The 134,138-nt window shown below is 39.4% G+C and overlaps 4 protein-coding genes across 6 annotated transcripts; 2 read left to right on the plus strand and 2 right to left on the minus strand.

Annotated features, from left to right (window-relative positions):
* Window positions 1–1,200: 1,200 nt before the first annotated feature.
* Window positions 1,201–19,103, minus strand: ZRSR2 (zinc finger CCCH-type, RNA binding motif and serine/arginine rich 2). 3 transcript variants are annotated; one of them, XM_060770015.2, is made up of 11 exons: window positions 18,952–19,103; window positions 18,312–18,391; window positions 16,431–16,500; window positions 15,135–15,243; window positions 14,178–14,264; window positions 10,689–10,727; window positions 8,820–8,935; window positions 6,430–6,643; window positions 3,939–3,994; window positions 2,263–2,372; window positions 1,201–1,798 (listed from the first exon to the last, which is right to left on the minus strand). In XM_060770015.2, exons 1-11 carry the CDS (start codon window positions 19,005–19,007, stop codon window positions 1,356–1,358), a joined length of 1,380 nt encoding a protein of 459 aa, XP_060625998.2. In that variant the 5' UTR covers window positions 19,008–19,103; the 3' UTR covers window positions 1,201–1,355. The 3 variants fall into 3 exon arrangements, with proteins under 3 accessions (XP_060625998.2, XP_060625997.2, XP_067322894.1); XM_060770014.2 differs by having other exon boundaries at window positions 18,300–18,391; window positions 18,952–19,102; XM_067466793.1 differs by lacking the exons at window positions 18,312–18,391; window positions 18,952–19,103 and adding an exon at window positions 17,845–17,953.
* Window positions 19,104–28,556: 9,453 nt separating this feature from the next.
* On the plus strand, window positions 28,557–44,691 carry CLTRN (collectrin, amino acid transport regulator). Its single transcript, XM_060770013.2, has 6 exons — window positions 28,557–28,826; window positions 29,649–29,707; window positions 34,122–34,207; window positions 38,754–38,870; window positions 40,549–40,743; window positions 43,920–44,691. Exons 1-6 carry the CDS (start codon window positions 28,760–28,762, stop codon window positions 44,077–44,079), a joined length of 684 nt encoding a protein of 227 aa, XP_060625996.2. The 5' UTR covers window positions 28,557–28,759; the 3' UTR covers window positions 44,080–44,691.
* A 10,773-nt stretch (window positions 44,692–55,464) lies between these two features.
* Window positions 55,465–96,322, plus strand: ACE2 (angiotensin converting enzyme 2). The gene is made up of 19 exons (XM_060770011.2): window positions 55,465–55,795; window positions 56,456–56,724; window positions 62,182–62,340; window positions 63,600–63,693; window positions 65,786–65,929; window positions 66,685–66,797; window positions 69,338–69,446; window positions 71,430–71,527; window positions 76,607–76,776; window positions 79,469–79,695; window positions 80,640–80,784; window positions 82,566–82,664; window positions 85,848–85,970; window positions 87,532–87,704; window positions 88,426–88,484; window positions 90,943–91,043; window positions 92,224–92,340; window positions 93,834–94,028; window positions 94,685–96,322. The coding sequence occupies exons 2-19, from the start codon at window positions 56,542–56,544 to the stop codon at window positions 94,800–94,802; spliced, it is 2,427 nt and encodes an 808-aa protein (XP_060625994.2). The 5' UTR covers window positions 55,465–55,795; window positions 56,456–56,541; the 3' UTR covers window positions 94,803–96,322.
* A 31-nt stretch (window positions 96,323–96,353) lies between these two features.
* Window positions 96,354–117,681, minus strand: BMX (BMX non-receptor tyrosine kinase). Its single transcript, XM_060770012.2, has 13 exons — window positions 117,476–117,681; window positions 116,089–116,151; window positions 115,019–115,066; window positions 113,691–113,745; window positions 107,802–107,881; window positions 107,541–107,668; window positions 107,039–107,113; window positions 106,729–106,900; window positions 104,880–105,096; window positions 103,568–103,632; window positions 102,733–102,851; window positions 98,923–99,080; window positions 96,354–97,619 (listed from the first exon to the last, which is right to left on the minus strand). Exons 1-13 carry the CDS (start codon window positions 117,679–117,681, stop codon window positions 97,545–97,547), a joined length of 1,461 nt encoding a protein of 486 aa, XP_060625995.2. The 3' UTR covers window positions 96,354–97,544.
* Between the last annotated feature and the right edge of the window lie 16,457 nt (window positions 117,682–134,138).

A 134,138-nucleotide genomic window follows, 5' to 3' on the forward strand; every position in this document is an offset into this window, starting at 1 on the left:
AATTCAGTGAATTAGCAGTGCTAAAATTTGGCTTTGACAGTTTTATAGTGGAATATATTTACTTGTGTGGCAAATATTCTGTTAAAAACAAGTCTCAAATTAATCCATATTATGTACCAAACAGAACTGGACTGTGAACTGAATTTATTTTAATCCTTGGCATTCTTGAGTTTGACCATGTTACTACTGTTTTATGGAATTATTTGAGTTAATGAAGTCATATTTCACCTGCATTTCTAGGTCTGCGATACATCCACACATTTTAAAATCAAAGTTGTGTCTTCAGATTCTGGTCACATCCAGTTCAGTGGTATGCTCTAGAAGTGTACCATGTGTACAATCTGATTATGATTGGGAAAAATCACATTCATATAACTACCTCTCTGAAGGCCAGGGTGACCCTCAGTAACATTGCAGAGAAATGCCGCTGTGAACTCCCAGGTGGTGGCTTGCCTTCTGTTTCTCCCCCAACTTCCTGTACTTTTTCGCACTGAGATATATCAGTAATTAGATTTCCTTAGGGTAAGAAACCCTATACATTTCTATTTACTCAAACTGAGATACACTTATAATGAAGTTTCATTCAGTAAAATAGTAATTTGTTTTAAGGCTACTTATAGCAGGTGTGGAAGTTTTGCAGATGTAGGACTGCAGGTCCCACCAGCCCTAGCCATCATTGCTAGTGGTAAGGAAAGCAGTTACTCATTCAAACATATTTGGAAGACCACAGTCTCCACCTACACAGTACAGCTGAAAAACAAAGCACTCCAGTTGTTGGACTCCAATCCCTTTCAGCCTTAATTAGCAGAATCAATTGTAGATGAGAACTGCAGTCCCACAGCAGGAAGGCCACATGCTCCCTATATCTCTAATTTGACAAAGGATGTTACAAACGCATACTAGCCAACAAGACCAAGGCTGCTGGGAACTGCAATTCAAAGTCACTAAGCCAAGAGATGTTTAGTAAGCTACTACAAGACCGTGGCTTTCTACATGCTGAATTACCTAAATGGCAGTGAAACAATACATTGTGCAGTCAGTCTAAACATGTTTTGGTATAAAAACAGAAAACACAAAAAAGAGGCAAGACTATGGGAGTGTTACTAATTAAATGTTTACAAAACGATTAATGGACTTGTAAAGAAGATCAAATTTCCACAGCACTACAGCAAGTAATTAGCAGATACTAAGAGATGCACATTATTTTAAAATAATTTATTGCAAAAAAATAAGACTGGGAAGTGCACAGCAGTTTTATTTTTGAAGCACAGCAATACAAGACAGGGTCTCTAGTATGCAACATCTCCGTAAGTAATAGTTTGGTTGGATTTTTAACTCAAACATCTTACAGTCACTCAACTGTTTCTTCCTCTGCTACTGGATCTCTTTCTGCCTCGACTCCTTGACCGAGAGGAACTTTGGCTACGAGTCAAGCTCCTGGTGTGACTCCGTCCCCTTTTCTTTTTACTATGTGACCTATTTCTTCCGCGGCTTTCTGACCTCTTGGAAAGATGTCTTTTTTTATGCTTGTGATGGCTCTTTTTCTTCTCAGATTCCCCATTTCTTTTGTTGTAAGCACGATCTGGACTTGGACTGCCTCTTCTCCTTGACCTGCTATAATGTTCTTCATAGTAGCCCAACCGATTCCTCCTTTCAGAGTTTTTACTTGCTTCTTTAGTCCGTTCAGGGGATATGTGAATATCTCTGTTGGCCTCCCAAAATTCATTGTTTGGATTTCTGAATACATGTAAGAAGTTGCAGTGCTTCCCTCTTGGACACTTTTGCCTTTCAAACAAACCTAAAAATAGTTTTAAAGGGGTTATCAAAATCTGAAAGCAGATGGATTTCAATCTCAGTGTTCATGTTTTGCTGCAAGACACTGCTATTCATTGATATGTGATAAACTGGTGTTACATTCCACCCCATTTGATGTAAGTTTTCAACCAACATTTATTTTGTTGCATTTGAAAGCCAACAGATATACAGAAACCATTTCCAAGTTTACTTTCTGAGATAAAATGTATAGCTTCAAATAGAGGGGGGAAGTGGTATTTCTTGGTGAAACACTACATATACAGTTTTAGTTATTTTGGGAAACAATGCCTCTAGAAATAAAATTATGCTAAGAAATCCTGATCCTTGACCCCAGCTGATGCTACCCATTGCATTATCCCCCGAAAAACTCTGGATTCTCTTTTTAAAATAATAGTTTATTAATACGAAGATAAAATGCAAGGCATAAGGGGTTTTCAAATGACATACCACAAATCGCTGTTTTCCATCTTGTTACTGGGCAGAATTCACACTGAAGCTGCCGACCTGCATACCATCGACCATTGAATAAAGCAAGAGCCTCCTGACATTCCTGTTCTCTTTAAAAAAATAAAATGGTGTTATTATCACCACAAAACTACTAAAAACTCGTGTAAGCATTTTTTAAACAAAGGGCAATGGGACCTTGGTTTCAACTGGGATTTGGTTCCAGCAGCCCCCTCCCCCTCACCTCATGGATGCAAAACTATGTGGCTGCTTAAGTCTTGTTATATACAATGGTGTAATAAATTGCTGTCCCTTCTATAAAGTGTCAAAATCCAGATTTGCCTTTTTAATATTTTTTTCCTATTTTCCGGGTATGTATGGTTGAATCTATGGATAAGGAGGGCTAACTACAGCTGAGATCACCTCGGAGAATGATAAAACACTAGCCATAAATATGCAAATTTCGTCCAGAAAATGCAGAACAAATGAGAAAGCAAAGGCAGGAAAAGAAACAGATGGGCTGGGAGTGCCTAAATCGCCAAATCACAGAGAATACATTGTTTCCCTGTCATTTTTCTGGGTGATGACATAGCTAACCCACTTTGTGTGGGTTTTTTCTCCCATCATTCCAAAGAAAAAAAATTGCACCATCATGGAGAATAAACTACCTTTCTTGGGAAAGACTGATCCATGGAAATCTATACACATAATAAAAGTGAAAATCTGTATGTGGCACAAGTGTCTGTTCACACAGACAGCCTCCAGCCTCCACAAATAGGCTATTGTTTCCAGTACTGAGAAGACAGCAAGTCACTCTCTCAAAGGACATTGCAGGTTATAGCAAGCACATCCCAGTGTTCCTTTCTCTCTTCATTTGCATGACCCCACCCACTGCTTCTCCCTTATCCCGTTCCAACCCTTTCCTTTGACACAGCAGAGGAATTAATCAGCAACTGAACATACTGGAGAGATTTGGAGAGAATTCAAAATGATTTATAGGAGTTGTAGGGACTAGGATGCACAGTTCACCTGCAATCTAAGAGCACTCTGAACTTCATCAATGATGGACCTGGAACTCACTTGACACACAGACCCACCATGGGCAATTGTCCATACTTGCAGAGTTTAGGGCTTATTACCCTGAGAGTTATAGTTCACCCTTATCCAGAGAACAGTGATCTCAGCCAACGATGGATCAGGACCAAACTTGGCAAACAGAACAAACATGGCCAATTGTGTATACTGGCTGAGCTTGGGAGTGATTGCTCTGGGAATCTGGGAGTTGTAGTTCACCCATACCTAGATATTCACTGAACCCAGCTGCTGTCGGATCTGGACCAAACTTGGCACACAGAGCCAACATGGCCAACTTTAAGTAATGGCATGGTTTGGGAATGACTGACCCACAATTCTGGAAATTGTAGGTCTCCCACATCCTTATGCATTTTCTAATGGGGGAATTAATTAAAAAACAGAAAGACTGCTTCCCCCCCCCCCCCCCCCAATAAATAGTATTACACATCACCAAACTGATATTATCAAACTTCACAAAACAAACAATGCCTTCTCAAATAACCCGGGCACCGCTGGGTCCCCAAGCTAGTATAAAATAAAATACACAGACCATCTTACTACATATTATGTTGATCTATTAACAGCATTCATTTATGAATACTTACGACTGATACTGAACGTACACATTTCCTCGAAGGTGAGGCTCAAAGTTGCAGCTGACCTACGTAAAAATTAAATGAGAACTATTCAGGCAGCATCAAGAACATCTCAGGATAACATTTCTAGTTCGACTCTGGAAGCACTTTTTGGATACATTGTTAGGCTGCACTCCTACAGAAGCTTAACTAGAAATAAGCTCCACTAACTAATTTAGCAAAATTAGTAGTCTGAGAGATATGCAAAAGAGTGCATGATGACCTGACTTGCATGCCATATTTCACATAAAGTACTGTCAAGCTAGTTGTGCAAACAAATGTGCTTATTGACCTGATTTTCTTGTTGTATGCCATCAAGTCGCTTCAGACTTAAGTGTTTTCTATACCCTTGCCTTCCTCTGAGGCTGAGAAAGTATTGACTTGCAAAATGTCATTTAGCAGATTTCCAAAGTGAAGTGGTGATTTCAACTCTGTGTTGGACTGTACTAGTCCAACACTCAAATCATGCTGGCTTTCTGATTTGACTTTAGCATTTATCTATCTAAGCCAGCGGTTCTCAAAAGTGTGCTCCACGGTGCCCTTAGGGCTACGCAAAGCATCTTGAAGGGCTCTGTGTTTCTCCCCTCCCCCATTACTACTACTACTACTACTACTACTACTACTACTACTACTACTACAAAGGCTGGGTGGCCATCTGTTGGGGGTGCTTAGATTGTATTTTTCCTGTATGGCAGAAGGGGGTTGGACTGGAGGGCCACTGGAGTATTGTACTGATATACTGTTAAGTTTACGTCAGTTAAAATGGTTCTTCATTTTAAATATTGTATTGTTCTTTCTTTCTTTTGCATTACAAATGAGATATGTGCAGTGTGCATAGGAATTTGTTTGTATCTTTTTCTATTACTGTAGTTCACACAAACACTCTCCGTCCATCTAGCCTACCCCGTCTGTCAAATGTTAGAATGCAATGCATCCAAAACTTTGCCCATACCTGATTTATATACACACACTTATATGTAATATAAACATTTCTTGGGGCTCCACAAGAAACTTCTGCTTCAAAAAGGGCTCCGCAGCTGAAAAAAGTTGAGAACCCCTGATCTAAGCCCTTTCAGCTCAAAGCCTGTATATTCAAAGTGTGCAATTCATCATATCTCTACAATAAACTGCACTAGAAAATACTTTTTTTGCATTCAACAAATCATCAAGAATAAGGGAAGCTACAGATAACAAAAGATTTAAAAGAAACAATCTGCCAAGAACAATCAAGATCCACTTTCAATAAAGAAGAGCTGGAAGAGAAGATAAGAATATGAGACAATATAAGAAAGAACAAGAAGATATAACTATTACATTTAACTTTAGATTTGTTATAGAGGATACATAGAATCTCCAATATCTTTTGTAATGCGTGTTAATGAAATAGAGATGAAGATTTAATTGTAACAATGATAACTTGGTGTAAAAATCCCCCTCACATCCCAAAAAAACTCCACTTTTCTTGTTCTTTCTTTGCAACTTATTAGATATTTGTAAAGAGTTAACCAATTTATAAGAACTCTACTATCCCCATTAAAAAATAATAAGGAAAGTTGTAGTACAAAAACATTCAGAGATAGTGGATTGTCAATTCCTGAACTAAATTCTCCAGGTGTCATATTAATAGCACACTTTATAGGTAACACTCCTGCATATGTTCATTTTTCTATAAAATGATGTACAGTTGATTTTAATAGAATCCATAAAGTAAGAAGTCTATGAATATTTAACACTGCTTCCGAGCCACCAATGGCACTTTCTAAATGAGTGTCATGATGCTTTAAATGTGGTATGACACTATCATTGAAGTAAGGAAGTATAAAGTGAAAGTGTTTCTCAATGTTAAGATCTTCAAACAGAATCTTACTGGAGAACCCTTTGTCTTGAAGGAATTATACAGTTTGCAAGGACAGTTGGTCCAAACATGTATTCCCTTTAAAAGACATTCAATTGGGGCCAAAGAGCAACTGGCACAAGGACTGTGAGGAGCATCTCTCCACTCACTTGGTAAGTTCCATGAGTAACAGGCAGAAATAGGCTGACATAGGACAGAATTCCCTCATATAGTCTCTACAACAGCTTCTGAAATTCTGACATCACCATTAGTGTCATGAGAGAGCCTGATTAGGGAATGGAAGCTGCTCCAAGAGGCACCAGCCCATGCCAGTTTATCAAGAGGAGCAATATCTTCATTTTTCCCCTTGTAAGTAGATCACAGGTTGGTCAGTGAACTCATCAGAAAATCATTTTGTTATCTTCCTGGAATCACAGTAACATAAAATCATAGCCACTTCTTTATGTGGAGGGAGGCTTCCAAAACCTTTTTTCAATTCTTCACTTTGTTTCAGCAAGTAAAAGGACTACAACAAGACACATTTCATCATGTTCTGCATACATCACAATGTATTACTTCATTCAAGAAGAGAATTTACAAATAGTTTGCTAAAAAAAAATAGTGTACCTTGAACTGGACGACTTTCCCTACGTTTTTGAATTCAGGAAGTACATCTTCATAGAAGTCTAGAAACTGCTGGTAGATTTCTTCTTCACTGTATTCCAGGCTAGCATCTGTATCATAGTCATCTCTTTTACACTGTTCCATCCCAAAAGTAACAAACATGCCCCTAATAAGGAGTGTTTGACTAGAGGTTGGGTAATTGTGTTTCCGAGAACATCTTTAAAGAGAAAAAAACATGTTATTCTTTTTCTTTATTCTATAGTTAATGTTACATATTATAAATTTAATAATAATCTATATAAAGAAGGACAATTATATGTTGCATGTTGCAGAGTAGGCAAACCAGACAATCTCCACATCAACACTGACAAAAAAAAAAACAAGATACAAGAAATACTGTTTGCCCACAAGCATAAAGAAATTATATATACTAGAAACAAACACTTTCTCATTACTTTTTTCCCCACATCACCAGACTGGGCCACAGCAACGCATGGCAGGGGACGGCTAATAACAACAACAACTTTATTTACATTCCACCCGGAGGGACTCAGGACAGATTCCAAACATAAAAAGGCAAACATTCAATGCCTGAACATAATAACAACAAACCCATAATAATGAAGATTGACAACCCAACAAATTATAACTTAACAACAAAATTTAAATAAAAAATGCAACCTATTATATCAGACATGAAACAAAACATCAAACAGAACCATCAATCTCCCAGTCCCTTGGAGGCAAATAAAATTGATCATTGCTCAAGATGTGGGACAAACTGGTGGGGCAAACAGGGCATGGATATTAATGGCAGCTATTAATCAGAGGTATAATGGCAGTATTACCATCTATTCCTCCTCCTCCTCCTAAGCTAGTGAGCAAAGATTGTCCAGCTGTTTCTTGAAGGTAGGGAAGGATAAGCAATTAAGAATAGGTATTATTAACCAACTCATATGGGAACCCTATAACACAGCTATCAGATCAATGTACAATAAAAGTTTTGAATGCAAAAAGGTTAATATATTGACATCTGAGCCAAACATGTAAGCCTGATCTAGCAACCCCCCTTCCAGTAAGGCACAAAAAGAAATGGCAGTTTTATTCATGATCAACAGAAGGAAAGAAACAGGTTGGAAAAGAATCCTGTTTTTGTTTGTTTGTTTGTTTACTTAGTCTAAAGCACAACACAGTTTAGAGCATCAAGTATGATGGGAGACTGGCCAATCAGAGAAGATGCATGCTCAAAAATGAACCCACAGATAGATGTACAACCAAAAGCAAAAAAGATTCATTTACTTTTGTTTTAAATTTATTCATTTTATAATTTTTTAAAGAAAAACAATAGCTTAAAATTTACCCAATGTTCCCGTTTATCAATGAAGTATGATGTGAGGGATTTAGTGATTGGTGCCTATTTCTCAACACCAAGTTTGCTAAGTTCTTGGCCTAGACAGCCTCTTTGGGAAAACTTTTGGCAGCAAAGAGGAAAGAGAAACATGGCTGATAAAGAATCTCTGGTGCCATATTGTAATTTTCTCTTCTAATGTCATTTTTGATCCACAGGAACAAAAAAGAGGATGACTTTATCTGATTATTTCTTAAATAAAAACTTTTAGACCTCCCTATCTCCCTGAAGGGACTCAGGGCCATTTCCAGCATGTATGGCAAACATTCAATGGCAATGAGGAAAAAACATATAAACAAATTACAAAAACGTAACACATTTTTAATTTTTATTAAATGGAGAAGTTGTCAATTTTCCTGCCATTGTGTGCCTTGGCTAGTTGTTGAAATCACAATCTCTGTGCAAAACATACTTTCTCATGGTTACATAAGTGGCCAAAGCTCTGCAATTACCATAAAAGTAGGAATCCTTCTAGCACTTCTAATATGGACAAAAGCATTCTCTGTATCAGAGGCCACTTGATATTTGCAGTGAAAAGAAAAACACGAATATCAACATGGATTTTCATTCTCCAAGCACTGAAGTAACTTCAGTAAATGTTTGGAAGGTTCAATACTGCCCTATGTTTGTGCCAATCCCATTTCCTATTTTGAGGAACTTGGTATGTAGTGGAAAATCTTTAAAAGGGAGGCCTTCGGTATCAGCAAGAATAACAATTAAATCTGTTCGCTTAAAATGCATTACTAATGCAAACAACAGCTTCAACATATCCCTCCTTCCTGCTGCTCACTTCCAAAATCTGTACCAGATTGTGAAGGGACCCTTAAGATCAGGTATAAGAAAAGAGGGAGGAAGAGGAGGAAAGTGCAAGTGGAAATCTGCATGCACAATACTGTACTCTGAGATTTTTAGCCCAAATACTATTTAACTTAGATGTTTTAAACAAATGCAAAATACTTCAAAGATCTATTTAGAGTTGAATTACCTGTCTCCGAATCTGCAAGCTCCAGTTTTAATGTAGAAAGGGCAATTAGCTCGATCCTTCTCTGTTCCAATATTCTCTGGGGGTTCTGGATTGTGCCACGTAGTTCCATTTTCTAGCTGTTTTTTAAAAAAGGGAATTGACATGTTGATAGAATCAGAACAGTGTTTATTAATAAGCACCAATAACTAACTTTAACCAGCTGATTTCCTGGATAGAACAAAGGTCTGCAATGGAGAAGATATGCTTTATTACCTGTAATAGTTAATGGTAGGGGTAGGCAAATTAAAGAGTTAATATCACATCTCAAAGTCCTCTTGAAGCCACCATGAACCCCTTTTTCTATAGGGGAAAATAACACCAGTGAAGATGAGATAGGAACTTTACATGAAAGGAAAACGGCTGTTCCTGAAGACTTCAATGAGTATCATTTAGCCATTTTCCTTTATTATTTTTTACGGAGTGGATCATGGTACCCCAATACCAGCCTTGGGATAGAGAGAACATGATTTCCATATTGGAGATAATGGATGGGTCACGACATGTTAGGACTGCAACCCATCAGGGGTAGCAGAGTTTGAGAGGAATATTCCTTGAGTTTAATGCTTTAGGCAAGCAAAGATTCAAACAGACTTATTTTAAAAATAACAATGTTTGTTTACTTATTACTTGATGCATTCAATGATACAGGCACATTTCTTTAAAGGCTTAAAAACTTCAAAAACGTTTGGAGAGTTTGTATTTTAAAAGCTATAAACTTTAACTGTTTCTTCACGAACTATGCTGCTCCACACAGCTCTCCTCAATAAGAGCTCACTTTACAAGAAAATACAAGCCTCAACAATTTACTAGCTTTTAACATTAGCTTCCGCACACTAAAAGACTTCTCCACTGAAGCTGACTCAAAGCTCAACAGACATTCTCCAACAAGGCTCAAAGCTCAACTGACTTCTCTGTCATTCCTTTTAAAACGGAACATTCTAAACCGTCAGTCACATGATCGCAGCCCCTCCCACTGCTTCAGTACAAAGAGACAAGGTAACTGCAAACTACAAACAGGACATACACTTCAGGTTACAAAATAACACACTAATAAAACATTATTACAAAATATCACATAGAGGAGGCTTGAGAAGTTGCTTCCTCCAACATTCCATGACAGGTTTTTTAAAAGGCAAGTTAAATAAGCATTGGGAAATGCTGGCTTTACTGTCTCTTAATATCAATGTCAGGTATCGGTATCTGTCATAGGGGCCCCCGGTGGCGCAGTGGGTAAAAGCACTCTGCTGCTGAGTTGTTGATCGAAAGGTCGCAGGTTCGATTCTGGGGAGCGACGTGAGCTTCCCTGTCAGCCCTAGCTTCTGCCAACCTAGCAGTTCGAAAACATGCAAATGTGAGTAGATCAATAGGTACCGCTCCGGCGGGAAGGTAACGGCGCTCCATGCAGTCATGCCGGCCACATGACCTTGGAGGTGTCTATGGACAACGCTGGCTCTTCGGTTTAGAAATGGAGATGAGCACCATACCCCAGAGTCAGACATGACTGGACTTAATGTAAGGGGGACTACCTTTTATCGGTATCTGTCTCTACATATTACTTTTTAGAATGGGGTATCTACCACACACTACCCACACTTTGACGGATCCTCATAAACATAGTTTCAAATGGTCACTTTTCTAATTTTCTTCTAACGTACACTTGATCCCTAAGTGTATCCTCAAGAAAAATATTGTTGCACTGCTATTCAACAAATCTATGCCTTGTGCTATAATGCATTATATATGTATCCATAAGAGAGGCTGATACGAAAATAAAGAGCAGTTCAGAAATTCATGGATCTGTTTGTTCCATTTTAAACAGTCCTAACTCACCTGACTTTCAGCTTGGTCCAACATCTTCTGCACAGCTTCCTATAATGGTGCAAACACAGGACTAGTGAAAACTCTGAAAGCAGACATCACCTGGGTTCTTTAGTTAAGATAGTAAAGGTTTTGTTTTAAAATTCATGTTCTTGAGCATCAGTACTTTTATTAAATTACAACTAAGTCAACTAAGTCTTACATAATTAAGATTCCCAACACAAACATGTACAGCCATTGTGGCCTAAATCTAATGTTTCAGTTGCAGAATTTCCTCCACCTTCTCCTTTCACCTCTAACTAAAAACTTCTCCGCTTCTGAAAACTGTCTCTGAAGTGTTTTCTAGGGAACAAATTCACAGCTGAAGATGGGAGATGGAGGATATTGGATTCTTTCTTCCAACAGCACAGCATATTGTTGGATCCTGCCAACTGTATTTAGAATATTGTCCTTAATTTCTACCATCACTCAACAATATTCCCTTTCTCAAGAACTAAACAGATAAACAAAAATGTTAAGAATTAATTGGAAAGAAAGACAAAATTTTTTTACCAGTTTCTCCTATTTCTTTAGCATATTTCTCTTTATTGGAACTCGTTGGCCTAGAATTGCTGTTAGATGTATTACGCCAGATTTCATTCTGCAGGATTTCATTCTGGAAACTATTGTGAAGGAGCATGCCTGGAACAATGGCTTAAAAACAGTCTCCTTATTGATGTCCTGAAGATTAAGTGTGCCTACCTCCACCACCAATGCAGCAGCATATTTGAGTGGAACACATACTGATGACATTTGTGTAACAGTTCATGTTCCATTCAAAGATTGTTGCTGCATTGATGGATGCAACATTTGAGTTCAATGTTTCAGTATTATATATCCAATCCAGATACAACAATCTTGCAGAAACATTCACTCCCACTCATTTTTCCATGTTTGTTGTGCTACAACCTAGTGTTAAAATGGATTTAGCTGAAATTGTTATCATTTCATGTGCAGTCAGTTCTCCATATCCCAAGTTTCTGCACCCACTGACTAAGTCAACCTGACTTGAAAAAAACTATTCCAAACCTTGATTTTACTGTTCACTGTGTTTTTTACTGATGTAGAAGCACACCCTGCTAGATCTGCCACCATTTCACAGATCTTAGGTTCCCTCATTTCACTCATATGGCCTTATATATAATGAGACCAAAGCACAGATATCCTGGAAAGTGGGGGAGGGACTGGAAGTACATCCCAGTGGATACTGAGGACCAACTGCATATAAGATACTCAACACTGTGAAGGAGCAGAACAGTTTAATGTGGCATAAAACCCTGCTTCAGTAAGGTATTTGGGACTGGAACAGAGAATAATCTACAAAGCCTGTGATCTTCAACACACAGCAGAATAACACTAGATAGTTTAAAACAAGCATGTGAACATTCTGTAACTGGGAGTTTTAGTTATGCAGAACTTAGTTGAATGTAGAATGGTCCAGTAAAGTCCGAACCTCAACCCAGTTATGTAGAACTTAGCTGTATTTAGAATTGCTCAGTAATGTCCGAGCCTCAATCCACATATTCTTGAGAACATGTGGCAAGAACTGAAAGCTGGTGTTTGCCAGCAGTCCCCATCCAAATTGACAGCGCTGGGGCAACTTTTAAAAAAAGGGGGGAGGGCCAAAAACGGCAGGATCCAGATGCACAAAGCTGAGAGAGATTTAGTTGATTAGACTAATAGCTGCAACTGACTTGGGGAAGGGTGTGTTGTAGTAGTTACCCAACCAACAAGACCCTATTTGTTTTTGTTTACTTCTTTTGCCACACAAAATTTACTTTGTATCTTCAGTGTTGAATATTTTATTTACTCCGAGATTCTAAGAGTAACAATGCCAATTAAATTCATTTTAGTTGTACATTTGTAAAGCACTGTAGTTGTGTGCGCAGAAAGAAAATTAAGGGTTACAAATTGAGTATCCCTTATCCAAAATACTTGGAACCAGAACTATTTTGTATTTTGGTGTTTTGGGGGGGGGTTCAGATTGTAGAATACCTGTGTTTGCATATACACATGTACTGAAATATCTTGGAGATGGGACCCAAGCAGCCCCTCTGACATATGAGAAAAACGCTAGTAAATACATAAATAAATGTACAAACACATTTGAGATATAGGATACCCAAGCAATGAGATCAGCCATGGCACTTTTTGCTAAAACTTTCTGTATATTTCAATGCTCTTAATGTCTTAGTCCAGAGCTTTTGTTGCATATCACATCCCTACAAAAAACAACTCTCTTTCTCTCTAATTCAGAGCCCACTACAACAGCCTAAAGAAAGAACAGACATTGCATACAGCTGATTTCTTCCTACACATTGATTAAACACTGATTAAGCAGTACAAATCTACTTTGATCTTGTAAACAAGTAATAAAATGCCACCCAATATAAATGAAAGCACATGTATGTCTGTTTTGGTCATCTTAACCAAATCCAGTTTGCCACGGCCTTAAAAATTTGGTTGAATCATAGTGTTCATCCAAGTTATCTGTTTAAATGTAATTCATGTTATAAGAAAAGGGTAATTACTCAGTGCTTCTGCCTAACTCTACTCCAGCTGACACCCAGAATAGTATGAGAAAGTGCTATTGCTCTAGACAAAGTTAACCAAGAAATTTCCTTAACAGAAAATGTGTTCTGTTCTAAATATACTGCACAGTGGTCAAAGATTAAACTATAAAAAGCAGAGTGTTAGCAGCTTCAGCTATCAGATATGTTCCCTTCCCACAACCCAACAAGCTACAGAAAAAGATACATCTTGATGAATGAATCAGGTAATGATGAGCTGCAACATCTTTGAGTGGAAAAAGTAGTTAAGGAACCGGACAAGCATAAGTCAAGGCTAATTCTGCATAAATTAAACTAAACACAGATATAACAGTTTGTAACTTGGCCAACAGCCTCCCAGTAAGAATTCTGTGTATGAGAGCCAACTATAATAAAGATCTCAAGTATCTGCAAATGTGGGAAAGGGGATCCCGTCCAGATGCAAACCAAACAACCAATACTTACTGACAGTTAGTTCCCCTTTATTTCTCTCTCCCTTATGAAGAAGTACATACTTCCAACTGCATAGAGAAATGGGAGCTGCTAAGCATCATTATATTTTGGGGAAGATTTCAGGAGGTATTTTAAAATGTCATTTTTATTTCTGCAAAAAATATAATTGAACAACTGAAGCATGTCTGTCCCCTGCAATACATTATGAGGAGTTGAAACTATATATATTCGCAATGCAATTCTGCTGACATCTACGTAGAAGTAAATTCTGCTAAGTCCAATGATGCTTACTTCAGTAGATGGGTAAGGACTGCAGACTAATTTATCCACAGAATGAGGATTAGGTTAATATTGTTATGTAGAGTCTTGCAAATGTTAGTATCAACAGCTATTTTCCATTTCAGTAAATAATATTTTGAGAGGATATGCACTGTGTTTATCCTCCTAGAGCAGGAATCACCTCTCTCTCTTTCTTCACTTGCTGTTTCCGGTCCTCTTCCTCTTGTTCTTTCTTTTGCTGTTCCTCCCACTCTTCTTTTATTTTTTGCTTTAAAAAGAACACAAACAGACCTTTTATCAAAAAGAGCAGTTTAATTTAAAACCATGGGTATAGAAACTCCTGTTTCATGTTAAATATTTCTATTAAGAGGGTAGATGGAAATTGAAAAATGTTTATTTGCTACTGCCTTTTAACCAAGGACCTAATATAGGTTTGCCTCTTCCACAAGCTCAATACACCTGCTTTTTGAGATACTGAAGGAAGTTCTGTAACTTTGTTACTGGAGGCATACTGATTTAACACCCCTTTTCTTTGTGTTTTCATTGCCAACTGCAGTGACACATTACTAAAACAGCTTAAAAATGCTGGTTAGAATTTTCTTCCTGATAATCAGTGAAATCTTTCTGCACAATGTTATGCATATCTACTCAGCAATACATCCCACTAACTTCAGTGGGACTCACTTCCAGGTAAATTTATTCAGGAACAATTTATTTATGGCCAATGACTGGAGAGTGAACAGGAGATCTACTGGCAAAGCAACCACCATATAGTAAATAGGAAGATAGAGGATGCTGCTGACAAATATAAGCATATAGAGGAATCAAATATCAGCTGCCAATGCCTTTTTGAACTTTTTGTCAGTGTGCCAGAAGACTTCCAAAAGTGTATCAACCACCCAGCATACCCAAAACTCTCCTGGTCGAGTGCGTAACTTTCTCAGGCTCTTCAAACTGACTAACTTAGCCAAAACACACTAAAATCATTAGAGCTATCAACTTAAATTCTAATATTGCATTTCTCAAATTTGTCAAGGATAAAAACTGCCTGACTTTTATTATTTCTTCTGTAAAGTTTTTTCTTTTTATGTTAAGAATGCTGGCTTGAGAAGGACAGACATAAATGTATATACCACACCTCTTCCTCTTCTTGTCGTTTTCTTGCTGCCTCTTCTTTTTCTTTCCTGATCCTGAAAGCTTCTTGAGCTCTTTCCTCTCTCAGCAACCACTCTTCATGAAGTCTTTGCCTGCAAATATAGTCAGAGTAACACTATAATTGAATATCAGGCAATTTTTTAAAACAAATGCTTTGCTATTTATATTTGAAAAGCAACCCAATCATCTTGCAAAATAGAAAAATTAATGAGATGCTTACTATTAAAAATTTCCTGAAACAAAACTATCTGGGCCTATTGCTAAATATATTAAAGATGAGACTAAACTGCTCTCTGGGGTGCTTGGTCTTTTTGGGTCACTGACCACAGCTGAAATTTTGAATAAATATTATATATATATATATATATATATATATATATATATATATATATGGTGTCATGAGCACCTTGAGAAACTGCAAGTCGCTTCTGGTGTGAGAGAATTGGCTGACTACAAGAACGTTGCTTGGAGACGCCCAGATGTTTTAATGTTTTACCATCCTAGAGAGATGCTTCTCTCATGTCCCCACATAGGGGGCTGAAGCTGAGAGGGAGCTCAACCCGTTCTCCTCGATTCGAACTGCTAACCTGTCGGTAACAAGGGTTTAACCCATTGCGCCACCAGGGGCTCCTAATGTAATGGGTGCCATCACAAGATACTTGCTATGGCAGATATGGTCAGTGAAAATACCCATTTTGCACAAAAGCAAACTAATAGGCAAATAATGCTTGGATGTAAACATTATGGAAGTTTGAGCTCAGGGCTCCCAGACAACACCCTTTTCTACTCCACTTTTATCCCTTCTATCAGATTTTCTCCCATACTTCCCAGGTTTCACCATTTCCAAGTTTTATATGTTACCAGACAGTGGAGTCTCTCCCTTTTTTCTTCCAGCTGCCCAAAATGAAACACAGGCTTCCAGCTCCCTGCCATCATTAGCTAAGCCTCGATGAGCAAAGGCTTTTTGGTCTATGAGGAGGCCAAAGGCAGCTAGAGGCCATCACTGAACTTTGAAAACTTTTTGCCCACCTGTTGTTGATTAAATTAAAAAATCAAAGCCATAGATTTCAGTCTTGATGAGCAAAGGCATGCTTAAAAGCAGTGGACTGTGTACCTTCAAAGTCAGTAATACAACAAAAGAAATCCAAAGTACACTGAAATAATATTCTATGGCCAAATTCCTGTTCCCTAAATTGATATTAAAGCAAGGTTCCTAAGCTTACTTCCAAGTGAACATGCAATTAACTGGGCTGTCAATTACACATTAAACTTTATTCACCTTTCTTCTTCAAGTTGTATTTCTTCATCATCCAGTTCTTCAGAAATGTGTTCATCTTTCTCTGATTTCTCTACAAAAAAAATTACCCTTTAACGTAATTGCTTGTTATCATTTAATAACATCTTAAGATCCTAGTCGCTGGCACATTTTCTCAAGTTTACCAAACAATCTTTCCCTTCCCTAATTTTCTGCTTCATTTCTCAGCATTTTTATGACACAGAGCAAACTCAGAACGCATTGGACTGTTTCGTTCAATGCATATACATTTCTATACGTCCACAAATATTGCAGTTTCCCTAAACCTATAGATATTGTCTGCTTAAGCATGGACAATACTTTAAATACATACAACTTCCTATTTTTAAAAGGAGTTAATTACAATTTAATTTCTAGATCTTACTGTTTTATTACAATACATTAAATAAATTATTAAGGAGTTGAAATAATATATCTTAGTCTTGTATTTGTACACAAAGTCATTTATAGCTTTCATTGATATTTAATGTTTTTTTAAGTAGTTAATATTGACAGATGTCATAAACTCATGGCACTGGAAGAAATTACAAAAGCCATTTAGTCCAATACATTGCCATGCAAGTATACACAACTACAGCACTCCTGAAAGATGCCGATTTGTTCAATCAAGGTGGCCAACTGAAACATTCACACTTGCCTCAAGCAGACAAGAGTTCTTTCTCCCACCCTGGACATTCCAGAGATATATAAATCTCACTTGTCTTAGTTTCCAACAGACTTCACAACCTCTGAGGATGCCTGCCAGAGATGTAGGCAAAACGTCAGGAGACAATGCTTCTGGAACATGGCCATACAGCCCAGAAAACTCACAGCAATGCAGTAATTCCTGCCATGAAAGCCTTTGATAACACAATTCGTCAATTGTTTAGACTTCCAAAGATTCCACCATCAAACAGTTCTTGCAGTAAACAAAATTTTCCCAATGTTTAGGTGGCACCTGTTTTTTTAATTTGAAACCATTGTTCCATGTCCTAGTGTCCAGAGCAGCAGAAACAAGCTTGTCCCCTCATCAATGTGACATCCTTTGAAATATTTAAACATGGCCATGATGTCTCCTCTCAATCTTTTCTTCTCTAAGCTAAACATCCTCAGTTCTTTAAGCCACTCCTCATAGGGCTTGGCTTCCAACCTTTGAACATTTTGGTTCACTTTTCTCTGGACACTTGTCAATATCTCTCTTGAATTGTGGTGCCCAGAATTAGATACAGTATAATTCCAGGTGAGATCTGACCAAAGGAGAATAGAGGGAGCACCATGACTTTCCTTGATCCAGACACTATACTATTACTGATGTATATAGTTTTCCTGGCTGAAGCATCTGCCTTTTGGGAACAGCTCATTCTTACAGTGATACCCTTGCTTTTTTATTTACATTGACCGAATGTTTCACCTGATCCAGACACTACACTCCTATTGTGTGTATACGTGTGTGTGTGTATGGCTACAGCATCTGTTGTTTGGGAACAGCTCATGTCTTACAGTGATATCCTTGTTTTTATATACGCTGGCCTTGTGTTTGTTAAATGTTTTGATATGGCCAATGGGCTAATCAATAAAACATATGTAATGTAATATACACTGGCTGAATGTTTCACCTCATCCAGACACTATACTCCTATTGATGTATATAATTTTTTGGCTGCAGCATCTGTCATTTGGGAACAGATCATCCCGAAGCCTCCCACAAGGATGATAAAAACATCAAATCATCCAGGCGTCCCCTGGGCAACGTCCTTGCAGACGGCCAATTCTCTCACACCAGGAGTCACTCCTGCCATGACAAAAAAGAAAAAAAAACCTTACAGTGATATCCTTTCTTTTATATACACTGACCGAATGTTTCACCTGCATCTCTCAGTTTTGCCAATGTTTGTCTTTTCTTCTTCCGCTTCTCTTTCTTCAAAAGTGCTCTGTACTTTTTGTGGCTGAAAATTAAAGAAGGAAAAATATATTCAAAGAAGAACAATAATTGGCCTCTTTAAAGCATTAATACATACAGGTATGTTTTACAGTAACATTCTCTTACTGGGTTACAGATGTAGTGTCATGCCAATTCATTTGGGGGAGAAAAAAGATGCACCTACACCGTAGAATTAATGAAGTTTAACACCACTTTAAATGTCACAGTTCAATGCAATGGGATCTGTAGTTTTATAAAGGCTTTAGCCTTCTCTGCCCTCAAAGGGCAGGTGCCAAACAAACCTGCAGACTTCATGACTCCAAAGCAGGCCTGGGCAAACTTGGTCCCTCCAGGTGTTTTGGACTTCAACTCCCACCATTCCTCACAGCCTCAGGCCCTTTCCTTTTCCCCCTCAGCCGCATAAGCTTAAGTTTGCCCAGGCCTGCTCCAAATCTTGGAGCCGAGGCGGATGAAGTGGGGCCGAGCTGTCTTCATTTCCCCGCCGCCTAAACCTGTCCCCTCCCGCTGGCTTTCTGAGTTTCCAAAGCAACCCTTCGGCTTCTCCCCAGCCAAGCCCGGCCTGACCTCAGTTTTGCGGCTCCTTCTTCAGGCCCCAACGGCGACAACACGCACGCCGCCATCTTACACGGATTGCCGGAGAGTCACGTGACAGAAAACTACCGGACGTGACCTCAGAAGAGGCGAAGTCTGTGAAAAGAAACGCAGAGACAAGAAAGCGCTCTCTCCCCCCTCACTGAACTACAAGCCCCAGAATGCCACAGGATGACGTCACGGCCGTTTGATGGCTCCCACGTTCCATCAAACGTCCGTGACGTCATCCTGTGGCATTCTGGGGCTTGTAGTTCAGTGAGGCCCCAGTCGGCTCATGCTAGAGATCGCCTCCCTGAACTACAACTCCCAGGATGCCACAAGGTGTTGCCATGGCAGTCAAAGTGGGATACAAAAATATTCCCTCGCATTGAAAAGGAAACTTTCCCTCCCGTTTGTCGTGAAACATGTAGCAAAAGGAGTTCAAGATAACAAGTGCCTCTAAAGCAGGCATGGTCAAATTTGGGCCCTCCAGGCGCGATTGGTGGGGACGAGGGGGAGGGCCTTCTTGGTGGTGCGCCCCCCCCCCCCAACTCTGGAACTCACTTCCTAAGGGCATCAGACATGCCCCAACTCTGGCAGTCTTTAAGAGGAGCCTGAAAACGTGGTTGTTCCAATGTGCCTTCCCAGAATAAGGAAAACTCTCAGCAATATGCCCTCAAAATGCACTTTACCACTGATTTAGGACTCACTGCGTTCCCGCACCTCTTTTTGAAAAATATCCTACCTTGTTCATGCCCAGCATTATTTTTAAATTTTAAATTATTACATTTGGCCCGGCCATTGGTTTTTAAATGCTTGCATGTTACTGTTTATTGTTTTTTTTGTTTATGTGATTTATATTAATTGTATTGTATTGATTGTTTTTTTTTTTTAATTATTATTATTATTATTTGAATTTTTTTTGTTATTGCTCTTGTTATTGATGTACTGTGGGCTTGGGCTCATATATGCCACACCGAGTCCCTTGGGGAGATGGTAGCAGGGTACAAATAAAATTATTATTATTAATATTAATATGGACTTCAACTCCCACAATTCCTAAGAGCCTCAGGCCCCTTCCTTTTCCCCCTCATCCGCATAAGCCACGATCTTTTGGGGAGGCCCTTCGCAGGCATGACGAGAAACAGGGCCTTCTTAGTGGTGGCCCCTCAGCTGTGGAACTCCCTCCCCAGTGAGATCAGGTCAGCCCACTCCCTCCTGGCCTTCAGAAAGAAAGAAAGAAAAACGTGGCTATGGGACAAAGCCCTCAGATAATAATTGTAGTACAATACAGTGTTCCCTCACTACTTCGCGGTTCGCTTTTTGCAGACTCGCCGTTTCGTGAGTTTTTGCCTCCCAGTTTATGAATGGTTGCTGTTTCCCAGAGCGGCGTACTAAGTCTGCCTCCTGACAACAATGAAGTGTAGAAGGGGGTTTCATCCTCCCCCTCGGGAGAGAGGCAGCCAATTAAGAGAGACTGCAAAGCAAAACAGAGATAGGTAGCTTCTGCCTCACCCTTGGAATGCAATATATAGTGTCCCTACTTCACGGATTTTCACTTTTTGCGGGTGGTTTTTAAAATAGAATCAGGATCACATTTAAATACAAAGTTATTTGAAATAAATCTGGAACTTAAATCATTAGTTTGTAGCAGCAAAGACAGTCGAAATCTATTCTGAAAGTAATACATATGCTTCTTTGCAGTCTTGATGCATTTTAAGATTCCATTAAAAGGTGGTCTGTGAAATACACTTTATTTGTATAAATATGATATAACCTTGGACATCTAGTCCATGTATCTAATGCACTTTTTAAAAAGCAAAGTAGTCAAAGGTTTCTGTTACTTAATGTCTTTTAGGTGCTGCCAAATTTCTAGTACAAATATATATTGCATAACATGAATTCAGTGTTATTTTAGAAATCCGGATGAGGAAAAAGGGATCCCAACATGCAAAAGGTAATATTTGGGCCGTCCAAAATAAGAACATCAGCAACATCTACAATTCCCCAGACATTTCCCCTTGAAAACCATCATAAAGCCTTTATTTAAGATGCCAGCCTTCCTTCCCTCCCCATGAGAAATGCTTCACTCGCCTCTCCATGAGGAACAAGCCTTTCAGCATCAATGTGAGCAGCACCCTCACTGCTGAATCCTGAAACCTCAAGAGCAGCAGGTCAAAAATGAAGGCCACTCTTACAGAGAACTCCAGAAACAGGATATTGCTCCTTACAGAGTGAAAACGTAAAAGCTTCTCCAGGCATAGAACTAGAGCCATGGAACCCTGGAGCAGAACTCCATCTGCTTCCTTTAAGCATCAATAGCACTGCAATTCAAGTTGAGCCTTCTTCATCATTGGTTGTTTTCACCACTTTCCATAAAGAAGGGCAAAGCACCAAGGCCAAACTGCCCTAGGACAGTGGCCTTTTCAGCTTTTCAAGGACAGTTCTAGTAAAGGTTCCTATTCCAGCACAGCAAAGAGGAGAGTTCTGTTGGAACCATATCCACAAATGCTGTTTCCATTTATTTTTACCACATATTATCACGATGGCGCCCTACAGCTTTCTGGAGAATGCATGTCGAACTCATGCTAAGAGTAGTTCTTATGCCAAAGAGCGACTAATCTGCATGCCAGGATTTACCAGTTTAATAAAACTTTAAGTATAACACATGCTTACAAAAGAAAAACAAACATCCAGACAGCTATGCCAATTTTAACACTGCGTAAAGCTGGAAATCTAGATTTACTCATTTTAAAAAAAATCTGGGAAGGTCTCTCTCTCTCTTTCTTCCCCCTCCACCCTTCCTTCCTTCCTTCCTTCCTTCCTTCCTTCCTTCCTTCCTTCCTTCCTTCCTTCCTTCCTCCCTCCCTCCCTCCCTCCCTCCCTCCCTCCCTCCCTACTTTCATTTCTTTATTTCTCCCCTTCCTTACTTTCTTTCCTTTTCTACCTCTCTCCTTCCTCCATAGGCATAAATGGCGACAGTAGTGGCAAGTCGAAAATGGCAAGAGGGCGTAAAAGGCAAAGATGTGTGAATGTCAAATAAAACTGCATGTCAACAGGGTGCGAATGGAGACAGTGCACAAATTATGAATGGTGAATGGCAAAGTGGTGCAAATGGAGTTAGCAGGGGCTGGAAAAATTATCTTGTTGGACCGTATCTGGCCCACAGGCTTTAGTTTGAGGTCCCCTGCACCAGGAACTATGTAATCCTGGGAGGTGTAGATTCAGAAGGCCCTTAGCCTGGTCTTCTGATGAGACCTGGTTCTTCCAACATATGCAGCTCCGAGGATTCAGTTTGATGCCACTTGAACTGCCATGGCTCAATACTATGGGACTCTTGATCGTGCCATTACTGCTCAAGCAGGGAGCTTTGAGATGGTAGAACAGAAGCTCTCCCAAGCTCTAGGTGCTCTTAATGCCTATTACAGGGAAAACCAGCTGATCCCTAACCCATCTAAAACACAGACATGTGCTTTTTATTTCAAGAACAAAGCATCCCGAGTTCTGAGGATCACCTGGGAAGGAATCCCACTGGAGCATTGCAGCACACCCAAATACCTGGGAGTCACTCTGGACCATGCTCTTACCTACAAGAAGCACTGCCTGAACATCAAGCAAAAAGTGGGTGCTAGAAACAATATCATACAAAAGCTGACAGGCACAACCTGAGGATCAAAACCAGACACAGTGAAGACATTGCCCTTGCGCTATGCTACTCTGCTGCTGAGTACGCATGCCCAGTGTGGAACACATCTCACCACACTAAAACAGTAGATGTGGCTCTTAATGAGACATGTCATATTATCACGGGGTGTCTGCGCCCTACACCACTGGAGAAACTACACTGGCTAGCCGGTATTGCACCACCTGACATCTGCCGGGAAGTAGCAGCCAATAGTGAAAGGACCAAGGCAGAGACATCTCCAGCTCATCCCCTGTTTGGGTATCAGCCAGCACGTCAACGACTTAAATCTAGAAATAGTTTTCTAAGATCTACAGGGACACTCGCTAGAACACCTCAGCAAGCAAGAGCCCAAAAGTGGCAGGCTCAAACCCAGAACCTCAACCAATGGCTAATACCAAATGAGAGATTCCCCCCAGGCACACAGAAGACTGGGCGACTTGGAAGGCGCTGAACAGACTGCGCTCTAGCACCATGAGATGCAAAGTCAACCTCAAGAATTGGGCCACAAAGTGGAGTCCACGACATGCGAGTGTGAAGAAGAGCAAACCACTGACCACCTGCTGCAATGCACCCTGAGCCCTGCCACATGCACAATGGAGGACCTTCTTGCTGCAACACCAGAAGCACTCCAAGTGGCCAGATACTGGTCAAAGGACATTTAATCAGCTACCAGACTTGCAAATTTTGTGTTTTGTCTGTTTGTTTTGTTCTGTTAGAAATGTAATACAACTGACTTGTTGCCCTGATACGACATAAAATAAATAAAACAAATAATGGGACTCTTGGATCTATAGTTTGCTAAGGCAGTACCACGTGGGCACAGAAGGCTATGATCCCTATGAATATACTATAGTTAAAGAGGATCCGTGCTTGGTGAACCGTATGCTAAAAACCAAATAGACCAGGACAGAGAAACCAACTCACCAAATTAAAGACAAGTCACAGAGATTTATTTCAATCTGGCCAAAAGGGATGTATGTGTAGCAACTTTGCTTCAAAATGTACAAGTATTAATAAACATACAGAGAAATACAAGATATCTTATTCAGTGTGGATAGTTATTCAGACTTCCTGCCCCCTCCCGATTGGCCAGAAAAGAGGCTGGCTAGGACCCATGCCAGGATTGACTGGGAGAGAGAATGGCAGCCCGGGATTGGTTAGAGTGAAGGACTGGTAAGTTGCAGAGAGGCCCCCTGGGAGGGCACAGTGTGGGAAAACAAAGGTTAAAATGGACCTCTGAAGAGCTCAAATGTTTAGTTCTGTGTCAAACAAAGATAGGAGCAAATGTGCAAGACTCAAGGGACAAAGTTAGTGTCTAATTCTAAAATAATGTACTCTGAGCTTCTGTTTTTGCAGGCAGGAATTTCTCAGCATTAAGTGAACCATATAGCTAGACAAACAGGCCTGGGTTTATCCAGGCTGGCAGAAAATCACCTATTTCAGCATACACTTGAGCAATGGGTCTGGTTAATTGCTTTGGCTTGGAAAAAGACCCAAGGGGTTTGTTTAGTCTTCCTGGTTTTAGGGGATTATTTTGCTGGTCATGTAGAGTTGACTGTCTAGATACTTTTATAAAACAGATTATACATTTATGAAATGCAGTATACACAAAGATAAAAGTTAAATAGCAAGTCATGAAGAATAGATGCAATTTATTAAAGTATTAGATAGGATCACTGTTGCTGGTTTGATCTTGATCTTCTGTTGCTTTGAGCCTGCACAAGTCTGGAAAGGATCTTTTTAAAAAGGAAAAAAAAATCATATATTTATCTCTGAGCCCTTGGTGAACTATAAATTTTTTGGGGGGAGGGGGTTACTGTAGCTTGATAACACATGCAGTTGGCTGGTCTCTAATGTCTGAAATTACTGTGTGCCAATTACTGTTCTGTTCTGCATCCAGCCCTGGTCAGAGTACACCATTGGAGAAATCTTCCAAAAAACGTTTTGCTTCCTTTTCATGCGTGCGTAGTGACTATAATACATTTATACTTTTTGTCCAAGGGAAGTTAATTTTTAGTCCAAAGGACTAGTGATTAACTCCCACAAAATGTTGAAGAGTTAATAAGCTGAACACCAAAGCTCAGTTTAAGTTGGAATGTAGCTGCTAATTAACCAATATGTCAGTAAACTTTTGGCAGACCGGTCTTCCTCCTTTAAATAGAGTGACGAAGAGGAGCATCTGGCAGATTGTCCTTATTTATTCCCAAAATGAGTTTATCCTCCTTTTAAAGAAATCGTATGCTCAAATAGGAATACATAATAGAATGTAACTCTAAGCATCCTTGAAACCACTAAACCAGACACATATATAAGATACATGCAAAGTTCTATAATGCTGCATTAAATTACTCCTTCATATCCTGGTTATTAGAAAAAAATATCCAGGTTTTATAGCCGTACATTTTACAGATTAAAACCAGTATATGTGTGACCAAGCAATCAGTATATGTGTGGCCAAGATGGCAAAAGTTACTGAGGAAGAACACCAAGGCTAAGCGAGGCTGCATGTTTGCTTTTGACTGAGCCTAGTCAGAAGGGTGAAATTTCTAGAATTAATGTAGTTTGACACCACTTTTAACTGCCATGGTGCAATGGGTTAAACCTTTGTGCCAGCAGGACTGTTGACCAAGAGGTCAGCGGTTCAAATCCAGGGAGAGTGGATTGTGCTCCCTCTGTCACCTCCAGCTCCCCATGAGGGAACATGAGAGAAGCCTCCCATAAGGATGGTACATTATTTAAACTATTATGTTGATTCATATAATGATCTGATCACCATGTTCAATATATCCCATATGCATGGGGGTATTGGGGTAATGATACAAAAGGTTTGCTAGGGTAGACCCTCTTTCACTCAGATTCAGCCCCCCCCCCCCATCAAAATCCTGGCTACGGGCCTGGTTACCATGACAGCATTCTATGGAATCCTGAGATTAGTAGTCTTCTGGGGAACTAAGAGCTCTCAGACTGAGAATATAAATACTCTCCCATAGATTGCAAGTCCTTGGATTCCATAAGAATGGAACCATGGCAGTTAAAGTGGAATAGTGTGCTATAATTGCATAATGTGAATAGATAGGGTGCTCGGAGAAGTATTGCAAATGAGGAAACAGACTTAGAGTGCATCTATACCATATGATTAATGCAGTTTGACACCACTTTACCTGCCATGGTTCAATGCTATGGAGTCCAGGGAGTTATAGTTTGGTAAGGTGCCAGCATTCTTTGGGACAGAAAACTACACCTCCCATGATTCCATATCAAGATATGGCAGTTAAAATGGTGCCAAACTACATTGATTCTAAAGTGTAGATGCACCTACAGTCTATGAAAGTTTGTGCACCTTACTTTGGTCTCTCAGTAAATTTCGAAAGTGTTACAAGAATTGAGAAGTGGGTGGGAGGGAAATTATCCAGTCCACAGAATTGATTCCGAAAAGTGATGTGTACACATATCCTTTGAGAAAAACAACTCTGCTTTTTTCGAGCAAGGGTCAGGAATAAGGCTTTTTCTGTTATAAGCTACAAATCCAGGAAACACAATATTCATCTAATCCTGAGATTAGTAGCTAGTCAAAACATGTTTACTTTGTGTAGTGGGTCAAAAGCATCAAGAAAACCAAGAAGATGGATGGATGAAAGCTGTTGATGGCAAACTCCTTCAAACATGGCAAATGTGTGGTGAAGTTGCTGGAGGTTGTAATGTTTGTTGCTGTAGTTTTTGATCTTATTTTAGAAATACGTGAACAGTATCTCTGTTATCTTGGACTACTTTTTGCCAGTACTTGGCACCTGCAGCAACTTTGTATTTTCATTCTCACGTGGAATTCTTTTTAATACTAATACTTATTGGAAAAAATAAAGCACCCTTTATTTAGTAAATTTGATAAAACCTGAAGAAGTCTAGATAAATAATATTGTTTTAATACATAGATGGGATTCATGCCCATTCAAGCATTCCTTATTACATCAGGCTAAGGCTGATGGAAATTGTAGTACAACATTTGGAAGTCTGTACAGTTCTCACATGTTTTAGAATATAAAGTATCAAATGCTCAGGATTCCCGTCTTCTACATTCATTTACTTTAGTTGCAAATATTTTGCTGCCTACTATATGTATAAGACAGAAAAATATATTTATGATTTGCTTCAAAGTACATTTTAATTATTCTGGGACTGTCATGTCAAAATTTTTACTGTGTAAAAAGTAAGTCCCAGTGGAACATAGAAACAAGGAAGTTTTTTTTTGAATGGCCAGTTATCAAAAGTGAGGTGAGAAGTTCTTCAACAGTGGTGTTACTAGTGTTGGTGTCACCCAACTCATGGTATCATCTCTGTGGGCCTCCTTCCATACCAAACCATACCACAATATTGTGGATAAATACAAGAAAATATGGCAAAAATCAGTTACTACTATTAAAAAAATCAACAGCAATGAAAACAACTGCACAAAAAACACGTGAAATAAAGTATCATATCTGGGTCATGATTACTGTTTCACTAGAGCCCTGAAACACCTTTTCACCACAAACCACACTCTGTCCAGTTAATCCTGTAAGTAAAAGTTTATTAAGAGAAAAGTATATAAAAATAAGAAAATACAAAAAGGAGAACCAACGTTTAAACAGCTATTTCCAAGATAGCCAAGATTCCAAAATCCTTTCAAATATAGTCTCAAGAGTCAATCCACAGATAGATCCATAAACATGATAGCATGAACCCAAGGCAGGCAACCTATGTTACCCATGAAACTAGGTCCAGGAGCACATTTAGAAATGTAAATGCATGAATACATAAACATAGCGCCTGGAGCTGAGAGCTGTTCACCTGAATACAACGTTGCTTTCACTAAGGATTGTACCAGCAGAAAATCACTTAAAAGACCTCAAACTCTCCCATAACATCATTCCTCACACACCTGCTTTTCTTCTCCCTATCTCTAAGCTGCTGTTGTACTCCCAAGTTCCAAGCAACTTGATGTGGACAAACATTCATCTACCACATTTCTCTCAGTTTGCACTTCTGGCAGAGTTTCATGAGAACTGATACCGCTTTCTCGTCTCATGGGAACTACCAGGAGATTCCAAAACAACTCTCTCCGGGCCACTTCTATACTCCTCCGGACCCTCCAAATCTATCCCAGCATCCACTTCCTCATCTTCTGAGCACTCAGAATCTGACCAGGCTACAATAATTACAAATCTGATCAGAGCACATGAACATTAGAAGGCTCAAAAATTAAATTAGGATAGAGTTTTAGCCTTGTAGGTGTATTGATGTAGCATATGTAATCTGGGCTTGTATCTAACTACAGGGATATTTAAATCCAAAATAATATACTTTTCCTGAAACACTACACACTTTTCAATAGACAGTTATTTTGGTGTCATCTGGTGTGGTTCGTATATCCTGAACGCCCCTCACCCCTCATGATGCCACTATTCTCCAGTAATTTCAATTTCTTCTTTTCAAGCCTGTTTGTGTGTCAGATGTATGGTCGTTCCAGACAGAGCTCTTTACACTAGTAAAAAAGTGTTGCATAGCTATTCTGTCTTTCCCTGTTATTTTTTTTCTGGCAAGAAGAAAATGGAGACACAAAGTCATAGAAAAACACAAGAGAGTTATAAATAGAATCTAAAAGCTCATCCATAACATTTGAAGCAGGGCCCTTGTGCACTACTAAAAGTCAAATCTGGAAATACCAGGAGTCTTCTATACTTCACATTTAGAGTCCCTATGTGGCAGTATAATACATGTTTTTTGGGTTTTTTTAAAAAAAGAAAAGACTTCACCTTTAAATAATACAGCAGGGTTTTTTGTTGTGCATGTGAACCTATGGCAGAAAGGACAAACTGTTCAACACGTAGGTATTCTGAGAAAGAAAATTAAGTCATTTTACTCCTTTTGCTGAGGTACATAGCAATATGAAACGATGAACCTGGCAGAAGACAGTTGTTTTTCATAACTATTTGCTAAAATAAGGAGGCTTAATGATTAAACTTTCTTCTCAATGGCCCTCTAGTTCTGCTGATGCTTTAATCCTGGGTCACTAAAAGTTTAAGTCTGCATTATAGTGGTGCCTTTCCTCCTTTTTTGCCTAAACTTTTCCAGTCTGGAAGGATGTTAGGGGAATTGCTGCTTGCATCTGTTTGGGTTACTGTTGCTTGTACTGAAATTTGCAGACCAGGTAAGAATCTATGCTTCATCCTTTAACCACAGAGCTAACAAGTTAAAAATTAGGGCTTAAGTGTTATGCATATTTACCTGGAAATCTCTCTCACCTTTGTGAGATTTACATCTGATTCAACATACTACAGATTCAGACTACAAAATTATTTTGAAGTAGTGTGGATAATTCTTTGACTAAGGGGGTTAAAAGAGAAAGCACCAGTAGGACATTTCCTGGGCCATTTACAAAAGTGTACCCAAGTCAGCAACTGGTTTATGACTATGTTACATGTGAAAACTGGTCTGTGATTGCTGCACAGGTAATTTCACCCTCTTTCAGTGGTGCAACTATCTGTGGAGGAAAAATCAGGGTGTTGCCTGTACATAAAGATTTGTCAATCTCCAATGTTCTAGCATTGTGATGGTTTATTACTTTAGTTACGCATTTAGAAACACAATTTAAGTATCCATAGGAAAAAAGGCAGAATACAAAGACAGTAAAGAGTTCTGGGTTTGAATGATTTTCAGTATCTCACTCTTGGCAATGCTAAAAATGTCAAGAGCTAAAAAAGATTAATTTGGAGGAAGAGAATTCTTATTGTGGTGCAATGCCCTGATTTTTATCACCTTCCATAACTCTGTCATTACCCATTTCCCTGGAGCATTCACACTTACAGCCTTTCTTTTATTGATTTCCATTAGTCTTTCCCTTAGAATACACATTAATTGCAACTGGGAATTTTCATCACATAATGTCCTGATATATACAAAGCCACTAACCCTTAGCCCTTTGAACATCTGTGAAATGTACATTTCAATGTATTGCTTTTCTTTGCAACAGATGCAGAGAATGCTTTCAAAGTGCGGCTCAGTATCAAAACAGCTCTGGGAGACAATGCAGTAAGTGAAATATGAACGTCCATTTTGGGGAGTAAAAGTTTTACACACGGCAAACTAGTATGGAGTGATAGCACCATCCACAAGATCAAAACATAGACAAGAATGTTATTAAATTATCAATTGCCTACATTTTCCAACATAAAACTAGTCATTTTTGACAGCTAGATAGCATTGTTGACATAACTGTAATACATTGCATCCTTTCACTAAACCAAGAACAACAATGCCTTCTCCCTGCAGCCTTTCAAATTGCCAGTCTTTCATAAATAATTTCAGGAGTTTGTTCTCAGTATGAATCATGAGCACAGTATATGAAGTTACCAATTCCCTCCATCCTACTAGAATCCCTGTTTTGTCTGTCAGTTAAACAGGGCTGGACTACTGGATAATTAAACTAATGGTGTGAAATGAGATCTTATAAACCTCCAAGAAAGGCAATATATTTTGTGTCAAGTTCTGGCTGCTTTAAATCTGGATAATTTTGGGTAATGCTGACCCACAAGTGCTGAATTATTTAACCCTTTGGCCTGATCCCAAACACCCCTCCTCTGAAGAAAATAAAAGCTCTTTATCAGTCCCACTGCTTTCAAAGGAAATGTCACAGGAATCCAGAAAAGGTCTTTCTTGATGGCCACTCCCAGGTTCTGAAAGTATCTTCTTAAGGATGTTACACTGGAGACCTCCTTGCTTTCCTCTGTAGACAGATGGAGATTTTTTTGTTTCGGTTTGGCAGGCCTTTGAAGGAGATTGCTCAAGGGGAAAGACATAATGTTCTGTACTTGTTGCTTTCTTTTTCATAGTAATGCTTTTAACTGATTTTAATTTAATGGATAGCTAAATTATACTTTTAACATTTGTATGGTTACATTTTTAGGTTTGTTTAAACTTGAAGTTCCAAACTGGGGAAATGATGAGCTTTAGATAAAGATGATAGTGGTGGTGGTGGTGATGATGATCAACCAGAACTAAATGTTTATTATGATGTAATGCCAATAAAATTATTCCTACTACTGGGTTTTCTTGCGAGACATTTTCGAATGAGGTTTGCCATTACCTTCTGCTGAGAGAATAGGATTTTCTTAAAGTCATTCAATGGCTTACCATAGCCAAGCAGAGATTTAAAACTTGGCCTCCCGGAGTCCTAGTCCAACACTCAATCTACTACATTAGCACATTTTTAAGGACTGGTGTAGACAAAGGCATGTGTTGAAAGTCCTCTTTCCATATACACACTTTCCCAGGAACTGTTTAGGTAGTTTATTTTACAAGCTCAAAAGGTTTGCTTCATCTTGTTTCATTGCAGAGTGGTTTATTTGTTCACCACCTTATTGTTCTTGCTGTTGTTGTTTTCCTGCTGCTAGTTTAATTAAAAATCAGCCTTTTTGCCAATGTGGAGACTCTTCTGAAAGATGGATCAAGACAGCAATACCCCATCCAAAGAAGAGAGGGACAGAAAAAGCAGGAAACCAAATCAAATTGGATACTCCCCCTCCCCAAAAAACCCTGATGTCTCTGAGCCAAGAAGCATTATTTAACTAATGAGATACTCAAAATGGATGGAGGAGAGGAATTTGGTGTATACTCATGGGTGACATTTGTATAAGCATATGCTCACATCCACACTTTTCCAGTGAACTTGTAGAAGTGTATATCTGGTTAAGTTAGTGTATAAAACCTTTAAAGTATACCTCCATAATTTCATTCACACATATACATTCAGATGATTTGGAAACAATGTTTTAGGATTCTCTGCTGTTAATGTTCTAGCAAAGTATACCCCTTAAAGCAGTACTGAATAGGTCTTTCCATAAAAAAGGCTACATTAGAAAAAGAATATAACCCATTAAATCTGCTGAAACTACATGCAAAACCTTGGATGGACAGATGGTGCGATTAAATTGCTGCTTGTTACATTTGGCTTTAGTGCCTCATTGTTTACTTATGTCTGTGTGATCCATGGATATGTCCAATATATTCCATAAATGCTAAACTAGAAATTGTGAACCCTAAATCGCATCTGTTTTGCTAAAGCGTCTCATATAATGGAGAAAGGTTTCCAACTCTAGAATTTTAGATGCGGCATCAGACACATGTTCCAGAGAAGGAGTCCCTTCTCCCTTAAAGGAACTCATCTCAACTTGGAAGCTAAGCAGGATGAGCCTTGGTTCTTGGATGGGAGACTGCCAATGAATATCAGAAACTCTGTGTTCTATTTCAGAGGAAGGAACTGGTGAAATCACATCTGAGTACTCTTTGCCGAAGAAAACTCTGAAATTCATGGGGTTACCATAACTCGACAGGTGAATGGTGCACAAATGAACATGTGCATACACAGAGCAATTACTTTCAATAGTAGAACCTTGTCTCAATCCATTTGTTTAATAATTACTTATGGAGCAGAAAGGAGATGAATTGTCTTATGGGCCTTCCAGCAACAGTGCAGGAGAAACTGGTCAGATGTCTCTCCAAAATTAGCTTATTTTCTTGTTTTCCCAGGCCATTTCATTGCAGCTCAGCCCATTATATTTGGAGTGGAGAGGGGGAACCTGCCAAAAAGCTAGCAGTCAAATTATCTAGATATTCTTTATTCTTTATTTATTTATCTCTTTATTTAGCCTTGGCACTCCTGTTAAAACATCCTGAATCAGAACATACCACAGATTTCTGGTTGCACATCTTCCACATTCATAATTGTGCTTATTTCTCTTTTGTGCATTATGTTATATGTCATGTAATAGGACCAAAGTAAGATTTTGAAGTTGAGCTATCAATTATTTTAGGTACTTCCCAAGCAAACACTTCAGATCCTCTTTTTGTTTTTCTTCAGTATACTCATTTATGAACTAGTTCTGAACAAACGTGAAATATATTTTTGAACACTTTAATGAATGTTTAGGAGAAATGGAAAAAGTTTATGTAGTATTTATTTATTTACTATATACCCTGCCTTTCTCACCCCAAGGGGGGCTCAGAGGGGCTTACTGTAGGCAACAATTTGATGCCGCACAAACATATATACAAATGAAGTAAACATATATATAAAAACTAAAATGTTTAAAATATCAAAACTCAATATAAAACATATTATTAAAAACCACATAAGCCAAAATCAAAGTCTAAGGCCGTTCCAGTCATCATTGCACTATTCCATATTCACTTACTGCACTGTAAAATTACTGTCCAAAAGCTTGGTCCCATATCCATGTTTTTAGTTTCTTTTAGTTTGTTGTGCTTGGTCCATTTTGCATGGACTTCGGTGAACAACATGTAAACATGGTGGGTGGTGCAAGTAAATTTTTGTTTCATTCAAATTATAACAAAAGCACCAGGATGAATGCAAACAATTCTATGGAAATTTCCTCACATGTTTCTAAACTTTCAGGTACTAAATTGTGTATTTTGGTTGCATATTCAGTTGTTTTTACATATGACACCATGAGCAACCTCAGTTATGACTGAAATACAAGAAAACAACTATAATAACCACCTGAAATATCATGTTTTCAATGAGATCATGGCAAATGGTAGTGACAGGCCTGAGGCAAGAGAGGCATAGGATGAACAGAGAAAAGCATGAGAGCAGGAAGGATGGAAGGGGCAAACAGCCTTTTCTTGCTTGTTTCTCTACTGGATGTAATGCCCTTCTGTCTCTCTTTAGTACCCATAGTAGCTTGCAAAGTGTTATTTTCAATAAAAATTTATAATGAAACCTCCCTCTCTCCGCACTGCTTTCCCACCTTCTAAACCTAAACAGAAAATGAATAGATATGTGGAGGGAATTTCCATATATTGGTCTACAATGCAGGCCATCTTCCCTACAGCTACTCTACCGTAGAACTTGGATACTTTGGACTCCGCTTCCCAGAATTTTTTTCAATCTGTAGTTCAAAAATGGAATGTTTTAAATTTCTGTTTCACTTTTGAAGTTGTAGCAAGTGGTTCAAGCGACATGTTGGATAACAATTAGGTTCATGTGGTAATAGGTGGCCCAATGGCCACATTCTTGATTATTTAAGCTGTGGTTGGGTAGCTTTTGAAGATTACTGCTATATCCCGAAGCAGCTGATCCCCAAACCCTCTGAACTAAGAGCCAGTATGGTATAGAAAGTTGGGTTGGGACTTGGGAGATCCAGGTCCCAGCCTCCATCAAGCTATCTCCCTTTTTTCCTCTCTTTCTTAGAGATGGTCGGAAAATAAAAACGAAGAAGAAGAAATAAAGTTGGATATGCATGTAATAAACAAAAAAACCCATTTGTTGGTAGCCCCATACAAAACACATTAGAATTTGTAGTTGTCACAAACACATTTCTTTGAACATCAAAAGCAGAGCATTGTCTTCTAAAGCCTGAATAATGGCCGTGGTGAGTTCTCCTTCCACTTTTCTTCCTATAATCACTGTTTTGTTTCTTTACAGTATAGCTGGGATGCTACTGAAGAATATTTGTTTAAAGCAGTGGTGGCTTTTGCTATGAGAAGATCTTTCAGTCAAGAAGCAACCCAGTGAGTATATCCAATTTTGCTGTATATATTCTCTGTTATTACGTGACATGGATGATTTTCTATACCAAACGTTGAAAATAATTCACAAAAGTGAGAACTTCAGATCCTGCCAATAAATCTTTGGTATCTCATAAAGATAGTAACATTTGAAATGAGAGCAATCCAATACTGGGTTTAGATAGCTGTCTCAAACCATATTAAACCACTCTTCCATAAAGCTTGGTAATACCTTTGGTGATTTGCAGAGATTTTCTGAGTTTCAAACAGAGATATTTCTTATTCCTACTTGGATAAACCTGTGACTTTTTACAGGCAAAGCACGTGCTCTCTCTCTCACGGTGCAACGGTTTTTACTCTACAGTTATCTAAAGTTTCAAGCAGAGATTTTTTTTTTGTCAGTTACTACCTGACAGATCCTTAGCGACCTGTTACAAGAAACCAGACTGCTTTCACTGTGCAGACAGCTGTGCTCATGATTTTACATTCATCACTATATCGTCCCAGCTGATGGGGATGTTATAAATCTCATTTCATATTAAACAGATTCTAAATTAAAACAGAACTTTTATTTCCCCATGGGCATTGCATCTATTTGCAGAATACATAATTACATCTAACATTTGAAAATGTAATACAGTTATAATACTGTTATAAGAATTAGCTGCCACTCTGGCAGTATGCAGTATTGCACACAACTGTTGAAATGTGTACTAGTAGCCTGTTGATCAACAGCTGAAAAAAACAGAGTTTTACATGTTTCTTCACATGCCATCTTTCAGATTACAAAATTATTTCGAAACCAAGATGAAACTAGGTAAAAGTAACACAAGATAGCTGAAAGACAAATATATGAGAGAGATTTATTGTCATTGATTGCCATCACACTCCTTTACCGAAGCAAAGCATCTTTGCTAATGGAAGAAGCAAGATATCATTTACAGTGAATGATGCCTCTCTAATCCTTCACCAGGCTTTATCTGCTGTAAAACAGACTAATAGGTTAAATATGGCATTGGTCAGTACTTAGCTCAGTTTTACTGACAGAAACAATGTATTTGCAGTTCGACATCCTATAGCTTCCTTTGGTTTACTACAGCAGCAATTTCCCTAACTTTTGGTTCTCCAAACGTCTTCATTTCACAGAATTCATGACTGTTGGCCAAGGTAGCTATGGCTTCTGGAGACAGAGCCCAAAACACACGAAGGGTCAAAATTTGGGGATTATTGGCTTACAGTAATCAAAATCACAGTTAACTTTTAAGATCTTACCAGTGGCCTCTTTTCCATTAACACGAAGGATATATCTAGACCATTGAATGAATGCACTTTGATACTATTTTAACTGCCATGGCTCAATGCTATGGAATCAGAGGAGATGTAGTTTGGTGAAGCACCAACACTATTTGGAAGAGATGGCTAAAGACCTTGTAAAACTGCAATTCCTATGATTTATGGCATTGAGCCACAGCAGTTAAAGTGGTATCAAATTGCATTCATTTTACAGTGTAGATTTGTAAGTCAGCAAACCAATTTCTTATCAGCAGGATGTCAAAACAGATGTTTGTCAGTTATTTATTTATTTATTTACCTGAGTGTTTAACTGCCTATTTCATCTTAGCATAAATGGTATTAAAGTTAAGTAAACACCCACCATAGTTGAATAGCTAGTGAAAATGGCATGTTACAATATCAGGGATGGACAGCATTTTAAATCCTTCGCAAAAGATCATTGAATTTAGAAGCATTATTGCCAAACCTTTCAACCTCTGAGGGTGCCTGCCATAGATGCAGGCTAAACATGGCCATATAGCCCAACAAACCTACAACAACCCATTATTGCCAAAGCCTATTTTGCATGTTATTTTGCTTCATCAAAATACTTTATTGCCCTTCGTGACACACTGTGGTCGCCTGAGGGCTGAGAAGAGCGGTATACAGATATAGTAAATAAATAAATAAATTGATATTGCCATTTTTGTCCTTTTTGCAACAGGTGGGTAGATATAGTTCTATTACAGTTCAGCAGAGAGGGAGAGGATGAAATATTGCTCTTTTCAGGCTGGATCTACACTGCCCTATAATCCAGTTTCTGAATTCAGATTATCTGTTTTGAACTGGATTATATGAGTCTATAAGGTAAAGGTAAAGGTTTCCCCTTGACATTGTTTAGTCATATCCGATTCTGGGGGGTGGTGCTCATCTCCCTTTCTAAGCCGAAGAGCCAGCGTTGTCCATAGACACCTCCTAGGTCATGTGGCCAGCATGACTGCATGCCATTATCTTCCAGCTGAAGCAGTTCTTGTTTATCTACTCACATTTGCATGCTTTCAAGCAGCTAGGTTGGCAGAAGCTGGGGCTAACAGCAGCAGCTCCCTCCCTGGATTCGAACCACCGACCTTCCAATCAGCAAGTTCAGCAGCTCAGTGGTTTAACTCGCTGTGCCACCAGGGGGTCCTTATATGAGTCTATACTGCCATATAATCCAGTTCAAAGCAGATAATCTGGATTCAGAAATTGTGTAGATGGGGTCTCATGCAAAAACAAAATTCTGCACAGTATTTGTAATTTCTTCCTCTTTAATAGCTTTTGCTATCTTAACCACACACTGATGTTGCTTGATCACATTTGTTCTGTTTTACATCTGTGTAATGATGGAGATTTTAATAAATAAAACTTAGCAAAGACATATGTATTCCTTATTTCTTATGTTCAAAACAACAGACAGAGGAAGCTGTTCTTCCTTTTTTCATAACAGACTTCTGGGTTGAGAAAAAGATGGAAGTGGTGAGAAAACATGGCTGGATTACATGCATAGGCAATGCCATCTGAAGTGGACTTTCTATAACCTTTTGTTAACATGGTAGGCTAGCTTTATCTAGAAGCACCCCAAATGGAAACAAATATAAGGTTTTTACGTAGACAACACCTGGGATGTTTTCAAATAGAATTATGCCAAATTGATACAAATTAACCTGATTTACATATGAATCCTAGTTACAAATGGGGTTGAGACAGTAGGAAGTGAGAGAAAAGCTACATCTAGGAAGGATAATTCACTCCAGTAAGAGTTACCATGGGGAAAAGGTGTTTCCACTGAAGCTGTATCACCAATCTTTGTTTTCACAAGACAAGAAAATCAGAATCCCATTGTCACAGAGACAGAAAGTGAGAAGAAGTCTTCTGAACAGGGGCATAGACAGCAAAACAAATATTCCATGGGTGTTAACCTTTCCCTATGCTATCCAAAACTGAATTATTATTATTATTATTATTATTATTATTATTATTATTATTATTATTATTATTATTTGGCTGGGGCTACACTGTTAAAAAGTACCGGTTCTGACTCATATGCAATTCAACTTAAAAGCAAACCTAAAGAATCCATCTTCTTTGTACAGAGGACTGCCTGTACTGGAAGGTTCCTGAGGTTTATTCGCCCATTGCAAATACCGTATCCATAGACAAATGCTCAGCAGACTACCCACATCATAGACAATACCATAGAGTGAAAGCAAATACTTGATGAAGCCAACATGTGTAAGACAAGCTTTAGTGATGATGTATCAAAATTCAGTTGCCTCCAGGTTGACCAAAAATACTCCTCAGCCCGAGGACGGCACTCGTGGTAATTTGACTGGATTAGGGAACCTTTTGTCCACCCTCAATGTCTTACCACCCTACAAAACCTACCAGACCTTATGTTCCTAGGCTTGCATAACTCGGGGTCAGTTCCATACCATAACAAGGTAGTATAACTGCATGATGGTTTATCAGCAAAAGATCCACAATATAAGAACAGTATAAGAAACAATAACAAATAAACTTTCATGGTATTGTTATTCAGCCAGAAGATGTCACTGTGAAACAGAGCAAACTAAGCCACTCCAGAAAACTGTGGGGCAGTTATATTTTAACCAGGTCTTGCTTAGAAATGAAAACAAGGTTCTGGAGGGCTAAAAATATTGGCTCTGCCTACTACATGATCTTCCACCTGGGTAAGGAGTCTTGAGGTCTTATTTCTTCAGTGACAGAACTGGTTGTTTACTCCCATGTTCCTAGCCTGATATGGTAGTCTTATATGGTGGTTTATATAGTAGAAATAAGTTGGAGTGCTTTCACGGTGCAAAAATGGAGTCTGAGATCAAACAACTAGGCAAGAAGCTACTAGGAACCATATTGAACTGGTTGCCTGGTTAAGGGGAAACACAACACAAAAAGGGAACAGTTTGAGGAAGACAAGCCATAAATCAATGTTAACCATAAAACACTGAACACAATGATGGCTCACTGTTTCCCTCAGAGTCCAGTTTCAAAAAATCAAGCAGCATTTCTAACAATTCTAATCTAGCAAACTAACTTTTCCAAGCTCTGTGCCAAGCCTGAACTCAACATATGTGAAGCAATCATTAAGAAATGAAGTCATGAAAAATCCTAAAAGATGAAGGTTTGATTTGCAAATTAATTTGAAACCTGTTCTATCAAATTGATAATTTAAATAATCATGACTTTTTGTTTGCTAATAGTCCTCTCCCTTTAACCACAGAGTTTCCAATGTGCTGCTTTGCAATGTAACAGAGCGGGTGTCCTTTTGGTTCGTGGTTACAGATTCATCTACAAATAAGACAACAGTTCCCAAGAACGTTGTGGAGGCAGCCATAAGGTACTGCAACGATGTGTGGCCATCTAAATCTTTGCACGGAGGAGATGTGACTCTCTGATGTTGATAGTGGTGGGGAATGGCTAGAATTTCTCTTTTTTCCTTGGGCATATTTGCACCCTATTTGGAAGCTTGGGCCACATGGGCCACTTCCATGGCAATGTGATTACTGGCCTTCATATCCCAAGAATCTAATCCTAGAACATATGTTTCGTTGTCAGTGTCATATCCCATTTGTGTTTTAGTCAGTCAAAGATGAATATTCCTTTGATGCCTACAATAGGAAGAAATCTTGTGCTGTTGTGTATCTTCAAGTTCTTTATCACTTATGGCAACCCTAACGTGAACCTACCATGGACTTTTATTTCTTGTTCAGAGGGAACAGGCCCTTGCCTTGCTCTGAGAGATTGTGATTTTCCCCAGGTCACCCAATGGGTTTCATTGATTGGGTGGGGTGGGAGATTTGAACACTGGTCTCCTGAGTTGTAGTCCCACACTTAAACCACTACACTAGTGGTTCTCAACCTGTGGGTCCCCAGATGTTTTGGCCTTCAACTCCCAGAAATCCTAACAGCTGGTAAACTGGTTTGGATTTTAGGGAGTTGTAAGTCAAAACACCCACAGGTTGAGAGCCACTGCACTACACCGTGCTGGTTCACTACTAAGAACTATTTTACAACATAAAAAGTCACAGGACTGAGTTGGAATAAAACCCCAGAATGGGAAAGAACACCCATTTTGTATCCTATATAGCCAGTGGTGCTGAATGCATTTATTAGCATGAATGAGCAGGTTATCCATGAAGATTTTTTGTAAGAGGGCAGTATGTATATTTTTTTCAATTGTAGTAAAACTTAAATATGTATATTTTAAAAATTATCTTTTCAAAGCATAATGCCTCTTACTGGAAAAGAAAAAGCAAGCATGGCAGTGAATAAGAATGCATTCTTTGGGAAGATTAACTTTTAAGCTTCTGAGGAGCTTAAATTGTGTTCTATAGAAAAACTCAAAACCAAATTTCGAGCATTAGTGCAGGGCAGGGAGATTACTGATTTGTTAGACAGGATAATAATGGTGGAATGTACTGGGCAGTGGGTGCATTTTGAAGCATTTGAATAAGCAGATTTACAGTTAGTCAGGTTTTTTGCATCCATGGCATGCTTTTCTAGCACCTTGTCCATCACAGGATTTGTTATTTCAAAATGTCCAGGTCTGCACTTTAATCTCCAATTATTAAGAGACGAGTAGGTACAAAAGAGTAGAAATCACTGGTTGAATCTATGGAGGTGGGCAATATGAATGAAATCCACAAGCCTCCTACAATTTTGTCTAAGTCTTCTTACTCACAGGGAATGGCATAAATTCCTTGAGGTCATTTGACTTTGGAAGCTAAGCAGGTCAAACCTGGTTATACTTATGTGGGAGACCAAGTGCAATAGGCTATATTTCACTGAAGGAACAGGCAATCCAACTTGCCTAAGAAAATCCTATGAAAAATCCACGGGGCTGCCATAAGTCACTAGGCACACACACACACTTAATAACCACAAGTGTTCTAAAAACAGTACCTACAGTACATTTGGTCATCACAAAAGGTAAAACAAGAGACCCTGCAATTGGAACACTTACTCTTTCCTTCATGTGCCAACACATCATCTCAATAATTTGAATTGTTTTAAAGGTTGAACAGAAACCGGATCAACAGTGCTTTTTTACTAGATGATAGCACACTACAGTTCTTACAGATCTCAGCAACCTTATCTCCACCAGTTGAGCCACCTGTGCCAACCTGGCTGATTGTCTTTGGTGTTGCTTTTTGCCTGGTTGCAGTTGGGATTGTTATCCTCATCATCTCTGGAATCCATAAAAACAGGAGGTGAGTGCCTTGTGTTTTCCTATTTGGTGTCAGTCCAGATTTACAAGGCTGTATGACTTACACAGTAAATTCTCCACTTTCAGGAAAGTTAAGGGCACAAAATCCTTGCAAAAGTAGAAAAATCTGTAGTTTACTCTTCCACCAATAGCACTGTCTGTACCCTTTCCCCACCTTTGTACCATGACACATCTGCAAAACCCCTCTACATCTCCCAACACTGAAGCTTATGTTAACAGCAGAAGAAGTTATTGCCATTGTCCATGCCAGAAGATCAATCTCCCGCCCATCCTTCTCCTTGGTCCTGTTCATCATCTCCCATCAGTACCACCCATCTTTCTCTTTCCAACTCCTGCTTTTGCTGCAAATGTTGTTGTAGAATTACAGTTAAACAAGATGATCTTGCTAGTACAACTGATGAGAAAAAGACTCTGTACTATTTGGCTTAAGTCCTTTTTTAGCACACACTCCAGAATAGTGGATGTTGGTTTGTATCCCTGTGCAATCCTGAGTCTTTTGTCTGATTTTTAAAAAACAACCCATGATGAATTCTGTCTCTCAAATAGCTTCAGCACCTTGATTTTTCTCCTTTAAAACTCAGACTAAAGACCAGAGTAGCTTGACAACTCAATGACATGTGAGTGCTGTTGACATCACTTGTGCATCAGCATACAATATCTGCTGGCTGTATGTCTGCATCAGCAACACCTTTTCTCTTGCATGATCCATCACAGAGACCCTGTCCTGACACATTATTTTCCTATCTCTATCATTCTTTCTAACAGTAAAATCAAGCTGTGAGTACAGACAAGCTTATAGCCAAAATGGGCCAATGAAAAGAGAGGTATCAGTATCATTAGCCAAGGAGACCTCCAAGGTTTGCAAAAGTACATGGCACCAAGAAGTACAAAACACAATCCCCATGCCCTATAAGACAGACCATTGAGGACTGACTGTGCTTAAGAGCCATAAAGTGTAAAATGAGAGTGGAGAAGACTATGAAGAGGGAGGTATCAAAGTGCAAGGATCTGCTTGGAGTGCTCAGAAGCATGACCGTAAGGATGAAAATAGTACATTTGGTTGCAGGTCCCATGTCTGCCTGTGCATGCATGTGTGTTATTTTTTTCTAAAGCATCAATTGTAAATTGCCTATATATATACACACACACACACACACACACATATATATGAATATGTGGATTATGCCTGCTCAAAGTTTGAAATGGATGGGCAACCTGGTGATTCGTACCTCAAACCAACAACTACAATATTTATCATGGTCCACAGACCCATCATTAAAACCAAAAGCCATTCAACCTTTGTATCATATGAGATTCTCCCTGTAATCCTTTTATTTCTACACAAAGACAGCAAAGAATAGTGGGAGTTTATAGCATTTAATTCCCCTGATCATGGTGACTCAGTGTTGTAAATGGTAACACCCACCATTCTGTGAATATTTTGCCCTTGGATTCAAAGGACACCACGAACTGAAAGGTTGAGGGGAGATAATGCATCTAGGTTCCACTTTCATACACAGCAATCCATTGCTCCTCCATTTGACAGAAGGTCCAGCCAGAGTTGACGTATTTTTGATAGAATATGTGAGTTCAACACTGTAGAAGTCCAGTATAAGTAGCAGTTATGCCAAAAAAAGGCAGTGTATAAGATACATTAGTTGAGTATCATACTATTGGTAGAGAGGGCCTTTTGGGCCAAATCAAATTGCCAGTCTCAACCAAGAACAGACTCATTGAAGTGATGGATTTTAAGTAAGAATGGATTTACCTTTCAACAATGATTCACGATGACCCCTTCTACAGAGTCATATAATCCAGATTATCAAAGCAGATACTGGTAATTCATGTTATCTGCTTTGAACTGGATTATATGTTTCTACACTGTCATATAATCTAGTTCAAAGCAGATAATCTGGATTTTATATGGCAGTGTAGATGGGGCCTAAGTTTGCTTTAGGTTGGGGCTAGGAATTGCAGTTCAGCCTTTTCCCCCTAAAGCATTTCCCTGATGCACACCAGCTTTCAATGCATTAGAATGCATTCATAAGAATACGCACCATCAGTCACCAAAAGTAACTTTTTCAGACTGCAAAAGAATGGACTCAAATGTTGGAAAACCGGGCACTGAATTATAATAACAGTGAGAAAGAGAACAATATTCTGGGTGAATGACTTTGGGAGTCATAAAAGCTAAAGGCAGTTCTATGAATATGGCTTGTGGAGTTGAAATTGTGTTGCAATCAGAGAAGGTCCTTCCCTGTCTATTTATTTTTAGCAAATCTCGACATGGGAGAATTTGCAGCAGAACAATATACCTTTATGGTTGTTAATATTGCTGGTATATGAGCCCTGGCTGAAGTATTAACCATCTACGAAGGCGCTGAAGGTGACCTTTGAATTGGTTATCTCCCAACATTGCTGATGCTGCATCATATAGGACATAGGAGGGGTGCCTTATCTATGAATCAGAGGCCCTTAAGGTTGAATACAGCTCTAGTAATAAAGACAGCAGAGACAGTTAGCTTGTTCTTTATTGTCAGAATATAACACACAGCAATATTTCTAGAGGACAAGCAGAAGATTTTTTTTCATTTAAACATTCATTATTGAGCAAAATTGCCATACCACCAAAGCACTGCAACTGTAAGAATTTTGTAAGAAACATTGCCAGAGAACAGATGAGGTCAACAGAAACATTGTTTGCACATATATTATAAAACAAACAAACAGCTTCAGCAAATGGCACAACCTCCAGCAACTTCTTGATACAATTGCCCCATCTGGAGGAGTTCGGACAGTGCAGTTGTGTTTGTGTTTGCAAGGGAGCCGTTACATTTTGGGAAAACCCACAACCTGGAACTTGTAGTACAGTTCAGAAAAGTCTGTTTCATAAAACTGTTTTGAATGTATAGATTGTCTCTAACTCAGTGGTTCTCAAGCTGTGGGTCCCCAGATGTTTTAACCTTCAACTCCCCGAAATCCTAACAGCTGGCAAATTGGCTGGGATTTCTAGGAGTTGTAGGCCAAAACACCTGGGGACCCACAGGTTGAGAACCACTGACCTAACCTGACTTCAGACAAGTTGAAGGTATTCTTGATCCATTTTTCTCAAGTTCATGCACTTTGATGATAGTAACAAATATTTGCTCCTCTTTTCAGGCGTAACAAGAAACCTGAAGAAACAGAAGGTTTAGAAGAGAAATGTGAAACCACTATAACCGTGGAAAATGGAATTCCTTGTGATACTTTAGATTTAAAAGCTGGCCAGATTAATGGAGTCTATGCATCAGGGGATGATGAACGGTTGACACCCTTTTGAACACTTCCCTGTTGCTCACAGACCCTTTCTGAAACGCTGCCCTTGTTTTATCTATGAATGTTGATTACCTCTGACCTTTGCCTTTTTCTTTCTCCATGGAATACTTCCTCCAGTAAGCCATGCACATACACATATCTATACCTCAACATATTATTCATGTCAAGATGAAATATAACTCCAAGCATTCTTTGGATGCACCAGAGATTTGAGGCCAAAGGCTATTTTCCAGCATGGACTCTGCTTGTATTATTATTTTGTTTTTTAGTTGCATTTTATCCTTTATTTTCTTTTCTTGGGATACTGGCATATAAATTGCTTTGTTCCAATATATTAATCAGTGCATTGGTCTGCAACTCACAGCTGCCACCGAATTCACTTCACTTCACTGCTGCTCCTTGGGATTTGAAAAACTGATGAGCAAAAGCAATTTTTTGTATTTGAGAAACAGCAGCTTTTTAGACCCCCATGAGGCTACTGTAGCTGTCAATGGCATTTTATATAAATTTATGTTTTAATCTCCTGCCATGAGCTCTGGTTTTATAGATTTGGATAGCACTTGAAGAAATAAAGGGGAAAACCAGGCTGGTCCAATAAATATGTATCCACTTTGGAGTGTGTAGAATGGCTCTATTAGTAGAGGTTCAGCTGCTAGAAGATGACTGAGGTGTTCCAATACAAAATTACATTTAGCAAGAGGAAGCAGAGACAGGCTATGTATACTGATATTCACAGGCTACACAGAGGCAAGAAACATGATCTTGAATATATGAAATTCTCAGTGTGAATTCATGCCATCTGTATCTTTATAGTTTGGGTACATTGCTTTTTAAGACATTAGCATCCCGATTCTTCAGCCAATAGGACTTATAATTCAAAAAGCAATTTCCCAAGCTCTGCCTCTCTTGTCATTTCCAACCAGAGACACCTCAGGCAAGGTTATCTCTTCTAAGCATCTTGTGATGTGGTTTGGGAGGGGGGGGGTTGGATCATCTATATCTATATCTATATCTGTATATATAATAAAGAAGAGTGTTTGTTTGTATCGGACAGAGGAAGTGCGGCGGGAGGAATATGTGGCAGCGTTCTGATTGGCTGCCGCTGTGGTGCTATTTGCATATGGTCTCTGATTGGGCAGCTTCAATAGGCGCCCCTGGTGGAGAAGACGGTTCATGGCAGAAACGGGGCATGACAGAAGGAAATTTGCATATGCTCTCTGATTGGCCAGCCTCAAATCCAACATTCCGAGATGAGAAAGAGAGGAAAGGAAAGGCCGGGGGCTGGGTCAGAACACTCCCAATACAGACCGAAATAGGCACACAGAGCCCCCATCACCCACTCTACATCCTACTGCAGTTTGGAGGACTATGAACCATGGATGATGGGACTTGCAGTACCACCACTCACATTCTGAGACCGCTGCTAACCTTATCCAATGACTGATCAGGACCAAACTTCGCACAGAGACCTCTCATGACCCACTTTACATCCTGGTGTGGTTTGGCCGGGGATGGACCGTGGATTATGGGACTTGCAGTACCATTGCTCAATTCCTCAGACCACTGCAACCCTCATCCAATTACCAATAAATACCAAAGTTGGCACACTGAGTCTCCATGACAAACTCTACATCCAGGTGCAGTTTGAAGGAGGATGCACCATGGACGATGGGACTTGCAATACCTGCACTCCCTTCCGAAGACCATTACAACTGCCAACGATGATGGATCAGGACCACAATTTACACGGAGAGCCTGCATAACGCACTCTACACCCTGGTGCGGTTTGGAAGAATTTGACAATGGATGATGGGACTTGCGGTCACTTCACTCACTTCCTGAGACCCTCGCCAATGACTCATCAAGACTAAACTTGGCACATGGAGCTTCAATGACCCACTCTACATCCTGGAGCAGTTTGGAGGACGACAGACCATGGATGATGGGACTTCAAGTACCTCCACTACCCAAGACTGCTGCAAAACTCATCTAATGACCAATCAAGACCAACGTTGGCACACAGAGCCCCCATGACCCACTCTACATCCTGCTGCAGTTTTGGAGAAGGGTGGACCATGGATGATGGAACTTCCAGTACCTTCACTCACATTGTGAGACCTCTGCAAACCTCATCCAATGACGGATCAAGACCAAACTTAGCACATAGACCTCTCATGACCCACGTTACGTCCTGGTGTTGTTTGGAAAACTTTGGAGATGGATGATGGGACTTGCAGTACCTTTGCTCACTTCCTGAGACCACTGAGACCCTCGCCAATGACTAATCAAGACTACACTTGGCACATGGAGCTCCAATGACCCACTCTACATCCTGGTGCAGTTTGGAGGAGGACAGGCCATGGATGATGGGACTTCAAGTACCTCCACTCCCTTCCGAAGATTGCTGCAACCCTCTTCTAATGACCAATCAAAACCACATTTGGCACACAGAGCCCCCATGATCCACTCTACATCCTGCTGCAGGTTGAAAGGGGATGGACTTTGGATGATGGGACTTGCACTACCTTCACTCACTTACTGACACCACTGCCACCCTCATCTAATGACTGATAAAGACCAAACTTGGCACACAGAGCCCCCATGACCCACTCTATATCCTGCTGCTGTTTGTAGGAGGATGGGCCATGGATGATGGGACTTCAAGTACCTTCACTCACTTCCTGAAAATAATGCAGCTGTTATACAAAGACCAATAAAGACCAAACTTGGCATACAGAACCAACATTACCCACTTTCTCTAATAACCCGGGCAACGCCGGGTCCCCAAGCTAGTATATAATAAAAGTCAAAACTTGTATGCGGAGGGCAAAAGTGTGGCGGTGTATGTGCTCGCTTTCTGATTGGCTGCCACTGTGGTCTCTGATTGGCCAGCCTGAAAGTTCAAAGATTCCGATTGGCTGGGCAGCTGTGCTATTTGCATATGGTCTCTGATTGGCCAGCTTCAAGAGGAGCCCCTGGTGGAGAAAAGAGTTCATGACAGAAACGGAGTCATGAGAAGGAAATTTGCATATGGTCTCTGATTGGCCAGCCTCAATTCCAAGATTCCGAGATGACAAAGAGAGGAAAGGAAAAGGCCAGAGGGAGCTGAGTCAGAAAATTACCAATACAGACCACACTTGGCACACAGAGCCTGCAAGACCGACTCGATATCCTACTGCAACCATGGATGATGGGACTTGCAGTACCATCACTCACATTCTGAGACCACTGTTAACCTCATCCAATGACTGATCAGGACCAAACTTGCCACATAGACCTCTCATGACCCACCTTATGTCCTGGTGTGGTTTGGACGAAGATGGACCATGGATTATGGGACTTGCAGTACCTTTGCTCAATTTCTGAGACCACTGCAACCCTCATCCAATTACCGATAAAGACCAAACTTGGCACACTGAGTCTCCATGATGCACTTTACATCCTGGTGCAGTTTGGAGGAGGATGCACCATGGATGATGGGACTTGCAATACCTGCACTCCCTTCCTAAGACCATTACAACTGCCAACAATGATGGATCAGGACCACGATTTACACAGAAAGCCCGCATGACCAACTCTACATCCTGGTGTGGATTGGAAGAATTTGACATTGGATGATGGGACTTGCAGTCACTTCACTCACTTCCTGAGACCACTGAGACCCTCGCCAATGACTGATCAAGACCAAATTTGGCACACAGTCCCCATTACCCACTCTACATCCTGGTGCACTTTCGAGGAGGACAGACCATGGATGATGGGACTTCAAGTACCTCCACTCCCTTCCCAAGACTGCTGCAACCCTTACTAATGTCCGATCATCCTGGTGCTGTTTGGAGGAGTACGGACAATGGATGATGGGACTTGCAGTACCTTCACTCACTTCCTGAAACCACAGTGTCATTCATCCAAATACCAATAAAGACCAAACTTGGCACAGAGAGCCCCCATGGCCAACTCAACATTCTGGTGATGTTTGAGGGAGACTATGGATGATGGGACTTGCAGTACCTTAACTCACTTTCTGACACTGCTGTGACCCTCATCCAATGACTGATCAAGACCAAACTTAGCACACAGAGCCCCCATGACCCTCTCTCCATCCTGGTGCACTTTCGAGGAGGACAGACCATGGATGATGGGACTTCAAGTACCTCCACTCCCTCCACTCCCTTCCCAAGACTGCTGCAACCCTTACTAAGGTCCGATCAAGACCAAACTTGGCACACAGAGCCACCTTGACCCACTCTACATCCCGATGCTGTTTGGAGGAGAACGGACAATGGATGATGGGACTTCAAGTTCCTTCACTCACTTCCTGAAAACAATGCAGCCATTATCCAATGACCAATAAAGACCAAATTTGGCATACAGAACCGCCATTACCCACTTTCTCTAATAACCCGGGCAGCGCCGGGTTCCCAAGCTAGTATATAATAAAGAAGAGTGTTTGTATGGGAAGGACAGAGGAATTGTGGAGGGCGGAAGCGTATGTGCCAGCGTTCTGATTGGCTGCCACTGTGGTGCTATTTGCATATGGTCTCTGATTGGGCAGCTTCAATAGGAGCCCCTGGTGGAGAAGAGGGTTCATGGCAGAAACGGGGCATGACAGAAGGAAATTTGCATATGGTCTCTGATTGGCCAGCCTCATTTCCAACATTCCGAGATGACAAAGAGAGGAAAGGAAAGGCCAAAGGGGGCTGGGTCAGAACACTCCCAATACAGACCGAAATAGGCACACAGAGCCCCCATCACCCACTCAACATCCTACTGCAGTTTGGAGGACTATGAACCATGGATGATGGGACTTGCAGTACGACCACTCACATTCTGAGACCGCTGTTAACCTTATCCAATGACTGATCAGGACCAAACTTCGCACAGAGACCTCTCATGACCCACTTTACATCCTGGTGTGGTTTGGCCGGGGATGGACCGTGGATTATGGGACTTGCAGTAAATAGTAAATAATAAATACTAAATAATAAATAATAAAATACATTATTGAAAAAAAGAAGCTGGTCTTTTACATTCAGAATGTGAAACAGGGACAATTTTCATAATACTGGTCATTTTGGAAGCTTATAGTAATGGTTCCTATTTCATTCAGAACTGGTCAGGGATTACTTTCTATCATCTCCTTGAAAGGCCAAGTTTTTAATCACACTATGCTCTTATATTGCTATATTTTATTTTAATTGCCATGGCACTATCCCGTGGAATTTTGGGGTTTGTAGTTTAGCGAGTTTTAAAATCCCTCTGGCTAAGGATTTTAAATCTCAGGTTTTCATCGATGTTGCCATGGCAGTTGAATTGGCTTTCAATTCCAATCACTAATCTGGAACTGTTCTGCCCCTGCATTAGCTATTTATTTGGAAGATGTCTGTGGTGCAGGGAACAGCCGCTCTGAGTCCTGGGGGTAAAAATGCTGTAAATTAATAAATAAATAAACAGATCAAATTCTACATATTTGAAGTAAAAACAAGAATTTATAAAGTAACAGATCTCAAATTTCCTCTCTTCTTGAGTTTACTGCCAATCTTTTTGAGAGGAGTTAAAGTTCTTGAAGCATATCCACAGTTCTGATTGGATGTTACTTTAATATGACTTCAACTGGATCTCAATCTGTTATATCTCTGACGTGGCTTTACGTTGTGTCTTTACTTTTATATAGCTTTGATGTAACTTGTATGGCTTAAACGTGACTAGATGTAACTTGCATAGCTTTCACATGACGTTCTATTTTTTGGATCTTCCAACCTTCCTTACGTTATACAGTTGAATCTCGCTTATCCAACCTCTGCTCATCTAACATTCTGTATTATCCAACGCAGTCTGCCTTCCGCCCAGATCCACAGCTGTTTCAATAGATTGCTATGTTTTCATAGAATCAATTCAAAGAGTTGGAAGAGACCTCATGGGCCATCCAGTCCAACCCCCTACCAAGAAGCAGGAATATTGCATTCAAATCACCCCTGACAGATGGCCATCCAGCCATCTGGTGCTAAATTCGTAAATACAGTAATTACTAAATAATGTTACCATGTATTGAACTGCTTTTTCTGTTGATTTGTTGTAAAACATGTTGTATTGGTGCTTAATTTGTAAAATCATAACGTAATTTGACGTTTAGTAGGCTTTTCCTTAATCCCTCATTATATAACATTTTCGCTTATCCAGTGTTCTGCCGGCCCATTCATGTTGGATAAGCGAGACTCTAGTGTACCTTTCAATTACCACACTGGCTGACTCTTCAAGGAACTAGGAGGGTCTTGGCTGAGGCTTCCCTGCTGAGAGGAGGCTTAAATGGACAGGGCAAGGGGAGTTTCAAATACAAGGAGGAAGAGGCTATCTAGACCAACCCCACAAACTATTAATAAAATACTAATCCCCATTAACTAAATAGGGGCTTAACAGGAGTAACCAGTGAGAAATCTTGTGGAGGCACAACAGGAACATTACAATTAAGAAGAATAAATATAACCACATCCCTAAGTCATTCATGGCCATAAACAAGATACCCATGTTCCATGAACAGCTTACAATCTATATTTCAAGAAATGTAAGGAAGGGACATGGATAACAAGACTGATATATACACAAAATTAATTATAGATCCTTAGACTTTTGACTAGTGGGAATCAATGGAATAAGGATTTAAGGCATAAGCTATCATGTAGTCATTTAAGCTCCTGCCATATTCTATATTTAGATCTTCTCAGGCACCAGTATGATTTCAGGATCAGCTCCAGTGAGATCTAATGATGTCAGAAGAATTAATTTTCAAGAAAGTGCCCTTAGAAGTGCAGCATAGCGTCCTTACAACTGCAACATAAAATCTGCTGAGATAACAAAGAGGCACCTGCCTGTATGGGTAATAAATGCCTTATCTAGGGACTTTTTGCATTGACTCTGAATCCACCTGTTCCCAGAATATTTTCTATGATGTAGATACGTGTTAAGGATATGTGGTGGTTAATTACTAACCCAATGGTTAACAACAAATCCTATGGTTAGATTAGATTGGTAACTTCTAATTAGCTCTTTAGCAATCAGATTCCTTAACAGGGATCGGCATATATTTCTGTACAGATATCATAGACAGAGTTTCATAGTAGTATACAGTGATACCTTGACTTAAGAGTTTAATTCATTCTGCAATTGAGCTCTTAACTCAAAATACTTTTATCTCAAATCAAATTTACCACTGAAATGCATTAAAATGCTATTGACTTGTTCCGGCTGCCTGCCCCCCATCACAATTTTTGTTACATGTTTTAAAATAAGAAAGTGTACTTTATGAATATCTAATAATGTATAAATGCACATTCACATGGAACATTAGAAAAGAAAGATCAACTTTAAAATGGTAGAAACACAAAGCTGTGGCAAGGAAGCACATTTGAGGCAATAAAATTTGAGATGGCTAGTGTAACAGCAAGGCAAAACCTGCATATTTACACAGAACAATAAAAAGAAAGATCAACTTTAAAATGGTAGAAGTACAAAGTTGTGGCAAGGAAGACGGACACAAAAAAAATCAGAGTCCTCTACTCCATGTAGAAACTATCGTATATTGAATCAATGACCTTAAAACAATGGAAACAATGGAAACAAAAAAAGAAAAGCGGCCATCCTGGCTTGGATATCCTGACTGTTGTAACAACAATTAAAAAGTAGCATTTCCAAGTTCTAAAATAGACACATTTAATTTGTTTCTCTGGATAATAGTGAATCACATGCTAGTTTCAAAGAGAAATCCTGGGACATTTTTATTTGTTTATTTATTTATTTGCCATATTTATATCCCCCCTCTCACCCTGAAGAGGACTCAGAGAGGCACACATAAAAGCCAAATTTGATGCCATAAAACACAAATTCAGCAAATAAAACATATACATTAAAACATCTGCTAAAAACATTTCAACATTAAAATTATTAAAATCACATAATCCAATATTGTAGTCCAGACTGTTCCAGTTATCATTCTACCATTCCATATTTACATATTGCACTGATAGATTATCCAAAAGCTTGGTCCCACACTCATGTTTTCAGTGTCCTCCAATAACACTTTCTGAGAGGAACCCTCTAGGAAGGATCAAAGTCACTGTAAAACAGTGCCTTCGAGCCCCATTTCCACAAGGCATCTTAGAAGGATACCATGGTCTACGGTACCAAAGACCACCAAGAGGTCCAAGAGAACCAACAGGGACACATTTCCCCTGTCAAGTTCCCTTCATAGATATCCACTAAGGAGAACAAGGCTGTTTCAGTTCCATGACCTGGTCTGAAGCCAGACTATGACGGATCCATATAATCAGTTTCTTCCAAGAACACCTGGAAGAACACATTTTTGGCATTTTCTCAAATACAATCCATCCTGAGTGTTTCAATGATTTGGAAAAAGGAATGACTATTCACAATGCAACAAAAACATTTAAAAGAAAGGCTTCCAAGTAATCTCAGAGGTCAGGGTTGCAAAGACACTAGTATGGAACACAAGCAAACATTTCTCCAGCCATCCTATATTCAGAAGTGATGCCTGTTTACCCAAGAGCATTAGTCTGCATTTAAAATAGTGTAAACCAAATAGCATTGATGAAAAGACGTGTTGGATGTCTGCTGGAGAGATGGTATGCAATGAAAGAAAAGACACTCACACAACACAAAGCTAAATTATAAGTATTGTAAGTGTGAAAGCCCCCTCCCCCCCTCATCCCATCATGAAAATGCCATCCTCAATTTAATTTCCATTGCTGCCCCATCCAAATGTAACTTCTTTACTATCAAACTGAATTAAAATACTTGAGGAAAAGATAAAGAACTTTTGGGGCACAGTATGAGCAGCATGGGGAGCCAGTGCTATTCCATATGTTCTTGAACCATAACTCCTTCCATCTCTGAATACTGGCTAAGCTTTTTGTGAATGATGGATTTTTGTTGCCTTCCTCTGGACACCTTCCAGCTCATCAATATCTCTTTTGAACTCTGGTGCCCAGAACTGGTCACAGTATTCCAAGAACCAAAGCAGAATAGAGAGGCACCATGACTTCCCTCGATCTAGACACTATACTCTTTTTGATGCAGACCAAAATCCCATTGGCATTTTTAGCTGTTTCATCACACTGTTGTCTCATGTTCAACTTGTTGTCCATGAAGACTCCAAGATCTTTCTTACATGTACTGTCGTTGAGCCAGGCATCACCCGTTCTGTATCTTTGCATTTCATTTTTTCTGCCTAAGTGTAGTATTTTACATTTGTCCTTGTTGAAATTCACATTGTTAGTTTTGGCCCAGCTCTCTAATTACTGTCATTTGGAATTCTGATCCTGTCCTCTGGAGCATAGCTATCCCTCCTAATTTTGTGTCATCTGCAAACTTTATAAGCACATCCTCTCAACCTTTATCTAAGTCATTAATAAAGATGTTGAACAGTGCTGGACCCAGGACCAAACACTGCAGCACTCCACTAGTCACTTCTTTCAAGGATGAAGAGGAACCATTGATGAGCAGGTTTAATTGCTTAACCAATTACAGATCCATCTAAAAGTAGCATCACCTAGCCCACATTAGACTGTTTTGGTTGTAAGAAAGTTATTGGGGACTTTGTTGAAGGCCTTACTGAAATCAAGATATGCTACATCCACAGCATACCCTGCATCTATCAAGCTTGTAACTTGAAAAAGTTGATAAGTCTGGCATGACTTGTTTTTGAGAAATCCATAGTGACTTTTAGTAATCACAGCATTTCTTTTAAGTGATTGCAGACTCCCTCCTTAATGATCTGCTCCAGAATCTTTCCTGACTGAACAGTAATTGTTTGGGACCTCTTTTTTCCACATCTTGAAGGACAGCATTTGCTCTCTTCCAGTCTGCTGGGACTTCTCCTGTTCTCCAAGAATTCTCAAAGGTAATCACCAGTGGTTCTGGAATGACTTCTGCTAGTTCTTTCAATACTCTTGGATGTAGTTCATCTCGCCCTGGAGACTTCAATTCACTTAGGGCCCTTCCACACAGCCCTATATCTCAGAATATCAAATCACAAAATCCCACAATATCTGCTTTGAACCGGGTTATCTGAGTCCACACTCAGATAATGTGGGATTTTATGGCTTGATAACCCATGTGTTGTTGAAGACTTTCATGGCCAGAAGCACTGGGTTGCTGTGAGTTTTCCAGGCTGTATGACCATGCTCCAGAAGAATTATATCCTGATGTTTTGCCCACATCTATGGCAGGCATCCTCAAAGGTTGTGAGTTTTCCAGGCCATACAGCCTGGAAAACGCACAGCAACCCATACAGAACCCATCTTGTTTTTCACTTGGGGACTGCATGTATACCAATTGAGTCAATGCATGCTTGACCTATTTTTATATCCTGTACACATTTTGTCAATTAAAAAAACCCAAATCTTTATTTTATAAATGGGATACAATTTTACTAAACCACTGTACTGTATATAACAGGACTTCAGCATCCATGGATTTTGGTATCTACGGGGGTCCTGGAACTGCACCCCAATGGATATTGCAGACCCACTGTATGCCCTCCCCCCCCCGCCCCTTTCTTCTTCTTCTCTTCCTCTCTTTGTGTTTGTTTTTTTTTAATCCAATAAAATTGGGAATAAACCAGTTTATATGAAATACCCTCCAATTGCCCCGGATGCAATTCCTCCTTTATCATCTAATTTTTGAACTTCATTTTCTCTCCTTTCCTTCCACTCCTCACCTATGCCACTTTATTTCAATTGCTTCAGATTGAATTCAAAGTACATTTGCGTTCAGTTAAGTTTACAGAGGAAGAGGAGAAAAGGGGGAGAAAAGTTGCCTTTCTCATTAGGCTCATACAATAACAAATGACAACAGCCTCTCCTCGTCCTGTGAGTTCTTCCTCATTAACAACTTTGGTAATTGTAGATAGATGAATAATCCATCATGTGCATCATGTGTGGGTAAATGGATGACATAAACAACTGAAGAAATAACAAAAGAATAAAAAGGCCCTGGCACAATTTCTAACAATAAATAACTCATTTACATGAACAAGATTCATTTGAAAATGAAACCAAAACCAATGCCCCCTTTAAAGGGAGAAAGAAGAAAGAGTAAGAAAATAAGTTTTGCTGTCCAGCTCTGTAAAGTACTATTACTTTGGTTCACTGTTAAATCACTTATACACCAGCCTGAAAAACTGCTTTCTACATGACTGTTTGTAAAACACTTTAGGGGGGAAAATGTTACATAATCTGAAAATTGTGAGTAAGAGCAGAGACCTATGAAACGATGATCTCCTAGGATTCACTATGTCACCCTGACGCTTGTTCCGCTCCAAGAAGACCGCCTTCTCTCTTTGTTCAATGTATTTATATCCCATCAAGGCAGCTAACAAGACAAGATAATAAACTCGTGTGTGTGCTTAAAAGCTTTTACAATGTGACAATAAACACTAGCTGATTATTACAGAATACAACGCTGAAGCATTTTAAAAAACCTACATTAAAATCTACATCCACTAAGGGAACAAAATGCATAGCCTAACTACCTTCCAAAAAAGGAAGGTTTTTATCAACTTGCAGAAGGACATTGGAGCAAAGGCGAGATGAGTTCAGCCAGAAACTTTTCATGGGCAAGAACTGCAGTAACACGTCTATACTTCAACGCGCTAACCAAGGAAAGATCCAGCAATGCTGTGGAAGAAGCACTTGCACTACAGATAGGTAGGGAAGAAACTCTGTCATTGGTTAAATGTTTTCTTAAAAAATCCTAGAAGATCAGTGGCCTAGAAAAAGGGGGCCATGGGGTTCCTATCAGGCCATGGGAAACTGGGCTAGTAGAAAGTGTAGTCCAGAAGAGCAACAGGAAAAGAAAGACAGGGTAGAAGCTGAGCTTGCACTGCTGAGTATACTGAGGTGATGAAACTTAAATTTCTTCTTTCCATCTGATGTGGCCAGTCAGAAATACTGGCTGCAGACCTCTGAACTTATCACATTCTCAGGCTCGCAGCTTAGGAAACCAAGATAATATATAACAGTGAGAGTGTTATGTAGCAGCTTGTTGACAGGTTGCTGGGGGAATGTTTTACTTAATTTGTGTGAACCGCCTTGCGGAGGCTTCTCCTCAAAGGCGGGAGAGAAGTATTTAAGAGAAAGAAAGCGAGAAAATATTAACCATATGTAAAATATTAACTGTATGGAAAAGCCTTTCAAAAGAGTTGTAAAGTACTAAAGGTACTTAAGCTTCTTTAAAGTTAATTATTCACTGTTAGCATACTTGGAAGAAGGAAAAAAAACACGTATCAACATCTAGATTCTGCCCTTTGCAGAAATAGAACTATAAATGGTCTAGATCACTGGATTCTGTCTTTTTCCCTCCCTTAGCCAGCCTATATACAAATAAGTGCCAACTGCAGAAACCTTCTTGAAGAAAGTGTATTCCCACGGCATCTCTTATCCTAAGTGGAAGTATGGTGTTCCAGCTCTATCTTATTTGGAACTTGGTTCTTCTGGCTGTAGCACAGGATGTGACCCAACAGGCAGCTGAATTTTTGTTGCAATTTAACTTCAACGCAGAAAACCGATCTTATGAAAGTTCACTCGCATCATGGGATTATAATACCAACATCACAGAAGAGAATGCCAAGAAGATGGTGGGTACTGCTGACAAGTTATTTCTACTGACTTAGAACATAAGATAGAAGTCAGAAACAAGAGCTTAGGAAGAGCTTGAAATAGTGGGTAATAAAATGGAAAATTAAGCATCATTAGGGGTTCAAACCAGATGCCAGCCTCCTACAATTTGGTACTTTTCAGAGGTGTCAAATTAAAACACCTGTATTTCCCAATTAGCACAAGTGGTAGAAATGATGAAAGTTGTAATCTCAGTTATTTGGAGGGTGGCAATTTTGGGGAGACTGTGTTATGTGCTGGTCCAGAATTCACTGATATGGAGTCAACTGGGTGGTTTACATGAACAGAGACTGGAACTAAATTATAATTATGTTTATTATGTTTCCTGCTTTTCCTCTCCACAAAGGAGAATGAGAGGCAGACATCAAAATTTGTTATTTTCCTGAAACAGCCTGAATAAGTTTGAAGGTGACATTTTCTACTCTGATCCCCACTTTATGTATCCATTTGTCTCCTCTCTGACAGTATTGCCCATTTTGTCCTTTAATTATGATTTATTTTAAATCTAATTAATGTACTTGCTGCCTTTTAAAAAGAAAGGCAATGCACTAAAGCAGATAGGATAGAATCTTATGATTTTCTGGAACAGCACCATTTGTAGATTACCCTGTTGTGCTAGAAATGCTTTGTACCCAACTGCCACCTACAAAAAAAACCAAAACAAAAACCCTTCAGCTACAGAGGTTTGCTATAGGTTCCTGACTCTCAATTACTAATGTCTACTGACCCAATACAACTATCATATTGTTTACCATAGCAGCAGCCATTGATTTTCTGCACTGCACCATGAGAAATTATTGATGTCACTTTAGCAGTTATGGTTCAGTTCTATAGAAACAAGTTAAATGTTTTCCTAAGACCTCTCTGCTAGAATGCTCCACTGGACTCCTTGGAATTTTAGGACCAGAACTCCCCTAAATTCCAGGATCTATAGAATGGAAGTTCAAGAGGCATTACACTTCTATAATTGTTCAAGATTACTACAACTGTTAAATTCACTAGAAGAAGAAAAAAGTGCTTAAGCCTGTAGTTCTAGGATGATGCTGGATGAAGCTTTCACCTTGGATGGGTAAACACTGGATTCTCTCCCTCCTGGCACTTTTTAGCCAGTAAGGAAACCGTTCCCCCATTGGGAGACAAAATTGAGTTAGTGATAAGCAGTGAGGTGGATGAGCTAGATCTGCAATCTTTTCAGCCTAACAGGTGCCCTAAGTGCAAAGAGAGAACTGGATAAGGTTTACTGAGATCACCCCTTTGTGTTTCATCAAGCAGAAACAACAAGGCAAAGCACTTTCACTCTGCTATTCTAGGGCCCCCAACAAGGCTTTGGGCAAAGCTGGGCCTCAAATGCCTGCCTCATCTTCTAACTCTCTACCTCTTTAAGACATCATTCTAAGGGAGTTATAAATTGTTTAGTAATTAGTCCCAGCACAGCTTTCAATTAATTACAAGATGCATGGAAAACTATAGCAGAGCCAATTTGACATTTTGAGTCCTGCTGGCAGTTCTCCTGTTGGCAGGGTGAGAAACCAACTCCAGGTTTTTGTCTAAACTGTGCAGAATATAACCCCCCCCCCCCCCCCGCAAAAAAAGTCCACCTAGGAAACTTATTTAAAGTTCAAGTTAAAATGGATTTTCCACTTTACTTTACTGATATGGAAACCATCACTTTAAGCAACCAGGGCTATGTATGTATACAGCCATCCCTTGCTTTTTCATAGTTCATTTTTCACTGATATGCTATTTCAACCCCTTTAAATTATAACCAGAACCATTAATTTGATGCGTGGTCTGCTCTTTCAATCATATATTCAATTAACAGTTTTCATCAATGTAATATTGTCTCTCCCAAGTGGACTTCAGGTCTGCTGTACTTTAGGCATCTGCTTTCCTAAAGCACATTGATTCTGTTGCAAAACAAGCTAACTAAAGTCTGAATAATTATTAACACCAACTTTCTTAGTAACATGATAGCGCTTAAATGCCACAACCAAAATATAATATAAGCGTTCATCTTTCCCCAGTTTCTCTCTGTATTTTTGAAGGAAATTGTATTTGTTTACTTACATTTTGACTGGGTTCATGTTGAAGATCTTTATGGGTGGCCTTCAGCATGGACTAAGCTTTGGATTTTCCAATTTTATTTCCATTTTAGAATAACTGAATGGCTCTGACATTTCCTGTTAGTTACACGGATCATGTCATTTCCTTGTTGAATCAAATTTACTGGCTATTGATTTTTCTCCAGGCATAATTCAAAGTGCTGGTTTGACCTATAAAGTCCTATAAGGCATAGGCCCATTCAAATGCTGAATTTCCTAGATGGACTTACCCAAGTTTTAAGAACCACAAGGGAAGGCTTTATCTGCCCCACCGCAGTCATAGGTCCATCAAATATGGATATGGAGACAGCCTTTTTGGTGGCTGCTCCCAACTCACAGGAAAGTAGACTTTTCTGCTGTCGTTTTTCCAACAACCAAAGATTGTTTTATTCAAAAGAAGCTTTTGTTTATTAGCTGATGATTGGTTAAATGTGTTGTATTTTTGCTCCTTAATGTTCTGCTTTCTGTGTTTTTTCCATATTTTATATTTAATAATATTTTAATGTGGTATATAGCTTGATTACGTTTTAACTTTTTATCATCAGTTTTATGCCTTGTTTTGTTTTAGTTTTGTTGCAAGCCACTTTAAATTCCATGTTAGAAGAAAGGCATAGCATAAATAGAATAAATTAATACTTTGTCCAAGGAGTTCTTCCAGGTTTATCTAAGGAATTGTGGGTTTTTGAACTATAGATCCTTGGATTTTGTTCAGGTTTTGCCAGATGTGTTCACCTCTATACTTATTCCATTTTTTTTTTGTAGCACTGCTTATTGTAGCAATTTCCTGGATGTGTGTTAAGGCTCTTCCAAAGATTTATTTAAATCAGCCTATGGTTTGATGGACACATTTTCTCCTCTGTGAAATATAGATATGAAGAGGGAGAGAATTACAGTGCAAAGTGCCATTTCATGCAATAGCACACTATAAGAGTATAGCCCCATAAAAATGAAAGAAAAAGATGGTTTTAGAAAAAGGAAGCAAAGGAGCTGGAATTAAAATGAAGCCCACTAAAAGGTCATAGTAACATGTTTTAGTGGAAAATTGTCAGAAAATACTTTTAATTAGTGAGACCCAGTGTGGTGTAATCGTTTCGGTACTGGATGAAATACTTCATTGCATAAACTTGATGTTCCACTACAGTTGTATTACTGTCTATAGTGGAAACATGCCATGTTTTCATTACGCTATATAACACAATTTTTGTTCTTGGAATATAAATGTCATTGGTATAATGACCCCAGAAACAATCTCCTGGGAGCCCTTTTAGAAGAAAGGGCAGCATAGCAACAGTCAGCAGTTATCTGTGACCTGTTAGCGGATTATTCCAAAAATATAACATTAAAGGTTGCCATATTTGCAATCGTAGCCCAAAAAATCTAAATTTGTAAATTCCAGAGCAAAGTCTAGAAATGGAAATGGAAACTGTTTGGAAGACTACAAATCAGATATTGTTATTCATTCATTCATTCATTCATTCATTGGTTCTATCATAAAAACATGGAAAAAGTTTATTAAACTTCAAAAACTTTGGTTCTGTGGGATATCCTGCAGCTATTTTGGTTCTGTGGGATATCCTGCAGGGATATCCTGCAACTATTTTGCTATCGTTTTTCAATGAATATCTCATAGAGTCTCAACCAATTCAACACAGTCTGTATTATATTCCAGAAAACAAAGTTTCTAGAGTGTATATCTACTTTCAAAGTAAGTACCACACAATTAAACAGGAAATAACACTTTCAAATCAGGAACAGGTTTTTTTTTCAAATTTTGTTACATAGTGTTATCTTTGATAGTGAAACATACCATGCTGAGCATCCTTGATATTGCATCTCTCTTCATTAGCACTGATTTGCTAATTTATGTCCCACAATTGTAATTTTGCACACCCTTGTAACTCTGCCTTCCTGTACAACTGCTGTTCCTGTGTTTTTATTTCAGTGCAATTGCATGATTCCAGCATTTAAAAACAAAAAGGCCAGCTTCTTTTTGAAAGACATTTAGCATAATGCCAAGTTTTAACTTTGTTTGTGTTTTGAAATACATTATAATACATTATAACTGTACCCTCAACTCTCTTCTGACACAATTAATAAATAGATAACAAAAAGGCACATATACATATAAAACACATATAAAATAAAACAGACTGGGGGGGGGGTGGAGATGGGGAATCCACTCCATAATGTCATTTTATTGGTGGCATGCTGGTAGAGATGGAGAAGGGACTCATCACACTAAGGCAGGTGATGAGAGCACTACAGGATATTGCACTGACCCCTAGCTATTGGTGGATCTTACCAGTCAGTAGCTAGGGATAGAAGAATCACAGCTGGGGGGTGAGGGGGGGGATTGGCAGTAGGATGCACACGGTATTGTGAGGTACTTTGGCAATGGTTTAGCTACAATACTGGCTTGTCCGCCTCATGCAATAAATATCCTGAGATTTTGGAGAATGGTTTCAAATCCCAACTGAGCCATAGAAACCCAGGGGGCATGTTATACTCTCCCAGTCTCAGTGGAAAGCAAATCATTCCAAGAAAACCCTGTGAAAAATTCACCTTAAGGTTACCATGAGTCAGAAAACTTGAAGGTGCACAACAACTGCAATTTAGCCAGTAGACACCTTGTCAGAACTACAGCAACACAAACCAGAAACTCCTGATACTCGTCACATCTGTAGGACCCCCTCTGTCTGACACTTGTTACAAAATCCCGTTGCAAGACAGGAGACTGTGGTAATCCTTTATTTCTGGATACTCCATTTCCCACCAATATGAGTTATTGGGGGATCTTGTCAACGTGAGCCTGGCCAATGGTGAGGCTAGTGGTGAAACTAGCAGTCCATCAACTTCAGAATGATTTGAGTTCCCTTGCTCTTCACATACTGGATTAGCATGTGTCTGTCTGAGGCTATTTTCCCAGTGAATGGCACACAGTGTGACAGTTATATTCACTGGAGCTGATTATTTATTTGGTGTCAAAAGCATTCCATAATAAGGCAATGCTTTTGGGTTGGAAAGATTAGCTATTTACAAGAAACGTTGCCCAGGGCATGCCAGACTGTATTTACTCAGTCTTTGAGGAGGTTCTTTCTGTGTCTCCCACTACAGCTGATGACAAAAGGTGATGCCACCAGAAAGGCCAATTATGCCTGCCTTTCCATCCAACCTTCTCCCTTTCTCTTTGAAGACTTAAAACCAAGGTCCCAGTTTGCATCCTATTACATTCGGATCACTCATTATATAGTCCAACATTCTGTGTATGTTTATTTTTCAAATGAATAATATAAAATCCTTTTTTATTATTTGCAGAATGAAGTGGGTTCTGAATGGGCAAAGTTTTATGATGAGGCATCCCAAAGGGCCAGTACGTTTGATCTGAACAGCATTAATAATGATACAGTTAAACTCCAGCTTCATTTCCTACGAAACAGAGGATCATCTGTTTTACCCACAGAAAAATACAATCAAGTATGTCGCCTAATATCTATGGGATATTTTTGTGTTGAAATCAATCTGTCAGGTGATGGTCGTAAAATAAACCTTTCTTTTGTTTTGCTTTTACTCTTATATTATAGCCTATATTGTAATATGCTTATTTTGTTAGAAGCATAAAGATAGATAATAAAACTAAATGATTCCATGCACATATCATGTTAAGTCATGCTGAAAAACTATAAACCGCTCACTCTACAAAATGATATATTTTACAAAATGGCCACATTTTGAGTCCTTAAAATATATAAATTTGTGCTGCCCATTCCCATTGATTGCACTATGTTCTACTTGATTCAATTGGTTTGTTTGGGGTTTTATTGGGGGGGGGGGTGAGCAAATCTATCGGTTGCAATCTTCAGCTGGCATCCTTTGCTGACATGTGTAAGTATCTTTATTTAGGTATTTGCTTTATATACCACTTTTCTACTAAATGGGATCCAAAGCTGCTTACAATATAAGTTGGTCTGAATGCATATGCTTAGCAATATATGGCAGAATCCAGGTCTATTACGCTGTATACCCTTTGCATTCCTATCTCATTTTCATCATTTAGGGAAAATGATACAATTTAGTGGCATGGGAAAGACACAGGACAGATAGGCAGACAGCTAGTTGTGTTTCACCTGCAAGATGACGAAAGCATCCTCTCATACTCTCCAGAAGTCACCCAGGACATCTAGCAACAGGATATCACCTTTCTACAACTAGCTTGACCTCCCTGTTGAGGCTCATGGCCACCAAATTCTCTGGGATCATAATGGGATAACAGAGTAAGGTAAAGACATAGGGAGGACATTTACTTATGATAGTGGAGTGTCTCCTCTCTTACATGTAATTGATCCAGGAGTGCAGGCAGATGTCTACATAAATAGAAGTGGTTGGATATTTTTTGTCAAATGCAAAATATTCACATTTAATTCAAGGTTGCTGAAGCAGAATTATACCAGCAAGACTGATATGTCCACAAAAGCATGGGATTAGTGCAAGTGAGTGTGCATGCTAGTTTGGCTTGGCATTCAGTAGTATATTCAACTATTCATTTAGCTGCACAAGTTTGCCAGTCAGCATAAGTAAAGCCTGGAAAAACCAGTACATAACTCCACTTGCGGAGATTTAAGCTACACAACTCTGATGTAGGATCTTAGCCCAAAAAACATTACTGTAACACTGGTCTTAAAAGTTAAAATTTGCACCATACCTTTCAAATGATATCCTTCTCATTTCAACTGCAGCTGAACTCTATTTTGAATAAAATGAGTACCATTTATAGTACTGGGGCTGTGTGCAAGCCATCTGATCCTTCCACCTGTTTACTTCTGGAACCAGGTACAGTAGAGATAATGAGCATTTCCTGTATTTCTTTACATATAGTCATGCAATCCTCTAGATGTTCAATGTATTGTCTAAAGCTTTTATGGCCGGAATCACTGGATTGTTGTAGGTTTTTCGGGCTGTATGGCCATGTTCTAGAAGCATTCTCTCCTGACGTTTAGCCTGCATCTATGGCAGGCATCCTCAGAGATTGTGAGGTCTGTTGGAAACTAGGAAAATTGGGTTTATATATCTGTAGAAGGTCCGGGGTGGGAGAAAAAACTCTTGTCTGTTGGAACTAGGTGTGAATGTTTCAATTTGCCACCTTGATTAGCATTTGATGGCCTGACAGTTTTCCAGTGTAGCTTGTTACTGCCTGGGGGGATTCTTTGTTGAGAGGTAATTAGGTGTTCCTGATTGTTTCTTCTCTGGAGTTCCCCTGTGTTTGAGATTTGTTCTTTATTTATTGTTCTAATTTTTTTAATACTGGTATCCAGATGTTGATCTTTTCATGGTTTCTCCTTTTCTACTGAAATTGTCCACATGCTTGTAGATTTCAGTGGCTTCTCTGTGTAGCCTGACATAGTAGTTGCTAATCAAGGTGGCCAATTAAAACATTCACACATATCTCCAACAGACAAGAGTTCTTTCTCCCACCCTGGACCTTCCTCAGATATATAAACCCATTTTTCCTAGTTTACAACAGACCTCACAACCTCTGAGGATGCCTGCCACAGATGCAGGTGAAACGTCAGGAGAGAATGCTTCTAGAACATGGTCATACCGCCTGAAAAACCTACAACAACCAGATGTTGTTGGACTCCTAAGCCCCAGCAACACTAAACTTGCATTGTCCATGGAAAGGAAAGCTGAGGACTCTATTCCTTTGGGCTGAATGTGGTAAAGGAGATTGTCTGGATGCTCCATCACTGATTTAACTTAGCAGAGCACTCCAGCTGATGTAATTAAAATAATAATCAGTGGGTTGATCATTGGATGACAACTCCTAGAGACTAGGATTCAGATCCTCTCTTGGTCTTGGAAACGGACTGCAGGCAACATTGTCCCAACTTCAGAGGCAATAGAAAAACCCCTCTGAATATATTTTGCCAAGAAAATCAAGTTAGAGAGTTGCCTTATAACAGGGATATCCAAACTTTTTAAGCCAAGGGCTAGTTCACAGTCCTTCAGCCTGTTGGGGGGGCAAACTATAGTTTGAAAAAATATGTACACATTCCTATGCACACTGCATATTTCTTTCTTGTAATGCAAAAAACCCACAAAAAACCATGAAAGAACAATACAATATATAAAATGAACAATTTTATCCAACTTAAACATCTTTCAATGGGAAGTGTGGGCCTGCTTTTGGCTTATGAGAGAGTCAAGCTAAGTAGGGTTTTTGTTAATTTTCAACAGAGGAGGCATGTCCACTTGTTAGAAGGATGTTGATTGTGGAGGCGGGGGGGGGGGGAGGGGGGGTTATAGTTGCCGCCTGGCTCTTACCAAAGGAGGAGCCACAGCAAAGGGCAGTCTTTTTGGAAAACGCAGGATGGTGACAGGGGATGAAGGTGGGGTGGAGAAGGAAGGGGGAAGGAAGGGAGGGAAGCCAGGCAGGCACTTGTCATCTAGAGCAGCAGTGATGGCAGCACCAGCAATGAGCACATGGGACAAGCAGGGCAATTGGGGAGCCTTCCTTTGCAAGAAATAAAGAAAAAGTAGCAGGGGAACTGAGAGAGAGAGAGACAAAGGGCAACTTGGAAGGGATGCCTGAGGCCAGAGCCACCAGAGGAGAAGGAACATAAGAGGCTGCCATTTCTCCCCCCCCCCCCTCCGAGGAGCCCGCTTTTTCCGGGGCTCTGATTCCCATGAAGGAGGGAAGGAAAGAAGGGAGGGAGGCCTGTAGAAAGAGCACAATTGGAAATTTGAACAGGGGCCACAACTGGCCCATGGGTTGAACTTTAATCTTCCTATGTCAGAAATGACTTGAAGGCATGTAACAATAAAAGCTGGTATACTAAATTGTGGATCTGTATAACTGAAATTTTGCCAAACTACAGCAAAATCCCAATTTTAATTGTATATAAACTTGATTTCATGGCAACAGGCTTGGACGTTATAATGGCAGAGAGCACTGACTACTCAGAGAGATTATGGGCTTGGCAAGGTTGGAGAGCTGATGTGGGAAAGCAAATGAGGCCTTTGTATGAAGGTTATGTTGAATTGAACAATGAGGCTGCAAGAAGTAATGGTAAGTCTCAGTACTATAATATTGATGGCTTTTGGTTGTTGGTTTCCTTTTTAGTATTTAGCCGCATTTTCTGAATTCTATATACGGTACAATCCATGCATACTGTTAATGGCAAACTCTATTGGATGAATGACTTCCACTGACAACATACTACTAGTCACATTAAAAAACGTCCAGAGAGAACCTCTCTCAAGGCATCTTTAGGTCTTCCAGTGCAATTCTTTGATCAGCTTCTGATGGAGGCATACCATAGAATTACTTTGGAGGACCTCGATACACCATTATCCTTGCTAGTGTATTTATTAATCTTTTTATTTATATACCACCTCTCCACCACTTTGGGACTCAAAATAGCTTACAAAAAATTCAAAATATTTAAATCAATATTCAAAAAATTCAAAAGTTTAAAATTAGACTAAAAAATTAAAATCTAATTAAGACATACAACAGTAAATACGCATACACTTATATACAAGTACCAAGTTTAAATGCACTCTTCACCATCATTGAAACCTGAGCTTCCTGGCTCAGAGTTGGATCCAAGAACAGACAAAAAGTGCATATTTACAGAGAATATAGCCCAATGCATTACAAGATTAGCCCTTTGGTCCAACCCACATCCTTGGGTTGCGTACAATGAAAACTATCAATTATTACTGGACAAACAATGGCCAGAGTTACAACCTTTGCATTTCTTCTCAAGCTCATGATATCATTTTTATTGTAAATTGACTGACTCTAAAACTGTTTTCCAGGTTATACTGACTATGGAGATTACTGGAGATCCGATTATGAAGTAGATTTCCCTGAGGAGTATCGATACCCACGTGCAAAGCTGATTACCGATGTGGAAAACACATTTAAACAAGTAAAATTTTAGTTTAAATTATTGCCATCCTGGTCAAAGCTGTCAAGCTCCAAAGCCGGTCAGTTGCATTGTGGGTTAAAATAGAATTGCATGAGAAAAGGGATCATTCCTTATGCAAGTATGTAAAAAGTATCAGCGGATATGTCAGCATAAAGCCCCAATAGCACTTTGGCAAAAGGTTGCAGCACTTTGCTTTATTGCATAGAAGAACCCTGATTCAAGATATCATTTTGTCACCTACTCCCAGTATGTCATACCACAACGAAATAGTGCTACATGGGCCTGACTGTTGAGAGATCTATCAAATCTCATTATGTAGAAGTCTGTAGGATTCTGACAAGGATTTTCTCTATTCAGTCATAGTACCATTTTGTGCAGTGTGCACTGGTAAAAAAAAAATCCTTTCATGTGCAAGAAATGAACATCTTAAGAGCTTTCTACTGCCGTCATGCTTGGCTTGTATGAATCCTAGAATAATCTTCAGAACATTGTTCAGGACAAATGCTGGCTCACTGACCTTTGAACAAATCAACCCAGGGCCTTATGTTCTTATGATAGCCCATTCCCAGTCATCGCTCAGCTGCTTTTATGGTTCACATTAGGAATATACAATCACAGATAAAATTCAGTGGCAGCCAAGCCGGAATGTGCAGGACCAAACACAACAGCCATGACTTTCAAAATTACCTTGTAATTGCACACAAGAAAATTTAAAAATAATTAAGATATGCATCAAGCCTTTATATATGGCAAAAATCAACCAACAATTAGTCTTTCTCTTTGCTCTAGGAATATCACTGAAATCACAAGTTCTTCTATAAATACTTTGCCCGTTGCGGCAGGGGGTGCCCTCCCACTGGCCATTCAGCATGCAGGAGGCTTCTTTTTGCTGGGCAGCCTTTTTAGGGCTGTCCTGATCCTTTGTAGGCAAAGTGCCTGCTTCAGCTTGTCCATCCCATCTGCCCTGCATGGTTGTCATGTGTTCAGTTGGTTGCCATGTGTTCGGTTATTGTTAGCTTGTCACAACTTTGGGTTGGCATGTAGCATGGGCCCTGGATCTGGCTCTCTTCCTCTACTTAGCGGAAGGGAGGCGGAATGCCCAGTCATTACCAGGGTTGCTGAGTAATGTTAGCCCTGTATTATGCCGGCGGCACCCTAGTGTGTATGTAGTATCGGTCAGCAGCAGGCTGACCGATCATGATCCAGAACCCATGCATGACAGCCAATCCTTTTTCCTGTAATCAATAAAGAAGTTGTGGCCATTTTTTCCTCCCAACTCTGTGTTTTTGTTTGTTGGTGGGAGAGGTCACCCATCCACATGCAACAGTGGTTCTCAACCTGTGGGTCCCCAGACGTTTTGGCCTTCAACTCCCAGAAATCCTAAGAGCTGATAAACTGGCTGGGATTTCAGGGAGTTGAAGGCCAAAACACCTGGGACCCACCGGTTGAGAACCGCTATCCTATAAAAACATGAGAGAATTATTTCTCATCTCACCCTAAGTTGATAAATATGGAGAAATAACAAAGCTTGTAACATTGGTGGCACCATTATAAAAATGCACATCCCAAGACCTTCTGGTTTAATAAGATGATCCTTTTCTTTATAATGTAATTAAGAGCATGAATCCCTTCTCTGGACTTGGCCAGCATTGAGAAAAAGGAGGCTTAAACCTTGGACCCAGCTTCTCTCTCCAAGCCCTTCTCCAGCAGGGAACTAAAGAGAGAGGGGGTATTTCACACTAGACAGCTATAGAACTTTCATCCCATTTTAACTGTTGTGGTTTCTACTACAGAATTCTGAGTTTTATTCTTTGGAGTCATTTGAATTTTCTGGTAAAGAAAATTCACAAAGCTCGAGATCCAAGCATTATCAAGGATAAAATACAAGTGGGATTGAAGAATAATTGTGTAGTTTAATTGTGCAGTGTGAAAAAGTCCAGTGAAATAAATTGCTTTGGTGTCAATTAAATATCACAGTGTGAAATTAGATGAATTTAAGAAATAAAATTAGGGTAATGGGAGACTTGTGGATGAACTAGTCTAGATTGTGGTTTACTTGTGAATTAAAGAAAGTAAGCCAGGGAGGAGTGGGACATTTGTACTGCCCAGTTGGTTCTTGACTGCAGTTCTATTCATTGCTCCTCAATGTCTTTGCTATTCAGGAGTACTGAGGGTTGCAGTTCAACAACATTTAAAGGACCACAAGATGTACATCCCGAAAGCAAAGTTTCCCTGCATGCAATGCATTTATCCTAGTTTCTAGCCCTTTGTAGCTTGGGGCTGTAGGTGTGGCAATATATTTTTTATTACCTTTGCTCTTATCTTTGCTCTTGATCTGGACTCAATGGTGCTTTTAAGAGGTAACACCAATGTCACTTGGCTGTCATTTCACGTTCTTACCAGTTTTTTCTTCAGTTGCCACAAGGAAACACTGGGCACAGTATGATATAATTTCAAGCTGACTAGGGTAAAACACTAATGAAAAACTTTACATTTCCCAGCAAGGCAAATGAAATTGAATTATTCTGGTTGTTTTCCAGATAGAACCCTTGTATAGGCAGCTGCATGCTTATGTGAGGCACAATTTGCAGAAGGTCTATGGCTCAAGGAACATTAACCCCAACGGATGTCTTCCTGCTCATTTACTTGGTATGAAAATACAGCATTACTAGCAGTGCCTGTTATATGTCAAAAAGACAGAAAACACTCGTTTAGGAGGTTCCATGTCACAAGCAACATAAAAGTTACTAAAATGTTTAATTTTTTGTTCTTTAATATATTTACAAATATTCACATAGAAAAGGTGTCGTTTTGTGTCCTGCTGCACTTTGTTGGATTGCAACTCCATTATGCCAGCCATTGGCTGTGCTTGATAGGAGTTTTGGGATTTGGAATCCAATATCAACAAGATGATCCCAAGTCTTCCTTTGAAGTAGAACAGTGGCTCTCAGTTTTTGATCTTCAAAATGGATCGTCAGCAGCATGGCCATTAGTAAAGGGGAATATCTAGAAAACCACTCATCTCACCCACAATGAAGTAAGGGGATCACTCTTGCCAAGTTAGGGATTCGATACCTTGTACAAGTTCTTCTGCTGTAGCCTTCACAACCCTCTTTCTAATTCCGTTCTGTCCTTCTTCTCAACCTCATTTTGCTTCGCACACATGGTTTACATCTGTACTCTCCCTTTGGCATAAGTAAGGGGTGTTATCATCTTCCAAAATGTTATCGTTCTTTCCATTTAACACACTCAAGAGAGATTTCCAGCTGTGTTCTAATGGTTGTTTCCTTCAATTGAGGACATACTCATTCAAAGCCATGAGATAGCATTCTTCTCAACAATACATATGGCAGGAATTGCTATCTGGATGTGAAACAAGATAAATTAAGACCATCGCTATTCTTTACTGGCTCCTGCCACGTGCCTTATTCTGGCCAGAGGCAGGAAATATTTTTGCCACATGAATGTATTTTCAAACCATATGAATCATTCTGAACAGGGCAACAGAGGCCTTTGACAGAGGAACAATGTAGATTTATCAAGATTTGTCATTAGTTGGCCCAGGCCTTTGTTGTATTTGGATGGAGTCAGGTGTTTCCATTTAATGCTCTGCTCTTGTTTATGAGAAATAATTTGCATTTTTCTATCTAACCAGTTAACTAGTTAATTTAGTTAGCTAGTTGCTGCCTAACTAGAAACTAGCTAAACTTTATGTGGCAGGGACTTTGCATGATGCAGAGAACAAGGTGATGATTCTTTCGAGTGGCAAATGACCTTTAATTATACCGACATTTCAGAGATAAAAAACAGACTATGTGGGAAAAATGTAGCCAAAAAAAACAAAAAACAAAAAAAACCTCAAGGAGTAGACACTGCAAAAGCTATTTATGAAGAGGAACCCACAAGCTAGGAGGGAGTGCAGCAGTTTGCTTTTGCCTCAACCTACTGGGAGGACATTATTCTCCTCTACTCTCCTTCCTGCTCAGTTAAGAGAAAATTACTTTGGAACTTGGTTTACAGCAACTAAATTAAGCTGAAGACAAAGGACTGTTTGGGAGAAGAAGCAAGAAACTGGGACATTACAGAAGCATTTTTTTGTGTCAGGAGCGACTTGAGAAACTGCAAGTCGCTTCTGGTGTGAGAGAATTGGCAGTCTGCAAGGACGTTGCCCAGGGGATGCCCAGATGTTTTGATGTTTTACCACCCTTGTGGGAGGCTTCTCTCATGTCCCTGCAACGGGGAGCTGTAGCTGATAGAGGGAGCTCATCCACGCTCTTCCCAGATTCAAACCTGCGACCTGTCGGTCTTCAGTCCTGCCGGCACAGGGGTTTAACCCACTGTGCCACCGGGGGCTCAATTGAAAGCAATTGAAAAAAGGGGACAAGAGAGGATTAATTGAGGCCCTACATGGCAAATCAGGGCACTTGAAGGGTGTGTCTTTAATGCTTAATATTGACCCATATCCAGTCTTTTTTCTTACTGAGAAATAAGGCCTCCTTCAAATGGGACAAAGGTATTGCAGCATGCTTTGCTGTACTTTACAGTATTCATTCAGTCATAGTGTTTGGCATTTGAAAGCAGCAGAAATTCTTTGTTTTGTATTTATTTGAAATTCTCCTTTTTCTGTTAAAGGTGACATGTGGGGAAGGTTTTGGACAAATTTATACCCATTAATGATTCCCTATCCAGATAAACCAAATATTGATGTCTCTTCTGCAATGGTAAAAAAGGTAGGCCATGCATGGAAATAACAACTTTTCATTTCAGAAAGGGAGTACCATAATCCTTCCATTACTACTTAGGTCCTCTGTCCAGTGTATGTGTATAAGGAAGGAGAGAATTGGGCTGCTTATGCAGTACCTATACACAACAAAGAATGATTTGTCTTGTTTTCAGAAGCACAATAAAATGCTTGCTCTCAGGGACAACCCCCGTGCCGTATTGCCAGCTTCCGTGGTGGAAGAGCATTGATGAGGAGCGACTCTGTTGCTATGTTTCAGCGCCACTTCCTCCATCACACAGGGAAGCATTGCTGAAGCTGCACGGATCCACGCTGGCTGCATTGGAGCCAGCACAACATGGTCAGGCTCAGGGGCGGTTCTTGCATTACGCGAAGTAAGCGACCGCGGAATACTTTGTTTGTCCCAGGGGCGCTCACGCGCCTCCTTAAATGCCCCTCCCTCCAAGGCTCCTCGGTTGGCCCCGCCCCTTCTGCCTCTCCAAAATGGCTGCCGGCCATTGGTTGGCTCCTCCTCCTCTTCCCACAAGGCTGCAGGGAGTCAGGAGGAGGAGCTTGGAAGCAAAGGCGCGCGCGGGAGAAAGCACGCTGCTCGGCTATTGCCTCTGCCGAGCTCAGAAGGCTTATACTCGAGTGAGAAGGGCGTCTTTCAGCCCCACACCTTCCTGCCAGGACTCTCACCTCTCAGGACAACAACCCAGCTGGGTGAGAGAAAGGAGAAGTCAGTGCCAAGAGAGCTCTGAGAGGAGGAGAGGAAGGGGTGCGTGGTTGCTGTGTGGAGAGGGCGCCACGTGCCTGTGCTGGGCTCTCTCAAGAGCTCTTTCTGGGCGCTTGCCTTCCTCCTCTCCCACCACAGCCTAGTTTCCCACTTCCTACCCCAGCCTTAACTCTCCCCAGTCCCCCTCTCCCACTTTCCCAGCCCCCTTTGCATCCCAGCCTTTCCCAGGTTCCAGCCTGTCTTCCCCATTTTCCTATCTTGCTGCTTGTCCCACTCAAGTCTTCCCCAGACCCCTTTCTCACTCTCCATTCCAATCTTTCCAGCCAACATTCTGCCGAGGGGAGAGGGATTGGGGTTTTTTGGGACCCAGGACTCCCGTGGAGCTGCCTGCCTGCCTTCCTGCTCTCCTTCCTCCTCGAAGCCAGCAGCAGAGCAGCTGCCTGGGGAAGATTGCAACATGAGCAAGACTGGGGTGCAAAAGGGATTTTGCACCCAGACTTGCTCATTTTGCAATCTTCAGGGAGCTGCTCTGCTGCTGGCTCTGAAGAGGAAGGGGAGCAGGAAGGCAGCCGCACTGGGAGCGCTGGGTCCCTAAAAACCCCAGTCCCTCTCCCTTTGTCAGAATGTTGGCTGATTTGAAGTGGAAGAGGGGAGAGGGAGAAGCAGGACATGCCTGCTGGGTAATGTAGTCTCTTTCCCTCCAAGGCAGCTCCTGTTCCTTCAGGAGGCTGGCCCCTGCTCAGATTCTGTGTGTCCTGAAGGAGGGAGAGAGGAGGAGGAAGGGTTGCCTCCACTAACTTCCCAAGGGCAGAAGCAACCTTTGAGGCAAAGTGGAGATCTGGCTTGGCTCCTCCTTTCTCTCTCCCTCTCTGTCTCTGCAAACATCATTTTCCCAGAGAAAAACAGCCTTGAAGGTGAGCAGAGGGAAGAACCATCCAGTCACACTTCCTGCCACTTAGAAGCACACAATCAAAGCACCCCCGACAGATGACTCTGCATAAAAAAGCCCAGAGTAGAAAGGAGACTCCACCATGCTCCAAGGCAGCATATTCCATTACTGAACAGCTTGGTTCCCCTCTTTTCTCTCCTGTCTTTTGAGGAAAAGTTGGAGCCCCTTTGTGTCTCTTTAAGGTTCCCAGAGGGGGAGACGGCTGGTGGAGGTGGGGATTGCCATGCTCTATTTATTATTATTGTTAATAATTTACTCTGTTATTATTACATTATTTTATTCTATTGTTATTATTACATTTATTATTCTACCTTATTATTATTATTACATTTATTGTTTTAATCTATTATTGTTGTTATTACATTTATTATTCTACCCTTACTATTATTGTTATTACATTTATTATTTTAATCTATCATTGTTATTATAACATGTATTATTTTACTCTATTTATTATTACTGGAAGGATATGTACTGGTAAGCACATTTACATTGAAAAAGGTTAGAATAATGATTTAATCAGAGTTAGACAGTTTTAAATTACAGTTTTATGTAAATATTCAAAAACATTTAAACTGCTGATGCCTCAATTAATGTAATTTTATTTTTATTTTTGAAATTTGCCAGTAACTGCTGCATTTTGCACTCTTGACTTATATAATAAATGTAATAATAACAACAACAATAGATTAAAACAATAAATGTAGTAATAAATATAATAATAACAATAGAATAAAATAATGTAATAAGTTTTCTGAGTTTTTAATGGAAAAATTAGGTGCCTCGGCTTATATTCGGGTCAGTTTATACTCGAGTATATACATTACAATTCATAACAGTAGCAAAATTACTGTTATGAAGTAGCAACGAAAATATGGTTGGGGGTCACCACAACATGAGGAACTTAATTTAGGGGTCACAGCTTTAGAAAGGTTGAGAACCACTGGTTTAGACACCTCCAAATGGAGAGGAGGAGGAGGAAGACCCTGGAGGAGAAGGGGGGCATCCTCGCTGCTGCTGCTGCTCTGTGCCACCCTCTTCTCACCCCCTTCGAGGCCTCGCCTCGAAGGGGGCGAGAAGAGGAGCATAGGGCGGCAGTAGCAGCGAGGTTTGGCCATCTCCTTCTCCTCTGGGCTCTTCTTCCTCCTCCTCTCTGTTTAGACACCTCCAAATGGAGAGGAGGAGGAGGAAGACCCTGGAGGAGAAGGGGGGAAGACCTCGCTGCTGCTGTTGCCCCACTCCGTGCTCTTCTCTCTGCACTTTGAAGCCTCTGCTTCGCCTGGAAGGCTCAAAATGTGCCAGCAGCATTCTCTCCTGACGTTTCACCCACATCAGTGGCAGGCATTCTCAGAGATTGGGAGGTCTGTTGGAAACTGACTCGCCTCCATTTCCTTCTCAGCTTTGGAATTATTACTATTATTATTATATTTTATTATATTTATTATTCTATTTACAATTATTACGTTATTATTTTTATCATGAATTATTTATATTTATTAGATTGTTATGTGTTATAAATGGCAGACATCTTCAGAGGTTGGGAACTCTGTTGGAAACTAGGCAAGTGGGGTTTATATATATCCCTGTGGAATGATGTCCAGAGTGGGAAGAACTCTTGCCTGCTTGAGGCAAGTGTGAGTGTTGACATTGGCCACCTTGATTAGCACTGAATGACCTTGCAGCTGGATGCCAAGTTTTTAAACTTTGTGTTTTCTATATACATTACAAATTTACCTTTGGTTTGCTTCTGATGCAGCAAATAACCTTGCAGCTTCAAAGCCCGGCTGCTTCCTGCCCGGGGGAATCCATTGTTGAGACGTATTAGCTGGCCTTGATTGACTCTAGTCTGCAAGGCCATTGAATGCTAATCAAGCTGATGGGATTTGGAGTACCTTCAATTGATTCAGCTCAGACTTCCACAGACCATTAAAAGTCCCATTAATGACAGATCTGAACCAAACTTGGCACACAGAACCTCCATGACCAGCAGAAAACACTGGAGGGGTTTGGGAGGAATTCACAGTAATAGGATCCTAGTGTTGCAAGAGACCTCCAAGGGCCATCCAGTCCAACCTCCTTCTGCCATAAGGGAAAAACACAATCCAAGCACTCCTAACAGATGGCCATAGAGATTCTGCTTAATAATAATACTATTATTAATAATAGTAATAGAATCATAAAGTAGGGAGACCTCCAAGGTCCATCCAATCCAACTTCCTTCTGGCATAAGCGAAAAGCACAATTAAAACACTCCTGATAGATGGCCATTTAGACTCTCAATAATAATAATAATAATAATAATAATAATAATAATAATAGCAGCAGCACCCTGGGGTAGTGTGGTGGTATGCAAAATAAAGCAGCCAGAGATTTTTTTTTGTTTGATTGGATTAGTATGTGTTTTGGATTGGATTAGTATGTGTTTTGCTGCCAAATTTGGTGCCAATTTGTCCAGCGGGTTTTGAGTTATGTTAATCCCACAAACGAACATTATATTTTTATTTATATAGATAAGGTTATTCTATCTTTAGTCATCTCAGTGGACTTACTTGTCGTGGTCCAAAATATTTTATTTTCTTTAGAATTGCTACGCATTCTAGAAGAAGTCCTTGCAGAAAGGAAGCCGTTCGTTCCGTACCTTTTTTTTCAGTAATTGGTTATTTTTTTTGGGGGGGGGGGGGGCAAAATAATGTTTGCTTACCATTGAAAATTACCTAGGGCCGGCCCTGGTCAGGCTCTTGTGTTTAGATGGAAGCTTCCTAGGATGCTTCCACTCTGGTTGTGGGCAGGACCTCCGCCAATGATCTAGTGACATTGTGTGATGGACGGCGTACCCATCCGTCACTGGACTGGCAAGGAACTGTCCTAGGGCACTAAAAAAGCCCATGTGACAAAGTGCTTCAAGTGAGAGTGAAAAACTCAATAGCAGAAAGAAATAGAATGGAATATTTTTTTCCCCAGGACTTTGCAGAACTAGTTTGCGTGTGCTGTCTCTGTCAATTTTAATTAGCTTTCTTTTATAAATGTCATGGGTATTAACTAACTATATAATTTGAACTAAGCACAGAGGCTAAAATCAAATTGCTAGTCTCAGTAAGAGTAGAGTAATGCAATCAAAGGATTTTATGTAAATGTTGACATAATATTCATTCATTCATTTCTTCTTCTTTAGGGAATTTAACAATTGGAGTTTATGTCATATACCCCATCTCATAAAATGATTTTAACTCACTACTCAAGATTAGTTTAGCTACAAGACTGCTCCAAAATCAGTAGACTGAAGCTAAATTTATTTTATTTGTTTGTATTTATATATAGCTAAAAATGCAGACTAAACAGCGAATCCCTCATGATTTAATTATTTTAAAGACTGCCAATTAACAGTAAAATCCTATTTTTTTCAGAACTGGAATGTGACCACTATATTTAAAGCTGCTGAGGCCTTTTTTGTCTCAGTCGGACTCTATGAAATGACTGAAGGCTTCTGGGACAATTCCATGCTTGAAGAACCAAACGATGGCAGGAAAGTTGTTTGTCATCCTACAGCTTGGGATTTAGGAAAAAATGACTACAGGTACTGAAAATACGATTTGATTTTTCCCCCTCCTATAATTCTTATGCTTGCACACTGCAGGCAGATAAAAACAGACACTTGTGCTCTAGAATTACCTTTTATCTCCATAGTACTAATTATTGGTGTGAAAGTTATCAGTTTATATGTATATATTAGATGAAGAATAGACACAAAACAGAGAAATTTTGTGATCCAAAGATGTATCTACACTACACTGTTATATCATTTGAACTTGTGATATAGAGAGATTCTTAGAATTCTGAATGTTTAAATATAAAGTTTATTGAGTTACTAAAATCAGTACATGTCAGCACAGTCTTATTTCAGAAGGTTGTTGGAATTAAATTAAATCAAGGTGCTAATATTGAAACCCTTAAAACACATGGGATCTTGTTACTTGAAGGAATGCCTCTTCCTATATAGACCTGACCATGGTTTGAGGTCTCTCATCAGTCAGGGCACTGTGAGAGCCTTTTCTGCTGTAGTAGTCCCAACTGGCCCTCATGCTTCTGTTATTCTGATGTCAAGTAAAATATCTTTACTTACAAATTTTTGAGGAGTATAATAGATTTCCTTGAAATTTGCCCATAAGTGGTCTTAAATGTTAGCTTCCTTTAACATCATCATCATCATTATTGTTATTATTATTATTTACAGTATTTATATACTACTTTTCTCACCCCTAGGGGGACTCAAAATGGTTTACACATGGATAATGGAAAAAATTCAATCTCTTATTATTATTATTATTATTATTATTATTATTATTATTATTAACTTTATTTGTACCCCGCTAGCATCTCCCGAAGGACTCGATGCAGCTTACACAGGCCATGGCCTCAATAAAAACAGCATAACAGCATAACAAAATACATAGAATCATAGAATCAAAGAGTTGGAAGAGACCTCATGGGCCATCCAGTCCAACCCCCTGCCAAGAAGCAGGAACATTGCACTCAAATCACCCCTGACAGATGGCCATCCAGCCCCTGTTTAAAAGCTTCCAAAGAAGGAGCCTCCACCACACTCCAGGGCAGAGAGTTCCACTGCTGAACGGCTCTCACAGTTAGGAAGTTCTTCCTCATGTTCAGATGGAATCTCCTTTCTTGTAGTTTGAAGCCATTGTTCTGCGTCCTAGTCTCCAAGGAAGCAGAAAACAAGCTTGCTCCCTCCTCCCTGTGGCTTCCTCTCACATATTTATACATGGCTATCATATCTCCTCTCAGCCTTCTCTTCTTCAGGCTAAACATGCCCAGCTCCTTACATAACTTAAAGCAAATCAAACAATAAAACAATAGCAGTAAACAATAAAAAACAATACACCATGACACAATAAAACTAGGGCTGGGCCAAATGTGATGGGTACATATTAAAAAGTGGTGGGTGTGATAGGTGGTATGTCGGAATTTAGGGTAAGTGCAGTGTGCAGACAATCTTAAAACTGATAAAGTGCTTCTGGGACATATTGCTGGAGTTCCTATTCTGGAAAGGCACAACTACAATCGTAAAACCACACTTTAAACATAAATCATATTAAAACAGTACATCCCCAAATATCAAAACAGTTATTAAAACCATAAAACAATCTCATCAGTCGAGTTGCTGTTCCAGTCCTTGTCCCACTAAAAGCTGCATACATCTAATGTCCAAAGGCCTGGTCCCAGAACTATGATTTTAATTTTTTTCTAAAGGTCAGGAGCAAGGGAGCAGATCTTACCTCCTTTGGGAGTGTGTTCCATAGGTAGGGGGCCACAGCCGAGAAGGCCCTGCTCCTCGTCCCCGCCAGCCGCATTTGCATTGTTGACAGGAGCGAGAGTGGGGCCTCCCCAGATGATCTTAAATTGCAAGGTGGGACATAGGGGCAGATGCGTTCGGACAAGTAAGCTGGGCCCGAACCATATAGAGCTTTATAGGTCAAAACCAGCACTTTGAATTGGGCTCAGAGATGGACCGGCAGCCAGTGGAGCTGTGTTTAAATTATTTTTTTTCATATGTGTTTGGTCTTTAGCTTATTGTTGCTTTATGTTATTTGAAACTGTTCAAAAGTTGATTTTATGGCATGTTGCCCTGAGATCTTCTAATGTATTTTAAATTATGATAATGCCAATAATAATACATTAAAAATAAGCCAAAATATTGTAGTGCTGCACTGCAGAGAAAAGCAAGGCATATCAGGGGCTGAATTGTAGTATGTTCATAAAATAATAGGTTTGTTAAGTGAGCAATTTGCTCTTCTGGGTTAAAAAATAATGAAAGCAACAAAGAGATTATTTTAAGAATGATAGCCATGTTAAAGCACATGCTATATTAAATATGGATTTTTGTTTACTTCCTTACTTTTGTATAAGTGTCTGGATCTGGGCCACAATGTATAGATTATGAGACAGCTAATTTTTTCCTTCTATTTTCTCAAAATCTCCCCAACTCTTACCAGTGGAGGATAGCTCCTATGGGAATGACCCTAAACGACTAATACATGGTGGCCCTGGTGCATAATGGGGGGCCATGGACTTCCTTGTTGCAAGAAACATATTATAAAATTAACGCTACAAATTTAAAGTCATATATTGTTTAATTCTTAGTCTGCCCCACTAAAATGCTACAAAGAGATGTGACACATTGAAGAATAAATGATTTATTAATGCATGAAATCATAACTTGTATTTTAAGGCTGAATTGCATTTTTCTGTAGGATCAAGATGTGCACCAAAGTGACTATGGATGACTTCCTCACAGCACATCATGAGATGGGTCACATTGAATATGATATGGCTTATTCCCATCTTCCCCTTTTGCTGAAAGGGGGTGCCAATGAAGGCTTCCATGAAGCTGTAGGAGAGATCATGTCACTCTCTGCAGCTACTCCAAAGCACTTGAAATCCCTTGGCCTTCTGGAGCCTACTTTTCAAGAAGATAGTGGTAAGCTGGCATGTTATGATGATGTTGGAATTGCTAGCAGCTCTGAAGGTTCAAGATATAACTAGAGTGCAACCCCCCTATCCATGAAGACACATGCCTGGACCTCACAAAAATAAGGGACACTGTGAACCCTAATTAAATAAAAGACTTCAAGAATGCCATAGAATCACACCATAGGACCCAAAAGTTCTAGAGAGAACATATTTTCCTAGATGTGTAGAAATGAAACTGCAGATACTGGGCTCTAAGATACTGCCCCCATGAATACCGTGGTTGTGCTATTTTATTAATATATCAAATCTCTTTGAAATAATTTTCTTGTCCTTAAAAAAAGAAGAAAATGCATTATATGGCAGTGTAGATTTGACCATGGAGCATTAAAAATATTTCCAGTTTAATAATGATGTTAGTTAATCTAAAGCTTGGAAGTACCATGTTAAAAATAAATGCGTTATTTTTGAACTTGGCATTACCCATGACTTTTATAAAGATTATACTTTTGCTTTCTTGTTGCAAAAAAAAATGGGTTGGATTTGGTTGGAAAGCTGGATGTTTTTATTTTTTCAGGGTGAAAAATATTATATTGATAACAAGATATCAACAATGTGTTAGTTTATTCTTAAAAAGTAACACTCAGTGAGAATGTGTTGGTGTTTATACATAATTCAAAGCTCTGGGTTAGTTATGTTCTTTTTACAGCCAATTATTTGACCCTCTATAAATTATGGATTTTTACTCTTTTGTCTTATTGTAATGTTTCCCTCTATATTCTTCTAACTGAAGAAATGTTCTGAATTTTTCTTCTTCTTTCATAATCAGATAAGGTCCACAGCACGAGCCAATTGGGTGAAATGACTTTGAAAAAATTAATAACTTTTACCAGTCAATTTTTACTTGCAGTTTTCATGCAGTCCTTTCAGCCAGTTTTTCTTTTCCCCTTTCAGAAACAGATATCAATTTCCTGCTCAAACAAGCCCTAACTATTGTTGGAACAATGCCGTTCACTTACATGCTGGAGAAATGGCGGTGGATGGTGTTTTCTGGGGAGATCCCAAATGACCAGTGGATGAGCAAATGGTGGGAGATGAAGTAAGTAGTGGAAATAATTAGAAAGCCGTAAGAGATTTCTGGGTTTTTAAAAAAATATTTTTCAAATGCAGATTTTTTTTTTGCGGGGGGGGGGGGGGTGGAGGCAAGTGACTATCTGATCTGCAGAATGAATGCAGTTTGACACCAATGGTCATGGCTCATTGCTATGAAATCATGGGACTTATAGTTTTACAAGGTCTTTCGTCTTCTCTGCTAAAAAATATTGCTGCCTCACCAAACTATGCTTCCTTATCATGGAGCCATGGCTGTTAACGTGATGTCAAACTGCGTTAACTCTACCATACAGAAGCACCCCATTCCTCAAGGTTTCACAAACGTTGGCTATCTCTCTAGTTCTAGATATTGTTTCATGTATGCAATGAAAGACAGGCCTTTCATTTAAGTATGTATTCCAAAGCTATAAATCTCTTCCTTTTTTAGACGGACTTATATGCAGTTGATCCTGCATATCCACGGATTCAACAATCCATGGATTGAAAATATGCCCCCCAAACAAACCCCCCAAAAAGCCAAATCTCAATTTTATCATTTTGTGTAAGTGACACCATTTCAATACACTCTTGTATAAAGGCCCTTCTAGACAGGCTCAAAAATGCAGGGCCTATCATGCTTTTACTGGAAATGTCCAAACGATACCTCTGGTAAAAGCAAATTAATTTGGGACAAAGCAGGTAAACCTTGCTTAGTCCTGAATTAGATACATCGTAAGACCTGGATCCTAGGTAAGATCCAGGCTTTACCAGTTGTGGTTCCTGTGTGGATTGGGCCTGGGGACCGCGTCACACAATCCCCGGGTCCAATCCACACAGCTATCTCTGTTTTTCTGGACTCCGTGAGCCCCAAAAAACAAAAGTACACAACCCTCCCCCAAAACCCCAAAAGAAGCCCTTAAAAGAAAGAAAAACTTACTTGGCCACCATTAAGATACTAGAGTCCTCTTGATGTGTAGAAATGACACTCCAGGAGACTGGAGGAGGAGGGGGGCAGGAGCAATTTTTCTCTCTCCTCCTGCTTTCTCCTGGCACATTATTTCTACACACTAGGAGGACTCCAGAAGTAACTTAATAATGGCTGGGTATGTTTTTCTTTCTTTTAAGTGCTTGTTTTGGAGGGCTTTAGGGTGACCACATATCATCCTAGTAGTTTCCAGGATTGCATGGGGACAACCCCCCCAAAAAAGTCTGGGTTGGGGGGGGGGTTAAAAACCTGTTTTGGTGTAGATTTGGATGCTGTCTGGAAGTGCCAATTGTGGGATGAGCATCCACATATGTTGGTGTCTACAGTAGCTCTGATTTTTATTCCAGTACATCAAAAATGTGCCTTTAAACCAGTTCTAGGGAACAGTTTTTGAGCCTTATGCCAAATTGGGAAGGATGCATGCCATCAGTTGGGGAGGCCGAAAGGACAAGGAACAGCAAAAGCAAAGTGAAAAGAGTGAGAAGTAATTCTTATCATTGTGGATATTTTCCCATCTAGCAGGAGTAAGCTGCAGTGTTACAACCTCTGACTGGCACCACAGAGTTCACTGACCTGTGACAGCTTCTCAGCTGCCAGCAAACCGGAGTTCACTTCCCTGCATCAGAATCCTAGTCTTTGAACAACTTTGTAGCTTTGATCAGGGATGAAAGGAAAAGAAGTTGACAGGCCACATACAGGACTCCCCTAGATCTGGCCCAAGGGGTTGAGGTGTGCACTCCCTGATCAAACCTTTCTTCCTTCATAATGGTAATCAAAGCTCTTGATATTTCTCTTCTCTACAGGAGAGAGATAGTAGGTGTTGTGGAGCCACTGCCACACGATGAGACATATTGTGACCCTGCAGTTCTTTTCCATGTAGCCAATGACTATTCTTTTATAAGGTAGGTCAGGTTATTCTTGTTATTTTTATTGGTCTCAGTCTTACATTTAATTGTTGTTGTTGTTGTGTTGTCATCATTGTGTGCCTTCAAGTTATTCCTGGCTTATGGTGACGCTAAGGTGACTCTATCATGGGGTGTCTTATACAGAGTGACTTTCCATAGTCAAGCAGAGAATCAAACCCTGTTCTCTCACATTGTAGTCCAGTGCTCAAACCATTACCCCACACTGGCTCTCCTTATATGTAATATTCAGTTTTGAAGGGGACCCATGTCCTTATTCAGAACTTATTATCAGAAGGCAGGGGCTTGCATTAGAAAGTCGCAGGAAAGAATCCCAAATAAAGAGCCAAACAATGCATGGAAGAAGGACATTCTAATCGTTTTCCCCACCTCATTTACCCTGTATAGATGGGTGCATAGAGTTGGGTTTTTGCAGGCAGATAACTCCCTCATATTTCTCACTGTCAGTCTTGGCCCTTTACTGCAGAAGTTGAGAAGATTTTTTCTTGTTAGGTTTAGTGAGTCTGTTTATATTGATTCCCTGTAAAGCACTAAACCTGCAGGCGGAATTCAACTCTCAGTCCTGCCTTCAAACAGTGCATTCCCTCCAAGAAACCATCTGCTGTTGGAATTTTGCCCATCTCACTTGCAATCATATTGCTCCCATTTTCAATTTTTCCCTTCCCTTTAAAGCAAAACTGGGAAGTATGGATGGAAAGCATATTTGAAATTATTTGAAAAATGGTTGATAAATACATTTTGTGCATGTTGAGAAACTCTGAAAAGAACTTTGCCCTGATAAGAATCTTGGAGATAAAATTTTATTTTGCACAATATTTGCATGTGGGGTTTTTTTAGCACATAAAACAGCATTTTCTTCACAGAAAACAATGTTCTGTATAGAAATATTAGTTTACATGCAGAAAGTGTTGTTTCATGCATAGAAAAGGGTGTTTTCTGCACAAAACAATCATGTTTGAAATCCATACATAATAAGTCCTGAACTGAAAATAGGTTTCAAAACCACTTTAAATGTAGTCTGAGTACATTCATAATATTTGCATTTACTTACAAAGGTTCTGACTGAGCATACATTGAGTGTCAGTTTAGTCTAGGTCCAAAAATCTGCAAGCCTGTCCTATTTCTCTCAATTCCACCGCCTTTCAGAAGTGCTGTTGGCTAGAATCCTAGAATCCTAGAATCCTCCAGACTGTATCCTCCCATTATTTTTTAAAAATATTTGCATTTTAATAATGGAACTGTGGAGTGTGTTAAATAATGTGCTATGTTTCTTGATTTTTTTAAACTCTTTTATTTAAGCTATGTTTTAAATGTGTTTTAAGTTGTTTTTAATAATAATAATAATAATAATAATAATAATAATTTTATTTTTGTATCCTGTCACCATCTTCCTAAAGGGACTTGGGGTGGCTTACATGGGGACAAGCTCAGTCAAACATAGTTAAAATAAACACAGTAAAATTTACAAAACAACAACAACAAAACAACCACTGAACAAGCAACCAATAGCCTGACATGGTAAACAAATGCTGAGCTCAGGTAGGCAAGCTGGTGCAATTCAGTTGCAAGGTCAGTGCTGATGGATAAAGTGCAGGAACCAGGTGATAAGTTAGGACTAGGAGGGCAATATGAAATAGAATACAGTATCTATAGGGCAAGGAGCAGTAGTAAAGTGCAACCGCAAGCCATTGAGTTACTGTTGGGGGGGTGGCAAAGTTATCTGGTGAACTGCTTAATCAAAGGCACAGTGGAACATCCACATTTTTAGGTCTTTACAAAAAATGGGCAGGGTGGTCCCATCTCCCTAAGGAGAGAGTTCAAGAGCTGGGGGGCCACCACCAAGAAGGCCCTCTCTCTCATCCCCACCAATGTGACGGGGGTAGGAGCAAAAGGGGAGCCTCCCCAGAAGATCTTAGATCATGCAGGTTTGTAGGGGAAGTTTTACCTGTCTTTAATCATGTTTTCTACCATTTGTTGTTGTTGTGTGCTTTCAAATAATTTCTGATTTCTGGTGACCCTAAGGCAAAACATATCAAGGTTTTTCTGAAGCTAAGAACGTATGACTTGCCCAAGGTCACCAGGTGGATAGTCTCGCCCTGTCCTCCAGAACCATAGTCAATTTTTGAACGATTATATGCAAGCTTTTTTTAATTAATTTATAAATTTTGTCAATTAATGTTTTAGCTGCATCTTTTAAGATTATTATAAGATGCTTTGAATCTCATTAGAATATAAACCCAATAAATAAACAAACAAACATGTGAATCCTGTGGGTTATCAAGTGTTGAGTGGTGAGTCCACAGTTGCACAAATCTATTGATTCAATGGGCTACTGTGTTTAGGGTTTACAGTAGGTTTTAGCCTGCACAGCTCTACTTTTTACACCTCCCTGCCTGGTAGGTATTTGCATTGTAATACTGATAATTCATCTCTACTTATTATTGATGCCTTTTTGGGGGCCATCTCCAACTCAAAGATATCACAGATTGTCATATTATTGTCTCAGAATGAAAAAACTGATATCTCACAGAAAATAAATAATAAGATTAAGAAGATTAAGACCAAAGAACATTTTTCCTGAGTGAATGGATGTGGCTTGTCACAAAGAGTTAAAGTATGACACACATATTTATGGTGTAGCAAGAGTTATGATGCTGCACAAATATAAAGGCTAGCTAAAAATGTTGAAATCTCACAGTGCCTGCATTCTTAGATTATTTCAGCATCCTTGCACTGAGACATCTGCGTGTTTGAGATAATAAATTATTCTCGTTAATGCAAGTGGGACATATGAGTGGACTGGATGAAAGCACAGTAATCTTCAGAGTGGCTGCCAAAATGGTCAAATTGGAACCTGAAGCAGATGAAACTCTAGTAGAGTTGAATCACTTTGGAATGAAGTGTGAACAGAAAAGCTATTAGAATAATTTACATTTGTCAGATTCAGCTATCTGATTGGTTTATATTTATAACAGTATTCTATGCCAGTAAAAAAATGGCAGAAAAGAAACAGTGCATGGTTAGTATTTTAATGTCACTTCTGAAACATTGAAAGTTTATTTGTCGATTGTTTGAATAAGCAGTAAATTCTATTGCTTTTAGAATTATTGTTAGTGGAAATTTGGTTTTATCTTTTATCACCTTCTATTTTCTCCTTTCCAGATATTACACAAGAACAATTTATCAGTTCCAGTTCCAAGAAGCACTTTGCAAAGCTGCTGGTCATACAGAAGAGCTTTACAAATGTGACATCACTAATTCCACAACAGCTGGTCACAAGTTGCGGTAACTCTCTTTGTTGTTGTGGTATACTTTCAAGTTGTCTCAGGTTTATGGCAACCTTAAGGTAGAACCCATCACAGAATTTTCTGGGGCTGAGGGCATATTTTTTTTCAGAGAATACCTAATTTTGCAGTTCAACAGAAGTATATGATGTGTCTTTTAGTGACATTTCAGATTTACCAAGCTTTCCTGAGAATAGGGTGAGAGCATACTTAGGATGCTTCTTTGACCAAGGGAACAGAGCAAAACCATAATCTCTCCATCATCAGATATTTCTGTCAGCATGGAGGCTTTTTGAAGAGCGAGTTTCTTGATTTTCCATTTTCTCACTCATACAGAGAGTCTTTGCACTACTAAACATTTCTCCTCTTCAGATATGACACTTTCCAGTTAAGGAAATTGATGGTGGAGAGAAGAACTAGGCACTCCATTGTCCCCATGCATGCTGAAAGCATTTAAATAGGACGAGAGAGTATATGAGGTGCCTCTGGCAGGTATTATCACTCCCACTGTTCAAAACTCTGAATAGGATTTATGTAGACTATATAATTGTAGATGTGAAATATACCCAGATAGAGGGGTGTGGCACTAGATAGGAGAAGATACTTAGATATATTTAACCAAGTAGCTGATGCAGAATACTGGCAAGGACTTTTTTGTTCCTTTATAGCTTGAAAAGTGTTTTTCATTGGATGAAGCAATTGAGTTTTATTCTTTAGGCAGGTCTCTCTGAGTAGTATTCTTGTTACTTTTTTATGGAGGTATGTTTTAGTGTGCACATTTGTAGTGTTTTTGCTGTGCTTATGTATTTTAATTGTTTTGTAACCTGCCTCAAGCCATGAAGAGAAGCGGGTAAGAAATAACAACAACAATAACACATCAGGACCTCAAAATCAAACCAGTACAAGTGGTCACACTGGTCATCGGCACACTGGGTGCTATGCCAAAAGATCTCAGCCAGCATTTGGAAACAATAAACACTGTCAAAATCATGATCAACTGCAAAGGGCCACCTTACTTGGATCTGCGCGCATCATTCAAAAATACATCTAGACCCTTGGGAAGTGTTCGACTTGTGATTTTGTGATATGAAATCCAGCATATATATCTTGTTTGCTGTGACATACTGTGTTTTGTGTCTGTAAAATTATTATTATTATTAGTAGTAGTAGTAGTAGTAGTAGTAACCCGTTGACACCCCCCCCCAGTGGTGCAGCAGGTTAAACTGTTGAGCTGCTGAACTTGCTGACCAAAAGGTTGCTGGTTCGAACCCAGGAAGCAGGGTGAGCTCCTGCTGCTAGGCCTAGCTTCTCCTAACCTAGCAGTTTGAAAACATGCAAATGTGAGTAAATTAATAGGTACTGCTCTGGCGGAAAGGTAACAGGGCTCTATGCAGTGATGCTGACCACATGACCTTTAACGCATCTATGGACAATGTTCTGCTTAGAAATGGAGATGAGCACCACCACCCCAGAGTCAGACATGACTAGACTTAATGTATTATTATACAACAGCATGCATGCAGATGAGGCTTAATTACCATACTGTTTCTTTCCCACCACAGAAATATGCTGGCCTTGGGGAGATCACAGCCTTGGACCAAGGCTCTAGAAAGTGTGACAGGAGAGACATCAATGAATGCATCGGCACTGCTTCACTACTTTGAGCCCTTGTATCAGTGGCTAATAAAGAACAACACCGGCAGATCTCTTGAGTGGGATACAACCTGGCGTCCATGTAGGTTGGGAAGTTGGTAACTAGACCGGGGCTCACTTTGGGGATGGACTTATGGCTGATGTCTGTGCTTTTATGCCTCTGACCTTTAGATAACAGACAAATATTTTGAAGCATATTTAATTTATTTAAATATACAGTGAGCTCTCAATATCAGCTTTGGTTTGGATCCAGGACCCCCTAGATGCTCAAGTCCCATTACATACAATTGTGCAATAGAATGGCAAAATATTTTTGAGCTATAGTTGGTTCAATCTGTAGGTGCAAAATATGGGGGTATGGAGAGCTGACTATATGTCAATTTTATTTCATTACATATTGTTGACAATTAGATTTTCCACTTAAGGTATCTCTTCAAAACCAAAAAAATGTGATTTCCTTTTATTAAGTTACAATGGGGAGCAAATCTATGGGCCTTTGTGATGAGGTCATAAGACAGAATTCTTTTGAAATCTATCTGACTGCAATCTTCAAATGTGACCAGGCTGATTTCAAGCAATGTGCCATAAGTGTACAATCCATTTTACCCCACTCGGTTGTTATTTTTAATGGATGATGCATGCACAAGACCTATATTAGGTATCCTTTACCAGGACAAAAGAAACAATGAACCACCAGAAGCAAACTGGTGCTATCAAAGTAAAGAAAATGCTTGTGAGGCATGAATAAATTTTAGAAATGAGTTGAAATGTTTAGTAAGACTTGTCTTTCTTTCCTTTTCTAGATGCTGATGATGAAATCAAAGTGAGGATCAGCCTGAAGGCAGCAATGGGAAGTGATGCAGTAAGTAAAATGACAAATGTGACATTATTGTCCTGCCTAAATAAAAATGCAGTATATATTTTAGTTCTGATAAGACAACATGAGCCACTAGGGACCCCTTCTCTGGCTGCCTGGGTCCTGAAGGATGACAGTTGCAGCCCTTTTTACCAAGGAAGCATTCTGATTGTGATTGTTGGCCTGAAGATTGCTGACAGTGTTGCTGGTGGCTTCCCTCTCTCATTGAAATCAAGGACATTTTAAAACTATTTAAACTTGGAGGGAACATGCATTTTTTTAAAATGCTTCTATCCACAAATGCATAAAAAGACCAAAGTCACATAGAATTCACAACCAAAATAATTGCTACAAATGCTACATTCAGCAAAGGACAAGAGGGATCCTCTCACCTCTGCAGGACTCTACCATATCCCATGCAGCTGTAGACAAGTCTACATGGGGACCACCAAACTCAGCATTGCCCAAACACGAATCAAAGAACATGAAAGGCACTGCAGACAAATTCAACCAGAGAAGTCAGCCATAGCAGAGCACCTGATGAACCAACCTGGATACTTCATATTATTTGAGAACACAGAAATGCTGGACATCTCTAACAACCATCAAGTCAGACTACACAGAGAAGCCATTGAAATCCACGAGCATGTGGACAATTTCATCAGAAAGGATGAAACCATGAAAATGAACAAAATCTGGTTACTAGTATTTTAAAAATTGTAAAATTAGGACAGTAAATAAAGAACAACAATGAGAAAACACTGGAATTCCAGGCAGGAAACAACCAGGGCCAGCTAACACCTCCCAACAAAGGATCCCTCCAGACAGCAACTAGCCAGGCTTTGAAGCTTCAAGACCATTAAATACTTGCCTCAAGCAGACAAGAGTTCTTTCTCCTACCCTGGACATTATTCCACAGAAATATAAACCTCACTTGCCTGGTTTCCAAGAAATTTCACAACCTTTGAGGATGCCTGCCATAGATGTGAGTGAAACTTCAGGAGAGAATGCCATACAGCCCAGAAAACTCGCAGCAATCCAAAATAATTGTTAATTTGTTTTATGAACTACAGCACAGATTGCATTTATTTGGAATCACATTTATTTGTTGGATTAAAAGAATCTAACAGGTAAAGGAAGTTAGTGACATGGACATTATCATGCAGTGATTTAAATGCATTTGCCCATTTCCCAAAGAATACTGTATATCTGAACACAGTGGTGATGCGTAAAGCATATCTTCACATCCCTTGCATTAAAATAGATGGGAATTTAAACAGCTCAATTTTAGCAAGATCTCCATCTGTGAACACCTGTATTCAGTTATTCAGATTTTAAAGTACAGACTGGGACATTTGTGAGGTTTGTGATGTCATTGAAAAGGGGGAAAAAATGCACACCAAACCATGTGTTCATTTCAAATGTGTACAAATTAGGATGCAAATATTTGAAAAACAGATTCATCTATTTAAATATGCACATATTTTGGAGAGATGTGCATAAAAGTATTCTTTTGAAGAAAGATAATGTAGATGTGGGGACAGAATGAGAATTCTGGTGGAAAATTGGAAAATCGAATGACAACCAGATTTCTACCAAAATGTATAGGAATTCGCTGTCTTAATTATCTAGCTAATTTATCTAGGAAGATGTGACCATAAAATAGGCCATGAGAAGTTTCAGGAAGAAAGCAAACATGGATTGGACCCCTATTGAAAACCACAAAGCTAAACCATTATTCCATAACATTAAAAAGTTGCTCAGTGAAAGCTCAAACTGAGGATAGCCAGTTTGATAGCAATGTAGATTATTTAATAGTTTTATACCCTTGTCATAATGGATCAATTCAGAATACTTTGAAATAGATAAGAATGAAAAGAGGAAAAATCAACCAGTGGGAATGAATGAATGGTGCCAGCTGGTACACAGAACTATTCATATATATCACTTTCTTTTGCTTCTGTAATGTTTTGCATGTGGCCCTCAAAATAACTATGTTGAATATATATGTGTATGTGGGTGGGTATATGTGTGCACACACTTGTGTTTGCATGGATGTGAGTGGGTAGGTTCATTTCAACCACTATACCTCTACAATTCCTTTGAGTTTAGGCTCTGTCGTTCGGATTGTATACTAAGGTCATGTCTGGAGATGTACTCAGAAGCAATTAGCAAGGTAATTCATAATTCCCCTGAGCCTGAGCCAGGCTAGATTAGTTCAGAATTGCTGAAGCAAACCTCACTGACTCAGCTTCCTACCTCACAGTTTATCATTTATATGTTTCCCAGGATAACAGCTGAAATCAATCATATGTACAGTTTCCTCAATGAAATTCAACTGTTCAGAGATTATTGCAGATAGAGCTAAAAGTTATTCCATCTAGTCTATTGTCTGAAGAGTACTTCTAGTGATGCAAGTCTAAAAACGTGACTGTTAAGTGAGATTATCCTTTTCAATTTACAGTACACATGGAATGCTAATGAAATGTATTTGTTCGAGTGCACAATTGCCTATGCCATGAGAGAATACTTTTCAAGAAAAAAGAATGAAACGATAGCATTTCGGTAAGTGTTTCTCTTTTCTTTTTGTTCATGGTATTATCACTGTAGCCACAGCAAAGGTGAAAAACTGTCACTGGATCCAAAATCCACCTATAGCTTCAACTAGTTTGGCCAAGATTCGGGGATAGATGGAGTTGTTGTCCAACATCACTATAGTTCTCCACCCAAGGATACAGGATCTGAGAGAGTTGCAGGATATTTTTCATGGCTACAGATAGGGAATAAGCCATGGGAACTTTTTATTATGGGTCTCTGTATGGATTATTTTGAAAGAAGGGATGTATATGGTTTTGGTTTTGCAATGGCATTGCATAAGGCCACAAGAAGGACATTTTTAAAGGAATTGATTCCTGGGATGAAAATTGTTTCCTACCTCTGTGGCAGACAACACTGGGTGCATCCATACTGTAGAATTAATGCAAGTGAGATGCCACTTTTAACTGCCATGTCTCAAATGCTATGGAATCATGGTGGTTGCAGTTTTACAAGGGCTCTAGCATTCTCTGTCAAAGTGTACTGGTGCCAACATTCCATAGCATTGAGCCATGGCAGTTAAAGTGGCATCTAACTACATTAATTGTACAGTGTAGATGCACCCAATAAATTAGCTATGTAAATGGCCAGACTTAGACAACTTGCTTTGAGACTAAGATATTCTTGGTCTCCAAAACCAGCTAAAGCAGTGGTTCTCAACCTGTGGGTCCCCAGGTGTTTTGGCCTACAACTCCCAGAAATCTCAGCCAGTTTACCAGATGTTAGGATTTCTGAGAGTTGAAGGCCAAAACATCTGGGGACCCACAGGTTGGGAACCACTGAACTAAAGGGTAAATCCCTGAGTAAAATCCAAGCTTGGGTTGTACATTGCCCTAAAATGAAAAGTTCATTGCAGTGGGAACTTTGAATGATAATCCCACTGTATAGGTTTAATGTGTAAAACATATCACCTTATGAAGTACAAGTATTGAAATCAATTACTTGAATCTTTAAAATAATGTATTCTGGATACTTCTCAGAAAATGATATATATAAGTCTGAGCTGCTAGTTAATTAAAAATAACATTTAGCTGCATATATTTCACTGATGTATACAGAGATCTCTAATGATTTACTTGGAAATTGTATCATTTTAAATAGTTTTAAGATGAATGCATGACTAATAGTAAACTCATTATTTCTCCATCAGATCCACAGATATCCGTGTGAAAAATGAGACACCAAGAATCTCTTTCTCCTTTACTGTCAGCATGCCTAATGACAGTGCCAGTTTGGTTCCTAGAGCTGAAGTGGAAAAAGCAATCAGGTGAACTTATGGTCCAGCAAATAGGGCACAAAATGCTCAATTGTGATGTTAAATCCCAGTTTCCCTTCTCCATACCAATCATGGTTTGCACAGATTTACAAGGAATATGAAACCATAACTTTGCTAAACAAGCCATCATTTCATGTTATTTGCAGATTTGATCAATATGTTTTCTCTAAGAATCTCTAGGTCCTTCAGCATGACTCTGTGGTCAGCTTCCATCAGATGTTTACCACAGAGTCTGCCAGAAGTTGACCATGCAATCATGTTGGAGTGTCTAGAAATTGCTTGAATGAATACTTCTCTAGATCTTCCAGCGTGTCCATGGTTAGTTTCTGGTGGAATTTGACTTTATAGTCACATTGAGGGATGTAGATTCCCAGAGAGATCCCTTCAGGCAAAAAATAGCCATTTTTATTTGCATTTTTTCTATTTCCATAGGGTTCCTGCACTCTTATCCCTGGCAAAAAGTGGAGGGCCTAATCTATAAGCAATTCAAGATGACTATAAATCTGATGTATAAAAACTGTCCACTTTATTTATCCACTACAAAATAATCAGAAATTATTCCATTTAGGAAAATAGTTTCTGTTTAGGTCTCACTAAGGATATGAATACATGTACTTATTGAGAAGCCCATTGAGTTCAGTAGGATTTACTTTTAGATAAATATGAGTAGGCTACAATATAATATCCACTTGAAAGTAAGTCCGATTGAATTCAGAAATGCCAAGGGTTACACAATATAAGCCTATAAAAGAAATCTCAACAAAAAGCAATTGAAGTCAAAACATATGTTTAAAATAGAGAAATTATTTTTCTAGTGTAGTACATATTTCAGGAAGAAGAGAATGGCTAATAGAGCCTTGAAAAGAAATGTAAGTTTGGATCTTGACTCTTTCAATTTACCTTTAATGAAAAAGTGGAGTAGGCAAAGTTAAGTTTTGGAGAACTTGAGAAACAAGGAGAAAACGAATAACGTGACAGATAAGCTAATTATTAAAAAGTAACAATAGTACAGGAGGCAAGGAAGGTAGAATCGGAAGCCTTAGGCTCATAAAACATTTTGCATTTTGGTTCTCATAGGCCACCCAAAATGTCCAGTGGTGAAGCACTATAATAGCTCATATCCAAAACAGCTATAGGGCTAAATGGAAAGCACTCTGCATCTAATATGTTATGGTGTGAGCTTTCTCATATTAGTGTTGTTTTTGTGTGCTGTCAAATCATGTCTGATTTATGGCAATCCTAAGGTGAATTTATCTAGGCCTGTCTTGGCAAAATTTATTCAGAGGGTTGCCTTGGTCATTCTCTGAAGCTGAGAGCGTATAACTTACCCAAGTTCATCCAGTGGGTTTCTATGACCAAGTAGTGATTCTGGCCTCGGATTCAAGCCCTAGTCCATCTCCCAAGCCAATATGCCACTCTTGATCATCCATGTGTTGAAAGGCAGACAATAACACTGATAAATAGACCCTACTCTTGCTTTACAGTATGTCTCGGAGTCGCATCAATGAAGCGTTCAAACTAAATGATGAAACTTTGGAATTTGTTGGAATCTATCCCACTTTGGCGCCACCTTATGAACCCCCAGTCACTGTATGGCTTATAGTATTTGGAGTGGTCGTTGGCATTGTAGTACTTGCATCAATTGCCTTGATCGTCATGGGAGTGAAAGACCGAAGAAGGTAAGGGATTGTTTGTTTGTTTGTTTATTTATTTATTTATTATTTGAACTTATATGCCGCCACTCCCCTGGGGCTCAGAGCGGCTTACAAGAACAGGCTGAAATTGAACACAATTTAAAAACAATTTAAAACAATTTATGAGCAGTTGTGCTCTTTCAAACTGATACAGACTCATTTTGCGTAGCAGAAGAAACTAAAAATATTCCTAGGTGACACTGTTTTGATCTAATTCAACAACACAGCAAAGAGATCCTGTTTATCAGTGGTGCTTCTTCAACCATTCAGTATACTAGAGTCTTGATTTAAGGTCAGTTTTGCATTTCTGGCCTCACAATGTAAATTGAGACTGATTTAAATGAGAAAAGCTGGTTACAAAGGGAATCATTGGAGACTGGACACTGTGTTCCAATTTCATTCAAGCTACCACCAATGTTAAGGAGGGTTTTTTTCTTCTTCTCCCTCATACCCTTGTTTTTTTTTTCCTTCCAGCAAGAAGTTGCTTTCAGACACTTAATTACTTACTTATTTAAGGGGTAATATTGTACATTTGAAGTGTTGTAAATCAGGAGTGTACTGACTGTTGTTCTTGATGCTAGCAAGCCTTGTATCAAATGTGCAGCTCTTATTACATACCAATTTATCCTTGTTCTATGCAGGAGAAGACAGGCAGCACAGAATGATTTAGTCCGAACCGATAGAGCCAACCCTTATCCAGACTATGGAGAAGACAAGTTCATGTCCCAAGAAAGAATTAACAACTCAACGGCATTCTAAAGCAATAATAACAATGATAAAAGCAGCCAGTTCATGACTCTTATTTATACTTGCAAATCAGTGCTAACTATATGAAACAGGAAGTGTTGCCTGAATGCAGCTCATGTTAAACGTTAAGTGGACAGCTGAAGCACTGCCGTATTCATGTACCACTAGTGTCTGGCAATTCTAACCAACTATTTTCAGTGGAATAAGCATGAACCAAAGACCCACACTAGTCTATGTCTAATGGGTAAGTGGTGATGGAAACAATCCCCTCTGAGCAGTTAGCAAATATGGTTAGTCAAAGCATAGTAGCCACCATCTATTCAACATTGCTGATGTGGCCCTGGTCAAACATTCAGAACCACATATTGGCCTGGATGCTAAATTGTTCAGGCAGCCTTGGCAACTATGCATGAAGTATTCATTTATTACACAATGCATATACATGGAGTCCATATACTTGTAGGATCGAAAGAGTTGCTATGTCAGAGATTAGTAATCAGGTTGTTAGTGTCTCTCTCCCTCCCACACCACCCCGCCAAAAAAGGATCTGAATGTTGACACAGAGTGAGTTCCTCTACTTATGCCTTTCTCTGTTAATGCTAATCCCACCTCATGAGAGAAAATACAGGTGTTTTACTCATATTAATACCGTTAGTGAGGAATGTATTGAAATGTTTCAAATAGCCAGCTATTTGTCTTGGAACACTTATTTTATTTGCTTACTCTTATTTTCGAGAGTTTTTTATCTACACTAAAAACAGACATTTAAAAGAAAATTTATTTTCATTCCTTCTTTTTTAGTACACGATTATTTTATGTAAGAGATTCAACTTGTTAGTAAACTTGAAATGACATGGCTCTTAAAAATATCAGTAGGACCACCTGTGTATAAGACATGGAGCACTTTATATTTATCTATGCAATGTCTACAATGAAAAGCTGTTTCTTACTTTGTTTCAATCTTTACAACTCCAGTGATAGAGCTGAATACATTTTAGTCCCAATTGGAGTAGACTCATCATAATCAATGATTTTTATATTAATTTTGATTGGGGGTGAAAATTATGTGACTCTCCAGATGTTGTTGAATGACAATTCCAGCACAGCCAATGGTAAAGACAGTCGGAGTTGTCACATAACCCCCACTTGTAGAATGAACCAGTAAGTTATTTCCTTTTCAATACATCTACCTAGGACTAAAATGTCATTTAGTCCACAGAATGGAAAGAAATAATAATAGCAGAATACTTTTACACGATGTGGGTTCCCCTCTTGATTTTCTTTAAAGTCTCATGTTTTTCAGAGGACACATTTTAAGACTTCTCCCACATGTGGAGAAAATGCTGCAAAGCTGTGTGCTGTGGGAACAATCAAGTCATCTATAATAGTTTGTCAATAACACAATCTGTTGCTGCCATATTCAGGCCATCCTCTGCCCTTCAGTTCTTCATACAGATCCTTTTGTAAAAATACTCATGCTGTAATCTGAAAACACACACATATTTAAATAAGAATAAATCAAGAAGCAAAGTCTGTGCAGTATCTCATTTCTTTTATTAAATATTTAGTCACTGAAAGATATTCTTTTTATTTACTCTAAGGTTCATGGACAGGGTTCATTAAGTACACTGAACACAACACTTTACTTGAAGACACAATGCTAGGTATGCTCTCTCTTGAAAGCCCAAAGTTCCGCCCAGAACAAGGTGCATCTGTATTGTAGAATCCTAGCATCGTAAGAGTTAAAGGGCTATCTAGGGGTTTCTCTACACCACTGGTTCCCAACCTTTTTTGACCAGGGACCACTTGACCAGAGGTCATTTGACCAGGGACCACTCTCCAACATTAGTACCAAAAGAGTTACGAATCAGTTTTGGGTCAACTTTAGATTCGGTTTGGTTATTTGGGATGCTGATTCAGAAAATTGCATTGGATAGACCACATCTGCTCTAGTTTCTGATACAGAACATATGTCACCCAGTAGTCACCATCTGCTCAGCCACAGAACACCATGTTTAACAAGACTCTGCACTATAAGAGGGTTTTGTGATACTAGTTGCTTTTGTTGCAACAGTATAGTAATGGTGAGGCCATGGACCATATTTTAATTCTTGCGGGCCACTGGTGGCCCACGGGCCACAGGTTGGGAACCACAGTTCTACACTGTAAGGTGAATGCAACTTAACTATAATACCAGATAGACATGGGAATTGCTTTTACAAAAACATTAGCCTTTACTGTTGAAGAGTGCTAGTGACTCACCAAACTACTACTCCTAAGATTGTACAGCATTGGGCCATGGCAGTTAAATTGGTGTCAAACTGCATTCAGTATAGATGCACCCTTTCTATAAAAAATACAATAACAGCAACTGAGTTGGCTATGACATACAAAAAACTCATACATAAGGAGCAAGCGCTGTTTCCCAATTCTGTATGTCACACTTATTATTTTTATCTTTTCCCATTATATTAGGTGTTTCCATATTTGCATTACATGTCAAGAGATTGTGGAACATAACTCAGAATGTGTTGTACATGTTCAGTTTAACTTGAACTCACTAGCAACCTACAGCATAGTCTCTAAGGTAGAGCAAAAAAATTTCAATGTTGCTCTCCCTCATTTAAGCCTTATAATCACTATTGATCTTCTCTGTTCGCCACTTTAAATATAAAATGTATAATTTGACAAATGCTTCTAAAGTACAACTTAAAAGAATAAGCAAGGAGAAGGAAAATCAGGTAGGTGTATTCTTTAGGGCTTGCCTTCTTTTCTTTGTGGCTCCAGGATAGAAAGCAGCTCACGAAAATTAGGGCGTTTTTCAGGCAACTGTACAGAAAAGAAACCGTGTTTAAACTGGCAGATATAGTCAGAATTTCAATAGATGGGTTACTGCAAAATTGTTTCATCAAGAGATTCTATTTATTCATCATATTAAAAATGGCAGTGGCCAAGAGCAGTATGACTGACTGGCTCTACATTCTTTAAGCTTATCACTTTAATATGGAATACCTGAAGTATGCAAGAAAAATCGTATCTATATATGTGTATGTTAATTACAAGCCTATAAAAGCCTGTGTGGTGCTTTTGAGTGGTGGACTAAAGCTCGAGGACACCCAGCTTCAAATTCCCATTGTGTCCTGTAAAGCCACTGGATGCCTTTAAGTCATGTTCTCTCAGTCTTAAAAGAAGGCAATGGAAAACTTTTCTGAATACTATTCCCCAGAAAATCATATGATGGAAACAACAGAAGTTGGAAACAATTTGGCAGCATATAATAACAAATAATTATGACTGTAATAAATTTCCTTTTTTAAAAGAGGGAATAAAGATCACTAGATCTTTACTGTAACTCTCTAAGGGTACACCCAGATTAATAGAAAAGTCAAGTTCTTTCCGATTTTACACTGGGTTATAAAAAACATCCTAGGCAGCTGGTATAAAAAGTTTCTGATCATTCCAGGAGGTGATAGAAAATATTCCAGGGTAAACAAAACATGTATGAATCTCCAAAATAAAATAGAAAAGAACAGGAACAAAATCTGGGACTTTCTGTTATTTTCAGTCTATCTGGTTGTGACCTAATAAGTTTCTGAACTCTTATTTGTTAAAGAACTAGGTGAAAGAGTACATGTTTAATTTGTTATCTTTTGACACTGACTTGTCAAAGGAAAAGACATGGGGATCTTTCCCAGTCCGGCTACTTGAGAATCTTTAGCTGGAAATATCAACTAGAACCTGGTGCATTTTGAGCACAAATTATGAATTCTAATACTGAAATATGGGTTCATCCTCAATGCCACCAGCACTTTGACCTTTTCTTCAGTATTTTGTATACTTCAGGTGCTAAAGTATAATGTTGGTAAGCATGCTTTTTCTTATAAGTACTGCACAATAGTAATAGGTGCCCATATGACCTTAATATGTTTTGGATTCCAATTCATAAGTCACTGTCCACTAGCTATAATGGCTGACACACCTGGGGCACCCAATAACATCAGAGGACCAAATGTTGGGAACTAATGTGGGTGGGGGCTTAATGTGAAAATATGGACACATGGCTAGATCATTTACAATATTATTGAATTGAGGAGTATCACTTTGTAAATCTCATATAAAATAATGTACATACCTCATGCCAGCAGCTGTACATGATTTCATAGATGGCTTCAGAAGCCAACTGTGGACGATACAGCCGATAACCCTGGCACACCTTCTCAATCACTTGCATGTTATCATACCGGTCGTAGGGCAGCTTGCCCAAAGTGAACACCTCCCACATTAAAATTCCTGTAGACATGCCCAAAGCAATAAAATTTATAATGTTAGGATGTCCTTGTAGTTTGTGTCTTTCTCCTTTTAAATCCTCAAGAACATATATACTTTAAAATTATTTTTCTTAGAGTTGTTCCAAGAGAGAGACCAGACAAAAACAACCCCTGCAGGCTAGCCCTGAACCCATATATTACTGGGCTGCTGTGAGCTTTTTGGACTGGAAACAGCTTACAGTGAGGCAATGCTGAAACAGGGCTGTGATGTCTTCTGGGAAATTCTGGTTAATCGGTGCGATTGTGTCTGCCATAAGGCCCTTGAGACACCACATCAAAATGGATCAGTTTGTCACTGGTGTTGAGTTTGAGATTGCTGATTTGTTTTTCCTATGAAGTGGGCTGAGTCCTTAATGTGTGTGCAATGAGCCCAATATGGGTTTGTAATTGTGTGGCCAGAAATTTTGCTAAAACAGGTCCCAACCAACAAAATCACCAGAAAAACCAACTTCTCAATTAATCTTAGCATACAACAACATCTATGCAAGCCCTCCCTTCTAGGGTTTATGGACATCCAAAAACCCTTAAGGACTCCACTCCACTCAGACCCATCATGAGCACCATCAGACCCGCCACATATGATTTGGCAAAATTTCTCAGACAAGAGTTCTTTCTTCACTTGCTTCACTGCCAACAGAACCTTTGAAGATGCCAGCCACAGATGCAGGCAAAATGCCAGAGAGAATGCTGCTGGAACATGGCCATGCAACCTGAAAACTCACAGCAAGCCAGTGATTTGACAATGTATCTTTATCACCTTGAGGCCCCTACTTAAATCAATAGTGTTCTGCATTTCCTTATTTTCCCTCCATATTGGCCAGTTGTGACAAAGCAACCTAATGAACGCAAATATTAAGTGGATTACTAGACCATAAACAAGAATATTAGGTGTGCCAAGGCATATCCTTGTCAGCTAAAAAAAATCTCACAGAAGGCAAAAAAAGGGGGCTATGGTAGGAAAAATCTTTCCTGATCCATATTTAGGCAACTAGCGGAAGACTTTGAAAGACAAATAGAATCATGAATTATTTTAGAGATGTTAATTAAATCACACTGATGGGCCAAGCAAAATTCTACTGAGGTTTTGGGGAAATGAGATCTTGTGGCCGATGCAAGGTTTAGCTTGGAACTCAGCTTGAGATCATGGATTAAATTGTCATGATAGCTGGGAATCCTGGTTCCCCAAAATGACTCCTCCTACCAGACTAGCAGACAAGCCATTATTTGGCCTGACTGAGGGCAATAGTGATTTTTTCCCCTATGGTGTAACCTGACCTATTCCATCAAAGCATCGGAGCTAGAATTATCCTAGATATAAGAGAGGACCTCCAAGTGTTTTCAAAATCTGGCGGAAACTGGAGGTTATGCATATACAGTATGTATGTGTGTGTGTGTGCATACAGAAGGCCTCTCCCCACTCCTCTGCACCACCAATGTTTGAAGAGTTAAATATGCTCCCGACTCCCAGAAAACTCTTCTAATATTTTTTTAAGCCAGGAAACAACACTTCCTTTCACTCTCAAGAGCTCTGGGGATCAGATGAGGTGCAGGGAAAGCAGGGCTGTGTTCTCACTAGTCCCAACAGTCACGTACGGAGTATCAAACCTTGCACATAGCCCTCCCCAGAATTATGTAACCACTGCAAGAGTGCACTGTGTCTCCTAGTAAAATTTGCCCCTATTGTTGATTTGTTTTAAAACCCACAATACTGCTGCCTCCACTCTTCTCTTTCATGCAGTTTCATGACACTAAGACACTTTGCTTCAACCTCTTTTACATCTAGTGGAAGGTTTTGCCAGTAGGAATTTGTGTGCCTAAGAAATCCACAAGTCACAAAGCAAACCTGTCAGTTTTAGGTCTGAAACCTGTTGTCAGTCCCCACTAGAAAAGAACCATTGAACCAAAACCTACTGATTGAGGAGGATCTACTCTACTGGAGACGAATGAAGAGACACTATCTTTTGTGAATTGCAACTTGTCCAAAAGGACAAAGCCTATGAGCAATTAGCATTCAAAGTTTGTGTGCCAGTCTCTACTATTGCTTCATGGATAAATCTCCATGCACCAGTGGAGAAGGTTTCATCCTCTGTGAAGCGGATCTTTTCCCCTCCTACTCAACAGAAGGAATAAAAACAGAAAGAAAAGCCCAAATGGCCCTATTTACTGCTACAATTGTTGGTGGATGCTGCACCAATGGTACATTTGAACAACCTAATTGTACTCTTTTGGACTGCTGTCTTCCAAAAAATAATTAAATGACAGAGCTATGAGCCTATTATTGTTTTCAATTTATTTGGTGAAGCATTTAATTGTGACTGTAGTGAATGAAGTGATTTGCTTAAAGAGTCATTCTCAGGCAAGGGGAAAAGTTAGGAAATAAATGTAATAAAGCAAATAAATATGAAGAGAAAAAAATAAGGAACTCTGTGGGTGAAATGATAAGAAAATTGGAACTGAATTTTATTTGACAAAGGGAGTTTGTGGTCTAGTGGTAGTCAGGCAAAGTATAGCTGCAAGATACATAAAATCCCATGGCAGTTTTGTCCCTGAACATTCTCTGTTTGATAGTAAAAAAAATTCTGGGCTCTAAGTGGTCATCAGCTGCCTCCTGTTTTGATAAAATAAAAAAGAAATGAAACTAGAAATATGAATCTCTCTGCAGGCAAATTATTTTACTATTTTTATCTTTGCTGCAAGAGAATAAAAATATTGTATGGTTTTCAAAGAATATTTAAATTTCAGAACTTATCCAGTGTGGGGGGAAATTCATGCTGGTTGTTTTTACACAGAAAATGACATTTCTACACATGCACAGGGGGAAAAGATTCTGCACAAAACAGCATTGTCTGCAATAAAGACATTTCAATGAAGAGAATTATACTTTTTCAGGCAATTTGTTTTCTGTTCCCAAGTGTGCAGAATAAGAAAGAAGGTAACTCACCTAGGAAACCCCTTATCAAGATTTCTCAGCATTAATTTTGAGTGATTTTTGCACTATTCTCAAACAGATTTTGATCCCTAATATAATGATCAGAAAATGTGGTAAAATGTCCAGAGTAGACAAGGGACAAAAGGAGTTGCAGCCTTCTAGGAATCCATCTTGAGGGCAATGCCATTTTCAAGCCCTAACATTTCACTTTGTCTCAAAAGATTGAAGGCACACCTCTTACTTTTAAAAAGAAAATAACAAAAAATGTATTTTCCTATAGGATCCTAAAAGTATTTTCCTATAAGATCTCCTTCTCTGAATATTTTCAAAAACAGGCAGGCTAGATAACTTCTGGGGATATTTTAGTGGGACATCCTGCACTGAGTAGAGGTTCAACTAGATGGTCCTTCCAATTCTATTTCAAACCCATGACAAGTACCGCACTGCTCTTCATTGAGATAACATCTTTCGCTCTGGATCTCCCCAAGAATAGAGAGGAGCCCAGACTTGGTTTTTCTACTCCATTCAGTAGAAATCTGGCCTTAAGAAGCAAACCTGTTTTAGGAGAATTTCCAAGCATTCTGTGCCAGATCAGCAGCAGGTCAGTTTGGAAGAATTTCTTGTAGCTATTTAGATTTGTGACATGTAATTGATTTTTCTTGCTTTATGCAGCATTCTTACTCACCAAAGGCCCACACATCAGACTTGCTGCTGAACTTAGTATAATGAAAAACCTCTGGTGATGACCATTTGATAGGAAATTTAGTTCCTAAGGAGCTGATATACTGGTCATCCAGGACATATCTATAAAAGAAGAGCCAGTATTTAACCCATTGTCTGTTAGAACAAGTTAGAACAAAGATTCTACCCAATGGATGAACAAAATGTGTACTATAGAAACTGGCAATGACATAGATGATCTACCTGACACTAACATCAACTTTTCATGTATTATCTTTCTGGGCAGGTGTTGTTTTAAACATTTGCAACAGAACTACCAAATGGAGCCAAACATCTGTATCACACGAACAAGCTTTTTAAGGCACTGGCTTTGGCAACAAATATTGCAATTCTCCTCTGGTAGAGGTAAAATCATCTTAATTTAAGAAGTTCATTATACCCTAATATTGGGTTTTTTTTGTCCAACAGCCAGAGGCTGGAGATGAATACATTGTGTATGACCTCTTTTACTGTCATATTTTTTTTACCCACAATCCCAATCAGGTGTTTGCACACATGAGAGAAATTGGCAGGAGCTTTCACAGACACCATGGCAACCTGCTATGGATTTGAAAAGAGTTAACTTTTCACACTCCACTTAGGCATTCCACAGACAAGGACAATTCCCAATTACAAATATGTAAACTTAACTGCGTTATTTGTTCTCCACATTCAAAGGTGGATAACTTGCCAGAGAACAGGAACGATTTTTGAAAAATCTGAATGTTTAACAGAGGTACCTTTTCTTTTTTTTTAAAGGTAGCTATAGAGGAATCTGTATTAATGCTAAAGGGACTTACCTTGTCATTCCAAAGTCAGACACCTTCACTGTCAAGTCAGAATCAACCAAGCAATTCCTAGCAGCCTTTGAAAAGAGCATAAGAAATCATTGAGGCTTGTTGCACACTGGGGAAAAGTCCGGTCTGACCCAAGTTTGAAAAACCCATACCGATGAAAAACCCTGCACTTTCCAGAGGGAGCAGGGAGTGTCAAGATGCTCAGCCAGACCTTTAGGCAGGGCACTCAGGAAACGACAAGCCCCTCCCCCCACCCCAGAAAAGCCTTAAAAAGGAAAAAAAATACTTACGTGGTCACCACTACCCTGCTGTCAGCCCTCTCCTGGTGCATAGAAATGACACGCCTTGAGAAAGGCGGGGGGGGGGGGGGAGGAGAGGGCTGACAGCAGGGTAATGGCAGCTGGATAAGTATTTTTTTTACTTTTAAAGGCTTCTAAAAGGATTTTGGTGGTGGGGTAGGGTGGGGGCTGTCTTGGGTTTTCCGGGCTCCATGATCCCCAAGCCCAATCCACACCCACAGCTGGAAAGACCCAGGTCTTCTGAACCATCCGGATCTTTCCATGCATCAAATTAATTTGGCACAAAGCAGGGTTTTCCTGCCTTATACTGAATTAATTTGCTTTTACCCAAGGTGTCATTTGGTTGCCCCAAATAAAAGCACAAGAGCTCACACATTTTACACATTGTTTGGATGCACCCTGAGGGACAATATGGTGGTAATCAGTGTTATGAATGTCCAAATTGGGCATCCCTCTTCCCAACTTTAAAGCTACTTTGATTCTCATGGGAGAAGACAAAGATGTATTATTGATACATTCATTTAAAGGTCTAGAGAGTTTAGTCAAAAATTAGATCCAGAAAACGTGGGCCAACTTATCCACAGGTCAATGTAAATACTGTACCTTAAGTCTTATAAAAAACGAACCCTAAACTTATCTGAGTGGCAATAGAGAAGGGGGTGGTTCTCTTTTTTAAAATATAAGAATACTTTTAAATATAATAATACTATACCTTAAGTTTGATAATAAAAGAACAATTCTCTTTTCTGAGTAGAGCAGTAAAAAGCCTTTCTGAATGCTTGAATGGAAAAATAACAGCAGAAGCCAGGGCACCTGAACCCCTGAAGTAGTAGATCTGATGCTTTCCTCCATGAAATGACCCTTGACTTATCTGAGTCATATCAAAATCCATAATTTTACCCCCAGCCTGACTTTGACTGATACATGGTGTCAACTTGTATGGTTATTTTTTTCCCTCTATGCCATTTCTATAGTGTCATCTCCAGAACAAATAAATGGTTAGAAAGCATGCTTACCAAATCTCGGTGTATAAACTGATGACTCTCAAGGAAAGCCATTGCTTCACAAACATGATAACACATCTCTACTAGCTGAAAGGGATGAAGCTCCTTTCCATGGTTTTTCAAATAACCGAGCAAGCAGCCATTAGCCATATATTCAGCCACAATATAGATGGGGTATGTCTTGGTACACACCCCATATAATTTAACAAGTCTGGGGTGGTCCAGCTTCCTAAAATGAAAGATCGTGCATGTACATTTAATTTTTCAGATGTGTGAAGCTACTCCATTAAACAGTTAACTAATTAATGCAGTATTACAACTGAGAAACATTAATCAATTTCATGGACCAAAACAATAATTAGAGATACGGTTTAAACTCTCACATGCATCTAAAATATTTATAGTGTGAAGGGAAACCTCTCATTCTCCAAAAGCCCTAGGAGAAGTTTAAGGACAAACTAGTTTTCAAATAACGTACTTTTGAATAAATTGGAGAAATGACTATGTCTGACTCATAAACCATAGTTGCCCACCCTTAATTTATGGTGTAAATAAGCTCCTTCTTATAGTGCAAGCATTAATGTAAACAACAAGCAAAGCATAGTAATATCTCTTCTGTTGCCTTCTTGGTTAAAACTTATATTGATGGGAGGGTTGGTTCGTTCATATTTAATTTCCCCTTCAGGTTTAAACCAAGCATTTTAGATTTTGTGTTATTAGCGGGGATATAATTCTTCTCTAATAGTTTTTTGAAAGCTATGTATTTTTTTTGGAGATTTTCTGTAGTGAGAAGAAAATTGCTAATATTAGCTATGGTTTCCCAAAGGAAACCATAACTAATATTAGCAATTTTCTTCTCACTACAGAAAATCTCCAAAAAACTACATAGCTTCCAAAACCTATCTGCAAATAAGAACTTATTCTGTGCAAAATTCAAATGTGATACTTTTATACAGAAAATAGTATTTTCTATGCAGAAAACACCCATCTTCTATTCAGAAATGCCATCTTTTTGTAAAGCAAGAACAGCCAAATGAGAATTTTGCACGGAAATGCAAAGATGATTGCCACTCTGGGTTCTTCTCATTTAAGTTTCTTAACACTTGAAAAACATGTTTTTGGTTATTGAGTAGACAAAAACAACTACACCCATAACTATGGACCTTATAAGACGGAGGCTGTCCTCCATTTTTACACACTTAAAAGACAAAATCCCATGGATCCCATTGAACGACACACAACCCATTCTGTGAGTTGTTTGGGACTGTCTCTGCAGTATATAGAAATGAGCTCCCCTCATCTCCTTGTGCTTAGAATGCATTTGTCTGTTTTAAGTCTATATTCTTAAATTTCAGTGCGGATGTGCATGTGGGCTGTCTTTTCATGCCTCACGATGCTCCTTCTGCCATCATTACTAATTGGATTTCTGTCCCCCCCCCCCCCCCCTTAAAAAGTTGTGGTAACTGCACAATTTTGAACTTTGGAAATCCTGCAATTTCACCATTTCTTAATTTTTTCAAAAACCCTGTGACAAGAGCACTCTATGGCCAATAGAAAGTGGGGGGGAGACAAGACCTGCCTGTGTGATAAGAAATGAAGTGCAGAGTTTAACTACAAATGGGAGGAGGAGATCGTTTGTGATGGGTGTTGGTAAACTATCTTCTTTCAATACGGAACGCCATGGGAAGAAAACAATTCCTCCCACTTATCCACCTTGTGAGATAAGTTCTTACTTTTGGAACTTATAATTGCAATTGCATGAAATGAAGCTGGTGGCTATGTTTCACTTACTGTGTGAGTATGTCTGTGTTTGTAAGTGGACACATAAGAATACTAGTACAGAAGAAAAAAAGTTACTTACATCATGATTTCTGCTTCTTCTATGAATTCATCTTCAGACATACATCCTTCCTTTATCATTTTAACAGCAACATCATATTTTCCCTTCCATTTTCCAACCTGCACGACTCCAAACTGACCACTTCCTATTTCTCTCTGCAGCACAATATCTTCACGCTTGAGTTCCCAGGGCCCTAGTTTGACAGAAATATTATGTATTTATTTGAGCTTGTTTGTTCACTTATTATTTTTTTCTCAACAGGAATGGTTTTATTGGGAAAAATAATAAATTCAACATATAAACCCTTGTGAAAAAAAAAATCCTTCCATACCATTTTCCAAAGGTGCTGTGGATGGAATTTTGTTTGTCTTTGTAGAGACGGCATGTCGAAGTCTTGTAACCATACCTGAAAAGTACATGTACTTTATATTTTAAGTTATAATGCTACTTATGGTATATCACTAAACACTAGATTTCCATGAGACTCAATTTATTGAATTCACTGACAGATATATACTTCTTCCGGTTGTGAAAATTTTAACTAAATGCTTACTTTTCAATTACTATTACCCTTTTGAGGCTTTATACTCATACAGGCCTATTTTCTGGATTATTTCAAGATCGAAAACATGATTTCCAAACTACCCAACAATGGTACAAGATCAGGAAAGCCACAACAACATGTGGTAAGCTCCAGGAAAATACGGGAGCTGAAGACTAAAACATCTCGAGGGGCAGAATTTGAGAAATTGATGCATGCAACAGCCATGTCTCCATAACAAGTAAAATTATATTCATGAGCAAAACATGAACCCATGAAGCACTAAAATTACCTGCTGAATTATGTTGGTGATAATGAATAAGCTTGGGAAGTGAATTGAAACCGTAATTCTCTGCCAGGAAAAACTGATTTGCGCTGTTTACATGAACATGATAGTGTTTCACTATTCCTTTTTTATCTCTGAAAAAATACAAGCAATTGTTACATTTGGAAGATCTCAAATAAACGCAGAAAAGGAAAAAGTCACTAGTATGATGCCTTAATAGTTGTACATGTTTCTAAACACTATTTTGTACATATGTTACATACTTACTTGTTAGTCATGCTAAGTACTGATACTGTGTACTTCCCCACATGACTGGAATCACGAACCATAAAAGCACCATCTTTCCCCTTTTAATAAAAGGAAGAATAGTATCAGAAGACAACTTAATAGCCAAATTGCTATAATAGGTCTTGTAATATTGTCATGGTGCTATTACAGTTGCATTTAAAAAAAAAAGCCAGATGAACGAATCTCAAAAGGAGTGTTGGGTACAGGAGTTGGTAACTGTGATGGCACACCAGGAAGATCTAATGAGAAACCTAAATGTGTCTGGCTATTTTCCCAGTGACCATCGATATGCCCTAATTACTATAACTCCCCCAAAATAAAACTCTACAAACAAGAATAAGTTTAACAATAGTTTACTAAATAATCAAGGTAAATTACAACAATGTACAAAGGTGAAGATTGATTATGATAATATAACTCTGAGGTAACAAATTACTATTTCTATGAGGTAAATATAACTATATACTATGGGGGATGTATGACTATAAACTATAAGGCAAATCTAACTATTCTATCTATAAACTCTAAGGCAAATACATGGCAAATACGTGTTATAAACTTTAAGGCAAATACGTGATTAGGATGGCCTGTTCAAATTGCTAGGCCAGACCAGACACTATCTGGCAACTATCTATAAGCTAAGACTAACAAAGAATGGGAAACGAAGTTCTATAACCAGCCCATTCTGGCTCTGAGTCAGAATGGGCTGCACCAACCGAACTCGGCCTCTAGGGGGAACCTAAGCTCTCCCCTAAACTTGGTAAAATGGAACAGTCCAACTGAGAAATAAACAGGCCGAGACATCACACTCCCCGCTCAAATTTGGAACAAATTTGCATATACAAACTATAACAAATCACTTTATACAATTAAATAAAACAAACTTTAAACTTTTAATAAAACCACCAAGTCTGTGATAAGTCTTTGGTGAGTATCAGTCTTTCAGTTGGAGTCCGTCTTGATTGGAGTCTTCCTGATATGGTCATCCACACTCGGACACTCTTCTTGGGTAACACCCGTATGCCAACTGTTCCAGGAAGCACTTTTGTCCTTTAAAACAATGTCTCTTACCCTGACATCCTCGTGGGAGTGCTGTCCAACCTTTCTTCTCTGGAGTTGACTCAGGAAGCTCCGGAAAGGTCAATGGTGTGTTGTCCTTTGGAGAACCTGGGTCTGCGAGGCATCTGGAACCCGACAGCCAGCTGGAACGCAGCAACTTCCGAGCAGATGCCCCTCGGGAAATGATGTCTGCAGGTCTCTCCTCAGCGGCGACATGAATCCACTGATTTGGCTCAGCACAGGAAATGCTCTTGTTGCCATCTGGCCTATTGCTGGTCTCACACGCAGTGTTCGGCCCCAAACGAATGGAATCCTGGCAAGCTGACTTTTTGAGCAATGCCTTCTTGTGGGATGGCACTGCTTCTTTGTTTGGAATGTCCATAAATCTTTGTTCTTCTTTGGAGAAGCTTAAGTCAACGTCCCTACAAGCGGATTCAAAAACTGACGAGTTGTCAATTATCGAACTTGAACAGCAAACACTGATCTGGCTTAAACAGCTTTGCAATTGTGTAGGGCGTGACTTGGAAGATTTGCTGTAGCCCACTAGCTTGGATATGGCTGGAGGGCACATTTTGTCCTTGCAGACTGGCCCTATGACTATCCACCCTAACGGAAGCTTCTGGGCGATAGGAGCTCCTGGAGGGCCTTTTATTTGTTCTAGGATTTGAAATAAATCCGGACAGTCTGAACCTAAAAGGAGAGCTATGGCGGCCTCTAAGTCTAAGTCAGGGATCTGACTTTTAAGTCTCTTCAAATGAGGATGACTCTCAACCACTGATTTGGTGACTATTTGACCTTTGTTCCTTGGTATGGTGGAACACTCAAGCAATGCAGGCAACTTGAAACTTGTCTTGCTACTACACGGGGAGATGGTGAAGCCTGATGTAACTCTTCCCTGCAGCTTCTGTTGGCCATTGCAGGTGGACATTACGTACTCTATAGTTTTGGCTTTGATGTTGAACATATCAAAGAAACTAGGGGTAGCTAAAGACGCATCGCTCTGGGAATCAAGGGCAACATAAAGTCTCTTCTTCAGTTGAGGCTTTCCTTGAGGGAAAACCTCAGCCAAACAAATCGGGTGGCAGATACGTTGCTGATCGGAGCCCTGACATAGCTTGGTGCAAGCTACAGCGGTATTATTTTCTTCCTTGTGAAGACTAGGATCAGGCTTGGTTGCAGAGCTCGACCCTCCCTCTTTAGAGTTGACTGCTTTACTCCCGGCTTTAAAATTGTGCATGGCAGTGCAATGTTTTGCACTATTGCACTCCGTACATTTTACTGTAGACTTGCAGTCCCTTGCAAAATGTCTTTGGGAACTGCAACACCTAAAGCAGACCTTTGCCTTTTCCACGATGGCAACTCTTTCTTCATACGGCCTTTTAGCAAACTCGGTGCAGTCTGCAAGACTATGGGGGCTTTTATGTAGAGGGCAAAGAATTTCTTTAGTCTCTGGTCCACACTCAATAACTTCTGTGGACTTAACAGAAAAGGCAGACCTTTTGGCACCATCTGGCAGGTTCTTCTGAGCTTCAAAAGACCTTTCCTGTCGAGGGCCTTGGTAAAGAGTGGGAAATCCTGTGTGAGGATCATTTCTTTCTCTTGCAACTCTGTTTACAAACGCAACAAGGTGTGCAAAAGAAGGGTATTTTTGCATATTCTGCTCCTTATAAGTGAAGACTTCTTTTCCCCATGCTTCTTGAAATTGGAAGGGGAGCTTTTGCAGAATTTGCCTCTGTGTGATGTATTGGTTTAGACATGCCAATCCAGGGAGCTGTGGGTTGGCCATGGCAGATTCTAACTCCACTAACAGGTCACTTAAATCCCATAGTTGCTTACAGTCCTTGAGTTTAAGAACTGGAAAACTATGAAGTCTATTTAGGAGCGAAGTCTCTATTTCAGAGGAGGCCCCATATCTCTCTTGCAGTCGTGACCAGGCGGAATCTAGCGCCCTTTCAGGGTCTGATACATGAGCGGCATAGACTCTCTGAACTTGTGGCGCAGAAGTAGGACCCAGCCAAGAAATGAGTAAAGTAAGCTCCTCATCAGCAGATAACTGTAAATCTTTTATAGCCCTTTTAAAGGTTGTCTTCCAAAGGTGGAAGTCTTCTGGCTGGTCTGAAAACTTTTGAACCCCCTTATCTTTTAAGTCTCTCTTGGGGCTTTTGAAGAAGGAGGGGTTCCAGGCCATAGATGGCAAGGAAAACATTTGATTTGGTGCAGAAAAGACTGCTTTTTCCCTCCCTGTGCCTTCACCCTGACCCAAAGGAGAATCACCTGAGGCTATGGTTTGGCTGGGGAAGGAATTCTGGACACAAGGTGCATTGTCCAAAAACTCCACTTTAACTTCTTTCTCAGGTTTGGGGTCAGGGAGGGACCAGTTGGCAGGAACAGGGGAACAGGTGGGGAGCATAAAGGACTGGCTCCCCGCTGTAGATTTCTGCACTTTGACAGGACTCTCATCTTCGTGAAAGACAGCTGCTGATGACTGATGGTTAAGCTGAGATGCAGATCTTTCCCCCTCAGCATTAGGCAGATCCTCTACTGTGTTGGTATAGATGGGGCTTGGCTTTTTGGTAGTGACATCTTTGTCAGACAGGAGAAGAAATGACATCTTTGATTCAATGTCCTCCTGAGGCAGCAGCCTAACATTTTCAGGAATCAACTCATCCTGAAAAGCTTTGGCAAGAATTTTTGCCCTAACAGCAAGCTTGGCTGCTTCCTTGGCCTTTTCAGTTATATTTCTTTTGCTGATAGCTGGGCTTCCATTTCAGCTTGCTGTATAGCCTGCTTAGCTTGTATTTGAGAGAAGTCAAGCTCTTTGGCAGCCATAGCTGACTCAGCCTCTGCCTGCAAGATCTGCGCCTTGAGCTTCATCCTCTCAACTTCTTTGAAATGTTGAGCTGCCACAGAAGAAATCTTACTGTGGGAAGATGATGTACTACTGGAATTTGATCTATGTGATCTGTATGTGACAGAACTTTTGACACTTAAGGGATGCTGAGGGTAGAAACCCTTGCTGGACTTGGGGCTTCTAGGAGGGGATAAAGAGTAAGGCTCCCTCAGCTGAAATCCCTGAAGCCGAAACTGTGCAGCTTCAAGCACGGCATTAAACTTTCTTTCTTTATTTTGATAGTCCAGTGATAATACTTGTAGTCTTGCTTGGGCATCATCATCATTGATGTTTGTAAGGACTTGTTGTTGCCTTTCTATAATAGTTTTCCAGAGTAAAAAACTATCCTCGAGCTCTTCTTTATGCACTGCTATTACCTCAGGGTCTCTGGAGGCTAACAAGGTGTTCATGCCATACTGCAGGCGTTTCCAAGCACTTTCTGCCTTCACAATTAAAAGACTTTCCCTTTCCAGCAACAGCTGTAGGGCCTTCTCTGTGGGGTGCCTAACCCTATGTGAATGGGAAATGTGTACATGCCTGTCTGCACTTCCATCAGAAAGCCCATCCATTCTTGTTGTTCGCTGGTTGCCGAGGCAACAACTCTATGTGGGTGAAGAGGACTGAGTGTGAGGCAAAATGTTCACACAGCCTACTGTCACCACCTATACTATAACAGCAAAACAACAATTTACTGGAATAGGTATAAGAGTCTTCTAACTCCTTTTCCTCAGAAAAATGCCAGAACAGGCGCCAAAACACCTATTTCCTGCTCTTTTACACTATAAGCACAAATCCCATAGAAATCTATGTAGGCAAAATGGCTGCCGCTTCTTTGAGGGGAAAATAAGGCTGACACAGTTCTTATATTACTATAGTAGGCTTAAAGGATGAACACAAAATGGCTGCCAAACTGTAAAAAACCCTTTTGGCGCCAAATGCCCCCTTAAAACAAATAGCAGATGCTAGCCTTGCCCATTTCACTCTCTGACAGGAAACAAGCCTCCAATATCTTTTAAAAGGGCAGGCAGGCAGCTTTTTTACTTTAAAAGCTGCCCCTAACTCTCCTTACTATAAAAGCATTCAATTTAGTAACACTTCACCCAAGTATTCCTATAACTTTGTTACACTTTCCAGTGGAAAAGTGGAAACAGTGCCTTTTTCTCTCACACACACCCTGAGGGAGTGGGCTCTCTCTTTTCTTTGTTTCTATAAGCAATCCGAATCAGCGACAAGGACGATCAGGCTTCTAATCACTGTGAAAACAGTGCTTTTTCTTCTCTCACACCCCCTTTGCAGGGAGTGGGCTCTCTCTTATAACTTTCTATAAGCAATTTGAATTGGCTACAAGCCGATCAGGATCCTAATCACTGTGATGGCACACCAGGAAGATCTAATGAGAAACCTAAATGTGTCTGGCTATTTTCCCAGTGACCATCGATATGCCCTAATTACTATAACTCCCCCAAAATAAAACTCTACAAACAAGAATAAGTTTAACAATAGTTTACTAAATAATCAAGGTAAATTACAACAATGTACAAAGGTGAAGATTGATTATGATAATATAACTCTGAGGTAACGAATTACTATTTCTATATTACTATATTAATGCAGATGAAAATACCATGCAAATGACATTTAAAGTACAAATGAAACATGGGCACAATGAAAGCTATTTACAATCAGATACCCCCATGAAACTGGCTTGAAAGGATTTCAAATGGAATAGCATGGCATAAGGGTGTTATAAGGTTGTAAGAACCACCAACCTTAGCAAAATTCAAAATGAATCCTAACTGAAACCTTCCAATTGTCATCACTTTCCAATATTGTACTTTGTAATTCCAGGAAGCGGTAGGTAAGCAAGCAGAACCAATGCAGAAACTGATTTTAAAAATCCACATGTATTTAAATACTACCTTCTCTTGCAGCAGTTGTTCTGTCTGGGCCCTTGAAAGACGACCAACATACCAACTGCAACAAAAGAGATAGCTAACTTATTATTTTTGAGACAGTTAATGATTTTGAAATAACATCTGAAATTGAATTAGAGAGCCTACTAAAAAAATCTGTTAATTAAATCAGGTAGCACATAAAAGCAAGTTAAAAATCTAAAACCTGCCTATTAATATCACGGGACATGGGATTTCTAAAGATATATTTTGAGGAAAGCTTTACTCCTAAATAAAGACTGTGCTGGAAATCATACAAAACAGAATACTCTTGTCACAATCACAACAAGAGATGAGTACAGAAGCATCTGTTTAATGGAAGAAACCAAATGTTATTTTCTTTCTTTCTTTCTTTCTTTCTTTCTTTCTTTCTTTCTTTCTTATAATACTGGCACTAAGAATACCAGGTACATCACAATTATATGCATGTTTTCACAATAATAAGTCCCACTATAACAGCTTCTAGGACTGCAAAGTGTTGAAGTTGTTTGCAATTTATAATGTAGATTTCAAAGTATGTATGCATGTACAGTATCTTTAAAATGCAGTAGTTATGTGCCGAGTGTAATATATTCCTGTGTGGAAAGAGTTAACTGAACCATGGAGGGAATGGCATTCCTAGAGAGGTCAGAAATCAAGTGTATAAACAAATGGACACAGCGTCGTATGTCCTACATCACTTTGAAATGCAAGAGGTGTGGACTAGTACTGACAACGGTTAGTGAGTTTGCAATGTTACGATCAGAAGGAAAAGAAGCAAGTTTTTGATGTGCTGAGTGTTAAGTAGCTTCTAATGTTTATAGCTGTAAAATGAAGTAGTTTATAGCCTAAAGTGGCTGTGATTGATCTGTCCCTGCCTTGCTGTGCTGCCTATGCCACTGACACAAAGTTCCATGTTACAGATTTCTGGGCTTTAAATAGCCTCTTTATCTTTGATTTGGAGTAACTGTAGGTTATGAGTCAGATGAAGAACTTCCTTAGGTCGTTTACTAGCTGATTCTGGATTAATTACTTTCTTTCTAACCCTACTCAAAGAATTGGTGCAATATTTAAAAGAAGGATGCGATATCTAAATGCATTAAATAATAACAAGAACATCATATAATGGAATCAGTATGCAATAGTATGCTGATAGTATCATCAATGCAATGCACAGACCTTGCAGGTAAAACTATAATAACTTGCAAATATTCATTTTTGTGGTAATGAACACCTTGCAGTGGACACTCAAATACTGCCACTGTATTTTATGAGCTATAATTCCAATATTCAACTACATCCAATGGTCTCCTTACTTATATTTATCAAAGCTGTCTTCCATTTCAGTTGCCTCAGTGGTTCCTCTGCAAACAAAAAAAGGCATGTTGGCTTTTATCATCACTTTTATTGCTGAGCCATAGTATGTTCAACACTACTAAAGAAGCTACACAACAATTTTATAGAATTAAAAGTTATGGCTTTGTTAGTCTGGATCAGTATGCAAAGAGATTTTGTAGCACCTTTGACATTAACTAAAAGAAGTTAGTAGTATAAGCTTTCATAGATAAATAGTGTGTTGTTCACACCATATAGTTTAGCATGGTACAAATCTGCCCATGGAGTAGCCTTGGATTCAGCACTTATGTAGGACCCCCTGTGGTGTAATGGGTTAAACTTTTGTGCCAGCAGGACTGCTGACCAAAAGGTCGGCAGTTTGAATCCAGGGAGTGGGGTGGGCACCTGTCTGTCAGCTCCAGCTTCTTATGCAGGGACATGAGAGAAGCCTCCCACAGGATGATAAAACATCCGGGAGTCCCCTGGGCAACGTCCTTGCAGACGGCCCTTTTTTATCTCACCAGAAGCGACTTGCAGTTTCTCAAGTCACTCCTGACACGAATAAAAAGCACTTATGTGGAGGCATCTAGTTTCCTAAGCAATGGAACCTGAGCAAAGAATATTAGATGAACCAATATGTAATCATTACAGATAAGCATGCTAGAGAGTTGCTACGACAACAGTATCTATGAAAGTGTAATATCTGACTTGCCATATGACAATGAATTGACGCTTTACATGAAATACAGTATAACTTAATGAAAGCAATGTGACCAGCCATTGCCATGCCTGTGTTTCTTTGTAATAAGTCTATATACATTTGCATATACTTATTAGCCTACCAACTAACAGAGAGCTTGCTCATTCTCCCATACAATTATCTTGAGATTCAAATGCTTATTAACACTTAAGTGAAATGTTAGTACTAAGCCTGTCTGTCTGGATTTCACCAATGTCACTAGTTAGGCACCTAGGTGGCCAAAAGGTGATAAGTTTCCCCTTCTGTTGTATCCTATGCTTAATGTAACAAAATGGCTGGAATACAGCTTACCTTAATTCATCGGTGGTCTGAGATATCATCTTCAGATAAGTATGTGGAACAAAGCCTTCATTACTGTAAATGAAAAATACATTTTTTAAAAATACAGGAAGTCCCCAAGTTACAAACAAGATCATTTATGTAGGTTTGTTCTTAAGTTGAATTAGTATGTAAGTTGGAAGAGGTATGCTTTTTAAGTGTAACCCCAGCTATATATGTGTGCTCGTGTGTGTGCGTGCACACACATGCTTTGGATAACACAGAGAAGGGATAACACTGCTGTGGTGTTTCTTTTGCTGCCTATGACCTTGCTCAGAAGATTTTAGAAGATTTCACCACAATTTCTGTCACTGTGAGCACTAGATTTTGAAAAATATGGCTTGTTCTGGAAGCAAAGATTGGTGAGAAAGCTTCAGTGGAGACACATTTTCCTCATGATAACTTCCTGTTGTCTCACTCCTGTTCTTAACAATGAGTCGTTTGTGACTTGGGGACTGCCTGCAAAGGATTACACACACACACACACAAACACAAACACACATGATATTCTCAAAAAAGCAAGATAAAATAGAGGAGGGAGGAAGAAATTTGATTTTATACGTTTATCACAATGCAGGATGATCAACATTGACTTTCCATTTACACTAATGAGGGACCATTGTCAAGACTAGAATAAAGATTAAAGATCAATAATATCTTTTTTTGGGGGGGGGGGGGCGTGATCTTATTGCTACACTCTGTATGAGAATGGTAATAATCTTTGCCATATTTTTTCCTGCTGTTAACATTTCTGCCAGGATGGGGGTAAATAGTTTATGAAAACTTTGGTATGTCAGCAGGTGCCTTAAATGGACAATAAGCTCATCCTTTCCCCAATAAGGCATTCATAGTCCACTTGTACATACAGTTATTATTCATCTCACTTGTGTTTTCAACCCTTCCTCTGCAGAGCCTATAGCAGTATACATGGGAATGTATATTTTGTTAGCCTGATAACCACATGAGATAGGTTAACAAAGACCCCTTCTACACTTACATATAAAATCCAGATTATCTAATTTGAACTGGGTTATATGGCAGTGTAGAAAGGGCCTAAGAGTGATCTTGCATGAACCATCCTCAGTTTTACAATTAAGATTTTAACCTATGTATTCTTGGCCCAGGTCCAGCAGCTACCCGCACAGAACAATATACCCAGAAAAAGTTCAGCTACCTAAGTACCACCTAGATTGACTCTGGCATAATTTAGACAAATTAGCAGCATATGTTTTAAATCAGAGCATTTAATTTTTCAGTAAATTTCAAGTGCAGCATGAGTGGGAAAGTTTTTTAATAGAATATGAACATTATTTCTTAGTAGTGACAAAATGACAGTAGTATTTCTGTAGCAGAAACTTACCCATCCAAATCTCTTACTCGCCACCAGTCAGGATCGTCATCTCTCAGAATATAATATTTGTGGTTTCTGACAAGCCGAACATCAGAGCTTCCTTTTGGTTCATAATTATGAACAGCTAGCGCTTCTTTCAGATATGACTTGTCAGATATTAGACCTGGTAGTTGCTGCAAAAACAAACCCAGAAAAAGGAAATAAATATACCACATCATGAATGTAAAGAAGAATTTATACCCACTTTATCATTACGTAATAATAAGAATACCAACAACAAAGCACATTTCAAGCATTCAGATCATATTAGAAACATTATTTTTGATCCAGATGGAGTCACCCTTGGAGCAGATATGTAGAAATAATTGGACCTCAGTTAGTTTGCCCAAATGCTTCACTGCATCAGTGATTTTCTAACCCTTTTTCTATTACCTTAGGCTTCTCCTGAGTTTTGTCACATCCTTACATTTACTTTACTATATATTTTTTATTAGCCAAATGTTACTGAAATGATTTTCCTGAAAAGAAATCTTAACGTTCAATTTTAAAACCCACCACACATACTGTTCAATTTGCATGAATATTAATCTCCCTCCCTCCCTCTCCCTCTCTCTCTCTCTCTCTCTCTCTACACACACACACACATTTACACACATACAGAGAGAATGAGAGAGAGTAATGTTTGTGCAAGAGTCAGTGGGGATAAACTTGGCAAATCTTAACTGATTCATTATTTAAAAAATCCTTTATTGAGTTGTGTGACCACACTTCTAGTTGTTGAAGTATGTGTTGAAAGAGTAGCAAGAATGATGAAGGGCAGAAGAGCTGCTTTCATAATTAAACAAAAGAAAGTTATCTTAACTGTGCCAGGTATATATCAAACGTGGACTAGGGCTAGGAAAGTGCTCATCAGCCATTAAAATACTGCCCTCATTCATCTCATTTGATGAATTGCCTGTACAGCCATTTTTTATTGACTGGAGGTTCTTAAAGTACCAGTACAGCATGAAATTATATTCTGATTGTTGCACTCAAAGCCGGGAAACACGTTTGTACAAGGAAGAGGAAGCACAAGGCAGCATAAAATCCAATACAAAAATCCAGGAATAATCCTTGGATGCATGAAATATGAACAAAGGCATGAAACTAGAATCCCCTTGACCAAGACTTGACAAGAGTTGTTGTCTCAATTACCAGCATTAACCAGCCTGACTAGAAAATGCCAAAAAGAAAAATGGGTTCCCCTGAAACTGTGGAGACCAAGACTAGAAAATGCCCCCGGCCTCTCTAATATAGACCAGGAAGTCATGTCTTTTCACATATGTGTCTGATACGGGCTTCTGTTGTAAAGGCACTGGGACCTTCGGAGATTCTGCTGAGCAGACTGAAGTTTATGAAAACTAAGTATCCTATCAACCAGCTCATTATCTTCCAACTCATTATTCTCTGCACCTGGGATTTCGGTCTCTGAACTCTTTTCCCTAGAGACTGGCTCCTCTGCACCATTTTGGCAACTCTCTGGAATGTGACCTTCACTAGCTGCTGGAGACACAGACTGATCATTTTCAAGACTTAAAATCTCATGTGGACTCACTGGCCCAGAGTTCCCATGATCCACGTCCACATTAACATTGGTATCAGCCACAATAATGGGCTGAACTGGCTGAACTACAACACCATTTTTTCATGGAATAATTGCTGCATTACACTTTCTTTTCCTATATGTAATTAACTCATCATTTTCCACTGTCAAACCGTATAGCCACATAGTAGCCTATCAATAACAATGACACATTTCTATGTATATGTATGTTCTCAGATATACAGCCATGACACAAACACCTACTTTATACTTGGGGGTCCATCGGCTTTCTCGCAAGTCTTGTGACCTGTAAAGGAGTCTAGGAGGAGGGAAAAGGGTAATTGCCAGCTGTGACATGGGGAGAAGGAGGGTGGAAGATAGGGCCCCTGCCCAGTGGCCCCAAACCATGTTCAGTGCAGCCACTAGATCAGACCCACTTTATGGGTCAGGGTAGGAAGTGACCCCTGCTGAACTACAATGCTGTGCAAACATCCACACACTACCATACGTAACTTGGTGAATGTATCCACATAGGGTTTGTAATAGAACAGAGTCTAATTTACATTACAGAACAGACAGCAGAACAGAAACAAGTTCTGTGTCTTTTTACTAGACTTTGGGAACTGGCCTACTTTTTGTGTTTGTGATATGCAGAATTTAGATGTAAACCCTGCACCAGGCCTCCTCTGATAAGCCAGCCATAAGTAAAGAAGCTGTCAGCTAGGTTTTGCAAATAATTGTCCTAAAACAACAGCTATTGTCATTTAAAAATAGATTTGCATCACTAAAGGTACACCCATCTGCTTAAGGTCATTCCAGGTTACCGCATTTCTCCTTGAAAATAAGTCCACCCATGGAGAAAACAAATGGATGAAAAGAAAGGCAAAGAAAGGGCTTCTCTTTTTTGTCAGGGGTCACTTGTCAGTCCAATCATTCCAGTGGCATGACTGTCCTTTGTATGGATACCAAGATTCACTGCTAAAACATTTCTCACTTACCAGTTGCCCTGGTACTGGTGGGAGCGGTTTCACTGCAGTGCTTGCACTGTGTGGGCTGGAGTCTACAGCAAAAACATGAAAGTCCGAGGTGAAATGCATATCCTACAGCAGGAGTGGGCTACGTGTGGACTTTTGACCCTACTTTTGTGGCCCCAGAAGCCCCCTCCTCAACTTCTTCCCATTTTAGAAAATCAACAATTTTTATGGGATTGTCCACAAACAATAGAGAAAACCTACAAACTACATAAAAGCACAAGAAAATACCCTCTCCCCACCCTTTCAAGCACTCCAAAATCCCATTCTATCTCCAGATATCTCTGTGCCTCTAAAATAGCAACAGGAGGTTAGAAGAAGTGTGAATGAAAAACAGAAATGTTTGGGTTTGGTATGGATGTATGTGTGTGTGTGGCCTACATGCCTGCATGTAATGTGTGCGTGGTAGCTAATTGGCCCCGGCTACCACATTGTTACTCACCCCATCCTACAGATAGGACCTAGAGGTAAGCACTGGGTATACTTTTTGACCGTTTAATTAGTATGGTATCAGTACTGGACTACCCTGGGGAAATTGTTATGGAACGCAGAATTCATTCAGAGGGACTCACAGAACTGTACGTGAACATTCACTTATAACTCTTTTTAAAAGGTCTACAGAGATACATCCTCCAGGCTGAGATCATTGGGTAAATGTGTGACCAGAACACACATCTGAAATTAGAAGGCACAGCTAGCTAGCGCTTTCAAAAATACCTTTACACACAGAACTCAGAAGAAAATTTGTTAATTGTTCAATGTGCATGTGAATATGAAACAGTAAAGACAAATAACAATGGTGCTTGAACAGAAGGTCACTCATTGGTAATTGTTTGAAGCACTTGAGATGCATCTACACTATACAATCAATGCGGTTTGACATGACTTCAACTGCCACGGCTCAATGCTATGGAAACCTGGGATCTGTTGTTTGGTGAGGCACTAACATACTTGGTCCAAGAAGATGGAATAATTTGCAAAATGGCAATACTCATTATTCTATAGCATTGAGCCATGGCAGTTAAAGTGGTCTGAAACTGCATTATTCCTACAGTGTAGATGCAGCTTTGGGCCTTGGTCTGACCCAATCGTGTTTTTTCTTTCTAGGCATGCAGAACTTATACTGGTCTCCCCAAGTCTGGTGCCCTCTAGATGTCTTACAGGCAAGGAATAGCGAGAGGCAGAGTCTAGCAAATCTGTAAAGTGTCAGGTTGGGATCGATGGCTTAAAATCACTTAATAGCCTAACTTTTTGGAGAGAAATAATATTTCAGCTATATTGTTGTCTAAGCAGCTGAGAAGAGACTTTTCATCTAACTGTACAAATTTACTATTGAGCATAAAACAGTAATGTTGTGTGCCAGGAGCCACTTCCAAAGAGCAAGATTTGCATGCAGATTATTTGTTTTGGAAATTGATCGGCTTACTCATACTTTGGTATAATAACAGGACATTGTTTGTAGCTCCTGTTACACTATCTAGGTCAGTGGTTCTCAACCTGGGGTCCCCAGATGTTTTTGGCCTACAACTCCCAGAAATCCCAGCCAGTTTACCAGCCATTAGGATTTCTGGGAGTTGAAGGCCAAAAATATCTGGGGACCCCAGGTTGAGAACCACTGATCTAGGTGAACTCCTGGAGTATCTGTTATATAATTTCATTCTGCTCTCCCACAAACACATATTACTACATTTACATAATAAGTTAATAGACCCAGGAAAACACTAGGTAACAACTCACAAGTCTGACATGTTTGTTTCATTTGTGGAATATTTATTTCAGAGGTGTGGGGAGAAAAGCTTAGTTGACAAATCAGACACAGAAGCCAGCCTCGTCTTGAGACTTGATTGCTTCACCAAAAGTGATGCTGGCATATTTAATTTTTGTAGCATTGCACTGGAGGTACCCAGTAGTTTTGGATGCAGGCAGTACAACAGCTATCAAAAGATGTCTGGCAACAGCCCCACCTCTAACCCAAGGGGTCACTGATAGTTTCAAGGATATCCCAAGAAAGCTCCTTCCAGTTCTCTCTCTCTCTCTGTCTCTCTCCCCCCCCCCCCCCAACCCCATTCTGGAGCATGAAATTCTGCCAGTTTATGTTTGCCTTGCAATGTTTACATCACAGGGAGGAAAATCCATTGGCAGGAGCCAAACACTGATTTTTTCCCTGTGCCCATCAATTTTCTTATGAAAATTCCCGTGCTTGTTAGTATGCCAAATGCAGTGGACCCAGGGACATGGTTTCTGCTCCAAAGATCATTTGGGAGCTGCAAGGACAGCCAAAACTATGGAAAATAAATGAAGAAAAAACAAAACAAAACTAGATGTAAGCACAAATAAGCGTGTATTTTTAATGTCACAAATTTAATAAGGGCCCTTCAATCTATTCTGAAGGCAAACTGCTGGTCCTGGATGCTCCCAATACAAACAAATTCACCTTTGCAAAATGAACATTCTGGGAAGTCTGGAAAGGACAAAGACTGCAAAACCAGCTTTGGGTGTACATATACACACCTAGCTCATCCCACACTAGAGTATTATCCAATTGCTCCTTTAACTTCCCAGTAAGTCTGGTTCAGATTGGTCTGCCAGATGAAAAGGAATGATCCTTCATCTTACTGTCAATCTGACTGAAACTCGCAATAAAATGTCGAGCGCATAACATGGTGAAAAACATCAAAGAATAGTTAATTATAACGAAGATGTATTACCTGCAGTTGCATGCAATTACTGTTATGTTGGAAATAGCATGAAAAAGCTCTCATTTCCAATGGTGGTTCACAAAAAAAAAAAAGACACAAGGGTAATACATTACATTTTTCCCATATTGTGCATCCAGGAGCTGCTTTGCAAGTTTGATTGCAGCACAGAAACTTCCCATTTGAAAAGAAGCCATTGTGGTATTTGTTTAGTAAATCCATGTTATCTTTAATCTCTAGAAAAGATGAGGGTTGAGGAGAATAAGAAATTGAAAATCTTCATTCCTACAAAATAGTCATCTGTTCTTGTTATTCCTCTTCCTTCACCAAGTCCATTACAAACCCTAACATGTGACCTTGCAATAACCAACAGAATATCACACAGTTCACACAATCAAGGGACAATATTAAGAATATGGATTAGAAAACTTAGTTGTTGAGTTTTCATACAAAAAACAGTGTTGTAGTGGAATTGAATCTTGTAGAGCAAAGCTCTAGGTGTAGGATCTGGCCCTCTGCTCAAACTTCCTATTCCCTTTTAATTTAGCTGTGCAATCTCCATGGGTGAAGATAAATGTATCGTAATTTTTATTCTGGGCAAATATGTTTTGTTTTTTTGTTTTTTTGGGGTGTGTGACTTTTTCTCATGCAGTGAAATCCCATCAGCATTACAAAACTCTGCTTTTGTTAAGATGGAAGCAATTAGAATGGATTGTTTTCATGGGCTAACATGTATGGTGGATTTTTTAGACTCTCATTGGCAATGTGACAATGGATCATTTTTATAAAAAAAATACCTGTATCTTACGTTTACTGTTATATTATAGAATCATTTCTTTCTCAGAAATGCCACCTCATATTATGAGCCACTGTAATTACACTCGGTGGTTTAGGTGATGTTGATGTATTGTCCTTAACTAATGCTTTCATTTTGTACATCACAGTTTGGGAGTACTCCTGGATTTGGCTCTCAACCTGGAGGCCCAGGCCCAGGTATCAGCAGTGACCAGGAGTGCTTTTGCACAGTTAATGCTAGTGCGCCAACTGCATCAATTTCTAGAGAAGTCAGATTTGGGCACAGTGGTACATGCCTTGGTTACATCCCAGCTGAACCTGGGAAACGTCTTTGGTCTACTGGGGAGGGCCTTCTCTATGTCTCACCACCTGCTCAAGCACGTTTGATGGGAACATGGAAGAGGGCCTTTTCAGTGGCTGTTCCCAGACTGTGGAACTGCCTCCCAAGAGAGACCAGCATGGCCCCACCCCTACTGGTCTTCTGCAAGCAAGTCAAGACCTTCCATCAGCAAGCATTTGGGGAAGAATAAGGAGCAGGCTGCTGGGAAAGTGGGGGTGTGACTCAGGGGGGTTGTGAGTTTTAAAGGCAATTTATTATATTTTAATCTGTTTTTAACTTAATCCACACTTAATCCACACTGTAATCCCAGTTTGCCTTCCTCAAGACCTTTTCATGTCTACATGAAAGGGCAGGTTTTGGCAGGTTTTACATGAAAGGGCAGGTTTTGAGGAAGCTGGGTGGGATTGGGGGGAATATGAGTTTTAAAGTCCATTTTTGTGTATTTGCTGTATTTTAATTCTTTGGCACATTGTTATTTAAATGTTTTTAACTTTTGTACTGCATCTTTTAAATTTGTTTAGTGTGGAGTATTAGCCACCTTGAGTTTCCACCGGGAGAAAGGCCGGGCATAAAGATAATAAATAAATATAAATAAATACATTACTTGAGTATTTTGTTTATTCTTATTATTCTAGTAAATTCTATAAAAGGTTTTCACAGAATGTGTTGTCATTTTGCTAGCTGGATCAAGCTTCCATAGGATATGTATACCTTTGCTTAAAAAAAAAAGCTTTTGGACTCCAAAACATGGTACCTTTATGCAAAGCTTCCAGCCATCGCCTTCTACTGTCATCATTTGCAGAGAAGACATACAGGAGGCCACCTCGGTACACAATCTGGGCACAAAAGAAAGCAACTCAGAAGACCACATGTTAAACAACGATCAACTATCATTACAATGTACTCCTATCAGGCCAGATGCTCTGCTGCCACACATATTGCTATTTCATTTGATGCACTGATGAAACAAGTCTAGATTTCAGCTACATCTTCCAACTGTACCAATTTGGTAAGGATTAATCCTTTAATGTCCCACTTTACAAACTGCTTTTAAAATATGCCAGTTTTTCTCTCTCTTCTTTCTGTTTTCCCTTTTAGTCTTGGCTTATTTTGATTGCTGCAAACAAATTAGTTTGCACTCAATTAACTTATCGGGAATGGGGGGAGAAGAAGGGACACATTCTTTCCCTTCCCAGCAAACTGCTGCAGTATCTCATAGATTATTCCTATTCCTCATTAATAATATCTGTCATTTTGATCAAACTCTAATGTTTGGCCACACATGTCCCAGTCTCCATCCATGACATGTTGGAAAGCATTATACTGTTGATTTTATTTTGATGCCACTGGAAAAGGTTAGTTTGATTGACCAATCACATGTGATAAATGTGTAAAAAAAGGTAGATTATTCATTAAATACAAATATGTGTCACATAATAGAAATTGTGCTGAAATTATATATGAAAGAAAATGAGTGCCAACTAGAACATACACTAAAGGTATTATTTCAAATACCAGTATTTCAAATTCAAATAGCAAGAGCTAGCAAGGTTGGTGTTGGTAATTCAGTGAGTCTACTCTGGATCTACTTATTTTACTCCAAGATTTAAGGAGCTTTAAATGAGCTATTTTAGTTTCTGAACCCTATTGGGGAATATTTTGGACATATACTTTACATTTTGGCCTAAAATTTGGCATTTACCCAACATTGTTCTCACTGACTTGTGTGATACTGATAGGAAATGCTATTCACTGACTATACTCACAAATATATATATATATATAATTTAAAGGAGTGTTTCTGAAAGAATTCTATGACAGCAAAGGATTTTCCAAGGATTTATTTGACAAAAGAGAGACATACTGATTTGAATCTACTTTAGGAATCTCTTTTTCTTTTTAATTTTTTAATTATTTACGGTGTATATGAATAAAGAAAAGAAAAAACGAAAAAAGGGCATACATAATGAGAGAGAAAAAGAAAGTTGTTTTAACAAAACATTATACAATCAAATGCAAATCATATAATAACTATTATTACGTATATAATTATTACTTTTTAACAAACCCATAACCCTCTTACCCCCCTCCCACCAGTGAACCCACCACCCAAGACCTCCGACACCACTCAATGTGGATCCCACATCTATTAACTGTTGCCGATGTATAAGGCCACTCTGAGTCCCCCTCGGGGTGAAAAGGGTGGGGTACAAATAAGGCAAATAAATGTGGATCCCATATCTATCAAGAATCTACCTTTGTCTCTTGTTTTAATAAATTCCCTTTGTGTCTACTTTCAAATCTATCTTTGTTTTCCTTTCCAAATATCCAAATGCCAGCCTCCATTTATTTGCAAATTCTTCATTATTTCCTCCTCTAATACATTTATTAGCTTGGCTATTTGGATATATTCTAATAGTTTATTTCTGCAGTGTTCAATGGGTAGTTCTTTTTCCCCTTCCAGAATTTTGCTATTGTTAGTTTTGAAATAACAAAGCTGTATTGGCAAATTTATTCATCTCCTTCACTGATTCTTTTTCTGAATAGTTCTAAAGTGTATTATTGAGCTGCAAGTTCTTGTGGTCCTAACAGCATAGGAAATGGATAAAGAACACCCACCAATACTTGATGAGACACACAAGTTCAGCATTTGATTTAAAGCATGTATTAAAACTTGGTCTTCTATTAAATTATTTCATATTTTGCAACAAATTAAAGAGTGATGAGTAAAATAAAACCCCAAACTAGAAGGCTAGGGGATGGAAAGGAAAAAAGCAATAGCAAGGGTTCTATAAAAGTTTTTAAAATTACCAAAATGTCCAAAGAGGGTAGCGTACTAAACAAATACAGTACAACCCCATATCCATGGAAGCAGTACCCATAATTTCATTCATCCACATATGACAAAATATGTCCTCTCTAGGCATTTACTAGTGCAATTCTTGGTATTTGAGGGCAGAAGTCCTTTGTTTCAATAGAGAACACTGTCATGGATACTAGGCTCCATACTATATAACTTTTATCAAAAGGCAGCTTTATGCCACAAATTAATATGAAAATGAAGGCAAGACTGATGCAGCATTTAACCACAGGACATATGTCTTATGAAAGTCATAATTCGGTGGTAGAAGACTATCAGAGAGAAAGTAAAAGCCCAGCGTATTCACAAAAAGGGACTTCTAACTTTAATCAAGAACAGGGGACAATTGAGAATGTACTCTTCTGATAGACTAATTATTGTTTCTGATGTGCTGAGAGACATGTGCTGGCTCTCCAGATATTGTTGGAGACCCCATCAGCCTCAGGGCCTTTCCACACAGTCCTATATCCCAGAATATCAAGACAGAAAATCCCACAATATCTGCTTTGAACTGGGTTATCTGAGTCTACACCCATATAACGTGGGATTTTCTGCCTTGATATTCTGGGATACAGGGCTGTGTGGAAGGGTCCTCAGTTACCATAATTAGTGGTCAGAGTGGATTAGAACCCAGGTTCTCTGCAAAACAACACAACCCTCTGTATACCTCTGCAAAACTGCAAGTTGTTGCAAGACAGCCAGTTTGTTTCCAATAAACAAGAAGATTAATTCGAGATATAAACTTTTTTTTTCAATATCGTTCTGTTACCTGGAAGGGATATTGTCTTTCCTGGGGGCTTTGTTCCTCAAGATCCACTGTCTCAGCACATCGAATTTTCTTTACATCAATTGATCCTTTTCTGGTTCCTTTTTTCTAAGAACATAATATGATATAGGGATAGTGAAAACTTTGCCCATAAATACCCAAAACCGAGATGGGGAAGAGGTGTGCAAAAGAAGATGGGACTTGTTCATTCTGTGAAGGAACTACATCCATTATTTAAATAAGATACTTTTACCCCTTCCTCTGTCAAGCGGACTTAAGGTGGCTCACAACAGATAAAACCATACAATGGAAATATTAAAAACATAATTAAATCACAATTACATTGACCCCTTACCACCTCCCCTTTCTGGTCCCCATAATGACGTACAGGTGATTGACCCGTTAAAACTCATTGAACTCATTAAAACTTAACCTAGCTCTGACACATTCCATCTTTAGTTAAAAACTATCTGAAATAGGGAGGTCTTTATCCCCTTCTGGAAACTCAGTAGGGATGGGGCAGCAGAAGGGAGTTCCAAAGTGCCGGTGCCTGTTCTGAAAAGGACCTTTTCCTGGTCCTACTTAAGCGCATCTTGGTAAGGGCCGGAGTGGAATTAAGGATCTCCCCACTTGACCTCAACGCTCACCATGGTATATATAGGGGGACATGGTGTTCCAGGTATTTTGCACTTGATTATCCTAACATACCATGAGAGACATGTGCTAACATACCAGGGCCAGATATTAAGAATTTAAGTCCCTTAAATTCTTCCACTACATCATAAGACATCTATTTCTTACCTCCTTGTCATATTCATAGTAGGAGAGGCTTGATTTTGTAAGAACGAATAATCGCTCTTTGTAATTATTTGGAGATATTTTCTTCTTTTGTTGAGACTTCTTTACCAGTACCTCTTCTAGAATAGCTTTCTCCTCTGTGCTTTCCATTTCACAATCGCTGAAAGATAGAAATCTCTTGGTTAAAAAGAAGTATAAAGGCTTGCAGGCATAAAATTGCACTCTAAAACAAACACCCTTGCATAAAATTGTTTGCCAGTTTTTATAACCATTTCTGCTCTGGGTTTATGGACTAATATTCTTAGACTTACAGCACAAATATAACTGGGCATTTCCAAAGACTAACTTTCTCTGTTTGCAGGGAGGAAATATTACATCTTTAAACGTTTAGAAATATTGGAAGCAGATAAAATTCATTTTATACCATTCTGCTTATGAAATAGTAAAGACAAAATAAACAACAATGAATAATGTACTGATAATAATCCTTGTAAAGTATATATTTTTTAAAAAACCCAAGATGCCTTACTTTTGTAAGGTGTCTTCTACCGAGACAGCATTCCTCTCTTTCTAGCAGTAGCTTCTAAAGGAAGTACTCTTCCCAGTGCTTCATTCTTTTACATATTTGGCAACATCTATCAAACGTTATTTGCATGTTCTTCATAAACCCACTATAGATTTCTTTGTCAGTGGATGGTGTACAGAAACCTTTTACTGTTTCCACATCTTTTTGACCACAACATTGAACTATGGGGGTCCCATTTGGGGTCCTGACCCACATTTTAAGAAGCAGCAGTTTACACCAGCAAAATAAATAAAATGCAATTCAGAGTGTTCTGCCCTGGATTCCCCCCTTAGTGTCACACCAACACATACTACATGATACCCATATTGCATTAATGAGCAGACACTTATCTTCCCCTTTTGTTGTTGTTGTTGTTGTTGTTGTTGTTGTCCTTCTCCATAGGGCCCCTCCTCGGTCAAACCCAACCTTGAATGAAATGAGTAGTGAGAGAGTAGGTTTGGGCCCTCACCATTGAAAAGGCAACATAAACTGCCTTTTTCTGGCTTGCTGTGAGTTTTCCGGGCTATATGGCTACATCCCAGAAGCATTATCTCCTGACATTTCACCCACATCTATGGCGGACATTCTCTAAGGTTGTGAGGTTTGCTGGAAACTAGGAAAGTGAGGTTTGTGCCGTTTTCATTAGGGCCACTAAAGATGCCTTCCTTGCCAAATACCTTAATGGCGGAGCCTCGTTTACAAAGTCACATTATTTGGCTGGATTCCTCATTCTGACCTCAATATGGGTTTTACTGGAAACTGCAGAGCAATAAATGGTTTCTTTAAAAATACATCAAAGCCCAAAAGAGGTGCTTTCACTGTTAAATGGTTGTACATTATAAGTTTCTAGGCTAAAGAGGTAGATGATACAAATGATGGTGATGATTATTATTTTGGTGTAGCGAACCCTTTTGTTCATTGGTTTGAGCCATGTGTTCACTCAAAGGAAATGAAGTCAACTGGCAGCATGAGCCTATATATGTTTACTCACAACTAAATAGAAATGGACCTGATACCCTAGTAAGTACATTTAGGTTTGTAGAGTGAAAGCAACAGTTGCTGGGTTAAAGGGTGACCTATAGAGGAACACGAAATCCAGGCAAGCAGAGTGGGTAAACTGCCAGCTGTAGAAGATTCTGCTGACCAGAAGGTTGGCGTTTCAAGCCAGGATCGGGTGAGCTCCCGCCATCGGGGTGAGCTCCTCACCTAGCAGTTTGAAAACAATGTAAGTAAATAAATAGGTACCACTTTGGCAAGGAGGTAAAATGTGCCCTAAAAAACATGCTGGCAAATATCCAACCAGGATGACAGGTTCTTTGGCGTGGAAAATGAAACAACAGCACCTCCCCTGGCAGAGTCAAGAACAGTTGGATGCCAGAGATGAAAAGAGGGAAGCCTTGCCTCTGTAAATGTACTGTCTGTCTTTGTCAATTGTGTAACAGCATTTAATATTTGCCATATATGTACCTGTAATATGCTCTGAGTCCCCTACAGGAGATAGAGCAGAATATAAATAAATAAATAAATAAATAATTATTATTATTATACTAACACAAAAACACAGTATGTCACAGCAAACGAAATATATATGCTGGATTTCATATCACAAAATCACAAGTCGAACACTTCCCAAGTGTCTAGGACTGTGTGATGTATTTTCTAATGATGAGTGTAGATCCAAGTAAGGTGGCTTTTTGTAGTTGACAGGTCGTGATTTTGTCAATGTTTATTGTTTCTAAATGCCGGCTGAGATCCTTTGGCACGGCACCCAGTGTGCCAATGACCACTGGGACCACCTGCACTAGTTTATGCCAGAGCCTTTGCAGTTCGATTTTGAGATCCTGATAACGGCTGAGTTTTTCCTGTTGTTTTTCCTCAATGTGACTGTCACCCGTTATGGCAACATCAATAATCCAAACATTTTTCTTTTCCACAATCCTGATGTTTGGTGTATTGTGTTTCAAAACTTAGTCAGTCTGGATTCAAAAGTCCCACAGTATTTTTGCGTGTTCATTTTCTATTATTATTATTATTATTATTATTAATCATTAGTCACTAAGATTATATGATTATCAGATCAGGAGATGAGCTACTATCATTAAAATGACAAAGACAGTTCATTAAAACACTGTCAAAAGGTGTGGTTGTTTTTTAATTTAAAAGACACCAATATATTACAAATGGTTAGCTGTGTGGATTTGCTGCAACAGGAAAAAAGGTAAACAATTCTATGACTGTTGTTATTGTGTGCCTTCAAGTCATTTCTGATCTACGGTCACCCCAAGGAGAACGTATCAGAGTTTTCTTGACAAGATTTGTTCAGGAAAGGTTTGCCATTGTCTTCCTCTGAGGCTGAGAGTGTGTGGCTTGCCCATAAGCTTTGATGGACTAAAGTACACTTCATTAGTTGTATAAATTGTTATCCAAAATTATTCCCTTTGTCACCATTCTGTATACATTCTGTATTTATACCAGAAATTCTGGAGAAAAACATCTGATAAAATGGGTTGTTGCCTGTAAAACTGACGTGATAGTAAATTTATTAGTTAATAAGGTGTAATAGGATTCTTTGCTGTCATGCTGACAATATTCATCAATACCTCTCCTCCATCTCAGCAATTCTGTGAGTTAAGAGTAGATTTGACAGCTCTATCATAGAATTATGACTGCTCTCTTCCCTTAGGGTACAATTCATGAAAGTTGAATGTGTAAAACCAGTTTATGCTTTATTGTAGACTTGCTCCAATTAGTGCTTTTACTTCTTTTCATTTGCATTTTTATGTTCTCCAATGCTAGCTTGTGCTAAAGCTGTCTTTTTTTCCTCCTGACTCTGATATAGCACTCACCATGGCACGAAAGTTACAGTGATGTCAAGAAGTTAATAAAAAGATGTATACATTATAAATAACACATACAGTTTACAACATACATGTATATTAGAAATAGCATATACACTTTTAAGTCCTTTCTGTTGGGTTCATTTATTTTAATGCGTTTAATCAACTGCTTTCTTACATAATTAAGGAGCCCTCAGTTGCACAACGGGTTAAACCCTTGTGCTAGCAGGACTGCTGACCGAAGGGTCAATGGTTCAAATCTGGGGAGCCGGGTAAGCTCCAGCTTCCCATGTGGGGACATGCAAGAAACCTCCCATAGGAAGGTAAAACATCTGGGCCTCCCCTGGGCAACATCCTTGCAGACGGCCAATTCTCTCAGGCCAGAAACAACTTGCAGTTTCTCAAGTCACTTCTGACCCAAATGTTCAATTAAATTAATAGCTGAATAATGATAAATACTGTTCCCTGAGGTTGGGGGAGGGGGGACGGGGTGAGGGGTCTAAAATTGATAGACGCAAGGGAGAGTTAAAGATGGGATTGATAAGATCACTATGAAAACAATATGTGACATGTATTCATTATGTATTTCAACATTTTAAAATGGATTGTGATGTTATTCTACCAGTGTCAACAATTAAAAAAGACTTTTTAAAAAGTCACTCTTGACACGGAAAAAAAACCCTTGCCTTTTGTCTGTGAGCAGTCGATGACATACTTAATTCACAACTATGTATCATTTATCTGGAATCCTGGTATCTGCTTCTGTATTAGCAGTGATATGATGTGCTGTCGGTCAACCAGTCCTGCCAGCACAAGGGTTTAACCCATTATGCCACTGGGACTCCTTAGTTTCCCACTAGCAATGCTGACTAAAGTTGCTAGAAGGTGAAGAACAATGATTGTTGTTGTAGGATTCAAGACCCAATCAGGCACATACAAGCCTGTGATGCAAAGGACCTGGGGCCCCATCTACACTGCCATATAATCCAGTTTCACAATCCAAATTATCTGCTTTGAACTGGATTATATGGCAATGTAGATCCAGCCTGAGCTGGTTTCAACTTACTCCAAGATTCAGGTAACTTTGGCATCAGAGGCATCACTCATGATGAAATCAATTTCTTTTCAGACATAGGCGAGTCTTGGGTCTGTTTAGTGTAGCATCGGTGGCCCCAGTGGTGCAATGGGTTAAACTCTTGTGCCGGCAGGATTGCTGACCAAAAGGTTACTGCTTGAAACCAGAGAGCAGGGTGAGCTCCTATCTGTCAGCTCCAGCTTCTCATGCGGGGACATGAGAGAAGCCTCCCACAGGATGGCAAAACATCTGGGTGTCCCCTGGATGGCCAATTCTCATACCAGAAATGACTTGCAGTTTCTCAAGTCACGTTTGACATGATAAAAGTGTGGTATCAAAAGGGGCTGATATTGGGAAAGTGACATCTTTTAACTCAGAGGAAGGCAAAACCCTCTATGCCAGCAATTCTGAACCTGGAGTCGGGACCCCTGAAGGGGTTACGAGGGGGGTGTCCAAAGACCATCAGAAAACACAGTATTTTCTGTTGGTCATGGGCGTTCTGTGTGGGAAGTTTGGCCCAATTCTATCATTGGCGGGGTTCAAAATGCTCTTTGATTGTAAGTGAACCATAAATCCCACCAACTGCAAGTCCCAAATGTCAAAGCCTATTTTCCCCAGACTCCAACAGTGTTCACATTTGGGCATATTGAGTATCCGTGCCAAGCACCAACTGCCGCTCTGGGCTGGAGTGAAGAGAGGGGAGGCCAGGGGACAGTTCCACCTTGTCTCCTATGCTATTGTAATAATATAATATAATATAATATAATATAATATAATATAATATATATTGTATAAACATATAATATTTATAATATTATAATGTAACACAATATACTACTACTACTACTAATAATATGATATTATAATTATATATTTATATTACATGTAATATTACTAATAATATTACAATATAATTGGTATAGTATAATATAGCAATATTTAAAACTGATATTGTACTATGCTAATAATATAATATATTGTATGTATATATACCTTGTAAGCCGCTCTGAGTCCCCTTCGGGGTGAGAAGGGCGGCATATAAATGTCGTAAATAAATGAATAAAATAAATAAGTTTGGTCCAGATCCATCATTGTTTGAGTCCAGAGTGCTCTCTGGATGTAGGCGAACTACAACTCTCAAACTCAAGGTCAGTGCCCACCAAACCCTTCCAGTATTTTCTCTTGGTCATGGGAGTTCTGTGTGCCAAGTTTGGTTCAATTCCATTGTTGGTGGAGTTCAGAATGCTCTTTGATGGTAGGTGAACTATACATCCCAGCAACTACAACCCCCAAATGACAAAACCAATCTCCTCCCAAGTATTCTAAT

Source organism: Anolis sagrei, chromosome 3, assembly GCF_037176765.1.
Source record: "Anolis sagrei isolate rAnoSag1 chromosome 3, rAnoSag1.mat, whole genome shotgun sequence".
Classification (NCBI taxonomy): domain Eukaryota; kingdom Metazoa; phylum Chordata; class Lepidosauria; order Squamata; family Dactyloidae; genus Anolis; species Anolis sagrei.

Coding starts and splice junctions, on each gene's coding strand:
- ACE2 (XM_060770011.2), top strand. CDS start 56,542: ATGGTGTTCCAGCTCTATCTTATTTGGAACTTGGTTCTTCTGGCTGTA. Junction 62,341..63,599: donor CCACAGAAAAATACAATCAA/GTATGTCGCCTA, acceptor TTTCAACTGCAG/CTGAACTCTATTTTGAATAA. Junction 87,705..88,425: donor GGATACAACCTGGCGTCCAT/GTAGGTTGGGAA, acceptor TTCCTTTTCTAG/ATGCTGATGATGAAATCAAA.
- ZRSR2 (XM_060770014.2), bottom strand. CDS start 19,007: ATGGCGGCGTGCGTGTTGTCGCCGTTGGGGCCTGAAGAAGGAGCCGCA. Junction 14,265..15,134: donor AACGACAAGAAGAGGAAGAG/GTGTGGTATATA, acceptor TTCTTTTTAAAG/CAAAAAATAAAAGAAGAGTG. Junction 8,936..10,688: donor TGGACCAAGCTGAAAGTCAG/GTGAGTTAGGAC, acceptor TTTAAAAAACAG/CTAGAAAATGGAACTACGTG.
- BMX (XM_060770012.2), bottom strand. CDS start 117,681: ATGTGGTATATTTATTTCCTTTTTCTGGGTTTGTTTTTGCAGCAACTA. Junction 116,152..117,475: donor CGAGTAAGAGATTTGGATGG/GTAAGTTTCTGC, acceptor TTTCATTTACAG/TAATGAAGGCTTTGTTCCAC. Junction 99,081..102,732: donor GTCTGATGTGTGGGCCTTTG/GTGAGTAAGAAT, acceptor GCATGTCTACAG/GAATTTTAATGTGGGAGGTG.
- CLTRN (XM_060770013.2), top strand. CDS start 28,760: ATGTTAGGGGAATTGCTGCTTGCATCTGTTTGGGTTACTGTTGCTTGT. Junction 29,708..34,121: donor CAGCTCTGGGAGACAATGCA/GTAAGTGAAATA, acceptor GTTTCTTTACAG/TATAGCTGGGATGCTACTGA. Junction 34,208..38,753: donor TTCAGTCAAGAAGCAACCCA/GTGAGTATATCC, acceptor CTTTAACCACAG/AGTTTCCAATGTGCTGCTTT.